Consider the following 144,179-nt stretch of genomic DNA (forward strand, 5'->3'; position numbering starts at 1 on the left):
CATTTCATAAAAAATAATGTTCTTGCTCTCCCTTAATAGGTGATAGGGTTGTAACATTGTATCTTTCCTTGTCTAGGAAGCAACCAACAAAAACACATTTTTGACATTCTAGATCCAACTTAATTACTAGCTAATCCAACACATGCACATTATTTAATACGACCAAATACTTTGTGTAATAGTTTAGCTTTTCAGCATGTAAACTTCTCCTTAGGCATTATATGATGTTCTACAATAGGAGTCGTGTCACACAACCTAGTAGCAAGGAGGAATATTCTTCTAACTCATCAATGTTCTTGCAGCTTTTGCAATGTTCTTTTTCTTTTTCCTTAACAAAATCATTATTCGGTGAAAAGTACATCTGCGTGATTTTATAAATCTTCAAAAAAATAGTTGAATTTCATTAGAGAAGTACTCTCCTTCTCTATCTGACCTCAGACATTGTACTTACCTCTCAATCTACTTTTCAACAAAAGCTTGAACTAAATGGGAACAAACACCTCCTTTTATCCTTCATGAACTGTACATGTACTTTCTAAGTATGGTCATCAATAAACGTGACATAAAATTTTCCCACACCCATCGATGCATCCTGCACAAGATCCCATACATCAAAATTCATTAGCTTTAACATATTTTTGCCTAAATAATCATGCATTTGAGCCACCTTAAACACTAGAAACCGTGTGACAAGCTCTTGGCTTTGCATTGTTTCTAGCCTTTGCATATTTGCATGTCTAATATGCATATGAAAAATGCCAATGTTTGCAACAACTCTCGAACCTTGTACAAACATGGCATCTTTCATCTCAGATACATCCACATCTAGTGTGAACATTCTTTTTACTTTTTTTCCTTGTGCTATCAGCCTTCCATTCTTCTTGTATTCTTCTACAGAAGAATGGCGTGATTGAACTTGACCTACAAACATTGCTCAAACATTTGCACACCATACGGAAATTTCTTTGTAATGTTGGGTACATGCAATATATCTACTAGGTTCTTCACTTTGTTGTTTGTCAAAGACAATCACACAGTTCATGTATATGCAATAGGATATGCTCATCATCCGCAATTTTAACATAATCAGCTCTTTCCAATGTTTGCAAGTCCTCAAACCATTCACCATGGTCGGTCATGTGATTAGATGGAACCGCATCCACATAATATACATTATCACCACATTTAGGTACATTAGCAAATATAACTTCATAGTATGGTGCATAGAAAATAATCTTTGTGGCTCATCTACACACAAGCTTGTAGTAGCATAATTGTTTTGTTGCCTTCTTTGTGTAGAGCCACACTCAAAGTGGTCTTACTTGTTGAAACATGCACAACATCCTTTGCCATTGGAATTTGCATTGTTTTTGCAAGAATCTAGATGAGCTCTTTGACTCCCCTTGCCTCAAAAACTTTCTCTACTAGTTGTATTTTATTCTGATTATCGTACATTTACTGACTGCCTTGATTCTAGTTGCCTCGACCATGGCCACCTTCTTGACCGGCACCTCTTCTTTTCACTCTTATCTCTATTGTTATTGAATACTTGCTCAGTATTCTTTGTACCATGTGAAGACGATACTTCACCAATGGTTTTTTCTTCCACAATCAACATAGAAAAAAGATATACAAAACCTGAAATGCTTTTAGAGATTGAATAAAATCCGTGAATTACTTGTGTGCACATCCAAACCTTGTAAGAAAGCTTCCACCTTGTCATCACATCATCAAGACACACACCAATAGAGACAAGGGATTCACAAATGTCCCTTATCTTCAAAACATAGCCATTCTCAGACAAGCCCTTTTTCTGCACAATACTTATGTCTTCAATTGTAACTTTCTTGCTTTGTTGGTAGTCACATCTAGTGGGACCAAAGTGAGCCTCCATGGGAGAATTTGTATCATGTATATGTTCAATCATTCTATCATGCAAACTACTGACATACATCCAACACATAACCTTCTGTGTTCCAATCTTTGAAAGCTTCACTTGGCCAAAAGTTGAAGCCTTCAATGGCAACGCTGGTGAATCTTCATGCTCACCTTCAATGTACTCCCATTTATTTTTACATCTCATTCTTATGCAGTTTCTCACAAACAATTTGGTCGATCTTATGATTGTTAGACATACTTGCAAAAAATAAAGCATTTGTACAAAAAATGTAGCAAGCTAAAAATAGCATGTAATTTCCACTACATGTGACTACAATGTGTGTGCATACACCCAATATGATGTCTTACACTACTATATAGTAGCTATGAAAGCTCCAACTCCAACCTACCTCTTTGCAACACCAATACTATAGATTTGAAAATTTTGAAAGTTAGCGTTGGTTGTGAACACACACTCTTGAATCTACTCAACAGCCCTAAACACATGTGAAGTCCAAAGGGCTACACTCAACTTTGAACCACATGAAATCCTAGGAATCATTGAAATAGGAGATCGCTACCGATGCCTCCCAAGGAGGGTTCATGTAGTACTAATCCTTGTCACTTCCAACTCCTTGGCATCAGCCAATATGCCATACCATGTAAAGACATAGATAAGGAGAGAGCTTAAGTTCTTGCAAGTGCACATACTAGTGCATCTTCCTTCTCCCTTCACTATCTACTCAATAATCTTTTCCTATTTTGAGAAATTGGTCATTCTAAAGTTCCAACCATGGAAGTTTTTCTTGTCCAACAACGTTTCATAATGTATAGTAGATGTAAAAATATGGCACCAATTGAGCTTCTTGCAACCCTAAAATGGGAGACTTGCACTTAGCGTTTTTGCATGCAAATGCACTCTTAGCTCCTAAATGAAGCCTAAAACATGTTAAAATGCAAATATGGCTACACCATTCAAATGACTATAGAGTATCCCAATTGCACCACCTTCCACAAGGATTGCCGAAATCGAAGATGGATGTTGATGCCTCTTGTGAATCTCGGGGGTGGGTGTAGTACCAACAGATCAAGATGGATGTCAACGCCTTTTGGAAATCTGGAGGATGGGCGTAGTACCAAAATGGGACACTTTGTGTCAATTTTTTCATAGTTTTGAATCAAATGCCATCTTAACGAATCTCCAAAACTTCTTTCGAGGCCTTTTATAAACAATAATCATAGAGTTTATAAAAATCGCTTCCATATACTTTTGAGCTTATCATGACAATTGTGCTCATAAAAAGTGCTCACACAAAACTACATGTAATGCATTAAAAGGATAACCAAGGCCTAGGAAAAAAATTTAGGTAGCTTATCTACGCTAGCCCCACATGTTTGTCTATGTCTTACCCAATAAAAACTGATTTAATGTTGTATTCAACTATAGTAAGTTATGTGAGTACAATACACAAGTTTCATCCATGGGCTTGTATACAAAGTAAATCGTTTCATTTGTATAATTTGAAGTGTCATTATGTTATATAGACATGTATGCTATTCAAGTAATACTTTTGCAAAAAACTATAATTGTTAATGTAACCTATATGTAGGATATATATTCTCGTCTTTCAAAATTGCACCCACTAAAAATTTTCAATTTTGACATGATGATATTAACATAATTCCTTGACTAGAACATAAAAAGAGCATCTATAATCTCATATACATGGTTTCTAGTGACAAGTTTATATTCTTGACAGATTATGTATAACAAAATTTTGAAAAGCAACTTGATTTATGAGCTTTTTGTTAGATTGGTTGCCCAAAAAACATGTACATTCTTCATATTAACCTATAGTTACACTTTGGATCCTAGCTTTGTGCTAAGATTGCACCAACTCTTTGATACAAGCATCAAAAACCCTCAGCCCTCTTATCAACATTTTCAAAACTGCAATTTTTTTGCTTAATATGCTTAGTAGGCACGAGAGGCTTTTAAGGTTGATTTTCGTATTTTCATAGTAATTATCTATTACCAAGGATTTGAAAAGTTGAGAAATAGTTTTTTTCAAGAAGTTATAAGCCTTTTATTATTTTGAGAGAACAACTTTCAATGAAAATTTCAATTTTAAACTTCTGACCAATCTCTCAATATAGTGCACATTTGACTTTAAAAAAATCCTCATTTTCCTTTTGCTCATAAGCTAACTCCTCGATGACCAATACAAACACTTTATGTCTAGCTTCACATATTAAATCCAAAAAGTTGGAATCTTAATATGACACTTTAGTGTCTCAAGACACTACAGTGCTTGATTACAAAGCTAAGCTCGAGTTCTTACAAGCACACACACAAAACTAGAAGAGCACACAATGGAGATGGAGCCTAAAAGATGCTGCTTCTTCTTCTTCCTCCTCTTCTTCTTCACCCATAGCAAGCTTGGCCTACCAGTAAAGCAAACGGTAGCAAAATGCACGCTATAGCATGTTCTAGCATCTACACACATTCAGCACTCAACAAATCCTATACAAAATCAATCATGGATTTTCGATGTTTTCAATGTGTGCAAAGCTCGACAAATACAACTTTGGCAACAAATAAGAAACTTTTAAGTCTTAACATAGAAAAGGCATTAGTTGTTGTAAGGGACCATTTCACCTACAACAAGAACAATTTGGTCTGGCATTTGCAGAATTACTTTCTCAAACTCTTCTAAGAGAGCTTTGATAGAGGTAGCAACTTTGTATGCAAATATCTCTCATGTGTGATAGATACATTTGAACTGCATTACAACACATATTCATCAAATGTGGAGAAGAAAAGACCATTATAAGTCATCATTGGATCACACTGGCATAATCTTCTCTTCATCAAAATTGGAGAAACGAGACCACTTAAAGTCCCCTTCTAACTCGGTGAAAATCAACCAAAATATACAAAATGTCTCTAAATACACATTGTGAAAAAACCAAATAATATTTGCTTCATAACTATGAAAGAGGTACAAACATCGCCCTTGGGGCCAAAGGATGTCTGCGAGGCTAAACCGCCTCCACATAAAACTCAAAATCACTTTTGTACACACGAAGCTTACATCCTTGCCTTTGGACATTGCGTCGCAAGCCTGTTAAGAAGAGGCTAGTACGCTCCCACACAAAAGACTCCCTACACCTTGTCCCAAAATTGTCCTTTGGCAGAAGAAGTCCTACAGCTTCGTTGTCAATTCTTTGACGGGAAGGAGGGAATCACCCCTTACATGACAACAAGACCCCAAGAGGGCATCACAATCTTTCACAACCTTAAACTTAAGCAGACAAGTTGGAGTTTAAGGATAACTTATTTCAAAACCACGGATACACTACCCTCTAGTCATAGTAGATGCCTACATGGCACACCACTCACGTGCTAGACATGCACACCCTCAGCTAATGCAATCTCTATTCGTTTCTTTCATTACAAAAACTTTAGTAAGGAATCCTCCTTAAGCAAATAGAGTGTGATGTACACTTTCACTAATCAGTTGGTTTTTTTTTTTTTGTTAAGCACTATTGTGGCTTGCTATATCACACTAATATCTTATGTTAGGAGTAATAACAGTGGAGAATGCTATGACCAGTCTCAAGATATCAAGCTTTTGAACAAGGGACTGCTACATGTCTACCATTGTCACAAGCTATGTTCCAAAACCTTTAAAAGATAACGCTCCCATTAACTAGTTACAACATCCTTTAACCATATCGCAGGGTGGCTGTTTTCTCGATAAGGTCGTACAATATGCATGCAAGGCTGCAAAGGCATGCAGAAGCTTCAGCAATTGGCAATGCATGTGTAGCAAAATGCAATCCAAGAATTACCTAAAACCACAGAAAAGAAGAACCATCAAAATAGAGGCACCGTCAATTCATCCCCTTTTCATTCTTTACTACAGAACCTGTAGTAGTATTTTTACATGTTAAGAGCTCTCATCTCACAAATACCTATACTTCAATCATATTAGCTGCTTCACAACTACAAACCACCTCCTTGCACGGGTCGATCTTACACACTTACCAATCTGCAAAATGCTGTTTCAATAAACGACCCTTCAGCCATCAAAATTCCTCACCCCTTGGAAGATCTCTAAAAAGGAAAAAAGAGCCAGTCTTGTTCATACATGATTTGGCCTGGTAGCTTTCATAGTAAAATTGCCATGCACGCTAGCCATGTTGTACTAGGCCAATCGATTACACACTCGCCAACACCACTGGCATTGCCTGCCTTGTCAGTCTTGCATGGACGTAACAAGCACACACATACGCCTAACAAAATCTCCACAATCAGGCACCAAGCTGAAAATGACAAGAAGCAGCTTGTTCCCTACTTCTCTAACTATTTCCACTTCTCTTTTAATTGACACCACTGGGGCTTCAACTCAGGTATTTATGCACAATCACCTCGACAGCTTTGTTGAAATACTGCTGAAAATTTTACTATTGCACTAATGAGGCTTCGGAACATATCCATCTACAGCAAAGTTCCTGGTGGCAGAAGGTAGCGCAAGCCGCATACCATCGAGTTCAGGCTTTGCTAACACCTGACAACCTAAACGAGACCTGCAATGAGAATAAGCTTTTTAATATGAGATTCACAGCTCTCTCTCTCTCTCTCTCTCTCTCTCTCTCTCTCTCACGAACGAACGAACGAACGAACGACAGCGACAAGATGACATCGCTCTCAATGTTCGCATTGGCGGACTTCCAAGCGACTGGCAAGGAGAGGGGGACCCCAAGTTCCACGAGTCTTTCGCTCGCATCCAAAGAACAACCCACATGGTACAATGGGATCCAGCAACAATCACCACTCTTGCTCACGAGCATCGTACCAACCATGCAATCCTCACCTTCAAAACCAAAGCGGATCGAGTCAAGATCCTTGAGCAATCGAGGCTTCTCAAGGACACAAAAATCTGGTTTGCTGAAGATCTCACACCCACCCAACTCAAACAGAAGAAGGCCGAACTCCAAAAGATGCGAGGAGCGCGCATAGCAGGGAAATGGGCAGTTTATGGAGGAGGTAAAGCCATCATCCAGGAGTTCCGAACTCCCAAATCGGCTCCCTCCTTATCACCTACCCCAACTTAGGTCACTCCACCTTATCTTCAATTTTCCACCTTCGATGGACCCTCAGTCCTTAACTGATATGTATCAGAAGGAATCTTTTGTAATGTTTTGTTTCTGGTCCCATAGGTCATATCTGACCTCCGTGGACGATAATTCAATCTATCTATCTATCTCTCTCTGTGCCTACACACACACACACACACACACAGAGACCACACACACACACACACACACACAGAGGCACATGGGGGCTTCTCAATCCCATGGTTTCTAATAGCTCTTACAGAACTGTTTTTACAGCAGATACCTCAAATCATTTTTGCTATGTAGCACTGGACTACACCGTTTTGCTACACTGCCATCAGTGGACAGAGCTTTTGGTAGATTTGTGTAGGCTTCACGCAGCCAGTGGCTTCTACACCACTTTTGATGATTGACTGTATCTTATTGTTTGTATTCTGTGGGTTTATAAGTGCCTTATCCCTGTGATGTCATTGTATATCCACGGGTTTTCCCATATTTCTTGTAATGCCTATGACTGAATTTCATGTACTGCAAACGGTACAAGCCCCATTAGAGAGAGATGTTTCTTTACCAGAGGCAGAAGAAGACAAATCAATAGTACACCCTGTCAGTGCCCTCTGGTGTCATAGAAAATGGAAGAAAAGGACAAGAAAACTGAACTGAAAAGAAGGATGAAATGAAGCTCCATCTATAGGAGCTCAAAATGTAGTACTAGATGGATTTAGTGTACAATTATGCTATGCAGATCTAACTAGCTCCATCGAGTACTAACATGTACTTACGATGTTATACATGAATGATGGGGGGCTAAGAATCTCCTGAAGAATACTCCCACAATCTGCGTGAAGGGTGGCAGCCTCTCTTGAACAGCATGCTAATATCAATTCCCTATCTGTGTGATCTCTCTCTGATGACGTTGAGGAGTCTGGCAACCCGCTCTGCAGCAGAGCACTCCCCCACTTTCACTCTGTTCCAGGCTCTACGGTTCTAACTTTATTCTTTGTACTTCTGCATCTGTAGGTAGTTTTTCTCCAATGGTTTGTAAGCATGCGAGCCCCAAGCGGAAAGAGAGCGTACTATGCATTTGAGAACTTGTGTAATGCGGGAAACATTAAGTGTTGGGTTCTCAAGAAGTACCTTTTGACAAATTGGTGACACCGATTCTTCTTTATGGAGTTCCAAGTGTGGAGCGGGGCATCTCAAAGTCTACTTGGAAAGAGTTTGAGAATGTCCATAAGCGTTCTCAGGTAAACTTTCTCCAAGTTAAGACACAAACACCATATATGCTCCGACTTCTTGAGCCGAGATCTCTTCCAATTGAGGTTATGGGCATGGAAAGGGTTGTGGAGTACATGATAAATATGCATCAAAACCGCTCACATCGACGTCCTACAATTCCATGGGAAGCAAGCAAAAAAGTTCAAAAGACACATATAAGCAAGATCTTGACCACAGGATGGATGCAAGACATAAAGAAATGGTTTGGAAGATGGGATGCATTACACTTGCTACATGATGCCTCAATAGACTCCCAAGTGAATGAAGCTTTTCTACAATGCCAATGTATTACGGCTTGGGAGGAATCCGATGGGTCACACTTCATCCATTACACCACCCATATTGCCCCCAACTACAAAACCATGGTCTTCGCTGAAAGAGGAAACCGTACTCACCCTTACATGCTTGAGCCTATCCCCTTGTCAGCGATACGCACTATCGCAACCATCCAGCTTAGCTCCCATTCCCTTCGATGCGAGACAGGGCATTGAAGCAATGGAGAAGAGTCAAATCAATTGTGCACATTATCCTCACTACAAGTTTGAGAGTTTGAGTACCACACACTACTTGAATGCTCAGCTTTTTGTCACATCCGAACTTACTTCCCTCACATTTTTAGCCATGACTTAGACCTACACGCTTTCCTATCTCAGCCATTGTGTGGGCTCTCCATTATGACTCTCATCACTGCAATTTTGGAGCATCACGAATCACTCATCAACCACACACATACTACATCACATGTAACTTTGGTCCCATAGGTCATATTTGACCTCCGAGGACGATAATAAAACCTCTCTCTCTCTCTCTCTCTCTCTCTCTCTCTCTCTCTCTCTCTCTCTCTCGTGCATTTGTACATCATTATGTTTTGCCCTTTGGCGAGGATGATTGATGATTGATCATCACACCAACAGTGTCGCGCACGCCGCACGCCCTTTGTTATATTTTGATATTATGTAATATGAGTGCAAAACCCACTTTTTCTTTGCAATCTTGTGCTCTTAGTGTTCATTGTTGTCTCAGTATTAAATTTGCAAAGAACTAGTGTTTTTTAGAGCGCGTCCCCTGTCGCGCCCCCCGTCCCCTGTTTTGCCACGTCCCCGTCCCCATGTGACTATGCCACACGCATGTGTGTTTTGATAGGAAAAGTGGCAGTATATTGTGTATACAAGAGACCATTGGAGATGCTCCAAGGTCTATCACCTAGAGGATGTACATCAAGGTGGCTTGTATAAGGAATGCAAAAATCATTGTGGAGGTGCGTAAAGCCAAGTGATGTTACCATGGTCCAATCTGAAAAGAACTCAAGATCTCGGCCAAATCCAAAGAAAGTAGCCTTGAAAAATCTGTGTGACCCCCCAAATTGCAAAAGCAAAACATCACAAAACCATCATGAACGCCCACTCTGATCAACCAACAACCAACCGCTCTCCAAACTAGCTGAATATATGGGCAAACCCAAAAACAATGCCTCAAAGACTCAAGATACAAAGTACATCTCTGGCAATTCGGATCATGAGCAGTAATCCAAGCCCAAGTGCCAATAGGCAATCTTGTATGTGCAATGATCCACATGAAATAGCATATCATGCGGCTAATCCTTAAGGTCCAAATGCATGACCAACACTGTCGCTCAAATGTAGGGTAAATGCGCTTAATCCCACCACGGTGAGCCAGGCATCGTGTCTGCAAGATAATCCCCCTACCAAGGGAGACGATCCAAACACCTGGATCCCGGTCCAACTCAATCAGTGGCCATCCCTGCCATATCCACAACCTCCCAAGTGGTGCCTTCTTTGTAGTGAAAACAGGTCAACATGAGTGCCTCTCTAAAGAGTCCACTACTCGAACAGGTTGCCTATGATCATTAATCAATAGGTACCTCACCTTGAGAAACTAATTTGATACATGATGGCTAGTCTGTGCAATGCCAAACATCACAATCCCCTCCTGCACAACAACACGGTCTCCAGATTTAGGGTCGAAACTCATCGACCAACCCTCATGAGAAGGTACAACACTCTAGCTCCCAATGTAGCCATGTCATCAGCAGCAATATTCTCATCAATTTCTCTCAAACAAGCAGCAGCCCCTCTACAAATCCAATAGGTAGCAACAATGACCTCTCGGCACCAACCAAGGAAGCAACTAACTGACGACGTAAAGATGCTACTGGACCAGCATCCCATCTAGCCCAATCAATGTGCATCCTCTCTCCTAGCTGACAGCCCTCTAAATCTGTCGCGTATGCATTCCCAAAAAGTGGCTGCCTCTCTACTCCTCCACACAAGAAAGTGGGTGCCGAGTCAAAGCAAGGGGCAAATTCATCCAAATCTTCAACACACAGCACATAAAGGGCGACAAATAAGAGACATCCAAAGGAGAATCTGTAAAGCTGAATCTGATGGTTGAGCACCAAGCTCTGAGACTATCCACATATCCAAACCGAGGAGAGACACATGACAAAGCATGGTATAGAAATTGTTTCCGAGGCTCAGCCCAAGGAAACAACCCGTGTACTATGAGCTTGGCCTTCCTCTGCATCTTTGGATCAATAATCCCCAAGAATTCCTTCTCTCTAGGCAATATAATTGTGTCCCAATGAACTCAAGGCCGTGCATAGATCCATCTCCATAGAAAGTTTTACACTAGGCTGCACAAACATTCCATGACTCCAAAACAGAGAGTCATGCAAGATATAGTGAATCAAGCCGTTGCAACGAGTACTTGATTCACCGCAAGGGCTCTGCCAATCAATGACAAATGTAAGGAAGACCAATGGCAAAGCTTCCTCCTGATAGACAGTAAAACTAGCTAAAATTGCTGCTAAACAGACACATCAATGTCAACCTCAAAACCTAAGTATCTGCAAGTCTATCTTTGGGCAGCCATGTGAAATTGTCTTGCACACCCCATTGACAGTCCCCATCAACTCCTACAAGGAAACCAAAGGACTTGTGCCTGTTAACGAGTGCACCACTAACCAAGCAACAGGTAGCAAGAGCATCCTGTAAACTGTCCAAAGTGTGTCTCATAACATACAAAGAGCAAAGTGTCATCTGCCTACTCTTGATCCAACAAATCTGGCGAGCCATCCAAAGGCATAGCAAGACCTCGCAATTGTAGAGTCCTGCTACGCAAGAAAAGCTAAATGGCCTCAACAAAAACAAAAACAAGTTAGCTGCCAAGGGACAACCTGTTTGACTAAGTGACACAAAGGAAATCGCTACCCAATGTGGCCTCTAATCATGGTAGCACTAGAAGCACTATGATATAACGGAGCACCACCGATAATCCACAGTAAGGGGGAACCGATTCTCTATACAATGCCCTCTAGAAAACCCCAATCGAAATCAAGAAGCCTGATCGCTACCGGCTATCCTGTTTGGCATGTCCATTCAACTGCCTCAAAATGTTAAGATGTCCAAAATGCATCGATCTTGCAGAAACCTACCTATGAAGCATGAATGAGATCATGCAGAAATAGTCTCAAACGCATGCTAATCATGCAAGCAAAGATCTTATCTTATACACGGAAGACATGAGAGTAATCAACCTCCACAGTCAGACGGACGATGCATATGCGCCTTTCAGTATAAATGAAATGAGCCCCAAACACACAATGGCAGGCATCTCTCCAGTATCAAAAATGTGTTATAAGCCAGAAAGCATGGTTGGGCTAAGCACATCCCAAAACTGCAAGAAAAACTACCGAATCAACCCATCCTCTCCACGACAAGATGCACCATAAAGACCAACCACTGCATCATGTGTCTCTTGCAAAGTGAAAGAAGCCAGTAAATAGTGTGGGATAGCCTCCATAACCACTAGCTGGCCATGAGAGCAGACCTCCTCTCTAGCATGCATATCATCATCAGTCAACTGATCTGTAGTAAACAAATGCTCAAAATAATCTGAAGCTATGTCAAGAACCTCATCAAGACCTGTGCTCAACCTGTCTGCAGAATCACACAAGGCCCTAATATAGTTCTCCTTGGGATGCTCCTTGAAATATGCAAAGAAATGCTTATTTATCCTATCCGTCTTGGATATCCATGTCGATATCGAAGCATGATAGAAGAATGCGGATTTCTCAGTCTAAATGTGACTAAGAGTCTCTTAGGTGTCAAACTCCGACTCACCCATAAACTCACCTCCTGGCCTAACGTTGTCGGCGTATGCAACTCAAACGATCATATACCCTCTTGTCCTTTGCAAAACAAAGCTCATTGCAGCTCTCCCGCCTTTTTTCTGCAAGCTTGAGAAGACAAAGTAATGTGTGTAGCTAAATGGGTTGTTGGATCTTAATCACTGGTGAGGAACCAAAAATTCTCATTCGTCCAACACAATGGAACATCCTGTAACACTGAGTTAGGTTTACGTGATCCTCGTCTAGGCATAGAGGAAGTAATCTCAAATGCAAAGAAACCGGGGCATGGTCAAAGAGCATTGTAGCATGCCAAATAGTAATTGTCCCACCATGAGATACTCGCCAATGTAAAATCTATCTAATTGCTCTAGCAAGAGACCTGACTGCCTCCTGAAAGCCAAGAAAACTACAATGACTACGGAATGTGAATCAAGGATGAGACATGCCACGCATTTGTACCATAAAAGGAATATGTCACAAGCATCTCTTTTACGTGGTGCAATAAATGGTAAAGAAGGCGTCATAATTGCACAACAATCCTTAAATGTCTACATTGTTGAAATCACCGCCAACAATCTCTCCTACCAAAACTCAGCTCTCTCTTGAGTAGAAGTGGGGACATAGATACACATCACCTACCAAAGAAGTTGCATCCCCAGACATCAGAATGGGAAATTGCAGTAAGTCAAGCTAGTGTGAACCTGGCCCTTTGGTTATGAAGTCCTATAAATAGGACTTGAGTCTTATTTGTGAGACATCTTGTGTGATCACCACATTGGGCTCTAGGCCCTTGGCAGCTCTACCTGCACACCCGTACTGGTGTGGGCTTGTTGATATGGGACACGAGCCCTTGTGGCAGAGGCTAGCCCACTTGGCTGCAGCACGCTCCCAAGCTCGAGGGTGAGCCCGTATTGGCTAAAAAGGCTGGGAGGTGAGCCTAATGTCCGCTCACTACGTATCTAGGTGTGAGTTTGGCTTGCATCATGTCATGTGTGCAGGATGGATCCGATTAGGGACTAACAAAAGAGTCATCGATCTCTAGAGAAAGCCACATCGCTCTACCAGGTACCAAAGTACCATGGTCACTTACACAATGTCGCCAATGGGTCCAACAAAAGAACATACACCACTGCTACAATACTGATGGCAGATCATAGTTTCCCAAAACCTACGCGAAGACCCACATAGCAACTTGCCACATCTACAGTAGCTGTCCATACTTAGCTTGTGCTCCTGCACAACAACTATACCCACATTTCAATCTACATGAGAACACAAATCTCTACGAAGAAAATATTGTCTCCGGCTAGTGCGATGCAATCCATTGACATTCCAAGTAACAATATGCAAATCCATGTAGCAAAAAATGATGAACTTGAACCTCAAAGACATACATCAACCTTATCAACCTAAAACCTCAAAGAGATACATAAACCTAAAATTTCAAAGACATACATAAACCATATCAATGGCTACGAGACTAAAAAATCAATGTGGAGCCCTCTTGATCCCTAACCGAAGCCGTGGAACAAGAGCTAAAGGAAGAGCATCCCCATCATGCAGGGGAGATCCGAGGAGTTGTCCTGTAACAAAAAGAGAAGCGTACTGTAAAACAAGAGCCATAGTGGTCTGGAGAGCATCAAAGTGTTCTAACAACCGTAGACTGAGTATGGTCCACATATAGAATGAGCGGCAAACAAAAACTCCTCTGTATGTAGCCACCGAATAGCCCCCATACTCTACGCAAGTCTATCAGTGGCAATGCATGACAGAACGTAACCTGCCCAAGTCTGGATCTTCTTAGTCACGTACGGGCGCGTGCACGTGCACGTGCGCATATGAGAACAGAAATTTTAACATTGCAGAACCGATCCCAAAAAACCTCAACAAACATAGATCCGATGAGTCTTGCACTCAAAATCTGCTATTTGAGTGGTTCCTCTTGAGCTCAAGAAAACCCAATTTGCCACACGAGAGAGAGAGAGAGAGAGAGAGAGAGAGAGAGAGAGAGAGAGAGAGAGAGAGAGAGAGAGAGAGAGAGAGAGAGAGAGAGGAATAAAGTGAAAATGGCTTCATTGGTTGCGGATTTGTTCAATCAACAGAATCAAGCAGCACACAAACTTGTATCAAGAAATTTATATTTCAAACAGCCCTAAGTAATGTAAAAAAGTCACTCACGTTTCGGTTAGACCAAAAGCGAGATCAAGCATATCATTCTCTTCATCCGTTGGTTCAGGCAACTTGCTGTAGTATTTTTCATCCTGCATAGACAACGTAAAATGATGTAGAGAAAAATCATGTAAAAGATCTACAGCTACAATTAATAAAACTACCAGCAACGCCAGCTGCTATAACCCTATGAGCAAATCAGCTCAAAAGTACAAAATACTAAGGATGGCCTACGTAAAACTACAAGTTCTAAAACATCAAGCCCTAGTGAAAACCAGTAAATTGTGCTGGCTATCAGGTTAAGTTCACCCCTGCAGGTTCACTTTACTGCATCACATGAATGCGATAGACAGAGATTAAAAACAATATCTTGAAATGTTTAGATTTTGGGAGAAACAGAAACATAAAGTAAAATTCTATCAAATGCAAAATGTTCAATAACTTAGAAGACTCCATAAAATGTCTTGTGACGTTTAACTACAGTTTATTTTTGGGGGCAGCATAACGAGTGAAAAAAATCTATCAAAACCAATATTGAGTGTAGTACACGCATGCAAGCCTACCGGTACAGACCATAACATATGGCCTTCCGCACCATATGGAAACTTTTAGAAACTTTTGAAAACCCCTCGTTGTTTCAGAACTTTTGAACAAACGCATGATGGCAGCTAAGAAGGAAGGGAAAATGACTCTCATGCACTTGGAAGGTCATCATAGTTTGAAGTTATATATCTAATGTATGGGGGGAATTGTACACCTCCTAAAAGCTAAGATTTCATATAGCATTCACTACTCAGCATTCACATCCTTATCTGCTATGGACCTCAGATGCTTCATTGGCGCACTAGATCTATCTACTCATCACATCCAAGGCCGCATTGACCTCTATTATGGTGTCTCCAATGCATTAGAATCATCATCATCACCACACTATTGAACCGAAATAAAATGATGCACTCATACCACCTCACTCACAATCAAATCATACAGCAAACCACTAGACTTTGCAGAGTTAACATCTTTGTTGCAACAATCACTTTTATGTACATGCATAGGAATCACCAAGCAGGATACATCATGAAAATACCCCTGGAAATGTCAAAGACAGAATCGTTTGACTCTATTCACCATCCTTGTTGATCTATTGGCAAGGGAGTGGAGTGGCTCTCTCCTGTCGAGCAGACATAGCACCACACTCAACCGTTCAATCTGCCTAAACTCTTGGCATGTAGGTGCCAAGACAAAATCCTCAAGGTAAAGCTGTAACAACTAAGGAGTACCTGCCAAGTACTCCTCCTCAATCTACTTGGTGTCCAAAGCAAGATTCCTAAACTTGACCAAGTTTTCTGCACACCTTTCCCTTCACTTTTCTTTCCTTGTGTATCAAGCTTTGCTCAAATGGAAAGATTTCCTCTACTTTCCTTCATAGGTGAATTTGGGCTCTTCCTATATTCATCCAGGTATATGACACTTATGTCTTCTTCAATAAAGGAAATTTGCATAAAGGGCAGTGGATAACCATAGTTGCGACATGCATTCAAAGAAAGGAGATTGGGTGCTTCCTAAGTTCAAGAAGGCCAGACTTGGAATATCTCCTTGCTCTCTCCACTTCGGGTTGCTCATCAGGCTCCCCATCAACTGGCACCTCACCTTTAAAAGGTTTCAAGAGACTCACATGGAATGCATTGTGAATCTTCCAAGTATCAGGCAGCTTGAGTCAAAAGGAGACATCATTTCTCTTTTCTTTAATCTGGAAAGGGCCATAATACCTCATGCTAAGCTTTGGAAAAAGCCGCTCCTTTCCCTTCCATTTCCTTAGGCGTGCCTTCTCAAAACGTAAGAGCACCCAATCGTCTTCCTTTAATTTCAAGTCTCGTAGATGTCGATCTGCTGCCTTCTTATGTCGTTCTTGAGATTTCTCTAAAGCCTCACGGACCTTGGCAAAAGCAGTGTCCAAGTCCCTCGTGTACTCGTCGCCTTCAAAAATCTTATCCTGGGTCTGGAAAATGTTCTGATCTACCAACTGATTCCCTTTTTCCTTTCTTTCCTTGTGCCCTCGGACCTGTGGGGTGGCGTCTTTCGCTTCCCCTGTCCATTGGCACGTCAGAGTCAATCATCGGAACCCTAAGACGCACTATCATCTGATTCCTCTTTCTCTGGAATCCTTTGATGAACTTGCATCTGGTTCCCTTAGTTCGTCGGAACCCTATGATTCTCCAGAATCCTGTGATGAGCTGTTATCCCCTGCCCGTCACATAAGTCAATGAGCCAGCATGCATTCCAAATCGTTGCTTAATCATGTCCCATAAGTCTCTGAATGGAGTCAGACTTCTGGTTTAAAGCATAGTCTTGAATCTCTTTGGCAAACCATAGCAAAACCGCTCAATCTAGTCTTTGAAAGTAATCTTCCGAAACGAAGACACTGGCATACAAGTATCCCAAAACCTCAAACAGTAATCATCCTATATATCTTTCTCAGTCATTTTCAAGTGAGGCCAAGTCGTGATGACATCTCTTGCATATTCATCTTATATCCAAGTTGACGTGCAAAAAAGGAATTTTAACTACGCCGCATGTGTTTCTCTGCGTAACAACAGAGTAGATCACCATGCCTGCACCGTTCCTTTCAAGTAAGATGCCTGCACCGTTCCTTTCAAGTAAGATGCCACCTTTCGCTCCCTGGAATGTTCTGAGAACCGCTCTCCAGAGAAGGTGACGTCAAACTGTTGTACAAACTCAAGGGCTAAGTTCCGCTATTGTTGGGAAGAAATAGATAGGATACTAGTGCCTTGTTTTATTGCAAAAGACCCTTCATTTTCACCAATTTTCACGCTAAGACTATGTTTTTCGATGTCTAATTAGCTAGAAAATTGACAGATATATCTATAATTTGTTTGCAGGTTGTACCCATCATTGACGAGCGCAGGACAAAGTCACCACAATGACGATAATGAGGGACAACTATATGTAGGACATACGTACTTACCCTTGGTCCATAGTGTTGAAGTAAAGGCAACGGTCTCATAAAATGTAGTCTTTTTATTGTTTTTGTTATTCATTAAATTTTCCTTCAAGCATTGCGAAATTGGAGGATGATAGCCAACTACTTGCCATAAATGACACAAAGCCAGATGATTCCCAAGAGCCGAATGAAGACCCTCAATTAGAAAGGCTAAAAAACATCCTGTTATAAATTTGTAGAAGGTTGTACGGAGATGCAAACAATGATCCTAGAAGATAATCCAATGTAATTAGCACGATAAACTCGTTGAGAGGTAGTATAGAGATCTATCAGGTTAATGTTGTTGATGTCCAGATTGTAGTGTAAGGTGCAGCGGAATGAATGTTTGCGCTTTGCTCAAGATGAGTGCTCCGAACTATGCTGAAGGTTCCTTCTGTTCTTATGGAAGATAGAGCCTTCCGTTCTTAATGAGAGAATGCTATGATCACAAACAAAGTGAATGGACATTGTGCGTGCAAGTGTATGAGACTGATAGATAGAGAGAGAAGAGAGATACGACACCAAAGACGTTGCAAAACCCTCCTCCGAAGGCCCCACTCTCGTCGGCAAGAGTGGTCTACTTATGATTGCACAATCTGGTACAATGGTGATGCATAAAATTGATGCAAGTCTAGGCTATGTTGGTGACGACGGTGAAGACGACGATGATGACCTAAAGACTGAATTCTGCAATCTTCCAACTGCTGAAAATCTAATGAATCTGGGGCTGTGTTGGGTGGCTGAAAAACGCTGATCTTGGCTGCGTTTTCTTGATGCTGAAATCGTTGACAAAACGCTGAGGCTGTTGTGATCTGTAGATGAAAACGCTGCCTTGATGAAAACGCTGCCTTGTCTGCTATGTTCAAAACTGAAAAACGCTGGATGGGGCAGCCTTGCTGGCGTTAGTGGAAAACGCTAGGTGCTAGGTTTGTTGGCGATGAGATGACATGCTGAAAACGCTGACATTGCAGGGGTTGATGGCGATGATCAAAACGCTAGGTTGTATGGGAGGTTGGAAAAACGCGAAGGGCTTGAAGGTCTTGATGGTTCTTGCTGAGAAGATGCCTGTTGAGCGGGGAGCTCCTACTGCCTCTTCTGCCATTTAGTGCTAACTTTGGTTTGCTTATATATTTCCTTACCCAAATTGCCCTACCTACTTTTGTTGGGAAGTCACCTTAAATTAATAAGTGAAAATGTCAAAAATAGGGAAAATAGGCTAAAATCACTCGAAAATTCCCCTGACTGATTTTGATGGGAATGCTTATAATCATGATGTGTGCAACCAGAGGATATGCATCTACACTAAGTGCTTGGGCATGCACGGTCTACGAATAGACTCACAAAAGTGCCAGATCACTTCTAATCTAGACTGACTGGATTGACTGAACCCTAATCATGTTGTAGCTTGTCCACGGGCACATAGGGTTGGATGTATCACGTGACATCCCCTCCTTTTCAAAGTGAGGTACTGGTACCAAACTGTATGGCGTTGAGGGAGATCACCAATAGCATCCGGAATCCTCGAAGGGACTCTTCACCGGCCCACTCTAATGTGTGGGTCGTACGGTCTTGACCTTCATAAAGGTCTGCAACGCTTGCTTCTTTGGGCCGCGCCTAAAGCAACACGAAGTCTTCTGTGGCTCCTTCTATGCGTCAACTTCGTTTAGAGTCTTGCTTCTTTCTTCTACAAGAACCTCCATGGCTGAAAATTCCTGAAACCATTTCCAACACAAAACCATAAACATACCCATTCCATGTAAAGTGAGTGGAAAAAATCTTGTCTTTGCTAAAGATTGCTAAAGACTGTGTATGCAATGTAGATGAACATAGAGACGGAGTGACAAACCGTTCACCACATACACGCAAACAATGAGATCGAATCTTTCTCTTATGATCTAGAGCAATCAACTGTAGCAAAACACAATGGAAATGTGCACGCTTGGTGCTCATACTGTCATGTGCTCATTCGGAAATTGTGTCATGCCAAGAAAGAGACATGGAATGTGACTTTTTTATATACATACTTTTCAACTTTTCATGAAAAATCCACATACATTCGTGCTCATCCATGAGAGAAACGTGCTCAAACATACAATATGTCATGCCTAGTAAAAGGGCTCACATAACGATGCTAACTAAAATACAGGAAACGATCACGAATGAAACATTCGAACAATGCGTGCGTATCAATCATGCGAACACATAATACTTTCTGTGAGGGCTCTTTGAACCTAAGCTCGAGAGCCAAGATCGCTTCTTCCTGAATGATCGGATTGTCCTATGGGGGTTCTTTGAACCTCGACTCGAAAGCCAAGATCGGTTCTTCGTGATTGATCGAATCTACAAAGAGGTTAGCTTCGCTAGGAAAAGCATCAACTAACACACCATCCTTGTGAACAATCACGTCTTCTTAATGCAACTCGTCATACTTAGCATTATCATTCAAATCATCATGCTGCTCACAATCATGCAAATCCTGTGTGTCATGCTGTGGAAGAAAAAGAGACTGAGAGAGTCTCCTTCTCATGAATCCGTGCAATCTTCTCCTGCATATTAGCAATGAGAGACGGAGAATGAACAATGTCCTCTCCATGAATAACAATGGGAGAATCACTTTTGGCATTGAGAGTGAAAGTGTTAGCCTCCCAATCAATGAGGGTTAGCATCTCGAAACCATCGAATGCCCAAAATCATATCACATCCTGAGAGAGGAGAGACAACAAATCTTCTAGTGAAGGCAGCTTGTTGAATTGCAAACAACACATCAAGGCACTCCTCCGTGATGAGAGCATCCATACCGGGAACAAAGCCAGAGACCTCGATAGGAGATCTCTGACCAACTTCTAGGCGGGCTTTCTCAACAAGAGAGGGATTGATACATCATGCATACTACCTAGGTCAAACCATATGACAAAACGTTGCCCCATCATATGACCATAACATTTAATGAGAGAATCATCAATGGGAGGGTCATCAGAAACTTGGGGCACACTCGTGTTATCATTAATTGCATTGACAGAGGAAGTGGGTTCTGTGGATTCTTTAGATTCATTCGATTCAAGCTTAGGACATGTTCTTTTTATGTGACCCTTAATGTGACAATGAAAACAACAACCTTCCTTAGAATAAGTGCTTTGCTCTTCCGACGTGATGTATCCTCCTGCAATTCCTTGTGCTACCTTTTCATCTGGAGTAAGCTTAGGTTTAGCAATTGTGTTAGCCTTACTCTTAGATTCATTGGAAGAATTCTTTTCTGTGAGAATGTTGGAAGATTGGTTAGAAGAGTTACCATTCTTACCGTTCTTACCGTTTTGAGGGTTCTGAGAAGTCTGAGAGGTTCCTTGAGAAGTCTTGTTTTCCTTAGGCTTTCCCTTGTTGTGCTTCATCTCGTGTGCGAGAGCAATCGCTACCGCCTTGTTGAGATCGATTGGATCAAGTACCTCGACATCATACTTGATATACTCGTCCAATCCGTAGAGAAATGCCTTCTTGCGCTCCGAATCCGATTTGCGTAATTGAGTACCTAGCTGCAAAACACGATTAGAAAAAGACATAACCGGCATACCATTTTGCTTGAGAGCGCGCCAATCGTCCTTCAATCGTGCCAGGTACTGAGGTGGCATAAACCGCGCCTTGAACTTGTCTTGGAAATCAGCCCAATTGAAGGAAAGGGGCGTGAATTCGTCGGCTTCCTCTAGGTGCGCGGCTAACTGTGGCTCTTGCCATGCGTGGTACCAATTAATGGCATCATCGGCAAGGTACATAGCTGCCGTCAAAACCTTGCTATTTCTTGTCTTCTTAGTTGTCGCAAAATAAGCATTAAATTGATGCAACCAAGAATGAATAACCGTAGCATCATCCTACCATCATACTTACTGGAAGTCAACTTCTCTGTGACTGGGTTGTTGGAATCCGCATCGTGGCTTGCGCCACTTGATGAACTCCCACGATCTTTGGCTGGTTCGGACTTCGAGGCAAGTACTTGTCGAATCAATTCTTGAGTGCGTAGTTCTCGTTGAGCCTCACGCTCGATCTCCAAGGCCACTCTTTGAGCTTCACGCTCGGCCTCCAAGGCCGCGCTTCGTGCTGCCGCTTCCTCCTTTCTTTGTTCTTTTCGTTCGTCGCACTCGCGTTCTAAAGCAAGGCAATTTGCTTCTTGTTGTGCCAACGATGAGCTTCTTGTTGTTGGGCCATCATGTTCATGCGAGTCTCTTCTTGTTTGGCCATCATGTCCATGCGAGTCACTTCTTGTTTGACCATCATATACATCATCTGCTTGACCATTGCCTCCATAGGGTTTGGTACACTTGGTGGCGTAGATGGCGAAGGGGGAGGGTCGAAAAAATCTCCTGGTGGGGAAAATTCTTCGTCACCTCTCTCATGCTCATCACATGTATACGAAGTATCCATTCAGCTTCGGGTGACGACCATGCACTATGATCTTTGGTTCTTAAGTTCACGAGAAACTTGGGTTCTTGAGTGTTTTGGATTCTTAGGTTCTTGAGGTTTTCTTTCGCTTGCAAACCGTGTTTGAGAAGGATCTTCTCTTCACCCAAGTTCTACTCCTTTCTGCGGGCGCACCCCTTGGCGGCCTTGCGCTCACACCAAGGTTGCTTTTTCCCACCTCACGTCGACTGGCCGGCCGCTAAGTGCACGGTCCTCTCTCAATGAGTGAAAAGAGACACAAGGGGAGGCTGGACAAGCCCTTCTTTCTTGGGATTCTTGTCACTCTTCAAAAAACACGATTAGTAATCGACACGCCCAAGCGAACTTGGGTTTGTGCGACCGCAACAAGCAAAAAAAATTATGTGGTTCTTCCCTTGAGTGATACAGAACACCGCCAAAGCTATAATACCAATGTTAGGTGCAGTGGAATGAATGTTTGCGCTTTGCTCAAGATGAGTGCTCCGAACTGTGCTCAAGGTTCCTTTTGTTCTTATGGAAGGGAGGGCCTTCTGTTCTTAATGAGAGAATGCTATGATCACAAACAAAGTGAATGGACACTGAGTGCAAGTGTATGAGACTGAGAGATAGAGAGAGAGGAGAGATACAACACCAAAGACGTTGCAAAACCCTCCTCCGAAGGCCCCACTCGTCGGCGAGAGTAGTCTACTTATGATTGTAGAATCTGGTACAATGGTGATTCATAAAACTAATGCAAGTCTAGGCTATGTCGGTGACGACGGTGAAGACGACGATGATGACCTAAAGGCTGAACTCTGCAATCTTCTAACTGCTGAAAATCTGCTGAATTTGGGGCTGTTTTGGGTGGCTGAAAAACGCAGGTTTTAGGGCTGAAAAACGCTGATCTTGGCTGCGTTTTCTTGATGCTGAAATCGTTGACAAAACGCTGAGGCTGCTGTGATCTGTGTCTGAAAACGCTGCCTTATCTGCTATGTTCAAAACTGAAAAACGCTGGATGGGGCAGCCTTGCTGGCATTAGTGGAAAACGCTAGGTGCTAGGTTTGTTGGCGATGAGATGACATGCTGAAAACACTGATCTTGCAGGGGTTGATGGCGATGATCAAAACGCTAGGTTGTAGGGGAGGTTGGAAAAACGCCAAGGGCTTGAAGGTCTTGATGGTTCTTGCTGAGAAGATGTCTGTTGAGCGGGGAGCTCCTGCTGCCTCTTCTACCATTTAGTGCTAACTTTGGTTTGCTTATATATTTCCTTACCCAAATTGCCCTACCTACTTTTGTTGGGAAGTCACCTTAAATTAATAAGTGAAAAATGTCAAAAATAGGGAAAATAGGCTAAAATCATTGGAAAATTTCCTTGACTGATTCTGATGGATTCTAATGGGAAAGCTTATGATCATGTTGTGTCAACCAGAGGATATGCATCTACACTTAGTGCTTGGGCATGCATGGTCTACGAATAGACTCACAAAAGTGCCAGATCACTTCTAATCTAAATTGACTTGACTGACTGAACCCTGATCATGCTGTAGCTTGTCCACGGACACATAGGGTTGGATGTGTCACGTGACATGTAGAATGGAGGACCAGATCTCTTCCTTTAGGAAGGAGATTGTCTCTCTAAAGACTTAGTTAAACGAACTAAGTTACTTGATATGTAGATTGTCAAATACTCTTACCAAAAACAATATGTAATTCGTAGTGTGAATATTAATAGAACTAGTTTCTTGTGCTTTTGTATAATCGTTGTCGAATATTCTCTCGTCATTCCTATTCAATCTTCAAAACAAACAACTTCTAAGGTTCCTCAATAAAAACAACCTAACTAAGTCATGGTGAGAGGGAATCTAACTAACGGGATGCTTAGAGAGAGAGAAAGAGGGGGGATGAGAGACTTGCAGAGGGAGAGAAACTGAGGAACTGTGTATGTTGGGATGATTAAAGAGAGCGAGAGAGAGGAGGGATGAGAGACTTGTGGAGGGAGAGAGAATAAGACACGATGCTTACAAAAGATCACAAGAAAGTGGTTTTATTCATGTTCACTCAGCAAACTATATATTGTTTTTAATAATAGTATTAGGGTGCTCAATTTATACAACTTAGTTTCAAAGAGACAACTTGTTTCTTTGGGAATGAGATTTGCTCCATTCTACACATCTAGACAAACTATATATTATTTCTGGAATGAGTATCAAGGCACTCAGTTTCTATAAATTGAGTCTTCAAAGAGACAATTTGTTTCTTTGGGGATGAGATTTACTCCTCCACTCTATACATTTATACATTAATAACATTAACCTCATAGATCTGTACTGTAGCTCTCAACGAGATTATCACACTAATTATCCAACGTTTTGCCATAACTTGGGAGCACCAAAATTCAACCAGCGTTTTGCATTGGCGTTTTGCTCCATCCACAAAGATGAGCCCAGTGTTTTGCATCAGCAGCAAATTCAGCCCAGCGTTTTCAATTTTCAGCCCTTCCCCTCACCGGTCGCCACCCGGATCTGCTAATGCTAGCCTCTCCGCTGCAGCCCGATACTTCGACAGCCCATTGAGCCTCTTCTGGATGATTCCCTTGCCGCATCCAATGCTCCCATCGCTCTCCATTATCGGCATCATCATCATCTGCATTTACAAAACGCAGCCAGCTTCAAGCCCATCAAATCAGCCACAGAGGTGCTTCATCTTGAAGAGTTACCGCAACGACATTCCCCATTCGAGTAAGTAGAGTTTGCACTTGAGGTATTGCATGTGTGTACATTCCATTCACGCAATTAAAAGTAAATTCCACATCGGCAACCATGTGGGGGACCCTCTCTCTCTCTCTCTCTCTCTCTCTCTCTCTCTCTCTCTCTCTCTCTCTCTCTCTGGGTGCAGACACAAAGAGAGCCTGATGAGAGGAGAGGCTAGCCAGTCTCAAAGACAGATCACAGACTTCTTTAGAGCTGCCACTGGACACCCGGAGAAGTTACTACCACATCAGAGCTCGTCGCCTCACACCAGAGGCACACTGATCAACCGAGCGACTGAGCTGGGGAGATCCAGACACCCACGACTACGGAGGACTACACAGCATCGACGGAGGCTGCATCACAGGATTCAGATCACTTTGGCTCGACATGCATGACGCCCGGTCAGACTACTGACCATGGAGGAGATTGATGAGATCCGCCAGTGATCAATGCTGGATCTCCTGTGATCTAGCTATCCCAGCTAGTTGTTTAGCTACTTAGTTCACACCTAGCAGTTCAGGATTCCATAGTATTTTATTTTGTCATTTTGTCATCTTGTTACTCTGACTTTGTATCAGATCCACCACACATTGTAACGTTTTGGTCTCATAGGTCACTTTGGCCTTTTGAAGACATTAATATAACATTTCATTTCATTTTCTTTCTTCAGGGAAATAAAAGGAACCATCATTCATGCTTCAAAGAAATCATTGACGCAAGGAAAGAAGTAAAAATTTGTAATGTAAAATCTAGATCTTCACCATTTCAATTCCACTGCACCTGACATTAGTATCAGAGCTTTGTGATTTTGCACTAATCCACTAACCTTTGATTTTTAATTTTCTCTCTAATATTTGAGTGTGTTGTAGCGTTTCGCCCAAGGACGCTTCCCTCAGTCAAGGAACTGCAGGACCTACCATTCTGCGTAGGACCATGCGCCTTGAGCGTAGGAAATGGAAACATTGTATATCGGGGGTTGGAGTTGAGGTGCGCCTGTAAGAGGGTACTTGACTTCGTGTGCGCGCTCGACCACCTCAACATAAAGAAATCCTAGCAAGGATATCTGCAATCATAATTTCTTCAACATGACAGATCACATCATTGAAGATATGCATTGGAAACATGAAGGTGTTGATTGCGAGTATCAGGATTTGTAAGCGGTCTATGATGACAAAGGAAGGCGACATCTAGATCAACCTATTAGCTTTGGATTCTTGGCATTGTTTGCACAACCATGTCTCCATCTACTCGAAGCATTCCATCATTGCAAAAAAGGCATTCCATCGTCATCAATCTGTACACATCCCATGCACATGGCTTTGTGTGCCACTTAGACATTTTTCTTTGACTTCTAGCCAATCTGTTTGTCACAAAGTGATGACGTGTCTGCCCGAGAGGAAAGCTTCACTGCTGCTGAAAACCCTAACTCTGGAATCCCTAACCCTAAAACCTGCAAACCCTAATTTCTGCAAGAAAACCCTAACCCTAACCCTAAAACCTGTCATAAACCCTAACCATAACCCTAGGACAGCAAGAACAGATTCCTGGAAAAGCACTGGCATGCTGACGTGGCACCGTACGGCAGCTCCGGATTTTGCAGCGCAATTGGCGGGCTACGGCAGATTTTTCAACTGCTGCTTTATTTTCTCTACGCAAATTGTGTGTGTGTGTGTGTGTGTGTGTGTGTGTGTGTGTGTGTGTGTGTGTGTGTGTGAGAGAGAGAGAGAGAGAGAGAGAGAGAGAGAGAGATTTTGCTTTATTTTGCAAAGAGCTCAAGAGAGCTTGTGAGAGAAACAGAGTTTGCTTTTGATTGGAAGCTTTTGGGGCTCTGCTTTAGGCAGCCCTTGTAAAACTTTAAATAAGCAGTTTTGGGCACACTCTGCAGAGCATCTGGACACAGAGTGAAACCGGCCCGTAGGGCGGTAGGCGTTGGCTTTCACCCGAAATTCTTTACTTTCGACACACACACAAAGCACTTTGCAAAGAGAACCTGCGACGGGAATTAACACTTGAATTCACACAACTCGGAAGCTAGAATGCTCCGAGCAGACACCGACAACCTGTAGACCCCAAAATTGGCACCCCTTTCGGTATTTCTTTATTCCTTACGAGGGTAAAGTACAAAGAAGAGTCCTGGGAATCCTTTAACTGTATCCCACTAGATACCGCCTGTTTTGGCCAAATTTCGGCAACATAACAGCCCCAAAACTTGCACGAAACCAATTCCCTTGCTGGAACTCGCTTCTACTAGCGTATACCCTCTGATTCCTGTCCAAAAACAGTAAATTCAGCGTGCTGTATTTACTGGTTTTTGCCCTGTTTTCAGCCCCAAACAGTCCCCTAACTGTCCTCTGCCAGTGGGGCACGATTCTCAATGGTCCTGGCGTCCGTATGGCTGAAAAACATTGAAATTACAGCGCATACACAGCGCTGATTTTGCACCTATACGGTGAGGTTATGACCCTCACCAATCCCTGCTTTGGAGCAACAGCTAGCTACCCCTGCTCCTGCTCAAGGAGGCTCTTGCCTCAGCACAAAATCATGAACCCACACAATTGTACATCAGTCAAATGAGTAGCCCTCTTGTGGGGCATCACATAACTGCACGTAGGGGAGAGAGAGAGCAGTTTGTAGTATGCAAGGCATCACTCCTAGCACCACACTGTACATGAGAGGGAAAGGAAGCACTCGATAGCTCTTAACCTGTGACAAAATCTGAAATGAGGCCTCTCCCAGCTTAAAAATCAGCGCCCATTTTTCTGCAAGAGGCAAGTGCATGAGAATTTGTCACTTGGCGCATTTTCGAGCATTTTCCCGTTTCGGGTTCGCTGCTTAAAAATATCCTTACCGGTTGCCCAATTGACTTCGCGGCAGAGTTGTAAAATGTTCCCTAGTCATACCGGAGGTAATGACGCGAACACATTTCACAGCCCAAAATAGCAGTTCCCTAAATTTTAGGAGATGCTTCCGTTGGGCTCCCACTCGTCTTCTGACCATCTATCCTCATTGGGACCGCATCCAAAAGTGCAATGTGGCCCAACTGTCGGATACTTTTTGTTGGTAGTCCCACCTTGACTTTACGCCTTAATTGAGTTCACTTCCTAGTATCCACCAACTTGCTAAGTGCGACGGGGGGACCTATATGATCTTGCTCTGAGCCTAGACATCCTCTTACCATACGAATTCCAGTGCCGACCACTTCCCGTCTGCGGGTGAAACTACCGTTCACATTGGCCATACAATGTCCGATCGTTTGCTACTTCAAAAAGAGGGTCTCAAAACAAATAAAATAAACCCCATTGGAAAGAAACCAACAACCAAGGTTAGCAGTTGCCACATCTCTGTGACATGGTTAATAACTGCCACGTCCTCGTGGCACAGAGTCTGAGAGTGAAACCCTAACCGCTCTCTTGTACTTTGAACATTGATTAATACATAGGGAAATACCGAAAGGGGTGTCAGTCTTTGGGGCCAATATCTCTAGGCACAAAACTCCGCCGGGCCAGTGCAAATCTATTGTGATCTGTGAATTGTTTTGATGCGGGTAGGGATCACAATGAGATTCCGGCAGAGAGTATGGCCCACCTCGGCCTACTAAGGTGAAGCAACGAGAGATGAAGCGTCGTCAATTGATCGGCGATGCAACAAAGATGGTGCTCAGTTTTGCGAAGGACCCGAAATTGGCAAAATATATGAGCGAGACTTCTTTTCAGGAAGTGCATGCGCAGTGGCAGAAAACCACAACACCACCCCCGAAACCCGATCTCAAGAAACCTTCTGATCATAAGCAATATTCAAAGAAGGAATTAGAAGAGGTGGTTGATGCACGGATTGCTCAGCTTTTTGACGCGCAAAAGAAAGCCAAAAAGCACGGCAAAAAGCAGAAGAAAGGCATTGACTTCCCGGGTTATTTGGGTCGTCAGTCGACATTTAACAAAGCAAAGAAACAGAAGAAGCGTGTTCGATTTGAAGAAGTACCCAGTTCTTCTTCTTCTTCTGACGCTTCTTCTTCTTCTAATAGTTCTTCTAGCTCTTCAGATTCGACTGAAGAAGACAGAAAAGGTAAAAAGCGAAGCAAGAGACAACACTTCAGAAAGGGCAAGAAAAAGGCAAAGAAGTCTAAATCTCGCCCAGTGAGTGACAGTTCTACAGAGAACTCGTCTATAGACAGTTTAGACTCCGATGACGGAAAATTTTATGCGAACAAGAAGAATTTTTATAAAGCCAACCAGTATGACTTTCTAGAAGATAAAAGCAAGAAAGTCCAAGAGTTTAAGGAAGGTGGACAGTCGATCAAATTTGACACTTTTTCAGGACACAAAGATGCTTCGAAGGCTGTCTTTTATACAGCAGTTTGACATCGCTTTCGCGGGAGGACGCTACTCAAAGCACTCCAAGAGTCGGAGAGCTTCCTCTTATTTTAAGGGGAATGCTCGAGCTTGGTGGTCCACGCTTCTTTTAAACAAGACTGCGCCAGTTAAATGGCTGAAATTTAAGAAGCTTTTTATTTCTTCTTGGTTGACGCAAGAGTATGAACGCGATATACGAGCTGCTTGGAACCATCTTCGAATGACCAAGAGAGATACAGTGGATGCTTACTCTGAGAGATTCTGGAGCTCTTTTCTACCCGCCTCTTCATTCAAGAAGATCTCATTCAGAGAACAGATTGAGCGGTTCACATTGGGTCTACCTACAGAGATCCGAGATCACTGCTTGGAACAGAAGTCAGCTTCTATTCAGGAGTTGATGAGTCATGCGAAGCGGGGCTTTGCCATTCACTCTGGCAGTCTGACCTTCCCCACCGATGAGGTCATGACACAATGAGCCGAACAGACTTCTGGGAATGAAAGTAGAAAGAGAAAGAGCAACCCAGAGAAGAAGGATGCACGACCCAAGCTTACTCCTCAGGAGAGAGCTCGATTCATCAGAGAGGGGAAGTGCTTTCGATGCGGGGAACATGGACATATCTCCACGAAGTGCCCTAAAAAGGCAAAGAAAGAACAAAATGATAAGGACGACGACAAGCCTGAGAGTTCGAGAGCAGCTGAGGAACGTGGACGAAAAGGCAAGATGAAAACAGGACTGGTTCTAGATTGTGTGGGTACAGATCCCGATACCATGGACGAGAGTACAGAACTTTGTCGAGCTTGGGGCAAAGTGAAAGATCAAGAGGCCCTGATCTTCTTTGATGGAGGAGCCAACTTCATTTCACCGGAATTGGAGGCGCGGCTCGAGATCACTCCCGATCGGATGGGACCACTTGCGGAGGCAATTCTAGCGGCACCCGGCAGGGACGTGGCCATTACACCTGTCATTGGCAAACTTCGGTTGCATTGTCAGGGGTATTTGGGACATGAGGACTTTTTCATAATGCCTTTGGAAGGTTGTGATGTTCTCTAAGGGATTCCCAAGTACCACAAGAACAACGCCGTGGTCGATTATCGGGCGAGGAAAGCAACATTGACTACAGAAAAGGGCAAAACCATTGTACAGTATATTAAACTGAAGGGTGAGTCCGTCCCTATTGTATCGGCTTCGGCCATTTCTAAATTAATGAAATCCACTCTGTTTGTTTACTCGATATTTATGAAAGAATTAAGCGATAAGGATAAGACAAATATGTCTAAACTTGATAAAGTACGCCAAGATTTCTCCACTCTCACGCCGATTGCTTCTCAGAGGGCCTACCAGGCGAGTTACCACCAGCTCATCTTGAAGATCATACCATTGATCTAATACCTGGAAGCACACCACCAAACCGGCCACCTTACCGTGTGAGCCGAGCACAGAATGAAGAGATTATGAACCAAGTGAAAGACCTCTTGGAAAAGGGTCTTGTCCAGCCTAGTACTTCACCGTATTGCTCTCCAGTGTTGTTGGTTTTGAAGAAAGACAGATCTTGGAGAATGTGCATCGATTATAGAGCTCTCAACAAAATCATCATCAAGAACAGATTTCCAATTCCTACGATCGATGATATACTCGACAGATTACAGGGATCCTCGTGCTTTAGCATGATTGATCTGAAGAGTGGATATCATCAGATCAAGATAGCGGCGGGAGACGTCTTCAAGACAGCTTTTCGGACGACTTTTGGGTTATTTGAGTTTTTGGTGATGCCTTTTGGCTTAACCAATGCTCCTGCGACATTTAACCGGATGATGGATAGGATTTTTTGAGAGTACAGGCTATTTACTGGCACTTTCTTTGATGATATCATTGTTTTCTCCAAGAATGAGGCAGAACACAGAGATCATCTGCTTCAGGTCTTTCAGGCATTACAAGATCACAAGTTAGTGATTAATACAAAGAAAAGTGAATTTTTCCTACCAGAGAACTTTTTGGGACACATTGTCTCAACAGCAGGAGTGCAAATGGATCCGGCCAAGATAGAGACTATACGTGATTGGCCCGCTTTAAAGAATGTCCATGAAGTTCGAAGCTTCTTGGGACTATGTTCGTCCTACAGGCGGTTCATTCGAAAGTTTGCAGAGGTTGCTTCCCCTTTGCATATTCTTGACACAGAAAGGAGTCCCTTTCTCGTGGTCGTAGTCTGGGTGCGATCTTAATGCAAGAAGGCCATGTCATCGCTTACGAGAGCCAATTGTTCTCAAGGCCGGAGATGACAGCACAGATTTATGAGAAAGAGCTTTTGGCGGTTATCCATGCTCTTACTCAGTGGCGGCATTACCTAATCGGAGCAGATTTTACTGTCTTTACAGACCATTAGAGTTTGCGCTACTTCTTGTCACAGAAGCAGCTTTCGGAAAAGCACATGCTGTCACAAATGGGAGCGCATAACAATATAAAATACATTCTAATAAATAGACTTTATCACTTAGTACTGAAGCCAAAGGATATAGAGAGAAATAGATAGAGAGAGAGATAGAGAGTGAGAAGATCGACACAGTACTAAGACCAGAAGATGGGCCGGTCCCCCCCCCCGTAATAGTATCTTTATTACTGAGGAGAAGTCTATACAAGCACTTGAACCGAACGTATTACCACGTTCGTTCTAGAATAAGACTTGATGGTTCCCGGAAGCCTCAGCTTCCGATTCCTAGGGCAAAACCCTATTCCAAGGAACTTCCGTTCCTTATTCCAATTCCTCGAGAATCAAGGTTCTCGCCTCTGGATCTCACCTTCCAGACTCAGGGCATGGCATCCCTGCAACTCTTTTCCAACTCTCTTTCCAGAGTGCTCTTCCCACAAAACAACTCTGCTTTCCCGGACACGAAGTCCTTACTTGGGAATCCCAACTCCCGGATCACAACTTGAGAGACTACCTCTCTCCGATCCGTGGATCTACTTCCCAAACTCGGGTACGAAACCCTTGGGCTGATCTGGCTCTAGTTCCTCAGAGCGCTTTTCTCCTGCAGAGGCTCATGCCTTCCTCTGCTCCTACTCCCTCACGAAGAGGAAGTACACCTGCAATCAAATACTCAAAGATCAGAACATGAAAATCATTACCTTCAAAGTCTCGACGCTCGAAACGCAACTCGATTCTCGAAAAGCAATTCCTCAGAAGAGATCTCTCCATAGAAAATCCTCTCTTCCAATCCTACACACAAAAGAGGTGTGTTCTCGGGTTCCTTCTCGTAAATCAGCCCCGTCTACGACGTTTATGGGCTGAAAACAGAGAAAAACAGCAACTTGTCGCGATGGAAACACGCTTCGTAGGCACTTCTTCGCGAGGGAACTCGCGCACTGGGTCTTGGCGACATCTGGTACACTTGGGGCAGCCATGGGCATCACCGGCAACGTCTTCTTTACGGCTGAAATCTGCAACAGCATCTCCTCCTTGCAAAGATTGGTCCTCCTCTCTGAGTGAGGGCATGTGATGCTTTTATAGCTCCTAGCCACGGGCACGAATAGCTGCTCGCGTCGAGATCGCGGCCGTTTTTTTTTTTTTTTTTTTTTCATTTTTTCTGTTCTGCCAAAAAAAGAGAGAGAGAAAACGCTGGCTGATCTGTTGCCTTATTTATCAGATGGCTGCCCACTCATTAAGTGGGCGGCCGGCGTATTTTAAAAATAGTCTGAACCTGCCCAAAAACTCAATAAAACCTTATAAGTTAAAAACAATGCTTTCACAGCACTTCCCAGGCGTCCCTAGATGCAATCACATGCACAGTTGCAATGCAGACATGGACTTCCTCACGGGAAAGCATCTGCTTTCCCGAAAAGCAATCCCGTTTTCTCAAAAAGCATATGTTTTTCCTCAAAGTTTCCTCTGAACCCATCTTCATTCAAGTGCTTGCTTTTCCTTGTGCACAATTCTAACACAGTTCGGAATTTCCTCCCGACTATGGATATTCGCTTTCCGATGCACCCGTCGCCCACCTTGTGACGCATCAGGAATACCCATCACCTAGTCCTTTCATACCGAACTAACGGTACAATCTCCTTCACGATGCTCTATGTCACCCATCCTATGACGCATCAGAGATGTCCGTTCCCGGATGGTCGGATACTTCTTTCCGATGCTCCCTGTCACCCATCCGATGTGACCCATCAGAAGTACCCCCGTTCTCAGTGTTCCCGTCATTACTTCAAATGACGCACTAGGAATACTCTGTACTCGGATGTCTCCAGTGAGAAAAACCCTCTCACTTAAAATTCCAATAATTCATTTAGAATTATTTTTTCCTTGGTGTTCCAAGCGAGAAAACCCTCTCACTTATAAATCCAATAATTCATTTAGAATTATTTTTCTGTAAGATAAAGCCAATTTAGCAACACATGCGGTGGGCGAACATCTTGTCACAGTTTCACTTCCAGATTGTCCATGTGCAGGGACAGAAGAATGTGGTGGCAGATGCTTTGCCTCGGAAGCCGTTGGTTCTGGCTATTTCCGCGATACATCATAGGAGCTTCGAGGATATGGTCGACCAATATGCCACAGATACAAATTTTGCAGACGTTTTCACACGGATACAGGATGGGGAGACAGTAGCGGGATACTCCATTCGGGAAGGCTACTTGATGAGAAAAATCATGTTGTGCGTTACACAGCCGTTGAGGGAAAAGGTTATGACTGAATGCCATTGTCCACCTTTGACGGGTCATCGCGGCATTGCTGCCACCATGTAAGGGGTAGAGAGATACTTCTTTTAGCCGAGACTCAAAAAGGATGTGGAAGAGTTAGTGCGCAGTTGGTTAGTATGCAAGAAGGTCAAGTTTGACAGGCATAAAGCACAGGGATTGTTACAGCCTTTACCCATACCCACCCGCCCTTGGGAAAGTATTGCAATGGATTTCATTTTTGATCTCCCGAGAACACAGAGTGGTCACGATGGTATCTGCACTGTTATTGACAGATTTAGCAAACAGGCTCATTTCATTCCAGTAAAGAAAACAGTCAAGCCGGATCACTTAGCGAGACTGTTTGTGGCCCAAATCTTCAGATTACATGGCATGCCTAAGACGATTGTTTCCGACAGAGACACCAGATTTATGAGTTTGTTTTGGAAGGCAATTTGGGAGAACATTGGCATGCGGTTGCAGTTTTCGTCATCGTTCCACCCGCAGACTAATGAGCAATCTGGGATTGCAAATTCAGTGGTTCTAGATTTATTGAAGTCTTATATCTCAGATCAGAAGACTCAATGGGAAAAGTACCTACCTTTGGTGGAATTTTCCTACAATAACACGATACACTCTTCGACGGGGAAGGCGCCATTGGAGATTGCTGAAGGTGCTGCGAAGGTTCCACCCTTCCTAAGCACGAAGGATAAGATCTTTAAAGCGGATGAATATACGCGACTTAGATACGGCTTTTGCCAAGGTTCTTGAGACTTTGCAGAAGTCTCAAGAACGACAGAAAAAGGCAGTGGATCGCCATCGTCGCGACTTGAAATTGAAGGATTACGATTACGATTACGTTTTGAGAAGGCACGCCTGAGAAAGAAAAAGGGAAAGGAGAGGCTTTTTCCAAAGCTTAGTATGCGATACTACGGACCTTTCCAGATCACTGAAAAGATCTCCTTCCGACTGATACTTGGAGGATTCACAATGCATTTCATGTGAGTCTCTTGAAACCTTTTAAAGGTGATGTGCCTGATGATGGGGAGTCTGATGAGCAACCCGAAGTGGAAGAAAACGAGGAGATCCTTGTTCCTAAACAGATTTTGGCACATAAGGATACGAAGAATAAAGGTACAGTCCGAAGGCGGTTCTTGGTTAAGTTCAAGACGTATCCTGCATTGGATGCGAAGTAGATGGAGGAGGAGGACCTGGCAGATACTCCTCAGATTGTGAAACTTTACCTCGATGCTTTTGGTTTAGCATAGTCTTCTCCAAATGGAACCCAGAATTCAGCTTGGCCGGAGATCTGGTGCAATGGGATGCACAAGAGGGGAGTCACTCCGCTCCTTTGTTAATAGATGCCTTGATTTAGATACTAGAGTCACTGATGTCTCTTTGAGCTTCAGGGAACTGAAAGCTGAGAGTATTCTGCTGTATGACTTTATGAAATGGAATTCCTGATTATGATACTAATTTGTTCTTGACTTCTTTTAAGTGTAGGAACTGATAGACGAAATGACTGCAGCATTTTGGTCTGATTGATCTCGAATAGACATGGTTGCAATAAGGGTTAATCAATTGGACATCGATGACGTCCCGATTGGATCTAGATGCGATTGCTAGCTACATTGCCGATAAATCATGGTCTAAGATCCGAATGAATGTTGAATGTCATGTGATGTCCTGTGATGTCCTGTGATATCTAGTGATGTCGTGTGATGTGACTGTCAATTGGTACATGTGCTAGATGTGTGTTCCTAGTACGTAGGTACTAACAGTCAGTGTTTGCTAAGACGGTTTATGGCCTATGTCTGTTTTGCAAGCGTAATCGAGGGCGATTACAATACTTTCAAGAGGGGGGTATGTCACAAAGTGATGACGTGTCTGTCTGAGAGGAAAGCTTGACTGCTGCTGAAAACCCTAACTTTGGAAACCCTACCCCTAAAACCTCCAAACCCTAATTTCTGCCAAAGACCGTAACCCTAACCCTAACCCTAACCCCAGGGCAGCGGGAACAGATTCCCGGAAAAGCACTGGCATGCTGACGTGGCACCGTATGGAAGCTCCGGATTTTGCAACGCAATTGGCAGGCTGCGACAGATTTTTCAACTGCTGCTTTATTTTCTCTACGCAAATTGTGTGTGTGTGTGTGTGTGTGTGTGTGTGTGTGTGTGTGTGTGTGTGTGTGTGTGAGAGAGAGAGAGAGAGAGAGAGAGAGAGAGAGATTTTGCTTTATTTTGCAAAGAGCTCAAGAGAGCTTGTGAGAGAAACAGAGTTTGCTTTTGATTGGAAGCTTTTGGGCCTCTGCTTTTGGCAGCCCTTGTAAAACTTTAAATAAGCGGTTTTGGGCACACTCTGCAGAGCATTTGGACGCAAAGTCTGAGAGTGAAACCCTAACCGCTCTCTTGTACTTTGAACATTGATTAATACATAAAGAAATACCGAAAGGGGAGCCAGTCTTTGGGGCCAATATCTCTAGGCACGGAACTCCGTTGGGCCAATGCAAATCTATTGTGATCTGTGAATTGTTTTGAAGTGGTTACTTGGTGCTGTCGTGATTGATTCTTGACTTGGAGTGTCCAAGTTTGTTACACTGTTCCTATCCCTAGATAGGAGTATCTACAATCCTAGGAGGATTAGTACCGGCAATTTTGCACATGTAGGTACACCTTGCATGCTCAGGCAAGTCCATTAGATTAGGTTTGGAACCCTCTTGCATAAATTGTTTGTACTACCCATTTGACAATTGTTATTACACTTCAGTGGGCATCTAACATGACAAGCATGTAGGTCTAGGTTTGAGGAACATGTCGGTCCAATCTGTTCACCACTAGAATTATGCCTTGGCATTTTGCTTCATCCATGCAGATCAGCCCAACCCTTTGCATCAGCAGTGAATTCAGCCCAGCAATTTCAGTTTTCAGCCCTTCCCCTCACTGGTCGCGGCCCGGATCTGTTAGCGCTAGCCTTTCCACTGCAGCCCGGTACTTCGGAGGCCCATTGAGCCTCTTCTCGGCCATTCCCTCGCCGCACGAATGCCGAGGCAAGAGCCTCTTGCACAGGTACTAGATTAGCTAATTGCTCATCCCCCGTAGGTACAAGTGAACTCGGAGAGATTTCACGCGAAAAATCTCGTTTGATTCAAAGGGCAAGTAGCCCTACAGGTGCGAGAGCTCGAGGGCTGCTACAGATGCGACCAGCACGCGAAACGGAGCCCGAAACAGTAAATTACAGCCTGCTGTGTATTTTTGCAAGTTTAAGGTTTTGATCCTTTTTTATCCCTAATACCCCCAAGAGCTTCGGGGAAGCTAGGGATCACTGTACAGGTGTTCTGGTGCATTTTTCGGGGCAGAAAACAGAGAATTCAGCATGCTGCAATTTCTTGCCAGGTTTGGAAAGTGCTCAAATGCACCGGGAAAATCACCTTTTGCGTAGGGATTTTGTCTGTGAAGCCTCCTACTGCAATTATGCTGCCGAATCGGGCTAGAGTAGGACATTTTTATCTCGATAAAAGTGGTTCAGCTTGTAGGAATTTACAAATTTTTCGATTGAATAAACAAATACCGAGAGGGGCTCCAACCTTTGGGGCCAACGCGGTGTCACTGTCTGCTTGGAAGCACTGTAGCTCCCAGGCTGTGTTTTGTTTGAAGTGTAAGTTCCAATCACAGGCTTATTCGTGAAGTTCCTCTGTGTTGTAAAGTTTAACAATGTAAAGGTCGGGTGAAAGCTAAAGTCTATCGCCTCTAGCGAGTCTACGGGCCGGTTTCAAACGGTCAATGGTATAACGGTCTTTTTGGGTTGTGCGGAGAAACGCGGGGGGGGGGGGGGGGGGGGGGGGCAAATGATGATGCATTGTCATAACCATAATACATTTGGCATTCTGAATTTATTTGTCAAGGTCGTTAAGAAAAGCCAAACCATGTTGCACCCACAACTCCAACAGGTAGCTTCCATAATCAATCATCTTCCCAGCCTCACATGAGATCTACTATAAGGCAATACCTACTATAACAACCCCTCACAAGTCATAGCGGGGCACCTTACAATGAAAGATGTTGCCACTGATGTCCCTCGAGAGTGTCACTTTTCATTCCTTAAGAATTCCCAAATGTCCACATCCATAATCATATGAGGACTACGGCTGAAAGGCAGTACAATAAGATGTCATGGGTGGGGAGTGACAAATGGTAATGTCAAATGGTATCCAGCCCTCGAAGTGCACATGAACTACATACAGCGTGCCATCTCATCTCTGTAATACCAACCCTAATAAGAGTATGAAAGCCCTCTCTATAAAGTATTGCAACACTTGGAGAGCCACCGTTACACAAAGCTATCCTCGCATCTTTTTGCATGTCGATTCCCATGTGTAGCCCAAAACTCTAGGTAGCTTATCATAATTTGTTCATGTTTCCATACATAAGATAAGATAAGTTTTCCTTTGAATGTATTCTTTAACATCAGAGCATCTAATAAGAACCCTGTTACAGTTCCACAACACAGGCATTTAATTTTCTCAAGAAAGCTCGACTCGTTTCTCTAAACAGTAAATCATACGACTGAAAACAGCATTGGGGATAGAAAGCATCTTGTCTATTCATACGTCCAACACTGTATCTCAGCATTCACTTTCAATTTACAGAAAAAACCGATCTGATTTGAATAGAGTAGCCAAAAATGTGCAAAATAAAATGACTAGACTGTGTGAGTGCATATGCAAACTTCTGACTACATTAGTGATAGGAAGGAAAGAGCACAAACCATGACAATGACATGACAAGTAGAGCAAGCGAGTGACCCTTCACAAGCTCCTAAAAAAGTAACCATACAAAGTTAGTCATTGCAGTCTCAAGGAGCATTTTGAAAATCTAATACAAAGAACATACAAGAACAAGGCATACATTTGATTATTTGCCTACTCACACTATTTACAATTGACTAGTTGCATATTCACAAACACGGTTTCAAAACAGACACACTGAATGAAACACAAATATGCACTAATAATCATGTTTAATCTATGCATAACTGTTGAATAAGAGATCTTGAAATGGGCTGGAAAGTTCTATTACCTTCAAGTTCAATGTCATTTTGATGAGCTGCTTCTAGCATTGACATCCCTACAGGAACCTTGATGGATTTTTCATCCCCATGCTTATCAACAAATGTTACAGAAATCCTGGCACAACAACTTTCCTTTAAACATCACATTACTACCATCTACAAGAATAGCACTCTCTACAAAAAAATCCTACAGCAACATGTTTAGTGCTTGAAAGTTCTCAGAACTTGGAGCCAATTTATATCAAGAAATATGAAACCATAAAAACACTCCCTCACACAACCAATCTTGGAAAAAGCTGCAATTTTTTCCATCAAGGTAGCCCTTAATCATCCCGAGCAAATCAAACAAGTGGTATTGAGAATCCATGGATTATAGATACAAACTTCAAGCAAGACAAAAAAATGCTACCAAGGACTAGGACTGAGCTTCAAAATTCTCATACCACGTTGTGCACACACTAAGCAGGCCAGTACCATAAAACTCAATGTCTACATGGCTACAAGGGCCATTGAGTATAGATCTTAGACAAAGATCTTGGGTCCATTCAGCTGAACACACAAAGATACGTTCAAAGCTGAAAACGCAGCCTGTCCTATGCTGAAAAATGCAGCTTCCAGGTGATGAAAAACGCTGGCTTTTCCAGCCTGCTGGCGTTAGTGGGAAACGCTGGCTTGATGGTGTGAAACCGGCGATGTAATTGCTGAAACCGCCAAGGGGAGGAACCGGCGAGGGTGTACTAACGCTAGGATGAGGATGAGGGAAAAACGCTAGGGCTGATGGGGTGCTTGAGGGTTTCTTGCTGAGAGAGGGGAATACCTGCTACCAAAGGCCTGTTGTGCTCCTTGCTCATCTGCCAAAGAGTGCTAGCTTTGGTTTGCTTATATATTTTCTTACCCAAATTGCCCTACCTAATTTTGTTGGAAAGTCGCTTAAATTAATAAGTGAAAAATGCCAAAAATAGGTAAAGTAGGCTAAATGCACTGGAAAATTCCCCTAACTAATTCTGGTGGAATCTGATGGGAATGCTTATGATCATGCTGTGTGCAACCAGAGGATATGCATCTACACTAAGTGATTGGGCATGCACGGTCTACGAATAGACTCACAAAAGTGCCAGATCACTTCTAATCTAGACTGACTGGACTAACGGAAACCCTGTTATGATGTAGGTTGTCCACGGACACATAGGGTTGGATGTGTCTTGTGACAAGAACTCATCAAATAATCCCCGGCACATGGCCGTACGGCACTGCTCCTACATCATGTGTTTGCACTTGTCCGGCCATTTGGCCCGGGCACAAATAATTAAACTAAGTTTAATTAACTTATTCTCCACACACAACTATTTAAATAATTGTTTTCTAGTGAGTAGATTAATTATTTACAAAAACTGACATAGTTACAGTGAGTGTGTGGTTGACTTGATTTACTTGGTTTAGGCCCCTCGAGTGGTTCTTGTAAGTTGTCCCTAACCCATTTATTATTTGGGCCACTTCACGTAGATTTGTAAGTTGGTAAACCTTCGGTGCTTCTCCTTCTTCTGTTAGGTTTTAGGCCTGGCCCATCAGCTAGGATCTGCAGGTTAGCTGGAGTTAGGCTCAAGCATTCCTAACCCTCTGGGTCTTCAAAGGCTTCACACGTCAACAGTTTGTGACAGTTGTCTTGCGAATAGAGCAGAGTATTGGCTCCGTATACTCTCACAAGTTGGGCATCTAGATTGAGCATACATAACGCTCCTCATCCTCCACCCATTTGAACATATTTAGCAGGTGACAGGTTCTCTGATCTCTACAAAAGAACCTATTGAGACTCAATCTTTGTGTGATGATACTTTGAGCTTTCCCAACTCCACACCGGCCGTGTGTATATATCTTGATCTCTGGATGAAACCGTCCCACACAATCAAAAAATGGTCTTTGTAGTACCTTTGGTGAAAGAGGTTGTATGGGCATGATCCAAGAATATCTGATATATATCTGCCATAAATGATGAAATCTTGTCTGAAGCAAATGCCTGTTTCAGACATTTGCCTAAGTTGATTGTGGGTGGTTGTTTCTTCGGGACAACTATCACCATGTTCACCTACCTCCAACTATTGGTCTTTTGCTATCATTGCTACCGTCCTTGGAGATCATTGCGTTTTTGGGAGTCGCTATTTGAGATGCCTATCTTTCAAAGGTTGTTGGAAGTCCTCTTTTTATTGTAGGTGCCACAGCACTTTTTACTCTCTTGGAAAGGTTTATTGCCCTAGCTTTTTTAATCTTCAATTACACTTATGGCAAGTTGTATCCCCTTCTACAATTCTTTGCCTCTGGGCTTGTTATGTAATACAGTTGCATGTGTCCCTCTTGGATCGGCAACATTTGGGTGTCCAGCGGGAATTTTCTAATAATAAAAGAATGCCCCTTCCTCTATATATATATATATATATATATATATATATATATATATATATATATATATATATATATATATATATATATATATATATATATATATATATATATATATATATATACACAGAGAGAGAGAGAGAAGGCCAAACGCTCCTATATAAGAGAGTTGGTGATTGTGAACTGCCGCAGTTTTAGAGAGAGAGAGAGAGAGAGAGAGAGAGAGAGGGGGGGGGGGGGGGGGGGGGGGGGGGGGGGGGGCAAATGCTCCCATACAGGAGAATTGGTGATTGTGAACTGCCACTTTTTAGCGCCTCTGATTGGGTATGTGTGTAAAAGTCAAAGAGCAAAGCTAGATCTTTGTGTGCGACCAAGTACTATGATCTTGCCAAACTGCTACTAGTGATTTGCACTTCTCCTTGCGTGTGCCGTGTCAACTCTCCTTTAGGCTCCTTACTGATTCCAAAAACTATAGCCCACGAGCTATGAGAATCAGCCCCAACAGCTAAGCTTTTTTAAATAAATCTCATAATATTTTTTGGAAACGTAGAAGCTAAAAAAATCAATTGTACGTTAAAAACGCTGCTCCCCCCATCTTTGTTTATGCAAGGCACAAAGCCAGCACGCTGGCTGTGCACTTGAGAAAGAGAGAGGTACTCTCCCCTCTTAAAGCGAGAAAACTAAACGAGCTTTAGAAAGGGAAATTCTGCCATGAATTTGTAAGGTAGAAAATCAGTAGATTCTAGAGAGAGAATCTACAAAGAAAGTCAGTTTCTAGTTTCTAAAGAAAAAAACTTGCTTTGTCTAAAGAGAAAACACTGATTTGAAGATATGAAATACCCTAGAGAGACGCAAATAAGGATTGAAGAGAATACCAGCAGTCTAGAGAGGCAAAAAAAATCGAGAGAGAGTCAATGCGCTGCATGGGATGATTCTCTCTCTTGACGAGAGTTTGGTATGTCCACCTTGAGAAAGAGAGAGAGAGAGAGAGAGAGAGAGAGAGAGAGAGAGAGAGAGAGAGAATAATCAGCTGCCTTTCTTACCTAGACACAAAAACATTAATCCTTAAAACCATCAACTTCATCCATGGTAAGAAACGGAGACGTATTGACCAAAGGGTTAAGAGCCCATTAGCTGTGGTCCATTAGTTCGAGCCCATCGATTGTGGTCTGCCCTCTTAAATGAAGCTTGTATACTTCGAATTTAGTGAACTTGAACCTCCTTCAACTTGGAAGACTCCTCCTAAATTCATATTTCTCAGTTTGACTTACTATAGTTTGACTGATTCATCATCGTCACAATCAAAGCTTTGATGCGTAGATCCAATTTGAAGTAATACGCCATTGTTGAACAATTTGTTTCCAGCCAAAGGAAACGTTTTTTCTTGTGGGCTGTTTTAGATACCATGCACCTATTGTTTAAGTGCGCACTGCATATGTCATGTTACAAGAATATCACAAACACACACACACAAGGATGGGTCCAAAGTGAAAGACTACTTCTCACAATACTGTTTAAGCAGCTCAAGGACATGTAACCACAAGGGTAGAGGTAAGAACCTACCTTTGCTAAGACGACTCTACATAAGCACAATAGGACTCATGAAAAATACTCCTTTAGCAAACAGTACCTGGGGCTCAGCAACCAAAGTAAAGGTGAGGAATTGTAAAATACACCATACCAGCTCCCATACGCACCACAATTCTTTCCGTTAAAAGCACAACAAAAGCTCCACATTCAAAAGGGCCTAATGTGCAAACGTTCTACTTAGAAATGAGCAGAAATAAATCACATGGCTGTAAACCATTCATTTCAGCTTGAAGTGTCGCTTGCAAACAATTAGTAATGAATACTTCTGTAAATTTCAAAAGCCGCAAGGGTTGTGATAAAGCACAAATCTCAAAGATCTTTTGATAACAGCCAGAAAAGAGAAACTGTTCAAAAGATGCTAAGAAAAGTACCAACGTTTCTGAGCTGGAAAGGCTGGCTGACGATGAACCTTCGTTAGATGGGGTCGCCCTGCTCAAAACATGCCATTTCGAATCATCTCTCTCTCTCTCTCTCTCTCTCTCTCTCTCTCTCTCTCTCTCTCGACATCCAGAGTGCAGATGAGGATGGATCCTCACCATTTCTTCCATCTTTGTTTCACACACTGTTACATCCAGTTTACCGGGTACCTATTGTATCAGCTGCTACACCCACGTAGTTTTAGATTGTAGTAGTAGTAGTAGTATTTTGTTCCACTTCTAGTTCTTTTCTAGTTCTTTTGTACCCAGACATGGTATTAGATTCACTATTTTGTAACTGATTGGTCTCATAGGTCATTTTGGCCTTTTGAAGACGTTAATATAACATTTCATTTCATTTCATTTCATTTCTCTCTTTGCGTGCACGCAAGGGAAGGAGGCGGATTCTATTAAGAAAATCTCCCGAACGCCCAAATGGTGCCTACCCTATATCATTGTTTACATAGCACGCCCCGTAGGCATCAAACGGAAAATTGTAAAACGAGATACAACTAGGCACATGGCCGACGGAAAAGACTGAAGGCCAGGATTAAAAACCCTCTCCTAAAGAGAGTAAAACGTGCCCTGGCAAGCTGTCACAAACTGCTTACGTGTCAAGCCACTCAAGAACGGAGCCAACTTGCAGATCCCGGCCGAGGAGCCTGAACCCTAATAAGAAGCAACAGAAGAAGAAGAAGCAGTAGAAAAAGTTTGTACCAACTTATGGGACCCCCTCTGATGGGGCCCAAGGAACTAAAAGCAGATCCCACAAAAAGGACTAGCATAATAAAGTGATGACGTAGGAGAGGCTGTACGCAGTTTCCGGATTTTGCGTTGACCTGATGACGTGGCAGCCTGCACGGATTTACGCTTATGACGTGGCAGTTGTGCGGATTTCCTCAAAACGCGATGGCAACTTTTGGCACTAGTGAATTGGGGACGAGATGCTTTTCATGTAGCTGCTTTTCATAGGCCAAGGGCCTTTCAATATGAGCCAAGGGCTCATTCTCTCGCATGTTTCAATGTGAAGGTGCAGAGGATGAGGTATCGGCAATGTACTGAGTTGAAGCAATGTACAGAAATACTGAAAGAGGCGCCATGGTTTGGGGCCAGTGCTCTCTTAGGGTGGAGCTCCGCCACTCCTGTCTCGTGTGTCGTGAATCTCTTTCAATTCAATGCTATTTGAAGTGCTTAAAGGTGTTCAGTTTGTTATTTTCCGTTCGTACCTGGTGCCCGTCTCCGTGACACTGCTATTAGAGCTTCGAGCGTATTCTTTTCTGAAAGCATACCGGTCCAACCAAAGAGCAAGCAAAGCAAGATGGCGCTTCCAAGTTTCCCCAAAATTTTAATAAAGAACCTTCGAGTCCCGACCACGGACTTATTAGTGACTCCCACCCTTACTCCATCCCGCATCGGGCACACTCCTGTCTTCATCGCTCTGTCTTACAAGGCATAAGCTGTCACAAATTGATGACGTGGCAGTTTTGCCCGAAAACAAATTGCTAACGTGGCGGCAGACTGTACGAACAATGACGTGGCAGATGATACATATACAATGAAATCATGGGGAAAGAACCCATAATAAACCACAGGGAACATCTGGGGATAAAGATAATTTACCAAGTGGTGAAGTATAGCTATCTGGATAGTGATCAAGTCTACATAGATCTGCCCAAAGCTCTGTCCACCTTGGAAAACCACCAAGTTGGATGTTTATCTAATTGATGTAAAACATACTCTGTAAAAACCTCCTGTAGCAACTCTCAAAAGCCACGGGAATGTGAAACCCCTGGGTCGTGCCTCCAAAACCATCCGCATCCATTCTAACATTTCCTGTTGCTAAACTGCAAAAAAGGATGCAGATCTACGGCACAACCGAACTGTAAGAGAGGCAGGGGGGACCCACTCACTATCCACCTCAAAAGCCAAGGGAAGGTACCGAGATGCACATCTCTTTGACCAAACCAGCTTCCCTAAGGCCTCTCTAAACTGACTGACAAACAAATGTGCAAACTGCCTGATATCCATAAGGTAATTGGCCTCAACCATTGTTGGCTCCTATAAGATATCATATACAGCCTCCCTTGTCCAAAAGGAGTCCCCATGTAAAACTTGTACTCTAAATCTAATCATGGGGGTTCCCTCTGGGCCGAGGAGAATATGACATGTTTCTGATAACTGCAGGAAAAGAATGTCGACACATAGTGGCCCACTCCTCAAAGAAGGACCAACTGCAAAGAACTGAGGTGGCAGGATATCTAAAAGCAGGACATTTGCTAGAGATCCAAAGCCTGCAGAATAGTCAAAATCCTCAACAAACTATGAAGACTTGCTATCCTACTCCCCCTGAACAGGCTCTACTGTGAGAGGCACCTGCGACTAAATCTCTAAGAGATCCGAAGCCTATTGGACTAGTCTATCCTGGGGCAGCTCAGGTTGCTCCTCGATTGCCATCAACTATTGATCCTCTCTGTCCAGCTGCACTGAACCTCCTCTCGATCTAGGTCAGGTAACCTCTCCATCAGAGGTCTGTTTGGGGGTGGTTGTGCCTCTACCAACCACTGTCTCACTACCCTCCTATAAACCAAGGTAGGTCGTGCATGTTCCAATCAACTTGTTTGTCTCTGTCTCTGTGTATGTGTCTTGTGCTATTGTTGAGCACTTTGCTGCTGCTAACTCTATACGAAGTCCTGCTACTGAACAGAACGTTGTTGTGGTTGCGAGGGTTGTCTCATGTTCCTATGTATCTCTTTGTCTCTGTCTTTGTCTCTGTCTCTGTCTATGCTCGACACTGTGCTGTTGTTGAGCACTTTGTTGTTGCTGACTCTGTGCGAAGTCCTGCTGCTGAGCAGAACTCTGTTGTGGTTGCAAGGGTTGTCTCCTCCTTCGACTAACCTGTCGTCCCCCCCCCCCCCCCCCCCCCCCCCCCCCCCCCCCCCCCCCCCCCTCTCTCTCTCTCTCTCTCTCTCTCTCTCTCTCTCTCTCTCTCTCTCTCTGTTGTGGCAACCACTAACCTTAGTTGCTCGTTTCTTTCCCTCGATTTTTATTTAAGTTTTGGCCATTGTATGGCCATTGTGAAACGACCGACGACGGAGAGTTTCACCCGCAGCAGTGAAAGGCAGGTCGCCACGAGATGGTCGGGCCAATCGGCACTAAAATCCGAGCAGTAAAAGTATGTCTAGGCTCAACTCAAAGTCGTTTAGGCCCCTCACGACACTTATAAGTTGGTGGGTACTAGGAATTTAACTCAAAAAGTGGCAAAGTGGACACATGGCAACACCAGATTATTTTGCTAGACTCATCCCAAGAGGGGGCGCTCATTTTTGGGGGAGAGGAGCACATCTTCTTCATTAAGTGCCTACAGTGTGTGTAAGTAGTGCATGCAGGTGATCACAGCTTTCATGGAAAGCTTCCTTTCTCCCTTGTTCTATGTAGCACAATGATTCCAATCTCGTGCAACTCTCTCCCCCTTTGAATACAAAAATGTATTGCCCAGCACAGGGGCTTACCATCTGTATGTACAATTGTGTGGGTTCATGCGCAATTGCCGAGGCAAGAGCCTCTTGCACAGGAATTGGATTAGCTAATTGCTAATCCCCCACACGAGCAGGGGAACTCAGAGATATTTCACGCGAGAAATCTTGTCCGATTCATAGGGCAAGTAACCCTACAGGTCCGGAAGCTCAAGAGCTTGCTACGGATGCAACCGGCACGCGAAACGGAGCCCGAATTAGTAAATTACACCCTATTGTGTATTTTTGCAAGTTTAGGGTTTTGACCCAAGCTAGAGTAGGTCATTTTCAGCCCGATAAAAGTGGGACAGCTTGTAGGAATTTACAGGTTTTTCGCAAAGTTTTAATTGAATACAAAAATAACGAAAGGGGGCGCCAACCTTTGAGAACAACGCGGTGTCATTGTCTGCTTGGAAGCACGTGTTTTGTTTGAAGTATGATTTCATGTCACAAGCTTATTCGTGAAGTTCCTTGTGTCATAAAGTTTAACAGTGTAAAAATCGGGTGAAAGCAAAAGTCTACCGCTCCACGAGCCGCTCTCTCTAGAGAGCTCGGTTCCCACCCATACACACATCAGCGGTACTCTCATTGATCGAGCTACAGAGTTAGGGAGATCGAGACGACCGCGACTGAGGAGGGGAGCCACGCAGCACCGGCGGAGATTGCGGCAGAGGATCCACAGGATTCTAGCACGACACCCAGAATGTCGATCGGGATAGGCTTCATGCTACTGCTATATTGTATCATGGTGACACTTATCCCCACTTTGTACCTTTATGGTGATACCATTGCTCAGCCTACCAGCCACCCATAGGAGTCGGTAGCACTCTTATCAGTTCTTTGTTTGTAGTTTTCTTGTTTGTACCCAGACTTGGTACTAGACTCATCATTGTAATCAGTTGGTCTCATAGGTCATTTTGGCCTCTTGTAGACGTTAATATATCATTTCATTTCTCTCTCTCTCTCTCTCTCTCTCTCTCTCTCTCTCTCTCTCTCTCTCTCTCTCTCTCTCTCTCTCGTGGAGAAAAGGGGCTATATTTTGTGTACATAAGAGACCTCGTGAGATGCTCTGTAAGGTGCAACGGAATGAATGTTGCATTTTCTCAAGATTAGTGATCCTTATTGCTCAAGGTTCCTTTTAGTTCTTAGGGAAAGAGAGAGCTTTCCGTCTTATAGAGTGCTATGATCACGAACAAAGTGAGTGGCTATTGTGCGTGCAAGTGAATGAGACTGAGAGAAGGAGAGAGAAGAGATACGACACCCGAGAGGCTGTAAAACCCTCCTCCGAAGGCCCCACTCTCGTCGGCGAGAGTGGTCTACTTTGATTGCACAAAGGTGTACAATGCATATGCAATGGACTGATGCAATGGGACTATGCCGATGACGACGACGGTGGTTACGACGACGACTCGATGGCTGAAATCTGTAGTCTTCTATCTGCTGTTTTTCGGGACTGTTTTGGTGGCTGAAAATGACTGTTTTGGCTGCGTTTTTCGAGGCTAAACTTGGGGGATCCTCTGCAACCGACTTGGGGGAATCTGCTACTGTGTCATGGCTGAAAACCTGTGGTCTGAAGTGGCTTAGGGCTGAGAACACAAAACACTGGCTGAATCTGGCTTTCACCAAAAACGCTAGGCTGATTTGTATCTGCAAACACAAAACGCTGATGGATCTGGTGCATGCAAGGCTGATCCGACTCTGCAAAGCAAAAACGCTGGAATCTGCAAAGTGGCTGGCGTTTTTGTGAAGAAAACGCTGGGCTGGTTGTGTGGCATTTTCTACTGCTAGCACGGGGAGGAACTGCAATGCTGGGGGATCTAGGTGATGACGGCGATATCTGCAAATGAGGGAAACACCAATGGTGGGGATCTGGCCCGGCGAGGATGAACTCCAAAACGCGGGTGTGCTGAGGGCCACTGCTGAGAAGTTGGCACTGCTGAGAAGTTGCTTGTTGAGCAAGAAGCTCCTGCTGCCTCTTCTGCCAGAAAGTGCTAACTTGGGTTTGCTTATATATTAACTTGGCAAAATTGCCCTACCTACTTTTGTTGGAAAGTCGTTTAAAAATAATAAGTGAAAATAACCAATAAATAGGAAAATACGCTAAATGCACTGGAAAATTCCCCTAACTAATGCTAAGGGATTCTGATGGGAATTCCAATGATCATGCTGTGTGCAACCGGAGGATATGCATCTATGCTAAGTGATTGGGCATGCACGGTCTACGAATAGACTCACAAAAGTGCCAGATCACTGCTAATCTAGACTTGACTGAACTGACTGAACCCTGCTGTGGTATAGCTTGTCCACGGACACATAGGGTTGGGATCTGTCACGTGACATTTTCAATGGACAATCTCCCAGAGGAGGTACAAAAGAGGAGTGACAAGTGTAGGCTATGCAAACATCAAGGTGGTATGTACGATGAATGTAGAATGAAATACTGTGGGGGTGTATAATGCCATCTCATGTGACCTAGATCTGGACGGAAAAAGATTGACGATCATGCCCATGTGTGGAGAAAGAGGCATCGACGTTGCTCCACTACCCTAGAGGAGCTGGCTAAAGAATCCCACTAATTGCGAAGAGTATGCAGTAGCTCTATCCAGATGGATGTCAAAATGGCAGACGTAGGGGAGGACTATGAGCCCAAAATGTGGCCACATTGAACCTTCCACACGGTCCAAAGCGTGATGCTGCATATCGTGGTGAATACTGTGTGTCGTTGGCATAAATCCAACCGGTGACCTACATTTAGGATCATCCATAGAGTGCAAAATTGCAAAAGCCATGCAACTGCCCCCCACGTCACGAACTGAAACCGGCCTATACTTTCAAAAAGGACGGTAGACTTTAGACTTAAACCTTATTTGCTTTCACCCATTTAATTTGTCGCCCACTTTACTTTCAAGACACGACAAGAGGGATACAGGCTGCTAGATTGCACCTGTTTGAGTAGACCAACAACAGATTGTCCCCTAACGTAGGCGAGAACATGATGGTGCAGGTGATGCTACCATCAAGAGACTATCTATAGACATGCTTGCATACTACTCATAGCTTTTCTAATTTGGGGCATGGTTGAGGAGATCATAATGGTGCAAGTATTGTCAGCAAAGAATCCTGATTCATGTGGTGTTCAGACTTGATGACTAGCCTACGAAGTGTGAAGCTCATGTGGTTTATTTTCTTAATGAAACATTCTATAGCCCACAAGACTAGCCTAAAGGTGTGGTATTCGGATAGACATAAACCTCCAGTATCTCGGGATAAGCTGATAATTCCTCCTGCGTCATCCACTGAGCATCTAGATTCGAGTAGTTCTTAAACTTAACCAAATACTTCCGTGTTATCTTTCCGGATTTGAGAGACCGCTCCTGATGACTTACTATCTGCTCCGGTTGGAGTATTTCTTCCGTTTCCTCAACCTCAGGAGGTTCCTCAGCACTAGGCTGGCTTAGAGGCGGTCCCACATACGGCCGGAGTAAACTGACATGGAAAGCATTATGGATCTTCCAATTAGGCGGTAGCTCTAATCGGAAAGCGACATCATTCACTCGCTCAGTGATCTTAAACGGCCCATAATAACGGGTAGAAAGTTTTACCACTTTCCCCTTATGAGACGCTTGTTTCTTAAGTCTTGCCTTCTCAAACTTGAGTAAGACTAACTGTCCGACTGTTAAGTCTAGATTCCTTCTGTGCTTGTCTGCAGCTTTCTTATGCTTTTCCTGAGAGCGTAGAATAGCTCTTCTAACTTGCCCGTAGGCGGTGTCCAAATCCCGGACAAATTCATCTGCTGCAAAGATCTTATCCTTAGTTAAAAGGATGGGTGGAAGCAAAGGCTTACCATAGAGAATCTCAAAAGGTGCTTTCCCCGTCGATGAGTGTATGGTATTGTTATACGCATACTCGACAAGAGGCAAATATTTCTCCCAGTCAGATTGCCGGTCTGACACATAAGCTTTTAACATATCCAATACTGTGGAATTGGCTATCTCACTCTGCTCGTCCGTTTGAGGATGGTAGGCAGATGAAAAATTCAGCTTCGTACCAAGATTATCCATCAAGGCACGCCAAAAATTTCCTGTCATGTGAGGATCTCGATCGCTCACAATAGACTTAGGCATTCCATGATGCTTAAAGATCTGTGCCAGAAAGACCCTAGCCATATGATCTGCTTTGATCCTTTTCTTGACTGGTATAAAGTGTGCTTGCTTGCTAAACCTGTCCACAATGGTCCAGATCGCGTCATTTCCAGTCTGAGTTCTAGGGAGGTCCATGATGAAGTCCATGGCAATACTTTCCCAAGGTTCATTAGGCACAGGCAAAGGTTGTAGTAACCCAGGCGTCTTATGCCGATCATTCTTCACTTTTTGGCAAACCAAGCATTCCCTGACATACTTATCAATGTCTACTTTAAGGCTAGGCCAAAAGAAATATCTTTCCATTGCTAAGGTCGTAGGGAGAATACCCCGATGACCCGCATAAGGCGAAGCGTGTGCTTCATCCATGATCTTCTTTCTTAATGGTTCCGCCACACATATGGCCTGATGGTGGTAGAGATAACCGTCCCGGATGGAATAGGGAAACTCATTCTCTCCACGATGTAGCTTTCCCCAGATGGTGGAGAAGTCTGGATCATTCGGATACAAATCCGGTAGTGCCTCTAATTCTTGGTGATACACCGAAGTGACAGCGTTCACCCTTGGCCGCCTAGACAATGCGTCTGCGACTACATTCTTACTCCCAGCCGTGTGAAGGATCTGGAAGTGAAACATAGACAAAAAGTTTGCCCACCTCATCTACTTCTCAGATAGTTTCCTTTACGTAAGAAAATACCGCAAACTCTGGTGATCAGTCTTGATCACAAAATCCGCTCCTAGAAGATAGTGCTTCCAGTTGGATAAGGCGTGAATCACAGCCGAGAGTTCCTTTTCGTAGATTGATGCATGCAACTCTGCATCCTTAAGCCATCTGCTTTCGTATGCCACTGCATGGCCTTCTTGGTTTAACATTGCCCCGACGCAATCGCTTGAAGCATCGCAGTGAACCTCAAATGGTTTCCTTAAGTCAGGCACTATCAAAATAGGTCCATGGCTTAGCAAGTACTTGAGCCGATCAAAAACTCCTTGTTGTCTCGATCCCCATCTGAAAGGAATCTTCTTCTTTGTCAAATCATGAAGTGGTCCTGCTACATGAGCAAATCCTCGGACAAACCTTCACTAGTATGAACATACTCCCAGGAAGCTACGTACATCATGTACCGTAGTGGGAATAGGCCAATCTTCTACCACTCGGATCTTGGCAGGATCCATACTCACTTGATTGTGAGAGACTATATGGCCGAGATAGTGTATCTCAGAGAGAAAAAACTCGCTCTTCTTTGCATTCACATGCAACTCATGCTTTCGCAATTCTTGAAACACTAAGTCCAAGTGCTTCCGATGTTCCTCTTCTAACTTAGAGAAGATGAGTAGGTCGTCAAAGAATACTCCCGTGAAAGCTCGATACGGGCTGGAAATGCGGTCCATCATGCGATTGAAGGTCGCAAAAGCATTGGTCAAGCCGAAAGGCATTACCAAAAATTCATATAGTCCAAAGGTTGTGCGGAAAGAAGTCTTATGGACATCCTCAGGGGCGATCCGTATCTGATGATACCCACTCTTTAAGTCTATGCGACTAAAGACACTTGCACCCTGCAACTTATCAAGTATATCATCAATCCGAGGGATCGGAAGCGATTCTTGATCGTGATCTTGTTTAAAGACCCGTAGTCTATGCACATTCGAAACGTGCCATCTTTCTTTTGCACCAATGGAACTGGAGAGCAGTAGGGTGAGGCACTCGGCCGTACTAGCCCTTTCTCTAGAAGCTCGTTGACTTGCTTCAAAAATTTCCTCTTGCTGAGCAAGACTTACCCGATAAGGGGGTTGATTGGGAGGCGAGCTACCCGGTATGAGATCTATGCGGTGATCTTCCGGGCGTACCGGAGGGAGTTCATCAGGAAGTGTTTCCATGAAACAATCCTTGTACTTTTCAATAAATTGAAGACGCTTAATTTCCAGACTAGAGAGAGAGTCCCTACTAGTTTTATCCTTTGCAAAAATCAAGTAAGCAGAAACACACTTCTTCATTTCTTTCTTAATGGAGATATGGCTTACAATTGGGAACTGCCAATCTCCTGCATCAGCTTGAATCTTTATTTTCTTACCCCCATGATCAAAAGTGAGGGTCTTTTCCACATAATCGGGAATAGGTGTCATGTGAAAGTGCCATGGCATACCCAAGATGATATTACATCCCTCGATGGGTGCCATCAAAAATGATTCGTGGTCCTTGTACTCGCCAATCCGAAGATTGAGTTGTCCTTGCACGGGAGTTGCATTGGTTGTCAACCCCTCGAATGCCGATCCTAATGTAACCGGTGTGCCAAGCTGAGCCGGTGTAAGGCACAAACGTTCTACAGTATCCAGGGAGATGAAGTTATCCGTGGATCCTGGATCATAAAGAATCAATACTCGCTGGTTGTTCAAAGACCCCCAGCCCTTCAGAAGTTGACGCTTCCCTTTCTCCGTTTCTGTGTTTCCTTGAACATCTGGAATTGAGTTCGAGCTTGGTGGTGCGGGTTCCTTCCTTGCTTTCTCTTGCCTCATAGAGGCTTGCTCTTGCCATTGCTGCTTTAGCGGGCAGTCCGGTTTCATATGTCCTTTCTCGCCACAGTAGAAGCATCTTCCTTCCTCTCTGAAAGTTTGAAGTTGAGTAGGAGAAAGATACTTAGTTCGCTTGCCAGTGCCCTCTGGCTTCTTAGAATGATCATCGTCTCTAGATGGAGGACGTTTTCTTCCTTGGCTCCCATGGTCATCATAGACCCCTCTTTGTCTTGCACGGTAAGTGCTATGCTCCATCTTTCTGGGCGTCCCAGTTGAGTGCAAATCCTCAGCAATGATTGCTGATTCCATCATCCTTTGAAGAGTATCATGCGGATACACCTTCATACTCTTTCGAAGCTGCGGTTGGAGACCCACTTCGAACTTTCTTTTCTTTTCCTCGTCGGCAATCTTCATGAAGGGAGTGACCTTCAGAAGAACCGACCAATACTTGTCCACATAAGTCGTTACTCTTTCATGTTCCTTCTGGGCAAGCCAATCCCATTCCTTCCGTATGTCCTGCTTGAAGTCAAGTGGAAGAAATTGTTCATAAAATTCAGATTTGAAGCTCTCCCAAGTTCTGGCCTGAGAACCTTCCAGAATCTTGGCTAACCACCAATTAGTTGCCGTTTCCTTGAGATGCATCCCCACATGGCGTAATTTGGATTTTTCTGTGAAGTGCCCATTGGTAAAGGCGACTTCAAACTGTCGGATGAAGGACAGCACTTTGGAGATGTCTTTCCGTCCGTTGTAGGTTTCGAACTTGATGTCCTTGTTGCCTGATTTGAAGACTCTCATATGATGTTGAGACTTGCGACCTTGCTTCTTGAATCGAGGCTTATCTTTAGGTTGATGTAGGGTAGTGGCAGTAGTAGCTGCTTCCTTCTTCTGACGAGATGATCGAGAAGTAGAAGTATAATCAGGAGAGTAAGATGGAGATGAGATAGAGATGTCCTTGCTCTCATCTAGCAGAGAGAGCGCTTTTTCCGGGCCTTTCCTTGAAGTAGGCCGTTCATTCCGATCCGAAGATCCTTTGTGCACCTCGGCACGTTCTTCTTCTCTTACCTCCTGTGGTCTCACGCCAACAGTGTTGTCTGGATGCTTGGCTGCATCAGTTCCATTCGTTTTCTTCATTCTGCCCAAAAGCTTTTGGACGTCTGGCAACTGTAAGATTTGTTGCAACTCCGCAAGCTGAGCTTGCACTTGTTGAAGCTCCTCTTCAACGCTTCTCCCTTGGCTCGACATGGTTCTTCCCGTTCTTCTCGGAATCGTCCTTCTTTGCAGAGAAAGAGAGGAGTCCGAGCTCTGATACCACTGTCACAAAACGGGAGCGTACACGAGAACTTAGAAAATCTGAAAATTATAATTCTTTGAAAACATGAGAGAAGGGAGAAGATCGACACAGTATTGGGGACCAGAAGATGGGCTGGTCCCCCCCCGTAAAGAGTATTCTTTTATTCAGGGAGAATTCTTATACAAGCACGAGAACCCGAGGAAACCCCTCCGTTCTGTAATCTTAGACCCGAAGGTCGTGCTTTCCCGTGAAGGGCTTGGGCACAAGGCCGTTCCTTCCCGTAAGGGACTTAGGCGCGAAGCCGTGCTTTCCCGCAAGGGACTTAGACGTGAAGCCGTACTTCCCGTAAAGGGCCTTCCCGTAAGACGGGAGATTCCTGCAAAACAAACCACATAAAGCAACAATTCTCAAAGCGTATCAACACCTTATACCTGTCGCTTCTTGCTCGGAGAATCAACCTCCGTACTCAGTCGTCACGCAAACACTTGCAAATTCTGTCGCCAGGCTTTACTCCAGAATCCCAACGCTGATGCTTTTCTGCTGCTTCCGGCCCTCCAAACTGAAACGCTGGCTACCCTTTTATAGGGTCTGACACCCGGCAAGAATAGGGGTCAAAAAGCAAAGCTTGGCGCTCCTAGAGAGAGGAGAGAGAAAATCGTGTTTTCTAGAGAGAGGAGAGAGAGATCGCAATTCAGCCCCCTACATAGCTATTAGCGCGGGCTTTTTTTAATAAGAGCGCTGCTTGCTTTATTTTATTAATAAAGGGGCCGGTCACTTAAAAGTGACCGGTCACTTTATAAAATAAAGTGTGAACCTGTTCAAACTTTAAAAACTCACTCAGTTAGTGAAAACAATGCTACACGGACACATTCCAAGCGTCCCCGGGTGCAGGACACGGCACAGATGCAATGCAGACACAGACTCCTCGCGGGAAAGCATCTGCCTTCCCGCGACTGTTCTTGCTTTTCGTAAAAAGCTTCATTGAACCCATCTTTATTCTTGTGCTTGCGTTCTTACGCGTATTTTCTTACTCAGTTCGGATTTCCTCCTTAGCCTACGGGATGCTCCCTTACTGATGCACCCGTCACCCATCATGTGACGCATCAGGGGCACTCGTAACCCGGCCCTTTCCACCGAACTTACGGAAACTCCTTCGCGATGTTTACCGTCACCCATCAAATGACACATTAGAGTTGTCTGTTCTTGATGGCAGTTCCTGTAGCTACAATCTTTTAACAGTTCTTAGTGCACATAATAAAATATCCTAAAAAGAGAATAATCATTAAAAATAAGAAAAAAGTCCAATTAGCAACAGGTGACATACCCCCCTCTTGAAATCTCAAACGTCCTCCTTTGCATATATGTCGTACATGTTCACAGTCAACACTGATGTATTCAACACGTGTCGACACATGTACGACACATACATGCTCATTGTCAACCCTGGTGTATTGAACACCTCGTCGACACATGTATTACCTGCGCGTGAACCCTGTCCCAATGACATAGTGGTAGCTTCGCACTCTGCCATTGCTTTGAGTCACTAACTTTCCAATGACAAAATGGTAGCTACGCATTTTGCCACTGTCTTATAGTACACGGTGGGCCCAGTAACACTTTCGAGCATACCCAAACCGACAGTTTAAGAATGCAATTACACATGTACCCTTTAATAGAAGCAATTACTGTATCCTTGACAAACTGACAAGAAATACTCACTTCTATAGCACTAACCAAACTTTTGGACATTCCATAAGAGCAATTGCCAAACTGACAATCTGTACAGCTCTAACATTCATGTAACAGGTATTTCATTTGAGCTGACTTTAAATACCATGTACATCATTTGTTTTCAAAAGCCGTTGGCACACTGACAATCCATGTAGCTTTGAAACTCAAGGGGTCAAGGTAGGTTGCAAATCGAAGGCTTCAAGGTAAAGTGATAACACAATTGGTGACTCTGCAAGTTCACCTTCTTCCATCCACTTAGCATCCATTGGTGGATAGTTTCTGAACTTTACCAAGTAACGCCTACAACCTTGCCTTTCACTTCTCTTTCTTTAAGTGCCAAAATCTGTTCCGGGACCAAGATCTCGTCAAGTTCCTCGACTTCCGGCTCATCTTCAGCTGGCATATCCTCTGGCACATCACCCACATAGGGTCTGAGAAGACTCACATGAAACGCATTGTGAATCTTCCAACTCTCAGGCAATTTTAGCCTATATGCAACATCATTGATTATGTCGCATACTTGAAAAGGTCCATAGTAACGCATGTTGAGCTTTGGAAACAGTCTTTCCTTGCCCTTCATCTTCTTTAACCTTGCCTTTTCAAAGCGTAAAAGCACCCAATCACCAAGTGAATATACCACTTCACGACGATGACGATCAGCTGCTTTCTTTTGCTTTGCCTGTGTCTTTATTAAGGCCACTTTGACCTTCTTGTACATTTCATTAATGTCCTAAACATATTTATCTGCTTCAAATATCTTGTCCTTTGTATGCAGTATGGGAGGAACTTTTTTACCACCTTCAACTATCTCAAAAGGTGCCTTGCCAGTTGATGAATGCACTGTATTATTGTATGCATACTCCACCAATGGCAAATACTGCTCCCATTTTCCTTTATGCTCTGACACATAGCACTTCAGCAGATCTAGGACAATAGAATTTGCCTCTTCTAACTGCCCATCTGTTTGAGGATGAAATGACGAAGAGAATTTGAGCATGGTGCCCATATTCTCAAACAAGCCTCTCCAGAACAAACTTGTCATGCGTGGATCACGATCGCTAACAATCGACTGTGGCAAGCCATGATACTTGAAAATATTGCTCATAAACAAGCGTCCCATCTGATCTGGCTTTATCTTCTTCCTGACAGGAATAAAATGAGCCTGCTTGCTGAATCTGCAAATGATGGTCCAAATACGATCGTTTCCTATCTGCATTCTCGGAAGATCAAAGATAAAATCCATAGCAATACTTTCCCATGGTTTGTCTGGAATAGGTAGCGGTTGCAATAACCCTGGTGCCTTTTGCCTGTCAAACTTGACCTTCTGGCAAATTAGGCATTCTCGCACAAAGGCATCCACATCTCTTCTCAATGTAGGCCAATAGAAGAATGTCTCAACCGCTTTAACTGTAGCATCGATACAACGATGCCCTGCATACGGTGAGACATGACTCTTCCGTAACTTTGCGTCGCAATGGCTTTGTGACACACAATCTGCCATGCATCATCATGAACCCATCTTTGAGAAGATAGTGTTCATGACGTTGTCCATCCATTAGCTGCTCGAAGACCCTTGCAAAATCTTCATCATTTGCATATTGTTCTCTCATATCATCAAGTTCATGATGATAAGGAATTGACACAGCTGAAATATGTGACTTCCTTGACAAGGCATCAGCCACAACGTTCTTCTTACCTTCCACATGCACAATCTGAAAATGGAACATGGACAAGATATTTGCCCATCGCATATGCTTCTCAGATAATTTTGTCTGTGTCAAGAAGTATCGCAAGGTCTGATGGTCCGTCTCGACAACGAAATCTGCACCTAGCAAGTAGTGTTTCCAACTTAGGAGCGCATGAATCACAGCCAGTAACTCTTTCTCATAGACCTGCATGGTCATCTCTGGCCCTTGCAAAATTCTGCTCTCATAGGCTACTACCCTGCCATCTTGCATTAGCACTGCACCAATGCTACTACCACAGGCGTCACACTGGACCACAAATGACTTCCTAAGATCTGGCAACACAATGACTGGATCTGAAGTCATCTTTTCCTTTAAGAGATTAAAAGCTGAAATCTCTTTCTGTGTCCATCTAAAGGTGACTGCCTTCATTTGAAGAGCATGTAAAGGTGAAGCAATCTCAGCGAAATTTCGGATAAACCTTCTTAATAGGAGCATAGTCCCAAGAAACTTCGGACATCGTGCACCGTCTTCAAATCTGGCCATGACTTGATCGCTTCAACTTTTGCAGGATCCATTCTGACACCATCCTTTGAGACAATGTGTCCCAGAAAGTGAATAAAAACTCACTTTTCTTTGCATTGATGAGCAACCTATGACTGCGTAGCTCTTCGAACACAATGGCCAAGTGATGCCTACGCTCCTCTTCATTCTTTGAGTAGACTATCATGTCATCAAAGAATGTACCAACAAACTGTTGGTGTGGACGGAAAATTCTGTCTATCATCCTATTGAACGTAGCAAGAGCATTTGTGAGACCAAAGGGCATCACTAAAAATTCGTAAAGGCCAAACGTCGTTCTAAAAGCAGTCTTGTGCACATCCTCTGATCTAATGCGGATCTGATGGTACCCACTCTTTAGATCTATCCTGCTAAACATAGCTGCTCCTTCTAATTTGTCCAGAATATCATCAATTCTAGGTGTAGGGAACCTATTCTTGATGGTATTCTTGTTCAGTGCACGGTAGTCGATGCACATACGCCATGAGCCATCCTTTTTCTGCACCAGCAACACTGGAGAACAGAATGGGGATGAACTGGGCTGAATCGGTCCCTTTTCTAACAGCTCCTATACTTGGCCCATTATCTCTTTCTGCTGAGCCGCACTAACCCTGTACGGAGGCTTATTTGGTGGGCTACTGCCTGGCACCAAATCTATCGCATGGTCCTCGGGTCTCTCTGGCGGTAATTGAGACGGTAATGAATCGGAAAAACAGTCACTATACTGTTGTAAAAACATTGACCTTTCTTTATCTAGCACAGATAAATTTGATTCATCACAATCTGACACTTCACGTGCAAAAACCAAGTACGCAAAAAGATGCTTTTTCATTACAGAAGTAATAGCAGAAGCTGATACAGTGGGAATAGACTCCCCTTTAAGCTTTACATCCAGAATGTGAGTCTTTCCCCTGCTCTGTACAGTGATCTTTTTGTTGTAGGCATCCATGATTCCATGTACACGAAATAACCAAGGAATACCTAACAACACATCACATCCGTCCAATGGCATGATGTAAAATTCTTCAGCATCTACATAGGACTGGATATGTAGGCGCAACTTTCCGATGATGGGTGTCAATGCCTCTGTATGGCCAGGACATGCCAAACCTGCCTCTACTGTATACCCCATCTCTTCAGGTCTGATTCCCAACTTTGAAGCCAATTCTGGGGAAATGAAGTTCGCTTTGGCACTTGGATCAAAGAAGATAAGCACTGTTTGATCCCTGACCTTTCCCCATGCTCTGCAAAGCTCACTTGCATCTGAATTTGGCTTGTCGCCCACCATATCTGGTACTAGACTAGCCATGGGCTTCTTTCCTTTCTTGTCCTCCTTGTCTTCAGAATCAGCTGGCCTTTTCTTTGTAGGACAATTGTAAGCAATGTGGCCAGGCTGCTCACAGATGAAGCATTTGTTCTCTGACCTCAAGACCTTCTTTTGCTCTTCCGACTTGCGAGGAAAACGTCTTTTCCATTTCTTCGCTGGTCCCTTTTCTGATTCAGCCGTAGCTTTGTCTTTCCCTGCATTGGCTGGCTCCTGAGTCACTTTAGGAACCTCCTTGGGAACATACTTCTTCGCTAAATTTTTCTTGGCTGATCCTTCCTTGACACCAATATTAAATTCACAATCTTCTCCCTTGAGCAAACCATTGTCAGTGTTTGCTACCCCGATGAGCTGCGTCAAAGTAGTGACTTTGGTCTTCGTGCAGTACTTTCTCAATCCTTTGGGTAGGCCACAACAATATTTTTCAATCTGTTCTCTCAATGGCACAAACCTATAGGAAGTTACTGGAAGTAGAGCTTTCCAAAACTTCCGATTGTAGTCATCCAGATTCTTGCAAGTGGCAGCATTAAGCTGGTGCCATTCTGTCATGACATCTACTTCAAAATCATCAAATAACCATGCTGCTGCAAAAATCCATGCTTGAAGTAAATCCATGTGGACGGAGCTTGCCCTTGAACCAATAAAGTTGTCCACCATTGTCCCGCATTCCCTGTCAAGAAAGTGGTTGCCTTGCGGACCTTTGAAGCCTCTGTAAAGTTTCCCCCTGCATAGGCCTTGTCAAACTGCTGGAGGAATGAGAGAGCCTTCTTCCTGTCATCAAACCCTGTAAAGGTCGTGAATGTCACACCTTTGCCACCTTCTTTGTACGGAGTTGGCCTCTCCAACGGCGTTAAATTGTCATATGGAAGTGACTGAAACATGGGAACACTGTTAGGGTTCACTTGTGTTCCCTGACCGCAATTAAGTTGACCTGGAAATGCCATATTTGGCTGCTGATTTGTAATTCCAGCCATACCAAAATTTGCCTGTGGCATCCCAAATTGGCCCTGAGTGCTTTGAAACCCTGGTAGCATGCCCGTGACACCATACATGGGGTTAGGCATCATCGTTTGAGCACCCCCAAACACTGTTCCTGGAGTGTAAAACTGATTTCCAGGTGCATGACCAGCCATGCTCTGGAATACCGATCCACCTCCAAAATAGCCAGGGTGTACTGAAGGTGGTGGGAAGACTTGTTGCATAGCCTGTAGATTGCTTCCATGCCCATTAGAACCAGCTATAGGCTGCTGAAAAGTGGCTGGCTGAACTGGTACAGCTTGAAAAACTGGCATCTCAGCCACCTGTTCTTGCACCTTAGGCACAGGTTGTCGAGACTGCATGTTCTCCGTCAAGTGTACAGGTGTTTCCATTGACTGTGCAGTATGAATCACCTGTGCTCGAGCCTTAACAGGCTTTTGAATATGATCGAGTGACCCAACTTGCTGAGACGGAAGAGGAGGTTGCAGAAAGGCTAAAAACCTCGGGTTCTGCATTGCTTGTGTGAACATAACCACAGCAGTAGCCAACTGGGTCCTGAATATATCATCATCCGTCTGTGGTGGTCTTGAAGACTCACCCACTTCATGTGTTTGTTGACCCTGTAAAGAGGAAACCTCGCCATAATTGCAATTCCCTGTGTCTGGTCTATGATCCCCTGTGTCTTCAAGCCCAACCTGACCAAGGCTCACTTCTATGGGAAAAAGTGATTTAATCCCGGCGATGGAACCATGAAACCGGCCTGTACTTTCAAAACGGGCGGTAGACTTTAGACTTAAACCTTATTTGCTTTCACCCATTTAATTTGTCGCCCACTTTACCTGTACTTTAAAGACACAACAAAGGAGAGAGGGATACGGGCTGCTAGATTGCACCTGTATGAGTAGACCGGCACCAGATTGGCCCCTAACTTAGGTGCCCCTTTCGGTATTTCTTTATTGTTTAAAAGACGGAATAAACGTTGTGGTTCCCTACAAGCTGCCCCGCACAAACTTGGCTGAATTTCAACTGTTCCGGCCCGATTTCGGCAACATAACTATACTAGGACCCTTCACAGTCAGTATTCCCACGCATTGAATGACTTTCCCAACGCATACGGGCACTTTGCAAAACCTGGCGAGAATCTGCAGCACGCTGAATTCTCTGTTTTCAGCCCCGAAAATGTGCCAGATCACCTGTACAGCGGTCCCCTCGCGTCCCCGAACCTCCTGGGGGTATTAGGGGCGGTTTAGGGCCAAAACCCTAAACCTGAAAAAATACACAGCAGGCTGTAATTTACTGTTTTGGGCTCCGTTTCGCGTGCCGGTCGCATCCGTAGCAAGTCCTCGAGCTCCCGCACCTGTAGGGCTACCCCTTTGAATCGGACGAGATTTCGGCGTGAAACCTCTCCGAATTCACTTGTACTTGCGGGGGATTAGCCGCTAGCTAATCCAATACCTGTGCAAGAGGCTCTTGCCTCGGCAATCGCGCATGAACCCACACAACTGTACATTGGTCAATTGAAAAGCCCACTAGAGGGGCATAACATACTGACATAGGGGAGAGAGAGGGCAGTGCGTAGCGTGCAGGGCATCACTCCTAGCACCGCACTGTACATAGGAGGGAAAGGAAGCACTCCATAGCTCTTAACCTGTGACAAAATCTGCAAATGAGCTCCTTTTCCCTTCAAATTCAGCGCCACTTCTCCATGCATGAGGAAAGTGCACCAGAATGTGCCACTTGGCGCATTTACAAGCATTTTCCAGTTTCGAGGTTGCCGCCTAAAAATCTCCCAACCGGTTGCCCAGTTGACTTCACGGCAGAGTAAGAAAATGTTCTCCTTGTCATTCCGGAGGTAATGACGCAAACACATTTTCAGGTCCCAAAATAGCAGTTCCCTAAATTTTAGGAGATGCTGCCATTGTATCTTTCTAGGTCATCTGACCCCCTTTGTACACTGCAGCCACACCCAAAACTGAAATGTAGCCTCTGTAGCAAAGGATTCCACTTTGGCTAGTCAATGACCCCACTTTGGCTAACCATAGTCCTTGTCCAACCTTAGTGCTCTCTTGCCCTCAAACCTGGACTCCCACTGGACAGTTCCACACTAGCTATGCAATGCAGGGCAGTTAGATTTCCCGAGGGGTGTTTCCAAAAAGTGAAAGTAAATAAATAATAAGAAAGAAAACAACAAAAAGGATAGATAGTAGTCACACGCTGGTGACACGAACCCATCGTGGATGCCCACTCGAATCAACAAACAACAAACAACAAACTGCCATCCACACACGCTGCGCAAAGGGACAAACCCCGAAATAGTGCCTCAGAGACTCAGGCTTTGAGGTACATCTCTGACATGTCACGTCATGACCAATGAATGTCGACCAAGTACTAACAAGCAATCCTCCATGTACTATCATCCACATGAAAAAATTTATTCTCCAGCTGATCTCGAGGGTCCACATGCATGACCAAAACTCTCTCTGGAAGGCAAGGAGGATGCGATGATCCTGCCAAACCTTGGACTGGCATGGACGGAGAGGAGGGTGCCGAGTCTTCAAAAGAAGTCTCCTCCCAAGGGAAACAGAGTACTCAAAAAAGAATAAAGGGGCTCCATCATGGCTCAACGAAGGCCACTACCACTCACCAAGATCCCACTCCAATTGACCAAGAGGCTTTCCTTGCCAAATCCATAGTCTCCAAGGTAGTGCCTCCTCAATATCAATAGTGAAAACAGGGTCAACATAGGACCTCCTCTGGAAAGAGCCTACCACTCTTTAACATGCTGCAAATGGGCAGTCAACTAATGATCGGCAAAACCTCACCCTGAAACTCCAGTCTGATGTGACGTCGATGATGGCCAATCTTCACAATGCTAAAGACGAGACTCCTGTTGAGCAACAATGGGGTCTCCCGAGTGAGGATCGAAGTACACCCACCATCCGTGATGAGAAGATAAAAAGATTATGTCCCCCAATGAGTGCATGCTAGTCGGGTGGAATAGCCTCATCAATCTCTCTCATACGGGCTGTGGGTAGCTCCAATCGCATGTGCTCCTACCAAGGAAGGTTCTGACCAATGGTGTAAAGTGCCTACTCGCCCATCATCCCATCTAGCTCGATCAATGTGTGTCCTCTCGCCCAACAAACGGTCTTCTGAATCTATCACATTTGCATTCCATACAAGGGGCTGCCTCGCTACCTCCTCGACAAACGAAGGCCGGTGAAAAATCAAAGTAAGACATAATTACTTCCAAATCCGTAGCAAGACGCGCATAAATGATGACAAATGAAGGCTATGTCCGTAAAGATGAATCTCATGGTCGAGCGCCAAACACCCGTAGTATGTAGAGAGCCAAAACGAGGAGATGTATGTGAAAAAGCATGTTGTAAAACTTGTTTCCAAGGCTTTGCTCCCGGAAACAATCCGCGAACTATCAAATTCGAAAGTAATGCCTTGCTTTGCATCTTTGGATCAATAATTCCCAATCCGCCCTCCTCTCTAGGAAAAACGACTATGTCCCAATGGACTCGTGGTCGAGTGTATGTAGAGCCACCTAGGCCACCCACAGGAAGTTGCGTACAAGGCGCTTCAAACACGTCGTGATGCCTCACTGAAGAGTCATGCAAGATGTAGTGAACCAGCCGTTGCAAGAAGAGCCTGATTTACCACAAGGGCTCTGCCAGCCATAGATAAATGCAAGGATGACCAATGGCAAAGTTTCTTCCTAATAGACTGCACAAGGAGCACAAACTGCTACTCAACTGACACATCAATGCCGACATGGAGACCCAAATATCTGCAAGTCTACCCTCTAGGTAGCCAAGTGAAATTATCATGCGCACCCCACTTACAATCCGCATCCACTCCTACAAGAATACCAAAAGACTTGTGCCAATTGATGAGAACACGATTGGCCAAGCGAAGGGTCGTAAGAGTATTCCGTAGACTATCCAAAGTCGGTGTGTTACAAAGACCATAGTATCATCTGCATACTTTTGATCCAGCAAATCTGGCAAGTCTGCCAAAGGCATAGCAAGTGTCACAAATTGCTGCCATGTCAAGCTACTGAAGAACGAAGCCAACCTGCATCCCCATCGAGGGTCTAAATCCTAAGAAGAACAATCAGCAAAAGAAGTTTTACCAACTTGCAAAGTTTTGCCGAGTGGCCTATTTTTTAAGACAAGTTTCCACAAACTTATGGGACCCCGGCCATGGGGACCAGGGGACCTAAAGCCATTAAAATAAAGCAGGACCCACACACACACACACACACACAAAAACTTGCGTGGAGCTTGATGACGTGGCAGGCCATACAGATTTCCGTGTTCCACGCTGATTGTGCTGACGTGGTAGCCTGATGGATTTCCATGATTTACATTGCCTGATTTTCAACGCCAGCTCTTGGGCCAGATGCTTTTGAGTTCAAAGCTTTTCATGCAATTGCTTTTCATAGGCCAAGGGCCTTTAAATATGTGCAAAGGGCTGAGTCTTTGGCACTCTTCCGAGTGAAGATGTAGAACGCGAGTACCGGCATTGTCTCGAGTTCAAGCAATATAAAGAAATACCAAAATGGGCGCCAAGGTTTGGGGCTAGTGCTCTCTCGGAATGGAACTCTGCCACTCCTCGTCTCGTGTGTCGCCTATCTCTTTCGGTTCAGTTGTTATTTGAAGTGCTTAAAGTTGTTCAATCTGTTCTTTTTCCATCGGCACGTGGTGCCCGTCCCCGTGACAGTGGTATCAGAGCTTCATTAGTGTGCTTTTCTGAAAGCATACCCATCCCACCCTTACTTCATCGCACATCGGGCACGCTCCCGTCTTCATCGCTCTGTCTTACAGGGCATAAGCCATAAAGATCACTTGCAATAGAAGAATCAAAGAATTTTCCAACCGCCGTTTTTCTCAGAGGTACTGCGATACAGTGGTGGATGTCTATTGCTACCAAGCCGCACACTCCAAGGACTTGGCAAGCTTCCAAGAAAATTTTTGCCCAAAGTTACATGCTTTTTTGCATCTTCCTTCAGAGTGCAAATTTTGGTAAAGTGGGGTATTGTGAAATGCTTGCCACGGAAAGCCTAGCAAATTACAACTTGGAATTTCTGGACATCTTTTAGCAGGTATCTCTGAGCTGATAACCTTGGAGGCCCAGTGTGATTGCTCTGTCTTGGAACTACCATCACCGCTACAGGAACATTGTCTGTCCAAGAGCTTATGGACCATGTTGTGGTCAGCTACGACCTTATGGAAGCAACCTAACCCTAATTTTTGGTGCAGGTTTCAAGATGGAAAGTCAGTCAACTTTTTGAGCTCGACTAATGTCAAGATTGCTTTTCAAGTTTGAATCTGTTTGGGAAATTGTTTGGTCATCCTGTTTGAAATTTGTTTGAAATGGATGGTATCTATTTTGAACATGTCTTGGTGCCGATTTGAATTGTTTGACTCTCGTTTTAATACTGGTTTCAATGATTAGTGATTTTACTCACGGGTGGAGTAGTGAGAAATGATGTTTGAAAATGCTTGCTCATACTCATGGCTGGGAGCCTTGTGGTTATCTGCGGGGGGAGTATTGGATGTTTTTAAAGTGTTGTTTTTACTCGTGGCCCAGACCCTTGTGGTTATTTACGGGGAGTATTGTTGTTGTTACTCATGGCCCGGACTTGGATGGTTATTTACGGTGGGCGTATAAAAAGCCTGATTTAGTGGTTACTCTCAACACCTCCAAACAACACAGTCTTCGGTCTGGGGGGCCGTTTGGTTGTAAAAGGCCTCTATATCTCATGGTCAGGACCTTTTTAGGTTATTTGCGGGAGGAGTGATGAGGGAGTCGTTGAACAGCTCATGGCCCGAACCTGGATGGTTATTTGCGGCAGAAGTGTTCGTTGGCGACTTTATGTTTCGATGTCTTGTAACATGCATATGTGAGCATTTGTGTGCCAACCACTAAATATTCCTTATTGGATGAGATTTTTCTAGGAAACCAATGACCCGGGATATCAAGAGCTCCAATCTGGAATGGAACACCTTATTGGATGAGATTCTTCTAGGAAGCCAATGACCCAGGAAATCAAGAGCTCCGATTTGGAATGAGAAAACTTATTGTCCCTCAGAATGACCCTCGGAAATTTTTGAGCTAACTTGAGTTGTCTGGGAATATGTTGTAATCGCGGACGATTACTTTCTTTCAAGAAGGGGGGATGTCACAAACTGCTGACATGTCAAGCGACTGAAGAACAAAGCCAACCTGCAGAACTCGATCGAGGGGTCTAAACCCTTAAAAAAAACAAGCAACAGCATAAGTTTTACCAACTAGCAAAGTCGTGCCGAGTGGCCTATTTTTAAAGACGAGTTCCCACCATTTTACGAGACCCCGTCCAATGGGGCCCAAGGGACCTAAAGCCATTATAATAAAGCGGGACCCACACACACACACACACACACACACACACACACACAAAGACTTGCGTGGATCCTGATGACATGGCAAGCCAGTACGGAATTCCGCATTTTGCGTTGACTTGCTGACGTGGCAGCTTGTAAGGATTTCCGCATTTCACGCTGACTGTGCTGACGTGGCAACTTGTACGGATTTCCATGATTTACGCTGGTTGCTTTTCAACGCCAGCTTTTGGGCCGGATGCTTTTGAGTTTAAAGCTTTTCATGTAACTGCTTTTCATAGGCCAAGGGCCTTTAATTATGTGCAGAGGGCTCAATCTTTGGCACTCTTTCCAGGTGAAGGTGTAGAGAGCAAGTACCGGCATTGTACTAAGTGCACGCAATATAAAAAAATACGGAAAGGGGCCCCAAGGTTTGGGGCCAGTGCTCTCTCGCGGTGGAACTCTGACATTCCCCGTCTCGTGTGTCACCCATCTCTTTCAGTTCAGTTGTTATTTGTAGTGCTTAAAGTTGTTCAAACTGTTCTTTTCCGTCGACACGTGGTGCCCGTCCCCGTGACAGCAAGATCTCTCTCTCTCTCTCTCTCTCTCTCTCTCTCTCTCTCTCTCTCTCTCTCTCTCTCTCTCTCTCTCTCTCTCTCTCTCTCTCTCTCTCTCTCTCTCTCTCTCTCTCTCTCTCTCTCTCTCTCTCTCTCTCTCTCTCTCTCTCTCTCTCTCTCTCTCTCTCTCTCTCTCTCATATATGTCATTGCACAGTGTACTATGAGATACAAGGCCGTTTCCGCTGCTTATTCAGAGAGGGTTTCGGTCCTTTCTCTAGGGTCATGAGTTATGAGGGTCAGGAGTTACACATATATAGAGACACTTTACTGGGGAGAGCTAGAGAGAGACAGTCCCAGAGACAGATTACAGATTTCTTCACTAGATATGGGACAGCCAAAGGAGCAGCCATCACTGCAAAGCTCAGTCCACACTCATTCGACCACTACCGGCACTCTCATCGACCGAGCACTAGAGCTACAAAGATCCATATGGCCATGATTGAGGAGAGAGACTACACAGCATCGACGGAGACTACAGCAAAGGATTCGAGCCATACTCTCTCGACATCCAGAGCGCAGATGAGGATGGATTCTAGTAGTAGTACCTTCCTTCTAATTCCTTTTGTACCCAAACATGGTATCAGATTCACTATTTTGTAACAAATTGGTCTCATAGGTCATTTTGGGCTTTTGAAGACGTAAATATAACATTTCATTTCATCTCTCTCTCTCTCTCTCTCTCTCTCTCTCTCTCTCTCTCTCTCTCTCTCTCTCTCTCTCTCTCTCTCTCTCTCTCTCTCTCTCTCTCTCTCTCACACACACACACACACACACAGCAATAGACAAAGTGAGACATGATGTTGGGGAGTCGGAGATGCTATATCCTTTGGATGAAATGGGAGTCGAGAGAACCTATCGCGAGTACGTGGCAACTATTAACTATGTCACGAGGACGTGGTTAGTTGTTGGTTTCTTTCCAATGATTTTTGTTTAATTTTTGAGACCCTCTTTTTGAAGTTGCAAATGGTCGAACATTGTATGGCCAATGTGAACGGTAGTTTCACCCGCAGACGGGAAGTTGGTCAATACTAGAACTCGTATAGTAAAAGGATGTCTAGGCTCGGTTCAAGATCATGTAGGTCCCCCCGTCGCACTTAGCAAGTTGGTGGATACTAGGAAGTGAACTCAATAAAGGCATAATGCCAAGGTGGGGTCACCAAAGGAAAGTACCCGACAGCTAGGCTACATTGCATTTTTGGATGCGGTCCCAGTGGGGATCGATGGTCAAATGACCAGTGGGAGTCCAACGGAAATATCCCCTAAAATTTAGGGCTATTTTGGACCATAAAATTTGTTCGCGTCATTACCTCCGGAATGACAAGGAGAACATTTAACAACTTTGCTGCAAAGTCAACTAGGCAACCAGTCGGGAGATTTTTAAGCGGAAAGCCCAAATCGGGAAATTGTCTGTAAATGTGCCAAGTGGTACTTTCTGGTGCACTTTCCTCATGCAGAAGAAGAGGCCACTCGATTTCTAGCTGAGAAGGCCTCATTTTGCAAGTTGTCACAGGTTAAGAGCTATTGACTGCAAGCTTTCCCTCTCATGTACAGTGTGGTGCAAGAAGTCACGTCCTGCACACCTTGCACTGCTCTCTCCCCCCTACGTGCAGTAATGTGATGCCCCACAAGAGGGCTCTTCATTTGACTCATGTACAGGTATGAGGTGTTATGCCTTTTTGCTGAGGCAAGAGCATCAGAGAGGAAACAACCTCTCTAAGCAAGAACAGCAGTAGCTAACTGCTGCTCCAAAAGCAGGCACCAGTGAGGGTGATAACCTCTCCGTACAGGTGCATTTTCAACGCTGGTTATGTGCTGTATTTGGACTGTTTTTCAGCCATACAGATGCCAGACTCATTGGGAACAGAGCCCCGCTGATAGATGACAGTTCAGGGACTGTTTAGGGCTGAAAACAGGGCAAAAACCAGTAAATACAGCGAGCTGAATTTACTGTTTTTGGGCAGAAATCAAAGGGTTTATTTCAGTGGAATTGAGTTCCAACAGGGGAATTAGTTTTGAGCAAGTTTTGGGGCTGTTATGCTGCCAAAATAGGTGGTATCTAGCTGGATATAGGTAAAGAATTCCCAGGACTCTTCTTTGTAATTTACCCTCTTAAAGAATAAAGAAATACCGAAAGGGGCGCCAATTTTAGGGCCTACAGGTTGTCGGCATCTGCTCGGAGCATTCTAGCTTCCGAGCCTTGTGTGTACTTTAAGTGTTAATTCCCGTTGCAGGTTACCTTTGTAAAGTTCTCTCTGTGTGTGAAAATCGAAAGTAAAGTAAAGAATTTCGAATGAAAGCCAAAGTCTACCGCCCTACGGGTCAGTTTCATGGTTCCATTGCTGGGACAGAATCACTTTTTCCTCAAGAAGTGAGCCTTGGTTGTTTTGGGTAAAGACACAGAGTACAGGAACGCGGGATTACACTATGGCCGACAAAAGGAAAGGCATTACGGAAGAGGGTTCCTCTCCGCAGGACAGGCAGGAAATTCCTATGGTGGGCGAGAGTTCACGGCCACCCCTGTCTGCACCTTTTCTTGATGAGAATGCTCCTCCAGTACAGCGCTTTATGACAGAGCAACTTGAGAATGATGCGTTCAAGACTCAGTCAGTTACCGCGGTGTATGTGTTTTCGCGACTGGTGCAAAACCCAAGGTTTATGGAGTTCTTGCAAGCGCCACAAGTGCCACAGCAAAATAGGCAGCCTACACCGCGAACAGAGCTTGTTGAGGCTCTAGCCCAAGTACTTCATGTGTCTCAGCAGGATAGGGAACACTCGCATGTTGCGGAGTCGGGGGCTCCAAAACAGGTTCCTCCCATCCTTGAACAGGTGGTTAGGACGCCTATTCCACAGGCTATGCCAGTTCGCCCGCATGTTATCTTGAATGGACAGGGAACTGGTTACTAAGCAATACATCCAGTTTTCCACCACCAAGGTACATCCTCGGTATTTTGGGGGTGGATCTATCACCTGTATTCCAGAGTATGGCTGATTATGCGCCTGGAAACCAGCCGTACATGCCAAGAACAGTGTTTGGGGGTATGCAAGGCATGATGCCAAACCCCATATATGGTAGCATCGGCATGCAGCAAGGCTTTCAGAGCAACAAGGGCCAGTTTGGGGTGCCACAGGGTCATTTTGGCATGGCTGGTTTTTCTGGACAGCAACCAAGTATGGCACCTATGACGCAAAATGTTAATGGCCAAGATGCACCGATGATTCCTACTATAGTCCCCATGTTGCAAACAATTCCTTATGACAATTTTGGGGTACTGGAAAAGCCGAAAGCTTACAAAGAAGGTGGTGTAGCTGTAAAGTTTAGCACTTCCAGCGGCTTCGAGGATAAGGCAAAGGCTCTTACTTTTCTCCAGCAGTTTGATACACCTTATGCAGTAGGAAATTTTACAAAGGCATGTAAGGTCAGGAAAGCTGCCACTCTCTTGAAAGAAATGCGCTTACATGGTGGACGACATTGTTAATGCAAGGACAGGCACCCCGCCACTTGGGTCTACTTCAAGCAAATGTTTGCATCTGCTTGGCTGTCAATGAATTTGAAGCCGACGTAATGACAGATTGGCACCCGCTTACTTCGGCTACTTGTAAGAGCTTATTGGAGTACAATCAGAAGTTTTGTAAAGCGTTACTCTCAGTGACGACCTATAGATTTGTGTCATTGACCGAGCAGATAGAGGAGTACTGTTGTGGGCTGCCTAAAGGGCTTCGGGACTACTGTACCAAGAACAGAGTGGCTACCCTCACCCAGCACATGGAAGTTGCTAGCACTGGTCTTGCCTTGTTGAAAGGAGAGGACAGTGGGTTTCCGAGCAACGAGAAAGGAGGGCAGCAGATGAAAAATTCAGTGAAGAAGCCCAAACGGCTCTTGAAGCGTCACAGGGGTCAGAAAAGGACAATAAGGATAAGAATTCAATCGGGACTTCTAGAGCGCAGGCAAACAAACAAAAAAGGAAGCCTTTAGTGCGTGTAGGTCGCTCGAGGAAAAGAAGGTCCTAATGGCTGAAAATAAATGCTTCATTTGCCAGCATCCTGGTCGCTTTGCTACCAATTGTCCAAAGGAAAAGACCAGCTGACTCATATGATAAAGAGGACCAGAAAGGCAAGAAGCCTAAACCCACGGCAGGTTTGGTGCCAAATATGGTGGGTGACAGGCCCAGTACAAATGCCAACGAGTTATGCAGAGCATGGGGTAAAGTTAGAGATCAGACGGCACTTATCTTCTTTGATCCAGGTGCCAAAGCAAACTTTATCTCACCAGAGTTAGCTATGAAACTGGGCATCAGAGCTGAAGAGATGGGGTACACCGCAGAGGCAGGGTTGGCATGTACTGGCCACTCAGAGTATGTTACTCCCATTATTGGAAAGCTGCGTCTGCATATTCAGTCATATCTATACACAGAAGAATTTTATATCATGCAATTGGAAGGGTGCGATGCGCTACTTGGAATTTTGTGGATATTCATAGTACATGGCGTGCTGGATGCCTTCGGCAAGACGATCACCCTTCAGCATAGGGGCAAAACTCATGTCTTAGATGTAAAGCTCAAAGGGGAGTCTGTCCCTATTGTATCTGATTTAGCTATCACTTCTGTAATAAAGATGCGTCTTTCTGTGTACTTGATTTTTGCACGTGATGTCTCAGATAGTTGTCAGTCAAATTTATTTGTGTTAGATAAAGTGTAACAGACTTGGACACTCCAAGTCGAGAATCTACCGCGACACCACAAACAATCACTTCAAAACACTTCATAGTTCACAACTGATTTGACACTGGCCCGGCGAAGTTCCGTGCCTAGAGATATTGGCCCCAAAGACTGGCACCCCTTTCGATATTTCTTTTTGTATTAATCTGTGTTCAAAGTACAAGAGTGTAGGCAGGCGCTCATACTCAGACTCTACGTCCAGATGCTCTGAGTTGTGAGGCCCTGCCCACATATTTACAAGGGATGCTAAAAGCAGAGCCCCCAAAAGCTGGAAATCAGAAGCTTGTTCTCTCTCTCTCTTTCACAAGCTCTCTTGAGCCAATAAAGCAAAGCTTTAAAAAGTAAAGCTCCCTCTCTCTCAATTCATTGCATAGAATAAAAGCAGGTCCCAAAAAGCAAACCTGCCGCAAAATCAACCTCCACAATTTCCGCCGCAAAACGCGGGCGTCCGTACAGCCTGCCACGTGTCACCCAACCCTGCCGACAGCCACGTCAACATTTTTCAACCGGTTTTTCCGTGGGTCTGTCCATGCCAAAGGGTGGATGTGTGTTGCACTGGGCAGCCACATCATCAGTTTGTGACATACCCCCCTCTTGAAAGCATTGTAATCGCCCTCAATTACGCCTACAAAACAGACAGAGGCCACAAACTGTCTTAGCAGACACTGACTGTTAGTACCTACGCAGTAGGAACACACATCTAGCACGTGTACCACTCGACAATCACATCACATGACATCACAGGACATCACAAGACATCACATGACAAATCACATTCAACATTCATTCGGATCTTAGACCATGATTTATCGGCAATGCAGTTAGCAATCGCATCTAGATCCACTCTGGACCTCACAGATGCCCAATTGACTAACCCCTATTGCAACCATGTCTATTCGAGATCATTCAGACCAAAATGTTGCATTCATTTCGTCTATCAGTTCCTACACTTAAAAACAAGTCAAGAACAAATCAGTTTCATATTCGGGAATTCCATTTCATAAAGTCATACAGCAGAATATTGTCAGCTCTCAGTATCCCTGAAGCTCAAAGAGACATCAGTGACTCTAGTTTATCTTTCGTGCTTAGGAAGCTTCGCAGCACCTTCAATAATCTCAAATGGCGCCTTCCCCGTCGAAGAGTGTATCATGTTGTTGTAGGCAAATTCCACCAAAGGTAGATACTTTTTCCATTGAGTCTTATGATCCGAAATGTAAGACTTCAATAAATCTAAAACCACTGAACTGGCAATCTCAGATTGTCCGTCAGTCTGCGGGTGGAAAGATGACGAGAACTGCAACCGCGTGCCAATGTTCTCCCAAATTGCCTTCCAAAACAAACTCGTAAATCTGGAGTCCATGTCGGAGACAATCGTCCAGGCATGCCATGTAATCTAAAAATCTGGGCCACAAACAGTCTCGCTAAATGATCCGGCTTGACTGTTTTCTTCACTGGAATGAAATGAGCCTGCTTGCTAAATCTGTCAATAACAGTCCAGATACCATCGTGACCACTCTGTTTTCTCGGGAGATCAAAAACCAAATCCATTGCAATACTTTCCCATGGGCAGGTGGTTTATGGGCAAAGGCTGTAACAATCCCTATGCTTTATGCCTGTCAAACTTGACCTTCTAGCATACCAAGCAACTGCGCACAAACTCGTTGACATCCTTCTTGAGTCTTGGCCAAAAGAAGTATCTCTCTACCCCTTTCAAGGTGGTAGCCATGCCGCAGTGACCCGTAAAAGGCGGACAGTGGCATTCGGTCATAACCTTTTCCCTCAACGGTTGTGTAACGCACAATATGGTTTTCCTTATCAAGTAGCCATCCCGAATGGAATATCCCGCTACTGTCTCCCCATCCCGTATCCGTGTGAAAACGTCTACAAAATCCGTATCTGTGGCAAACTGGTCGACCGTATTCTCGAAGCTCCCTAGTGAATCGCGGAAATAGCCTAAACCAACGGCTTTCGAGACAAAGCATCTGCCACCAAATTCTTATGTTCCTGAACATGGACATTCTGGAAGTGAAACTGTGACAAGATGTTCGCCCACCGCATCTGATTTTCCGGTAGGTGCTTCTGTGACAAGAAGTAGCGTCAACTCTGATGGTCTGTAAAGACAGTAAAATCCGCTCCGAGTAGGTAATGCCGCCACTGAAGTAAGACTACGACCACAAGCATCACAATATACTTCAAATGACTTCTACAAGTCTAGCAAAGTCAAAACTCGTCCCGTAGTCAATTTTCTTTCAATGTCTGAAAGGCATTCACCTCTGTGGGTCCCCACAAGAAAGGGACTCCTTTTTGTGTCAAGATATGCAAAGGGGAGGCAACCTCTGCAAACTTTCTAATGAACCGCCTGTAGTACGAACACAATCCCAAGAAGCTTCTAACTTCATGGACATTCTTCAAATCGGGTCTCCGGTAGGAAAAATTCACTTTTCTTCGCATTAATCACTAACTTGTGATCTCGTAAAGCCTGAAAGACTTGAAGCAGATGTACTCTATGTACTGCCTCATCCTTGGAGAAAACAATGATGTCGTCAAAGAAAGTGCCAACAAATAGTCTATACTCTCGAAAAATCATGTCCATCATCCGGTTAAATGTCGCAGGAGCATTAGTTAAGACAAAAGGCATCACCAAAAACTCAAATAACCCAAAAGTCGTTCAAAAGGCTGTCTTGTAGACGTCTCCCGGTGCGATTCGGATCTGATGATATCCACTCTTCAAATCGATCCTGCTAAAGCACGAGGATCCCTGTAATCTGTCGAGTATATCATCTATCCTAGGAATCGGAAATCTGTTCTTGATGGTGATTTTGTTGAGAGCTCTATAATCGATGCACATTCTCCAAGATCCGTCTTTCTTCAAAGCCAAAAACACTGGAGAGCAATACGGTGAAGTACTAGGCTGGACAAGACCCTTTTCCAAGAGGTCTTTCACTTGGTTCATAATTTCTTCGTTTTGGGCTCGGCTCACACGGTAAGGTGGCCGATTCGGTGGCGTGCTTCTAGTATCGGATTAATGGTATGATCTTCAGGATGACTCACGAGCTCGTGGTAACTCGCCTGGCAGGCCCTCTGAGAAGCAATCGGCATGAGAGTGAAGAAAATCTTGCCGTTCTTTATCAAGTTCAGATATATTTGTCATATCCTCTTCACTCAACTCTTTCAAAAAGATCGAGTAAACAAACAGACTGGATTTCATTAATTTTAAAATGGCCGAAGCCGATACAATAGGGACAGACTCGCCCTTAAGTTTTACATCGAGTACAATGGTTCTGCCCTTCTCTATGGTCAAAGTCGCTTTCCTCGCCCGATAGTCGACCACTGCATTGTTCTTGTGGTACCACGGAATTCCCAAGAGAACATCACCTTCCAAAGGCATTACGTAAAAGTCCTCATGCCCCAAATACCCCTGACAATGCAACCAAAGTTTACCAATGAGAGGTGTAATGGCTACATCCCTGCCGGGTGCCGCTAGAACTGCCTCTGCAAGTGGTCCCATCCGATCGAAAGTGATCTCGAGCCGTGCCGCCAATTTCGGTGAAATGAAGTTGGCCTTGGCTCCTCCATCAAAGAAGATCGGGGCTTCTTGGTCTTTCACTTTGCCCCAAGCTCAACAAAGTTTTGTACTCTCGTCCATCGTGTTGGGATCGGTACCCACGCAATCTGGAACCAATCCTGTTTTCATCTTGCCTTTTCTTCCACGTTCCTCAGCTGCTCTCGAACTCTCGGGCCTTTCGTCGTCCTTGTCGTTCTGTTCTTTCTGTACCTTTTTAGGGCACTTCGCGGAGATAAGCCCAGTTTCCCCGCATCCAAAGCACTGCCCCTCCTTTATGTAGCGAGCCCTCTCTTAAGGAGTAAGTTTGGGTTGTGCATCCTTCTCTTTCTTATCTGGATTGCTCTTCCTCTTTCTACTTTCATTTGTCGAAGTCTGTTCAACCTTTTGCGTCATGATTTCATCTGTGGGGTAGGTCAAACTGCCTGAGTGTATGGCAAAACCCCGTTTCGCATGACTCATCAACTCCTGAATGGAAGCTGACTTTTGTTCCAAGCAGTGATCTCGGATCTCTGTAGGAAGACCCAAGGTAAACCGCTCAATCTGTTCCTTGAACGAGATCTTCTTAAATGAAGAGGCGGGTAGAAAAGAGCTCCAGAATCTCTCGCAATAAGCGTCCACTGTATCCTTCTTGGTCATTCGAAGATGGTTCCAAGCAGTTCGTATGTTGCGTTCATACTCTCCAGTTGGCCAAGAAGAAATAAAAAGCCCCTTGAATTTTAGCCATTTAATTAGCGCCGTCTTGTTTAATAGAAGCGTGGACCATCAAGTTCGGGCATTCCCCTTAAACTAAGGGGCAGCTCTCCGAATCTTAAAGAGTGCTCTGAGTAACGTCCTCCTGAGAAAGCTATGTCAAACTGGTGTATAAAAGACAAAGCCTTCGAAGCATCTCTATAACCAAAAAACGTGTCAAATTTAATTGACTGTCCACCTTCCTTAAACTCTCGGACTTTCTTGCTTTTGTCTTCCAGAAAGTCATACTGGTTGGCTTTATAAAAATTCTTCTTCTTTGCATAAAAGCTTTTGTCATCAAAGTCCGAACTAGACGAGTCCTCTGTAGAAGTGTCAACCACGGGGCGAGATTTAGACTTCTTTGCCTTTTTCTTGCCCTTTCCGAAGCTTTGCTTTTTGCTTCACTTTTTGCCTTTTCTGTCTTCTTCGCTCGAGTCAGATGAGCTAGAAGAACTATCAGAGGAAAAAGAAGAAGAAGAACTAAGTACTCCTTCAGATCAAACACGCTTCTTCTGCTTTCTTGCTGATTCAAATGTAGACTGATGACCCAAATAACACGGGAAGTCAACGCCTTTCTTCTGCTTTTTGTCGTGCTTTTTAGCTTTGTTCTGCGCGTCAAAAATCTGAGCAATTCGTGCATCAACCACCTCTTCTAATTCTTGCTCTGTATACTTCTTGGGAGTAGGAGGTTTCTTAAAAGCGGGTTTGCGGGGTGGTTTTGTGGTCTTCCGCCACTGAGTGCATACCTCATCGAAAGAAGTCTAGCTCATATATTTTGCAAATTTTGGATCCTTAGATAAATTAAGCATCATCTTTGTTGCATCGCCGATCAATTGTCGACGCTCCATCTCTTGAAACTCCGTCGGAGTAGGCCGAGGCAGGCAATACTCCTCGCGTGAATCTTCGTTGTGATCTCTTCCCGCATCTCCAAATGCACAGGAAGTCGACTGATCTTTGCCTGAAGCCATAGGTGTTGCGTAAAAAGGATCGGATTTCCCATAGGAGAGAAATCGGCCGTGCTCTGATACCACTGTAACAGATTGGATACTCCAAGTCGAGAATCTACCTCGACACCACAAACAATCACTTCAAAAACAATTCACAGTTCACAATTGATTCGACATTGGCCCGACGAAGTTCCGTGCCTAGAGATATTGGCCACTGGCGCCCCTTTCGGTATTTCTTTTTGTAAAAAAATTTGTGTTCAAAGTACAAGAGTGTAGGGAGGCGCTCACACTCAGACTCTGCGTCCAGATGCTTTGAGTTGTGAGGCCATGCCCACGTATTTAAAGATTACAAGGGATGCTAAAAGCAGAGCCCCCAAAAGCTGGAAATCAAAAGCTTGTTCTCTCTCTCTCACACAAGCTCTCTTGAGCCAATAAAGCAAATCTTTAAAAAGTTAAGCTCCCTCTCTCTCAACTCATTGCGTAGAATAAAAGAAGGTCCCAAAAAGCAAAATTGCCGCAAAATCAGCCTCCGCAATTTCCGCCGCAAAACGCGGGCGTCCGTACAGCCTGCCACGTGTCACCCAGCCCTGCCGGTAGCAATGTCAACATTTTTCACCCGGTTCCTCCGCAGGTCTGAAACTAATTTGACTATTTTGTTTCTAATTTCTAATTTCTAGAATTAGGACTTTAATAAGAAATGTGCACAAGTTAACTAATAAGTTAAGGAATCACAGATCTGTAAGAAAAGCCATCAGGAAACAGACAACTCTGGTGTCTCATAAGATGGGTGACAAGAAGCACCGTGAAGGAGTTGGCCTGTTAGTTCGGTGGGAGAAGACCAGATAATGGTGGTCCATGATGAGTCACAAGATGGGTGACAGGTTCATCGGTAAGGGGACACACTAAGGGTCTAAGGAGGAAATCCGAACTGAGTAAGAAAATACGCCTAAGAACGCAAGCACATGAATAAAGATGGGTTCAATGAAGCTTTTTACGAAAAGCAAGAACAATCGCGGGAAGGCAGACGCTTTCCCGCGAGGAATCTATGTTTGCATTGCATTCGTGCATGTGGTTGCATCCAGGGACGCCTGGGAAGTGTTGTTAAATGCATTGGTTTTAACTTATAAGGTTCTATTGAGTTTTTTGGCAGGTTCAGACCAATTTTAAAATATGCCGGCCGCCCACTTAATAAGTGGGCAGCCACTTAGAAGATAAAGCAACAAAACCAGCCAGCGAATTCTCTCTCCCTATTTCGGGTAGAACAGCGCAAAAAAAAAAAAAAAAACGGCCGCGATCTCTACGCGAGCAGTTATTCGTGCCGTGGCCAGGGAGCTATAAAAGCACCACATGCCCTCACTCAAAGGAGGTACCAACATCAACAAGAGAAGACTCTGCCGCAAGAGATCGCGAGACTACGAAGCACGGAAGTCGCTTTTCCCGCGCAAGAGTGATAGGTATCTATTGTGGATTCACCATACGAATTGTTGTCGCGTGTTTGTGTGGTTTGTTTTGCAGGAATCTCCCGTCTTACGGGAAGGCCCTTTACGGGAAGTACGGCTTCACGTCTAAGTTCCTTACGGGAAAGTACGGCTTCGCGCCTAAGTCCCTTACGGGAAGGAACGGCCTTGTGCCCAAGTCCCTTACGGGAAAGTACGGCTTCGCGCCTAAGTCCCTTACGGGAAGGAACGGCCTTGTGCGTAAGTCCCTTACGGGAAAGTACGGCTTCGCGCCTAAGTCCGTTACAGGAAGGAACGGCCTTGTGCCCAAGCCCTTTACGGGAAAGTACGACCTTCAAGTCTAAGATTACAGAACGGAGGGGTTTCCTCGGGTTCTCGTGCTTGTATAAGAATTCTCCCTGAATAAAAGAATACTCCCTAGGGGGGGGGGACCAACCCATCTTCTGGTCCCCAATACTGTGTCGATCTTCTCTCTTTTCTCATGTTTTCAAAGAATTATAATTTTCAGATTTTCCAAGTGCTCGTGTACGCTCCCGTTTTGTGACAGTGGTATCAGAGCATGGTCTCCTCTCTTTCTCTGTAAGGAGGACGACTCTGGGAAGACACGGGAAGAAGCTATGACAAGCCAAGAGAGAAGTAAGCAAGCGGAAACCTAAGTCCTGCAGGAAAAGCTCGCAGAGTTGGAATTTTTTTTCTCTCTGCAAGAAGGCAACACAAGACTTGGGATTCTCTGAGAAGGCGACAAGAGCATGATGCTCAAGAAACTAGAGAATCTGAGGAGCGGAATGCTCAAGATACTTCAGAACCCAGAAGATATCCATGAACATAAATCGAGAACCATAGCCAAGAAATCCCGTCATTTCGGGAAGGATATGAAGAAGGTCTCTAGACCTAGGAACACTCCAATCAAGCTTGATACTTTTGACGGAAGGGAAGATGTCCTGAAAGCTACTGCTTTTATTCGACTGTTTGAAGTTGCTTTTGCAAACGGCAATTTCTGAGAAGTGTCGAAGGTGAAGCATGTGACCAAACACCTCAAGGGGATTGCAAGTACTTGGTGGTATACCAAAGCTCTGCAAGGAACTTACAACAACAATTCAAGGCTGAATTCTCCGACAAATTTTTTTCCTCTACGATTTGAGGAAGGCATTCAAGAAGATTGGGATTGGTTTGCACAATAGGAACACGAGCGAGTCAAAGCAAGTAGTGGTTCACTCTTGCCAAGGAAGGTCCATTCTTGATCCTCTCTGAGGAAGGAAAAGATGAACAAATTTAACGAAGGACTTTTGCCCGAATTTTGTAAACCCATCTTCAAGATACTTTGCAGCAGATGGTGGAGTCAGCAATAAAAGTTGAAAGTGTACACCTTGATGTACATAGAATACAATCCCGCAGTGGGACGAGAACCATTGAACACAGAAACAACGAATTTTTGTTACCTCTCCTCGAAGGATACATTGCTATCCGGAGAAAGTTTGGAGTAAGGGAATTTAATCTAACTAGTGAGATTTTGAACAAAAGACCCTCGAACTTTAAGTGAGAGGGCAGGTCTTTGATCAAAGTTAAATCTTTGAGGAACTCATAAACTACGTATTGCTTATACGCACAAGATATGCATGTGTCTAACCAGGACAATCACTCTCAAGTGTTTATGAGAATAGAATTGAGTTGAAACATTGTTTTATACGATGAACTGCTTTGCTTAACCATCCGGAAGGTCCATGATTGATCTGGTATCCGGTAGTTCTCCAACAAATTACCTACTAGTGCGGGTAGGAAATTATGAAGGAACCATTCTGAGCTTCCAAGCAAAGAACAACTTTTATCAAGCTCAAGTACCCTACGAACCAACATTCCCTACCCGGTAAGGGAAGATCAGTTTTTGCAAGAAGGAGATGCTGCTGCAGAGTTCACCCGCAAAGAAGACGTTTGCCGGTGATGCCCATGGCTGCCCCAAGTGTACCAGATGTCGTCAACATCCAATGCGCGAGTTCCCTCGCGAAGAAGTGCCTACGGAACGTGGTTCCATCACGACAAGCTGCTGTTTTTCTCTGTTTTCAGCCCATAGACGTCGTAGACGGGGCTGATTTACGAGAAGGAACCCGAGAACACACCTCTTTTGTGTGTAGGATTGGAAGAGAGGATTTTCTATTGTAGAGATCTCTTTCGGGGAATTTCTTTTTCGAGAACCGAGTTGCGTTTCGAGCGTCGAGACTTTGAAGGTAACGATTTTCATGTTATGATCTCTGAGTATTTGATTGCAGGTGTACTTCCTCTTCGTGAGGGAGTAGGAGCAGCGGAAGGCATGAGCCTCTGCAGGAGAAAGCGCTCTGAGGAACTAGAGCTAGATCAGCCCAAGGGTTTCGTACCCAAGTTTGGGAAGCAGATCCACGGATTGAAGAGAGGTAGACTCTCGAGAAGTTGAAATTCCCAAGGAAAGGGCTTCGTGTCCAAGAAAGCGGAGTTGTTCTGCAGGAACAAGACTCTGGAAACAGAGTCGGAAAAGAGTTGCAGGGATGCCATGCCCTGAGTAGGACGGCAGAAAGGAAGGAACCATTCCGAGATTCCAAGCAAAGAAAAGCTTTCATTAAGCTTGAATACTCTTTAAGCCCACACCCCCTACCCGGTCAGGGAGGACATGGTAGTGCTTTTTGCACAAGTGAATGAACACTCTCTTTATGAGAGAAGGAACAAGCGACAACTACGGCCTGTGCTCGAGGAATCCAAGGATTGAAATCCTAGTTATTTAATGAGAGGGTTTTGCTCTAAGATCGAGCCAAGGGATCGTCAAGTTGAGCGTCTTCGCTCTAAGGATCTTACGAAGGGAAGGTAATTTCCCAAGTTCACCAAAACTCTAACACAGCTTAAGAATTATGTACACCTTTGGGTACATGGATAACACACGAAGATGCAGACCTATGCCAAGGAACTGGACAAGAGTTTGTTATACTCTCTTGAGCGCCTTTTTGCGCGCAAGGATATTCCGACACGAGAATCTCTATTTGAGATGTGTTCAATAGAAGGAATTTGAGTTTCTCTACGGAGAAGAGGTTTTCTTATGGTCGTGATCATTGAGTACGCTATGTGCTTTTACCATTACAGTAGCAACTTTTGGTTGCGGTATACGTTTCTCCATGGGCAGGTCAAGTAGCATTTACATGCTGCTTGAATAAATTCGAACTATTATGTTCGTAAGAGTCAAATTCGCCAACCGTTTTAAAAATGGTAAGAATTACCTTAACCACATATGGGAGAACATCATTGAGATCTCAAGCGTGTTCGCCCTTAAGTGGGCCGAGTTTGAACGTATGTTCACAGAATGATATGGCTAGAATTTTATCTGCCTAAGATTTTGCGAGGAGTCCTAGATGCTTGCAAAGATGGCGTTTGCAAGGAAGAGACGCTAATGGGCGTCAGGGAAAAACACTGCTGGTGATAATAATTTACAGGAGGAAAAGATTGGAAGGAAGTGCCGCCGTGCACAAGGAATCTTCAGATTGGAACCATTCGCCTACGTTGAGCGATGGCCCGAAACAAGAACCTTCTTTAAGATGATCGCAAACTTTGTTTGTGAAAGAAAGACATCGACCTTAATGCTCTATGACTTGAGCATTCCCTATGTGGGAGGACACAAGAGGTTTAATACCCTCTGGACTAACAGCGCAGGATTATGCGCAAGGACAGATACCTAGATTGATTTCTAGGAAGATTATTCTTCTCGAATTTGAGAAGACGGAATCGAGTTAACACAGTCTCGGATAACGAAACTTTGGATCAGAACAATTGGCCTACCCAGAGCAAAGGCCCGGAATAAGAACTTATTTTGGTAAGGTGGCACACTTTGTCTGCCACAGGAAGATTCACATGAGCTTAATGCTCTCGACATGCCCTATGCGGGAGGACACAAGAGGTTTAATATCCTCAGGACTAATAGCGCAAGGTTATGCGCAAGGACATAGACCTAAATTGATTTTTAGGAGGATGATTCTTCTCGGGATTGAGAAGGTTGAATTGAGTTCACAAATTCTCAGAAAGACGCGAATGACAAGTTCTTACATGGCTCGTAAGTTTGATGAATGGTGAAGGATATCCTCGAGGTACTAGAGGAAGGACATGAACCGGTAAGGTAAGTAGAATTTTGTTTAATTTAATTTTTAAAGTTCTCGACTAGCTCAACTCACCATTGAGTAAGATTTGGAATCTTTCCGGTTTCTCCCAGAAGTTCAGTTGGACCTCTACAGTTGAGGACAACTGTTTATAAGTGAAAGGGATGAAACTAATTTGACTATTTTGTTTCTAATTTCTATTTTCTAGAATTAGGACTTTAATAAGAAATGTGCACAAGTTAACTAATAAGTTAAGGAATCACAGATCTGTAAGAAAAGCCATCAGGAAACAGACAACTCTGGTGTGTCATATGATGGGTGACAAGAAGCACCGTGAAGGAGTTGGCCTGTTAGTTCGGTGGGAGAAGGCCAGGTAATGGTGGTCCCTGATGAGTCACAAGATGGGTGACAGGTTCATCGGTAAGGGGACACACTAAGGGTCTAAGGAGGATGTCACGAGGACGTGGCAGTTATTAACCATGTCACAAAGATGTGGCAACTGCTAACCTTGGTTGTTGGTTTCTTTCCAATGGGGTTTATTTTATTTGTTTTGAGACCCTCTTTTTGAAGTAGCAAACGGTCGGACATTGTATGGCCAATGTGAACGGTAGATTCACCCGCAGACGGGAAGTGGTCGGCACTGAAATTCGTATGGTAAGAGGATGTCTAGGATCAGAGCAAGATCATATAGGTCCCCCCGTCGCACTTAGCAAGTTGGTGGATACTAGGAAGTGAACTCAATTAAGGCGTAAAGTCAAGGTGGGACTACCAACAAAAAGTATCCTACAGTTGGGCCACATTGCATTTTTTGATGCGGTCCCAATGAGGATAGATGGTTAGAAGACCAGTGGGAGCCCAACGGAAGCATCTCCTAAAATTTAGGGAACTGCTATTTTGGGCCGTGAAATGTGTTCGCGTCATTACCTCCGGTATGACTAGGGGAACACTTTATAACTCTGCCGCGAAGTCAACTGACGCGTCGGTTGGGATATTTTTAAGCGGCGAACCCGAAACGGGAAAATGCTTGAAAATGCGCCAAGTGTCACATTTTGGTGAACTTTCCTCTTGCAGAAAAATGGGCGCTGATTTTTATGCTGGGAGAGGCCTCATTTGCAACCTGTCACAGGTTAAGAGCTATGGAGTGCTTTCTTTCCCTCTCATGTACAGTGTGGTGCTAGGAGTGATGCCCTGCACACTACACATTGCTCTCTCTCCCCCCTACGTGCAGTTATGTGATGCCCCACAAGAGGGCTACTCATTTGACTGATGTACAGTTGTGTGGGTTCATGCTTTTGTGCTGAGGCAAGAGCCTCCTTGAGCAGGAACAGGGGTAGCTAACTGCTGCTCCAAAGCAGGCACTGGTGAGGGTCATAACCTCACCGTACAGGTGCAAAATCAGCGCTGTGTATGCGCTGTAAATTTACTGTTTTTCAGCCATACGGACGCCAGGACCATTGGGAATCGTGCCCCACTGGCAGAGGACAGTTAGGGGACTGTTTGGGGCTGAAAACAGGGCAAAAACCAGTAAATACAGCGTGCTGAATTTACTGTTTTTGGACAGGAATCAGAGGGTATACGACAATGCAAGCGAGTTCCAGCAGGGGAATTGGTTTCGCGCAAGTTTTGGGGCTGTTATGCTGCCGAAATTTGGCCAAATCAAATGGTATCTAGGTGGATACACGTGAAGGATTCCCAGGACCTTACCTTGTAATTTACCCTCCTAAAGAATAAAGAAATACCGAAAGGGGCGCCAATTTTGGGGCCTACAGGTTGTCGGCGTCTGCTCGGAGCATTCTAGCTTCCGAGCCATGTGTGTATTCAAGTGTTAACTCCCGTCGCAGGTTCTCTTTGCAAAGTGCTCTGTGTGTGTGTATAAAGTATAGAATTTCGGGTGAAAGCCAACGCCTACCGCCCTACGGGCCGGTAAATCCGAACTGAGTAAGAAAATACGCCTAAGAACGCAAGCACATGAATAAAGATGGGTTCAATGAAGCTTTTTACGAAAAGCAAGAACAATCGCGGGAAGGCAGACGCTTTCCCGCGAGGAATCTATGTTTGCATTGCATTCGTGCATGTGGTTGCATCCAGGGACGCCTGGGAAGTGTTGTTAAATGCATTGGTTTTAACTTATAAGGTTTTATTGAGCTTTTGGGCAGGTTCAGACCAATTTTAAAATATGTCGGCCGCCCACTTAATAAGTGGGCAGCCACTTAGAAGATAAAGCAACAAAACCAGCCAGCGAATTCTCTCCCCCTATTTCGGGTAGAACATCGGAAAAAAAAAAAAAAAAACGGCCGCGATCTCTACGCGAGCAGTTATTCGTGCCGTGGCCAGGGAGCTATAAAAGCACCACATGCCCTCACTCACGGGAGGTACCAACATCAGCAAGAGAAGACTCTGTCGCAAGAGATCGCGAGACTACGAGGCACGGAAGTCACTTTTCCCGCGCAAGAGTGACAGGTATCTATTGTGGATTCGCCATACGAATTGTTGTCGCGTGTTTGTGTGGTTTGTTTTGTAGGAATCTCCCGTCTTACGGGAAGGCCCTTTACGGGAAGTACGGCTTCACGTCTAAGTCCCTTACGAGAAAGTACGGCTTCGCGCCTAAGTCCCTTACGGGAAGGAACGGCCTTGTGCCTAGGTCCCTTACGGGAAAGTACGGCTTCGCGCCTAAGTCCCTTACGGGAAGGAACGGCCTTGTGCCTAAGTCCCTTACGGGAAAGTACGGCTTCGCGCCTAAGTCCCTTACGGGAAGGAACGGCCTTGTGTCCAAGCCCTTTACGGGAAAGTACGACCTTCAAGTCTAAGATTACAGAACGGAGGGGTTTCCTCGGGTTCTCATGCTTGTATAAGAATTCTCCCTGAATAAAAGAATACTCTTTACGGGGGGGAACCAGCCCATCTTCTGGTCTCCAATACTGTGTCGATCTTCTCCCTTCTCTCATGTTTTCAAAGAATTATAATTTTCAGATTTTCTAAGTGCTCGTGTACGCTCCCGTTTTGTGACAAGGTCTGTCCATGCCAAAGGGTGGATGTGTGTTGCACTGGACAGCCACGTCATCAATTTGTGACATAAAGAAAGGTCGGTATTTTTGTGAGAGTTTAGTGATTGTTTTTCTGATTCATTACCGTCGCAATTGCCACCAAAGAGACCTGAGGACCATTGGATAAATTTAGTGCCAAGGTGTACCCACCAAATAGACCTCCCTACAGGGTTAGCGCAGCACAGCAGAAAGAGATTATGGGTCAAGTTGAGGAGTTATTAGAGAAGGGGCTGATCCAGCCTAGTTCTTCACCCTTTTGCTCCCCAGAGCTCCTAATACAGAAAAAGGATGGCTCATGGCGCATGTGTATTGATTACCATGCGTTGCATAAGAATACCATCAAGAATAGGTTTCCTATTCCAAGGATTGATGATATTCTCGATCGTTTAGAGGGTGTTGCAACTTTCAACAGGATAGACCTTAAGAGTGGTACCATCAGATTCATATAAGGCCAGAGGATGTGCACAAGACTGCGTTTAGAACGACATTTGGTCTTTATGAGTTTCTAGTGATGCCGTTTGGTCTAACAAATGCTCCTGCCACGCTCAATAGAATGATGGACCGGATTTTCGGCTCGCATCAACAGTTTGTTGGGACATTCTTCGATGACATGATAGTCTATTCGAAGAATGAAGAGGAGCATAGGCGTCACTTGACCATTGTGTTCAAAGAGCTGCACAGTCATAGGTTACTTGTCAATCCTAAGAAAAGTGAATTCTTCTTGGAAGAGATCCACTTTCTTGGCCACATAGTGTCAAAGGATGTGTCAGAATGGATCCCGCAAAGGTCGAAGCTATTAAGACATGGTCAGACTTGAAGATTGTGCACGATGTAAGAAGCTTCTTGGGATTGTGTTCCTACTATAGAAGGTTTATCAGGAAGTTTGCAGAGATAGCATCACCTCTTCACGCTTTGCAAAAGAAAGAGGTCACTTTCAAATGACCCAAAAAGAAATTTCAACTTTTAGTCTCTTAAAGGAAAAGTTGACTTCAGATCCAACAATTGTTTTGCCAGATCTCAGGAAGTCATTTGTGGTCCAGTGTGATGCGTGTGGCAGTAGCATCGGAGCGGTGCTAATGCAAGATGGACGGGTAGTAGCTTAGAAAGCCGAATTTTGCAAGGGCCAGAGAAGAGTATGCAAGTCTATGAGAAAGAGCTCTTGGCCGTGATTCATGCGCTCTAGTTGGAAGCACTACCTCTTAGGTGTTGATTTTGTTGTCCAAACAGACCATCAGACCTTGCAATACTTCTTGATACAGTCAAAGCTATCCGAAAAGCATATGCGATGGGCAAACATTCTTTCTATGTTCCACTTCCAAATTATGCATGTGGAAGGCAAGAAGAATGTTGTGGCTAATGCGTTATTAAGAAAGCCACAAATTTCAGCTGTGTCAATTCCTTATCATCATGAGCTGGATGACATGAAGGAACAATATGCTACAGATAAAATCTGATCGGTTGGCACGCTTGTTCATATACAATGTGTTTTAAGTACCACGGTATGCCACAATCAATTCTCAGTGATCGTGATCCTCGCATGAAAAATTTGTTTTGGAGAGGATTGTTTGAGAACATGGGCACTACGCTCAAGTTCTCGTCTTCATTTCATCCATAAACAGATGGACAGTCAGAAGAGGCTAATTCTACTGTCTTGGATCTGCTGAAATGCTATGTGTCAGATAATAAGGGCAAGTGGGAACAATATTTGCCTACGCTTGAGTATGCGTACAACAATACGGTGCATTTGTCGACTGGCAAGGCACCTTTTGAGATTGTTGAAGGCGGCAAAAAGGTTCCTCCCATTTTGCATACAAAGGGCAAATCGATATGTTGAGAACATGGATGAAATGTACAAGAAAATTAAAGTTGCCTTGGAGAAGACTCACGCAAAGCAGAAAAAGGCTGTTGATCATCACCGACGTGAATTGCTATTATCACCTGGTGATTGGGTTCTGTTAAGGTTTGAAAGGCAAGGTTAAAGAAGATGAAGGGCAAGGAACGGCTCTTTCCTAAGCTCAGTATGCGCTACTATGGGCCTTTTCAAGTGCTTGATAAGATCAGCCATGTGGCTTACAGGCTGAAATTGCATGATGCGTGGAAGATTCATAATGCGTTTAACGTGAGTCTTCTAAGACCCTTCGTGGGTGATGTGCTAGAAGATATGCCAAATGAGGATCAGCCAGAAGTTGAGAAACTTGATGAGATCCTAGTACCTGAGAAAATTTTCGCACATAAGGACAGAAAAGTTAAAGAACGGGTTGCAAGAAGCTACTTGGTGAAGTTCAAGAACTATCCACCTATGGATGCAAAGTGGATGGAAGAGTATGAACTGTCAGAGTCACCAAATGTATTGCAGCTTTACCTTGAAGCCTTTGGGTTACAGCCTACTTATGCCCCAACCCAACGTGTGCAAAGGAGGGGTAATGATAGAGCTAGCACATCAAATCTACACATGAATTCAATGTGATAGCTGGAAATGACAACATTATGGTCTCATTAAGTCATTGTATCTATGTGTTACGACCTTTCTTGCAGATACATGCGATGATAAAAGAGTGCTAACAACACAAGATCATCAGTGGCGTGTATTTATGGTATGCAATCGAGGACGTTTGCGATTTCAAGAGGGGGGTATGTCACGAGGACGTGGCAGCTGTTAGCTATGTCACAAGGACGTGGTTAGTTGTTGGTTTCTTTCCAATGATTTTTGTTTAATTTTTGAGACCCTCTTTTGTTGCAAATGGTCGGACATTGTAAGGCCAATATGAACGGTAGTTTCACCCGCACACAGGAAGTTGGTCGGCACTGGAACTCGTTTAGTAAAAGGATGTCTAGGCTCAGTTCAAGATCATGTAGGTCCCCCCGTCGCACTTAGCAAGTTGGTGGATACTGTTGTAACCTGAGCTAGGGCGGGTGCAGCCTGAGGCAAGCCATGGCGTGGTGCTGAGCAGCAGATGCGAGAAAAGAGAGAGAGAGAGAGAGAGAGAGAGAGCTCAACACCAAGAAAAATAACGCTATATCATTTGATTAATTCAAAGCCTTTACATATAGAAACTCCTTGCCATGCAAACTGAAATATGCTAACTACCATGCAACTGCATGCTACAAAAGATCTTTCCCACGGGTAGAGGGCTTGAAAACCCAACAATCCCCCCCTCAAGCCCGAACTGGACAAGCAACTCATGATACCTCGAGTTTTTGGTATACTCGTCAACCATGAGTTTTAGGTTTTCTCACAACCAAAGGATTTCTGGTGTATCCATAACCTAGTGCTAGAACAGTAACCCCCCCTTGAATAGATAGGGTGTAGGTCAAAAATTAGCTACCAAAAATATTGGAGTTTTTGGTTCACTGCCAAACCTTGAGTTTAAGGTGTACCCAGTAACCTCATGAAAAGCGGAAAAAACAGGCTGAGAACTGAGAAAAATGGGAGGTCTTACCATTTATGGATGGCAGTGTCTATATCCCGTACAGAATTTGGCATGACAGTGAAACAGCATGACAATAATCGACTACAAGGCTTTTGACAGGAAATATATGATTGTTTTTGACAATAGATTGTAGAAAAACTGACATAAAATAGGAAAAAACAAATAATGATGATGATAATCGGTTTTGAAAAACCAAACATGTCGGTGTAAATTCATCTCGAAGGAAATATGTCTTGGTTGTTGTGAGCATCGATGTCACGTAATTCTTGAACAATGAAAGTTTGCATACATACCAATATGTGTTGCATCTGTTGATATGCTGAGTGCCTTGAAGAAAATCTTCTTTGAAAAGAGTCGGAAATTTCCTTAGTGATAAAGCTTGCTTTGCATGCATTTGAATCTTGTCCATGCAGGACGGCGTGTTGAGATGCCCTTGGGTACGTCGCACATACCGCCAATGGTATTTTAAAATTCTTGATGTAGCCAAGGAATTTTCGTGTGTTCTTGCATGCATTTTGATATACTTTTCCAAGTCAAGGACAAGACCTTTGAGCATCTCAAGATGATATGGCAAAACTTCCACCAAGCTATTGACTGCGTTTTAAGATGCTGCCTGTGTAAACAACGTATTGAGATGCCCTACAGGTTGAGCTCCTGCCTGCGACACCACCGAAATGAGAGTGTTTCAAGATTTGACTGGTGGGGGGTGTGAAGACCCTCTAGCCAAGGCTCAAATAAGACGGCCAATTGGAAGATAGTGTGAAAATCAACAAAATAAACACAGCAATGGCGAATTCTCTGTAGCAGAGAACAACGCTGATGAAAAAACTGTCGTAGCAGGCTGCATAGGGCGAGTTGGGAGAGGCCACAGTGTCGAAATTTGTTGGTTAAGCCAAGGCGATGTTGTTCATGCATACTGTGTGCGATATTAAGCAGACCGATTGTGCTTCGTTCCTGCTGTTAAGCAGCTGTACCCGTGAGGGCTTTGTCGAGGTTTGCTTGTCGAGCGCCAAGGCCCAATAGGGCTCTGATACCAGTTGTTGTAACCTGAGCTAGGGCGGGTGCAGCCTGAGGCAAGCCATGGCGTGGTGCTGAGCAGCAAATGAGAGAAAAGAGAGAGAGAGAGAGAGAGAGAGAGAGAGAGAGAGAGAGAGAGACACCAAGAAAAATAACGCTATATCATTTGATTAATTCAAAGCCTTTACATATAGAAACTCCTTGCCATGCAAACTGAAACATGCTAACTACCATGCAACTGCATGCTACAAAAGATCTTTCCCACGGGTAGAGGGCTTGAAAACCCAACAGATACTAGGAAGTGAACTCAATAAAAGCATAATGCCAAGGTGGGGTCACCAAAGGAAAGTACCCGACAGCTAGGCTACATTGCATTTTTGTATGCGGTCCAAGTGGAGATAAATGGTCAGATGACCAATGGGAGTCCAACGGAAACATCCCCTAAAATTTAGGAAACTGCTTATTTTGGACCATAAAATCTGTTCGCCTCATTACCTCCGGAATGACAAGGGGAACATTTTAGAACTCTGTTGCAAAGTCAGCTGGGCAACCAGTCGGGAGATTTTTAAGCGGGAAGCCCAAAACCGAAAATTGAGTGTAAATGTGACAAGTGGCACTTTCTGGTGCACTTTCCTCATGTAGAAGAAGAGGGCACTCGATTTCTAGCTGGGAAGGCATCATTTTGCAAGCTGTCACAAGTTAAGAGCTATTGACTACAAGCTTTCCCTCTCACGTACAGTGTGGTGCAAGAAGTCATGTCCTGCACATGTCACACTGCTCTCTTTCTCCCCTACGTGCAGTAATGTGATGCCCCACAAGAGGGCTCTTCATTTGACTTATGTACAGTTGTAGGTCTTATGCCTTTTTGCTGAGGCAAGAGCCTCTCTGAGCAGGAACAGGAGTAGCTAACTGCTGCTCCAAAAGCTGGCACCGGTGAGGGTGATAACCTCTCCGTACAAGTGCGTTTTCAGTGCTGGTTATGCGCAAAATTTGGACTGTTTTTCAGCCATACGGATGCCAAAACCATTGGGAACAGTGCCCCACTGATAGAGGACAGTTCAGGGACTGTTTAGGGCTGAAAACAGGGCAAAAACCAGTAAATACAGCGTGCTGAATTTACTGTTTTTGGGCAGAAATTAGAGGATTTATGTCAGTGGAAGTGAGTTCCAGCAAGGGGAATTAGTTTCAGGCAAGTTTTGGGGTGTTATGCTGCCAAAATTTTGCCAGAACAGGTGGTCTCTAGCTGGATATAGGTAAAGAATTCCAGGACTCTTCTTCGTAATTTACCCTCTTAAAGAATAAAGAAATACCGAAAGGGGCGCCAATTTTGGGGCCTACAGGTTGTGGACATCTACTCGGAGCATTCTAGCTTCCGAGCCTTGTGTGTGCTTTTAAGTGTTAATTCCCATTGCAGGTTACCTTTGTAAAGTTCTCTCTGTGTGTGAAAATCTAAAGTAAAGTAAAGAATTTCGGGTGAAAGCCAAAGTCTACCGCCCTACGGGCCGGTTTCAGAACCTAAGCACAAATGGCAACATCCATGACATATGGGCACCACTTACTTCAACTAGGGTCAGATCGTTGTCTCATTATCTATAATGGGATGGCTCAATGGCCCAACTCAAGAGCACACATTTGTATCAAACTCTGCTCACAACTTGTGTATCAGACTTGGACACTCCAAGTCGAGAATCTACCACGACACCACAAATAATCACTTCAAACAGTTCACAGTTCACAATTGATTCGCCGACGGAGTTCCATGCCTAGAGATATTGGCCCCAAAGACTGGCGCCCCTTTCGGTATTTCTTTTTTGTCCGGTTCGGTGGTGTGCTTCCAGGTATCAGATCAATGGTAAGATCTTCACGACCAGCGGGTGGTAACTCGCCTGGTAGGCCCTCTGAGAAGCAATCGGCATGAGAGTAGAGAAAATCTTGGCGTTCTTTATCAAGTTCAGACATATTTGTCCTATCCTCATCACTCAACTCTTCCATAAAGATTGAGTAAACAAACAGATTGGATTTCATTAACTTAGAAATGGCCGAAGCCGATACAATAGGGACAGACTCGCCCTTAAGTTTAATGTCAAGTACAATGGTTATGCCCTTCTCTGTGGTCAATGTCGCTTTCCTCACCCGATAGTCGACCACGGCGTTGTGCTTGTGGTACCAGGGAATTCCAAAGAGAACATCACAACCTTCAAAAGGCATTATGTAAAAGTCCTCATGCCCCAAATACCCCTGACAATGCAACCGAAGTTTGCCAATGACAAGTGTAATGGCTACGTCCCTGTCAGGTGCCGCCAAAACTGTCTCTACTAGTGGTCCCATCCGATCGGGAGTGATCTCGAGCCGCGCCGCCAATTCCGGTGAAATGAAGTTGGCCTTGGCTCCTCCATCAAAGAAGATCAGGGCTTCTTGGTCTTTCACTTTGCCCCAAGCTCGGCAAAGTTCTATACTCTCGTCCAATGTGCTGAAATTGGTACCCACGCAAACTGGAACCAGTCCTGTTTTCATCTTGCCTTTTCTTCCACGTTCCTCAGCTGCTCTCAAACTCTCAGGCCTCTCGTCATCCTTGTCATTCTGTTCTTTCTGTGCCTTTTTAGGGCACTTTGCGGAGATATGTCCAGTTTCCCCGCATCCAAAGCACTTCCCCTCCTTGATGTAGCGAGCTCTCTACTGAGGAGTGAGCTTGGGTCGTGCATCTTTCTTTCTGGTTTGCTCTTCCTCTTTGTACTTTCATTTGTCGAAGTCTGTTCGGCTCTTTGCGTCATGATCTCATCTGTGGGGTAGGTCAAACTGCAAGAGTGAATGGCAAAACTCCGTTTCGCACGACTCATCAACTCCTGAATGGAAGCTGACATCTGTTCCAAGCAGTGATCTCGGATCTCTGTAGGAAGGACCAAGGTAAACCGCTCAATTTGTTCCTTGAACGAGATCTTCTTGAATGAAGAGCCAGGTAGAAAAGAGCTCCAAAATCTATCGCAATAAGCGTCCACTGTATCCTTCTTGGTCATCCGAAGATGGTTCCAAGCAGTTCGTATATCGCATTCATACTCTCGAGTCAACCAAGAAGAAATAAAAAGCCTCTTGAATTTCAGCCATTTAATTGGCACAATCTTGTTTAATGGAAGCGTGGACCACCAAGTTCGAGCATTCCCCTTAAAGTAAGAGGCAGCTCTCTGAATCTTAGAGTGCTCGGAGTAACGCCCTCCCACGAAAGCGATGTCAAACTGCTGTACAAAAGACAAAGCCTTCGAAGCATCTCTATAACCGGAAAACGTGTCAAATTTAATCGATTGTCCACCTTCCTTAAACTCTCGGACTTTCTTGCCGACACTGGTCCGGCGGTGTTCCGTGCATAGAGATATTGGCCCCAAAGACGGGCGCCCCTTCCAGTATTTCTTTTTGTATAGAAGTTGTTCTCATCCTAGTCCAAACTAGACGGGTCCTCGGTAGAACTGTCAACCACGGGGCGAGATTTAGACTTCTTTGCCTTTTTCTTGCCCTTTCCGAAGCATTGCTTTTTGCTTCGCTTTTTGCCCTTTCTGTCTTCTTCGCTCGAATCAGATGACATAGAAGAACTGTCAGAAGAAGAAGAAGAACTGGGTACTCCTTCAAATCGAACAAGCCTCTTCTACTTTCTTGCCTTTTCAAATGTAGACTGACGACCCAAATAACCCGGGAAGTCAGTGCTTTTTTTCTGCTTTCTGTCGTGCTTTTTAACTTTGTTCCGCGCCTCAAAAAGCTGAGCACTTCGTGCATCAACCACCTCTTCTAATTCGTTCTCTGTATACCTCTTGGGAGTAGGAGGTTTCTTGAGAGCGGGTTTTCGGGGTGGTTTTGTGGTCTTCTGCCACTGCGTGTACACTTCCTCGAAAGAAGTTTGGCTCATATATTTTGCCAATTTCGGGTCCTTAGCAAAATTAAGCATCATCTTTGTTGCATCACCGATCAATTGTCAACGCTCCATCTCTTGACGCTCCGCCTGAGTAGGCCAAGGCGGGCCATACTCCTTGCCTGAATCTTCGTTGTGATCCCTTACCGCATCTTCGGATGCAGAGACTCGACTGATTTTTGCCTGAAGCCATAAGTGCCGCGGAAAAAAAAATAGGGATCGAATTTCCCGTAGAAGAGAAATCCATCGTGCTCTGATACCACTGTAACAGACTTGGACACTCCAAGTCGAGAATTTACCACAACACCACAAATAATCACTTCAAACAATTCACAGTTCAGATTCGACATTGGCCCGCTGGCAGAGTTCCGTGCCTAAAGATATTGGCCCCGAAGACTGACGCCCCTTTCGGTATTTCTTTTTGTATTGATTTGTGTTCAAAGTACAAGAGTACGGGCAGGCACTCACACTCAAACTCTGCGTCCAGTGCCCTGAGTTATGAGGTCCTGGCCCCGTATATAAAAGTACAAGGGATGCCAAAAGCAGAGCCCAAAAGCTGTCCCAAAAGCTGAAAATCCAAAATTTTTGAAAAAAAAAAAAAGCAAAGGCTCTTTCTCTCTCTTGCTTGTAAAATAAAGCAAAAAGAAGTTTCCCTCTCTCTCAAGTTCTCTTGCGTAGAAAAATCAAAAGGTTCTCTCTCTCTCCTTGCGTAGGAAAAGCAGCAAAAGCTGCCACTGAATCAGCCCACAAAAAGCACCGCAATCTGCGGAAGTCCGTACAGCCTGCCACGTGTCCAGCATTCCGCAATTTCCGGGACTGGGCAGTGGTACAATCAGCGACGTCAGCATTTGAGCGTCCCTGCATTTTTCCCGGCTTGTGCAAGGTGTGTGTGTACACATGGGCAGCCACGTCATCACATTTTGTGACACCTTGGATTTTGTATGACCGCAATATTCTACTTATGCAATAAAATCGTTCACCACTTCAAAAACTCGATTGTCTATTTCTTGAGCGTTGATTCTTTTATGTTCCACTTATGAAGCAAAGCCTCAATGTTCGTTATTTGCTTAATTAGTAAGAAGTGTAATTTCTTTGAAGTTCAAGAATACTCCAAAAAAAATGCTTAATTCTTTCTTTTTCCATCGCACTTGCTAGGTTTGGCTTAAGTCCATTTCACACGGGTCAAATCATACCCTACTACACCAAATGGTACTAGCATTGGGCGTTCAAATATGTCAACCCCATCCCCACATTGAGTTGCTACCCCAATTTAGACACCTTCAACACTTTTGTGTTATTACTATTATCACCTTACTTTTCTTTTCAGACTGTTGTATCTCATATCAAGGTTTAACGTTTTAGTCTCACATGTCATTTTAGCCTTTTGCAAAGATTGACAAGACATTTTATTTCTCTCCTCTTATCTATCTATCTATGCAAGTATGCATGTGTTACCTAAGTATTTATGTAAGAATGTATGCACCTACGTAAGTATGTATGTAGAGTCCAAGGGTGTATATAGTTATGCATGAAAGCTACACAAGTACATATGTAGAGCCCAAGGGTGTAGATAGGTGTGTATGAAACGGTAAGTGCATTGTGTTTGTGCACGCACATATGCACACGCAGTTGTATTTATATGTAGATAGATACATACATATGTATGTATGTATGCTTCTGTACATATGTCAGGACATACATGCATATATCTTTAGATAGACACACGCGCACACCAAAAAAATGCAATGATCACCCATAAATGCAAGCCTACACTTGCACACGGTAACAATTAATGAAAGGTGGTACCACACAGAGATTCAAGTATGAGAAAGAGTAAGGGTATTACATGTGCTCTGCCGAGCCCAGCGAAATTTCTAACACTTGCTTTGAAGACTTTGTATCATTGACATGCTCACCACCATTTTCCTGAAATAAAATGACCACAATCTTGTAAATAAAATTGGAACTAGCATATACAAAAAAGAAATTATTCTATGCACAATAGCACAATACTTGGCAAATTTTTTGTCTATGCTATCTCAATATCACGTAATTGCCTTCCCTTAATTGAGAGCTTTGTTTTTATTATTAAAAACAATATTACTAGGAAGCTTATCTTGGTTTCTGCATATTTTATTTCCTATTTTCATTTCCTCCAAAGCTCTTTAAACAGAAAGGTATGGTCAGTGTGAACTGACTAGGGCAAAGTAAGCCACAAGCGTGGCTTGTGTTGAGCCAGACCACACTAAAAGCCGAGGTAATTGTGCAAGTTTACTAAGCCTTGACAACCTTTTAAAATCTGGGCAAAATAAATTTTAAGATTAGTTTATGTGTTGAATGATTTCTATGAGAAGACAATGTGTATCCCAGACAAATTAAAATCACCTACCTAATAGTTAGATGCCTTATTTAAGTTGACACAAGGACACTTGGCTAGAGAGGGCTTACTTTGCCATTTCTAGTCATCATCAACAAACAAGTGTCCCTTAGGAAACTTAAGACGCTCTCTTCCTCTTCAGGTTGCTCATCCGGCTCCCTGTCCACCGGCACCTCACCCTAAAAGGGTTTCAAGAGACTCACATGAAAAGCATTGTGAATCTTCCAAGTGTTTGGCAACTTGAATATGAAGGATACATCATTTATCTTTTCTTGAATCTGGAAAGGACCATAGTCTCGCATTCTTATCTTTGGAAAAAGCCGTTCTTTTCCCTTTTGTTTTCTTAGGTGTGCCTTCTCAAACCATAAGAGCATCCGATCTTCTTCCTTCAACTGCAAGTCGCGTCGAATCTTGTCGGCTTCTTAAGCCGTGCTTGAGACGTCTCAAGAGCCTCGCGCACCTTGGCAAAAGCAGTATCTAGATCTAGATTGTACTTATCTACTTCAAAAATCTTATCCTGGGTCTTGGGAATTCTCTAATCTACCAGCTGATTCCCTTTTTTCCTTTCTTTCCTGGTGCCCTGGGACCTGTGGGTAGCTTATTTAGCTTCCCCTGTCCATTGGCACGTCAGTCTCAATCGTCAAAACCCTAAAACGCACTATCATCTGATCCCTTTCTCTAGAATACTTTGATGAACTTGCATCTGGTTCCCTTGGTTCGTCGGAACCTTCGGATGTGCTACCATCGGATTCTCCAGTGAAGAATCCTGCGATGAGTTGTCATCCAGTTCCGCTGCTTCATTCTTTTCGATATGGTGGAGTTACTATCCTATCCGTAAGATAAGTCAATGAGCCGGCATGCGTTCCAAATCGTTCCTTAGCATGTTGCATAAGTCTCTGAATAGAGTCAAACTTTTGGTTTGGACAATAGTCTCAAATCTCTTTCGGCAAACCATAGCAAAACCGCTCAACCTGGTCTTTCAAAGTAATCTTCCGAAACGAAGACACTGGCAAATAAGTATCCCAAAACCTCTGGCAGTAGTCATCCAATGTATCTTTCTCATTCATTTTCAAGTGATGCCAAGCTGTGATGACATTTGTTGCATATTCATATGATATCCAAGTTGCCCTGAAAATTGTCTTGAACAGCGTAACCGCGAAACGTTTCAAGGCCGAAACGTTTCACCTTGAAACGCGGCGTTTCACCACGAAACGTTTCAATCAAAAATGAGAGCAAAGTGAAATGTGACACCAAAACGTACATTTAGCGACTTTGAAACTAAAACCATGGTAACTTGTTGTTAGTGAAACGACTTGTGTTTCACTTGGTGAGCGAAAGGTTTCAAGGCCCGAAACGTTTCACCTGTTCTTACCTACCGAAACGCGTTTCATGGTGACGTTGGTCTTGAATTTTATTCACGTCGCAGGCTTCCCAGCGTAACAACAGAGTAGACCACCATGTTTGTACAATTCCTTTCAAGTAAGATGCCGCCTGGAATGTTCTGAGAATCGTTCTCCAGAGAAGGCGACGTCAAACTGTTGTACAAACTCAAGAACTTGATGGGTGTCGTGGTAGCGTGAAAACGTCTCAAACTTGATGACCTGACTCCCTTCCTTGAGCTCCTTGGTTTTGTTGTTGATCTGGTCACTGTCAATAGAGGAAGAGCTCTCCTCCTCTGAACTGCTAGATGGCCTTCCATGCCTTCTAGACTTCTTCAAAAATCTGCTTCAAAAGAATCTTGTCTTTGGTGCTTATAAATTGAGGAACCTTCTTACCATCCTCAAATACTTCAAACGGCGCCTTCCCCATGTGTTGTTGCAGGCAAACTCCACCAAGGGCAAATACTTTTCCCGTTAAGTCTTCTGATCCAAAATATAAGACTTTAACAAATCCAAAACCATTGAATTAGCTATCTCAAATTGCCCGTCTGTCTGCGTGTGGATCGAGGGCGAGAACTGCAACCGTGTGCCAATCTCCTAGATTGCCCGCCAAAACAAACTAGTAAATAAGGGATCTGTGTCCGAAACAAGGGACTCAGGCATGCAATGTAATCGGAAAATCTGTGAGACAAATAGTTTCGCTAAATGATCGGCTTAACTGTCTTCATAACTCTCTTCAGAATGAAGTGGGCCTGTTTATTGAATATGTCGATGACTGTCCAAATGCCATCCTGCCCACTTTGAATCTTGGGAAGATCAAAAATAAAATCCATGGCAATGTTTTCCCAGGGACGCGAGGGTATGGGTAAAGGCTATAGAAACCCTGGTGCCCTATGCCTGTCAAACTTGACCTTTTCGCATACTAAGCAACTGTCAACAAACGCGTCCACATCCATTTATTTGCAAATTTCAACATCTGCATTTTCAACGCGTCGTCGCCCTCGTCGTCGACATAGAGGCAGAATTCAACAGATACAAGATTTGCAGATTTCAACCCTTGGCGTTTTCAGTTTTCAGTCCATCTCGTCGTCCTCCTCATCATCGTCAACATCGTCGGCAAGTCCATTGCATTGTAGAGATTTGCGCAAGCGATAGTAGACCGCTCTCGCCATAGAGAATGGGGCCTTCGGAGGAGGGTTTGACAACTTTTCGTGTCATATTCTTCTCTCTCTCTCTCTCCGTCTCAGCACCTTCATTCACAGTGCTAATCCACTTTGTTAGTGATCATTTGCACTCTCTCACTAAAGAAACGAAAGGCTCTCCCTTCCATAAGTAAAAGGAACCCTTGAGCACAATTCGGAGCACTCATCTTGAGCAAAGTTCAACATTCACATCCGTTGCACCTTACATTCTGCCACAGTCTAGCATGATCCGGTAGCTTAGGACTGAGTCTGGCATCTTTGTGAGCCTCTAGCAGGACGTGCATGTCCAGGCCGGTCACACTTGCATACCTTCTCTTGCACAGGACAGCACTTCATCATGTAGGCAATTTGTCGCACGAACCACCTCTTAGGACCTTATAATTTAATAAGTCAATTCAGCCTTTTGATTAAATGAATCGTGAGGGCTGCCTTTTTTCTGCTCGACCCAACCTTTGGTGGGTATAAGGGCAGCCCATGGCTAACGTTTCCAGCAAGAAGCAGAAAGGAGAGAAGGCCAGCGTTTTTCTCTCAATTCTCCTCAACGTTTTCAGCCAGGTTGATCAGCCTCATCAGCCTGAACAGCCAACGATCTCAGCCTCTTGATCGCCAGCAATTTTCAGCCCCTAGCCTTGTCGTAGTAGCAATCCCCTTGCCATCGACACAGTTAGCAGTTCAACATTCAGCCATAGCCTCGTCGTCGTCGTCGTCAAACCAGTAACCAGTACCCGGTACCAATAACCGGGTACCGGTACGTACCGGTACCCAACATGAGTAACATCAGCACCCATTAGCATCAGCATCCAGTCACTGTATGAGCATTTGTGCAAGAATAAAGAAAGTACTTGCTCTAGCAACAGAGCAAGGGGGCCCTTGAGGGTTGGGACCCGACATCCCTATGTCATCTCTTTTCTCTCTCATCTCTCCCTTTCTTTTCAATTCAATTCTTTCAAGTGAAGTAAAGTGTCCCTTGTGTTTGTGTGGAGTACTAGATCCCAGCTAAATCCATAAATACTTTCGCTGCACCTGACACACTCTCACTCTCTCTCCAAGTTTATGCTATTGTGATTCACCATCTCTTCTTAACGTACAGAAATGTTTCATGATGTGAAAGGCAGTTACATGGCTTTTGCAAATTCCGAGGTCACACCCCTTTTATCAAGGCTCTCCGACAGACCTAGCCTTCATGCTTACCTCATTGGGATGTAGACCAAGCACTCTACATATGATTCCAAATCCGAGTCGTCAATTGGACCTTTCCCAGAGGCATGGAGTTTTTACTACGACCTGTAGCATCAGTCTTTGAACCATGAGGAAGGCTCATTGTGCTCACCTTCTTGGCTCACACTCTTTCTCTACATCCACCACTTTGACAGCTATTTGGATTGAGCTACTACATACTCTTTGTAGCCCACTGAGATACTTCGGTAGGTTCCTCCAAGGTAGCAAAAAGACGTCGATACTCTTTTCTTCGCACATGGGCAAGATATTCAATCCTTTTCAGTCTAGACCGTGGTCGCATCACCCAGCACTACGCACCTCCATAGAGGTTCATTTTGCATTCGTCGTACACACCACCTTGATGTATACATAACCCTCACATTACACACCCTGTCTTGTAGATATGACATGAGAAAGAAGCAAAGCTCCTGAAGCACACATGCCTTGACTAAAGATGAAGCTTTGGTGTAACTCTCAATAAACTCCCCCAAAGGGCTTTTGCCATTAGACATATATAACCAGGCAGACGTGTTCCACGCATGCCTTGGCCATCAAAACTTTGCCAACAAAGGAAAGCTGAATGAGCATCGAGTGTGAACCTACATCGTTGCCCAAAAAAAAAAAACTCCTCAAAGATGATAGCAACTTTCGTAAAGGATCAAGGAAGATACTTCCTTCAAATCATGGAAACACGCAGATTGCACTCTGTATTCCAAAACATTCATACCAACCAGATAACGATGCTCCCTTCCTCTTCAGCTTACGTACTACCATCGACGAGAAAAACTTAGCATCAAATGAGAGTACCCGGGATGATGCAAGACCATGAGCTCCACCCAGCATTCGGTGCGCCTCCAAGCATGATTCTCGAACGTCGCGACACGACGAGGGAAGAGACGATGAGCATTTTAGTGCACGCCGCATGTACACGAAACCCTTGCAGCGCCAAGCTATGGCCATCTTTGTCTGCTGCTGCAGGAAATGTTACGTAAACGAAAATTAAAATGGCATCTTGCCCTTTACATTGCGTAACAAGGTAAAGGCTGGGTTCACATCGGCCGGCGGAAATGAGCAAAAGCTGTGAGCCAATCGTAAGCTCTCTCTCTCTCTCTCTCCTTGCCCTATTATAGTGATATACTACTATTGGCTCTACTTTTGTTTTTCATTACATAGAATCTCCCCAAGATCCTTTAGGATCTCCAATTAGCATGTCCATGCACGTCACCATTTAAAACCAATGTTAATGAGTAGCATTTGAACTCATCACGTACATAGTATGAAACTCAAGCTAAACCACTAGGCTAAATGCGTGCGCTGGTCCTTGAGCTCCCTTTGAGCCATAAAAAAAAGGATGAAGAAGAAGAAGAGAAATCTTGCGGGAACATTTTTGTATATGTCTGTGTGTGTGTGTGTGTGTGTGTGTGTGTGTGTGTGTGTGTGTGTGTGTGTGAGAGAGAGAGAGAGAGAGAGAGAGAGCTGATTGGAAAAGAGGAAGAGAGAGGATGATGTGCCTTTAAGACGCATCGCTTAAGCCTAGGCATGGTAGATCAAAAATACACATATAGAGATAAAGAGAGAAATCAAATATATGATAGAGCTTACAATGTATAATCTAATGTAGCATTCATTGTTAATACATATCATTAACAAAACTAATTAGATGCTATCATTCAATAGAAAGAGAAAGAGAGTTGGTTGCATAATGTTTGTGCATCGCAAGCAGTTAGAAATAGTAATTGAATTTTTACGCATGCAAACACTAAAGTGGCTAATTCTAAACCATACACATCATTCCCTTTCCACATATGATGGTTGCTTAAGATTCTACATGACAGTCACATGGGTTTGCACATTTGGTTTACATATGTAAAAGGGTTTCACATAGATGTGAAGTGGAACAAGGCCCACACCCCAACAAACCTCCCTTTGTGGGTTTTGTTGCACTCACACAATCTTGCCCTCGAAACACATTAAGGGTTGGCACACAATACACAAGACTCTCTTTCAACACAAGTAAGTGGTAGGCAAACACAAGCTTCCCCTACACACACAAGGGTAAGCATACAAGTCTCCCAAACACAAAGGTAAATCTTTCTTTTTCTAAGGTACGTTTTTCTCTTGAAATATATGTCTTATGTTTGGTTTCTCATAAGCCACAGAAGCATACAATAATATTTAATTATATGAAATTTTAGATATTTCTAATTGTTCGGTAAATAAAATGTTTGTTCAATATTTTCTTTAAACATGGAATCTTCAAAACAAAATTCAAATGCTTAAGACCATAGAACGAAAATTTCTATTAAAGTAAGATATTCACAAATCCAAAAGTTGAATCTAGTCTATTCTAGATTTCTATAGAGCTCTATCTATAGTTAAGACGCTAAAAGATCACTAGCATGTAAACTCCAAATAAAATTTCACAGTTTCAATTAAGGATAGAAGGTGAGCTTTCAGTCACACAATGATGCTTATATGATTAAGATATGTACATTAGATATCTCAAGGAGAGACATGTCCATATAGTCATATTTGGTTTCGTAAAATTCATTCAGAGTGCAACATAAGCCCTACTCAAGGTATATGAGAGCGAATTGATTAAGAATCTATGTATGTGTTGTGAATGTTCTATGGATCCTTTGTTTAGAAGGGATGTTCTAGCAGAACTTCAAGTGAAAGATGCATGTCTATCATTAATGTTTATTTTTGTGGTCCAGTGAGTATTCTTAGTTATTCAAAACCTAATGTATTACAGGTTCATGCACCTATCCAACTTTATGTTCAAGTATTTAAGTTCAAGTACCTAAATCGTTTCATGCTTGCATGATTGTCATATTTGAGGTATATATATCTAAAGTATTTTAGGTACATATGATATATAAATGGTAACATGATCTCCTTCCTCTTAAGGATAAGGTTGTTGATGTTCATTGCTTTAATCTTCCATATCTTCTTTGGAACTCTATGCAATATCCTCAATGTATTGCAACATCATTAAAGCTTTGTGTTATAATAATTAACCTAGAAGAAAGTCTTTTAGGGATCAAGGTGTGTCCTCCCATGGAGGTACTATACCTACAATGAAATATGCTTAGATTCAAGCTTTCCCTAACGACAAGACATGCTGCTACGAACAAATACCTCTTAAAGTAACATTAATTTCTTTCTTTTTCCAAACAAGACAACAATGTATCATATATGATGCAAATTGATAAATCCTAAGACATGAATATTTTCCATGGTATAATGAAAAGGAAAATTTAAGACATCGATGTATTCTAATGGTGTGTGTGTGTGTGTGTGTGTGCTATATGTAATGAGATGATGGTGGATGATTGATTCTCTTAAGCACCAAGTAGGATAGCCATCTATAGTAAAATGATGTCTCTATTAAAAAGTGGATCCCATGCAATATGTTACCTCTCTTCCTTCATATGTTTACAGTCAAGGACACCTATGATATAAGGGTAGGGTAATATCACCATTTTTCATTTGTTTGTGAAGCCTAAAAGTACTACAAAGTAATTAAAATTAATTTTGATCCCTTGAAGATGTAATAGAGTAATCAAAATGAAAACCTATAGTTGGATGAGAAAATGGCTTTGTCTAGCCTGTGTTGATATCTGGCTTAGATCAGGCCATCGAGTATGCAAGAATGACAAGATTAATGCTAAAGTATTAAAAGAGCCTTTGAACATTCACAACTTGCATGACACACCATTGGAAACTAAATGGGAAGCTTTCAAGAAATTTATTCTTGTGCCGAAGAATGCTTTGCCATAAAGCATGTCTGTGGTATCAACAAAGGTAGTTCACGAAGGTGGTTTGATAAAGAATGTCAAGATGCTCAAAACTCCTTGATAAACCTAGATGCAACTATGGACAAAGAGAAATTTCAAAGTCATTTGCATACATACAAGGCATTGATTCAAAACAAGAGAAGAACATAGAAAGTCAAGCATCAATTTTTTGAAGTCCAAGAAAAGGCACGTGCAGGTGGAAGATTTTGGAGAAACTTGAAGGGAAAAGGGGTTGAGAGTTTTTGTAACTTGAGTGTTATGGATATGAGCACACATTATAGGCAACTATATGAGTAACCAACTGCTAGAAAGATTTCATTTTATGGTTCACTCCATTTCTGCCCTCCTTTTTTACTATTGAAGATGTGTGGTGCGGGCTCTAAAAGTTGGCCACTTGCAAAGTGGGAGACCTCAAGATATCAAGCTAGAAATGATTAAATGGATGAGAGATTTTACAGATGACCAGATGCGTGATATGTTGAATATTGCACGTGAATATGGTATGCCTTGCGATTGGAGCACTAATGGGGTCAAGCCTTTACATAAAGGAGGGTATGTAAAGAATGTAAATAACTACCAAACTATAATGATTGGGTCTCTTATGGTAAAGTTATTTGCGTGCATAATGGAGATAAAATTGAGTGATTGGGCTAGAAAGAATGGCAAGCATGCAAAAGGACAAGTGAGCCTTTGTTGACGCCATAGCACCATTGACCATCTTGTCACTCGTCAATCGAAAGGCAAGCGATTGTATTGTTGCTTTGTGGACTTCAAGAAAGCCTTCGATATGATTTCACGTAACAATTTGTGGAGAAGGATGCTTGCAGTTTCTCAAATCTATGAGAATTGAGAAGAAGGTGATATATCAATTGCACATGGGAAGAGGATTTTTGAAATTTTTGTAGTCATTATAGGGGTTAAAGAAAGATGTCCATCATAACAAGCTCTCTTTCGTCTATTCATCAATCAATTGAAATAAATGGTACTTCACTTTATGCAGGCAACAGGCATTGAAGAGGTCACTATTTGCAATGTGGTAATCATGCTTTTGTTGTATGTGGATAATGTATTACTTCTAGCACACACTTTAGAGGATGCGCAAAAGCTTATGGTTGTCCTAAATAACTTTTTGTTGCATAGTGGGCTAATTGTGAATGAATCCAAAACAAAGGTTATGCTTGTGGACACCAACCATAAGGAGAAGCCATGCATTGCGTACAACAAGGAGACACTTGAAGTTGTTGTTGAGAGCTCTAAATACCTTGGCCTTGAGATTCCAGCCAATCACAAGTGGCATGAATGTGCTATGCATCATTTGGAAGCCGGGAAGAGAGCGTATTATGCATTTGAGAACATGTGTAATGTGGAAAATGTCAAATGTTGGGGGAAGAAGTACATTTTTGACACATTGGTGACACCAGTTCTTCTCCCCCTCCCACCTCACCGTGTGCAGCTCCCCTTGGAAGCAAGGAGCTCTATAGAGGGTGTTGACCTTGCAGGAATTGAGCAAAGAGAATCTAGTAGCAGCAAAGAGAGATCTTGTAGCAGAAGTGATAGCAAAAACTCTCTGAGTATGAGTTTTTGTGTGAATATTGTGCAGGAAACATTGTGTACAAAGGTTATGGAATTTTGTCTTCACAGCCTTTGATCAATTGAACCTTTGGAGAGAAGCTGCACTCACCTAGACTTACACATCAGCCCACTAGATTTACCTCTTATCCTAAAACCTATGGATCTATACACAGGCATCACCCTCGCCATCGCAACGTACACTCCGGATGCTCTTGTTTGTGTGTGGGTTTGATGCCCCTTTGGACTTGGTTCTTGGTAGGTTATGCTTTTGTTATTCGCATGTTGGTTGCCTTGAGCTCGTGAGCTCACACTAGACATTGGATCCTGCTTTTTGATTCTCATCAGTGCATATTTCTCGGCATGATGGTTATGTGGATCTTACAGGATGGTTGTATGCATTTTTTAATGCAGTTTTGAGCATGTGAGCTCTCACTATTTGGTTTTGGCCTTGACATCAATGACTCAGTTTTACAGTGCCATTCCCAATTGCTTGCGGATCCGGTGAGATCCTATGTATGAGCATTGTGGTTGATCTACATACAGGTTATGGCAGGTGGTTTCTCATTGCATATTTAGTGAGCCACACTTTATAGGTTTCTACTCCAGTGGGAGCATCTTACTAGTGACTGTTTTCACATCAACTCTATGCATCAATTTTATGCGTGATTAGCACTTGCCATGCTATTATGCTCTGTTAAGAGCAGTTTCTCCCAATAGGGAGCACAATTTTAGTAGATTGTTTGCACTCTTTTGGTGCATGTTTGTGCACAGATCCTGCTATACTAGCAAAGACTACCATCACATGAACGTTAAGTTGCATTGTTCGACGCTTGTGGAGTCAATTTGGATTGATATATTGGAAGTTACCTGGTCATTTCTAAGACTCGATCCGGAAGAGCCCTTTCTGAGACTATGGCTAGTCATTGAGTCTGCATAAGCTTTCGTGAGGGTCATTGCGTGAGGTTTTTTTAAAGCCAAGCACTGGGGGTCGGGTCACCTAGTGCGAGGTGGATTAGGTCACTCAAGATCCCTTTTTTGTGGCCTCGTAATAGGTTATGTATAGACGGGTATAGGTGCTTTTGACGCTGAGTTGGCAATCATCCGTGCTATGTCAGTGGTTTATGCTACCATTTTATGCCAGTAGATGCTTTGAGAGCATTTGACTTTGTTTATGCGTTGTTTTACGTTCATTTTGGGTTGAGATTTTGATCTCCAAACAGAGGATACTCTGTTGGAATATTCTCGCAAGTCGTCCATACGCATTCTTGGCACACTTGATGCTCACACAATGATTTTGCTCCATATTTGTTTTGAGGTTTTGCTCCTATTACAGGGCAAACTCTATCAAAATTCTCCCAAATTTTTTGCCATAAGTCCTCTGGTTACATTTTTTGGAAATATGGCTACTAGTAGTGCTTTAGACAAGGATGTGTACTACATTAACAAGTTTGATGGCACAAACTTTGCAATCTAGAAGCAGTGTATATGCGATAATACAGGTTTGATAGTGCCATTTTGTGGGGAAAGAGAATGCATACACTGATGATCAGTGGGAAGATTTGAATGAGCGTGCTATGGCAATTGTTTGCCTGCACCTTGGTGAATCCATGTACTTCATAATAATGGATAAGACCAATGCCAAAGGTTTATGGACGCCTTATGTGCAACATGGGATGGTAAAAGTGCCTCCTCGAACAAGGTTTTTCTCATGAAGAAACTTATGTGCATGAACAAGAAAGAAGTCATCAACGTTAGCTCTTATTTGAATGAGTTCAACAATGTTTTTTTTTAGCTTACTTCCAAAGGTCTCAACTTTGATGATGAGATGAAGGCCATCTTCTTGCTATGTTTGTTGCCATCATCATGGGATACATTCAATACATCCATAAGTAACTTAGGACCTGGCGGCAAGCTAGTGTTCAGTGACGTTACTATCGCCTTGCTCATTGAGGAAATTAGATGCCAATCTCGATGAGAGTGGGCATGGTGATGCGTATATGGCTAGTGGCAGGCGCATGACAAGGCAAGGCAGTGTGGTTATAGTCACGATTGTTCTCAATCGCAAGAATAATTGTAGCAAGAGTCATGGAGGAGACATAAAGAACATTGAATGTTTTCACTGTTATAAAAAGGGGCACTTGAAGAAGGACTTTCGTGCATTACAACATGAAAAGGGCAAAGAAAAAGCGAATGACACACCTAAGAGCACCATGAAGATAGAAGAGCTTAAAGTTGTTGAGTCTCCATCCGTTGAGACTATTCCTAATGTGAAAAAGACATCATATGTGTTAATCTTCACCTCATATTTGAATCTTGATGCATTGTTAGCTCTTGACGAGTGTTATGCCCATAATTGGATAGTGGACTTCAATGCTAGCTTTCATGTGACTCCTTGTAAGGAGTGGTTCTTGTTGGGGTATAAAACCCAATGTGGTCGCCCAGGTAAGTGGGCGGGCCGCCAGGTATGTACACATATTCTTTTGTAAAACCCTAATAAGAACTCACTATGCTCTACACATTACAGTAGAGCGAGTTCACCATATCGTCGTGCTCTTCTTCTCGCACTCTCTCTCGCGTCGCACTTCCGCTCGTACTCCTTCAACTAGTATCAGAGCTCATATCGAGGCTCGGGGCAGCACTGCAGGAGGCTAGAGTCACCAGCTCAGATTGGAGTGAAATTCGACAGGCGAAGACACGGCCCCAAATCTCGGTCAACGATTGGCTTCGACAAAGGTCTGCGCAGGCCATTTTCGACTACGTGGTCTCAGCGGGTGCAGATCCGACTCTGCAAATTTGGGGTTTTCGGCCTACGACTGTAGGTGCCGAGGATATCGACACTCCCAGAGTGTTGATTTGTGGCTGTCTACACATCGAAGGACGGCTCACAATTCTTGGAGGCGTGTCACATATGACACGGGCGCATCTACACACAGACTGTAGGCGACATCCACTAGTTCATCAGGTAGCTTGTGTTTGCTGCTTGATATTCCAGATTTCATCCTGACATTGCAGATATCTTCCACATGTTCTGTCCAAAAGTGGTGACGTAGCCAGCATCATCAAGTAAACCTGTGCTGATCAAGCTCTTTGTAATTGCGGGAACATGTCTCACATTCTTCAGCGTGAAAGAAGAGCCATTCTGAAACTTCAATTGAACATCTCCAACACCTAAGATCTCACATGTCTGCCCATTGCCTAGCCGAACATGATCTTTAGTGGTCACATAAGAGGTAAACCACTCCTTGTTTGGAGACACATGAAGTGATGCCCCTGAGTCTATAATCCAGTCACTCAATGCATTTCCATCAGATGCTGTAAGAAGAGCTGAGTCCATTGTATTCTTCAAGAAGTAGATATCTCTTGACACTAGACTGTCATCCACTGCAACAGTGTTTGTCACATTTATTTCTTGAATCTTCATTGAGGACTTGTTCTTCTCACCATGGTCTTCAACTTTCTCTTTGCCTTTTTCTGCTTTCCATTCTCTGCAGTCTCTTTTCATGTGACCCTTCTTGCCACAATGGTAGCATTCTATGTCACTCTTGCCTTTAGCACTGCGGGACTTGCTACGAGACTGATTCCTCTTTCCACCTTTGTACTTTTCTTTGGTCCTTCCCCTGACAACTAAGGCTGTTCCTTTGCCTTTGTCCATTGTCTTTCTATTGGTTTCTTCAGTAAGCAGACTTCCTTCTACACCTGCTATGTTCAAACCATCTGGAGGTGCAGAATTACTCAAAGCTGTGCGAAAAGTGTCCCAACTTTCCAGCAATGTGATCAACAGGAACATAGCTCTAACAGGTTCATCAAACTTGACACCTTGAGCTGACAACTGACTGTAGATTGTGTTGAATTCATTCAGATGATTGGACATAGGTGTCCCTTCTTTCATCTTCAAGTCAACAAGCTTCTTAAGCCAGTATACCTGTGAAGCTGCACTCTGCTTCTCATAAAGATCACTCAGCTTTAACCATGCTTGATAAGCCGACATCTCGTCTGCTACATTGAAGTAAACGCTTTCTGCCAAAGTTAGCATAATGGTAGAAAGTGCCAATTCATCCATTTCGCTCCATTCATCTTTGTCCATATCTTCTGGTTCTATCCCCTTGAGCTTTATAGGTTTTATCTGCTTCTTTTGAACCAACACGTGGCAAATCTACTTCTTCCACAATGGGAAATTGGTTCCATCCAGCTTCTTGATATTGTAAAGAGCAGTGTCCTGTGATCCAGCCATAGCTACGCTTCACAGTAGTTTACTTTCCTGGGAAAAATTCGGCAGAGCTATCAACCTGTCAAATGAACCAAGAAAGCTTCAGATTCTGCAGAAATTTCGGCAGAGTCTCCTTTGTAAAATGGCTATGGTGTACTAAAAACAGACCAAAAACAGCTCAAAAAACCATTGTCTCTCTAACACTGTAAGCTGTGGGTAAACCTGTCCTGCACCTGTACTGTCTCTGACTGTCCTGTCATTGTCCTGTAAGCATAGACTGCGACAATGCCTCAACGGCAGTAAAGCAAAGATGCAATCCCAACTGTCTAACTCACAGTCAATACATCCTAGCTGCCTATCTAAGGGTGCTCGAGGGATCGCTCCAAGACCTGTATCACCGAAAGGATCTCAACATTCGAGAATCCCCCAGCTCAATAAAACCTCACTCGACCCTCAACAAAGGCTGCAGCAAATCTGACAGTACATAGACTTCCCACAAAGTCATACATCCACAAATTTCCCACTATATGCTGTAACCGCTGCGGCGGTTGTTTGCTGCGTGACTCACAGCCAGCAAACCCTCAACAAACATACATCATCTCTGACAATACATCCCATGTGGAAGTACCTGCAATGTCAGGATGAAATCTGGAATATCAAGCAGCAAACACAAGCTACCTGATGAACTAGTGGATGTCGCCTACAGTTTGTGTGTAGATGCGCATGTGTCGTATGTGACACGCCTCCAAGAACTGTGAGCCGTCGGTTGTCTAAGTCACCTGCATAATCTGAGTCTGTAAAACCCTTTACACTTAGCTCATGACTCCCATAGCATATACGCATACTCTTTGTAGTTTAGAGGTATCTCAATATTCCTTTCACTGCCTTGATCTGTCTCTCTCAATGCGCATACCAAGTATATGACTTGCCTCACCCATGTCTTTCATGTCAAACGATTTTGCCATCTTTGACTTCAAAGCTGAAATTTCTTCCAAGTGCTTGCCAGCAATCAACATGTCATCCACATACAAAATAAGGATCAGCCAACTGCCATCCTTAGCCTTCTTTGTATATAGACAGTGATCGAACTCACTACGTTTGTAGCCTTGAGAAAGCATAAACTTGTGGAATTTATGGTACCATGCCCTCGGTGATTGTTTTAAGCCATAAAGACTCTTTAACAACTGGCATACCCAATCTTCCTTGCCTTTCTCAACAAACCCTTCTGGCTGCTGCATGTAAATTTCCACATCTAAATCACCATGCAAGAACGCTGTCTTGACATCCATTTGGTGCAACACCAAATCTAATATGGCAACCAATGCAAGAAAGCATCTCAATGTAGTCATCTTGACCACCGGAGAGAAGACTTCATCAAAGTCAATGCATTGTTCTTGCTTAAAGCCCTTGGCAACAAGCCTTGCTTTGTACTTTGGCTGACTATCATGAGCGGTGATCTTATACCTGTAAACCCATTTACAAGGTAGAGCCTTTTTGCCCTGTGGTAATTTAACTAGCTTCCATGTCTTGTTTTTATGCAGAGCTGTCATCTCTGACTGCATGGCCAATTGCCAATTCCCGGAGTCCTTCATTTGCACTGCTTCCTTGTAACATGAAGGCTCATTGCAATCAGTCAACATGACATAGTTCATAGATGGAACAAACCTATCAGGAGGTCACGTGACACGTCCAGATCTACGCACAATAGGTGGCTCAGGCTCAGCCACAACCTGTGGTTCCAATCTATCCTGTCCTTGCTCCTCTTGAGCCCTGACATTTTGTCTTGCACGTGCAGGTCCATCTTCTTGGAAGACAACTCTTCTAATCTCCTCAACCCTCTCTGGTTTAGAATGATATTTGGATTCATTAAAGTGAACATCATTGCTGCGGACAACCTTTCTGGATTCGGGATCCCAAAGTGTGTACCCCATCTCACCAGAATTACCATAGCCTAGAAAGATGCACTTTCTACTCTTTGGCTCAAGTTTGTTCCTAAATTCCTTTGGAACGTGAGTATATGCCTCACAACCAAAGACTCTGAGATGCTTGTATGAGGGCACCTTGCCTGACCATACCATCTCTGGCACTGAATCCTTCTGCAAAACCTTGCTAGGAGATCTATTTACAAGATGAACAGCTGTTGATACAGCTTCAGCCCAAAACCCATTTGGCAGCTGTGCATTAGACAACATACTTCTGACCTTCTCTTGTATGGTCCTATTCATCCTCTCAGCAACACCATTTTGAGGAGGATTGTAAGGAGCAGTAAGTTCACGTTTTATACCTTTTGACTCACAAAAGTCCTGAAAGGCCTTTGAAACATACTCTCCACCATTGTCAGTGAGTAAGCATTTAAGCTTCTTGCCACTCTGATTCTCCACAAGTGTCACAAATGTTTTGAAAACACTAAACGCTTCATCCTTGTGCTTGAGAAAGTAAACCCATACTTTCCTTGAGGAATCATCTATAAATGTCATAAAGTAAGAAGCTCCCCCTAGAGATAGGTTAGGCATAGGTCCACACAAATCACTATGAACAAGTGCCAACTGTGTATCTCTTCTACTGCTTCTATGCTTATGTGGCTGCTGTGTTTGCTTACCATACAGACAATGTTCACAGAATTCAAAATCATTAAATAAAAAGCCAGGCAAATAACCAGAACGAGACAAGATTTCCATTCCCTTCTTGGACATATGTCCTAACCGGCTATGCCACAAAGAAACGTTCGGCTGCTCGGTTACATTGATTACATTTTTAGAGACATTTGATACATAAATCATGTAAAGTCCTCCAGACTTTACTGCATGTGCTACTGTCATAGAACCCTTGGATATCTTCCACATGTTCTGTCCAAAAGTGGTGACGTAGCCAGCATCATCAAGTAAACCTGTGCATTGAGTGTTCCATTGCCACCATATGTGAAACTTAGCAAACAAGATTGTCCTGTGTCTGAGGAAGAACAGGCTGAAATGGATAAGATTCCATATGCGTCTGCAGTGGGTAGTTTGATGTACGCAATGATTGCTACTCGCCCAGACATTGCATTTGCAGTGGGAGTAGTAAGTCGATACATGTCAAACCCAGGCAAGAAACATTGGGAGGCAGTGAAAGGAATATTGAGATACCTGAAAGCTACAAAGAGTATGCGTATATGCTATGGGAGTCAGGAGCTAAGTGTAAAGGGTTTTACAGACTCAGATTATGCAGGTGACTTAGACAACCGAAGGTCTACGTCAGGGTATGTTTTTACATTGGCTGGTGGAGCAGTATCATGGCGTTTTAGATTACAAGATTGTGTTACTCAGTCTACTACAGAGGCTGAATATGTTGCAGCATTAGAGTCATGCAAAGAATCAATTTGGCTTAATCGACTAGTAACAGATTTGGGAATCAAAGAAGAGATGCCTGTGTTATATTGTGATAGTCAAAGTGCTATACAATTGGCTCGCAATCCAGTTTATCACTCAAAGACAAAGCATGTGGATGTGAAGTATCATTTCATCAGGGAAATGCTCGAGGATAAGCAACTTCAGCTTGTCAAAGTTCACACCACAGAAAATCCTGCTGATCTACTTACAAAAGGACTTCCCTCAGAGAGCTTTGCGCATTTTCGCAAGCAGTTAGGTGTAGGATAGTACATCACTTCTCTACATCTCTTGTATATTAGCTTGTATAGTAGCTTCTCTCACACTTAAAGTACCACATTGGACTTTAAGTGGGAGGTTGTTGGGGTATAAAGCCCAATGTGGTCGCCCAGGTAAGTGGGCGGGCCGCCAGGTATGTACACATATTCTTTTGTAAAAACCTAATAAGAACTCACTATGCTCTACACATTACAGTAGAGCGAGTTCACCATATAGTCGTGCTCTTCTTCTCGCACTCTCTCTCTCGCGTCGCACTTCCGCTTGTACTCCTTCAGTTCTCTCCCTGTATACTTCTACACATGGTACAATGAAGCTAAGTAATTCTTATCAGCTTGATATATGCGGTTTTAAGACCATAAAATTTTGTATGCATAGTGGCATCAAGTTTATGCTACAGAATGTGAGACATGTACCCAAATAATTGACAAAGAGTTTGATATGTGTAGGACAATTAGACGATTTGGGTTACACTACTATTTTTGTGCATGGCTCTTGGACAATCAAGAAAGAAAACTTGTTCATGCTTAAAGGTCAGAAGTTTGGCTCATTGTATTCACTCTATGTCTCTTCAATGAAAGAGAATTATATTTATGTGGTTGAGCTGCCGTCTACAGAGTTGTAGCATAGCCGGATGGGACATATGAGTCAGAAAGGCATGAAGGTAATGCAACATTCTGGTTATATCCCCGCATTAGATTACTCTGATTTTTCTTTATGTGAGCACTTAATTTATGGAAAACAGGTTAGGTTGACCTCACGCCTTTAGACAAGGAATTAGAAAGTCCTCTAGATCTTGTTCATAGTGACTTATGTGAACATATGCCTATTACGTCTCGAGAGGGGGGGGGGGGGGACACTATACTTCCTAATATTCATAGATGACTCTACTAGGAGGGTGTGGGTTTACTCTTGAAGCAAAAGAGTGAAGTCTTTAGTGTCTTTGAGAAATGGTAGAAAACCAGTCAGGTAGAATACTTAAAGCTTTATGTGAGCACTGCATTTATGGAAAACAAGTTAGGTTGACCTCATGCCTTTAGACAAGGAATTAGAAAGTCCTCTAAATCTTGTTCATAGTGACTTAGGTGAACCTATGCCTATTATGTAACATTTAATGGTCTAGTAACTTGTGTGTAGCGGAAAATAGCATGAACATAGTGAGCATTTCATTAGAATAGATTCCTAATGAGAATAACAAGAGTGCTTGGGTGGAGAGAGCAACAAAAAGCATAACACCTAGTTAGATAGCATGAACAATACTTCAAAAGAGAGAGAAATTAAGCAATTGACAACAGTTGAGGACCGGATTTTCATGGAGCCGGTCCCCCCTCCAAAAGGCTTTGTATTATGGTTTCTCCCATCACGAGAGACATTTTACAATACAATTTCTTGTGCTACTTCAATACTAGCTAGTGCAATGAAGATGGAAACTTCATGCACTAAGCAAAACACTTATCAAACACAACATCAATTCCCTCACGGTCTCAGACGCAAGACCTCACACACCTTCAAAGATGGTGAGAGCTAGCGGGGTATGAGAGTAGATTGAGAGGAAGAAGGAGTATTCTTACGAGAAAGATGTACATATCCTCACATAATCACTCATATTAGCATAGCTTAGCTTAGTAATTAGCATGGTAGAGGAGATGAGCATGCATTGAAGCTTGGCTCTTGGTTGGATTTGCATCACAAAGCCAAGAGTTGTTGGTGTAGGCCTCCCTTCTCACAAGCTTGGAGTAGGTGATAAGCTTTCCATTAAAGCTTGAGAAGGACAGAGAGTCTTCTTACTCCACACATGAGCTAGTGTGAGTGTGTAGGTGATAATGCCTTTGAAAAATCAGCCCCCTCTCTCTCTCTTGGTCGACCCCTCTTGCTATTCGCTCTTGCTAGCATCCTATTGGACCTCCCCGAGCTTAGCCAATGGTAATTACGCAGCATAGTGATAGCCTTCTGACATGTGTCCCCCTTTCCCCTTTTGTGAGAGCTTTAGGTAATTAATAAATGCAACTAAACTTTCATTGGACCCCTTTGCCTCCTGGCCAATAGGAATCAGGAAGCCATTGGGCTGCTGAATGCTCATTGGTCCCCTTGGGAGACTGTCCAATAGTCTTTTAGAGAGCTTAATTCTTATTGGTTCTTTTATTAAGTGTTTTTAAGTTAATTAAACTAGATTTACTCTAGCTTAATTCTCATTGGTCCACCTCCAAGGCCATCCAATAGGAATTGGGTATACCTTGTGGGCATCTGGGCTAGGGAGCTGACATGTGTCCCTCATTCCCTTTGTGTAAAGGGAGCTTGTGTGTTTGTGTGTGCGTGTTTCTCTCTCATCCCCTACTTGCAAGGCTCTCCCCCTCCTATGTAGGGATTGATAAAGACTTTTGGGACACACACAAAGCAACCAATTCCCCCAATGTTTGACCTTTGGACACAACCTTTGAATTTTGGAACCTTAGCATTTTGGAAGTCTTAATGGGCTGAACCTTAGGGTCTTTTAAGCCCATTGTTGCACATGGCTCTTTTACAGATGGCCCCCCCTTTGGATCCCTATTTTCCCTCCTTTGGATCCCTACTGTGGCCGGTCTGCTAGCTTAACCAATTTCTAGCTTTTTCTCCCCTGGCACTTTCCCATAATAAATGATTAGTTTAACATGAGAAAATCATTTAGGAGAATTAGATATTGATTATCATAACATTACCTCTCTCTTGAAATCATAGGTGTCCTCGAATATGGGGTAGAGAAGATAAAGCATATTCATTAGTCCTTTTTCCTAGCGGGTAGAGGATCCCTATGTTACCCTACGACATCGTTCCACAATGGATGACTAGTCCATTTGACGCTTGAGAGCCTAAGGCTGCCGCAAGCATGTCTGCACATTAGTCCTATCATCTTCCATAGTAGAGTGACAAGCTCTACTTGGTGTTCGGGAGACGTTGTCTCCGTAAACTTGATCTAAGCATGCATACTACTTCATTTTTGTGCACAATAAAGAAAAAGAGAGTCTTATAAGACAAAAATTTTGTTCATTTTTAACATTTGTACATTTGCTTACTCTTGGGAAGCATTGACAAGGTTTAGGTTATCCTTTAATTGTATGCCTTGCATCCATCTAGAATATTCAAAGGATAATTCTTAAACTTAATAAGATATCGTCGGATAGTCTTACCGCCTCTTAGTACCTTGTCTTCATGTCGGAGAATGGACTTGGGCTGCAGCACCTCTTCTTGGTCCTCGATCTCCAGTGGGTCTTCAATTGTTGATTCTTGTGGTGGCTCTCCTTTGTAAGGCTTTAGTAGGCTCACATGGAAAGCATTGTGTATGAGCCAATGGTTGGGCAACTTGAGTTGATAGGCCATCTCATTGATTGGCCTAAGAATTTGGAAGGGACCATATACCTTTTTGCTAACTTAGCATACTACTTTTGGTGTCCCGTAGGATTCTTGCCCGTCGTGTGCCTTAATCGAGCATTGGGAAATTTGAGTAAGACCCAATCATTTTCTTTAAAGGCTTGGGCTCTTCTGTGCTTGTTAGCAGCAGCCTTTTGCCTTTGCTGGGAGATAGAGAGAAGTAAACCGTACTCCGAGCAAGAAAAACCGAGTGACACATCTTTCCGAGCGAAAGTTCTCAAAAACTCGATACAAAATGCATATTTACTAAAGCTATATATTCGATGACAAAATGTAGCTATCTTTTTTCAAGCTAGCGGTGAAGCCAACCTTGGTGGCAAAAAACCAACCTTGGATGGAACCAACCAGATTCTCAAGGGAACAATATTATGTTGAAACTCTAGCCCCTCCTAACCCCTGGAATAGCTCTACTTTTGTTAGTGCGGCCTGATGCGTAAACTCATGAGCTATAGAGTCTAAGCCGAGGACACGAAAGAACACAAAATACATGTGTTTGCATGGCACATACGTGAGGTGTTGACTGTCTCTTTTTAGGAAGTCCTCACAAGTACATCGAGGAAAGTCTGCAATGGTCACCGCATAAGTCATACCCTTTTGAGATGAACCATTAGTGCTAATGTGGAAAACATGCGATGCATTTGGCACCAATATTACCTCCCTCACCAACTTTGCTTGCATGCTTCTTCCCAATTCAATCCGGCCATGGAACTCCTTAGTTAGTTTTGACCTCTATCTCACTTGTTTTCCATCTCTAAACTTTGCACGAAAAGAACTAGCTGTGGCCCATTCTGCCTTGAAGGGTGGTTTCCCATAGGTGTGCATGCATTGCCACCTTGCAAAACAAATCCATTCCTTTGAAGCATCTCAACCTCCGAAGGCAAAAGGAAAGTTCCCTCATCCACAGTCCACGTTCCAGGGTAGGTCCAGGCGGTCCAATAATCATGTCATCAATATTCCAAGCATGAGTGTTGCTACTATTGCAAAACCAAACAAATCCCTGAACAACCCCTCCTAGTTTAGGGCCTGCAGCAGCAACAGGATATCTCCTCCTTCCCCAAAAACAGGGTGCTGGAACTCCAGTTAAATGTTGCTAGAAGTCTCATTTATAAATCTACCACAACGTGCTGTCTCACCAAGCAAAACACCGAAACAGGTCATTTTCCTGCCAGGCTCTGTTCGCCGAATTGCCCAAACTGTTCTTGGTAGCTTTTGCTCTGGCCACATATTTGATGTCGCAATATTGGCCGGATTGTTTTGCGCTCTACAATTGATTGGTGTGGTAACTGTAACAAACTCAGGTCTATGGCTATCCTCCTCAAGAGTTTCATTAGGGTCAACAAAGATAGTTCTAGTTTTGTGCACCTCTTTTCCCTTATTGAATCTCTATTCATCTCAGGGCTTGGAATTTTCATTTCAAGAACTGCCGATGATGCATCTACTAGTTTTCTACCAGAGCCACTCCCAGATTGATTGCTCATAAATCTTGCAGCAAGATCTGCCATGATTGGTCCTGTAGACGTACACCCTTCAGGTAAGCATTGTAACGCACACTTTGTAAAACTACCACAGACAAATCTGCACACGTGGCTTCATAAAGACCTATGTTCGATTTATAACCAATTGAAGCTCGCATACTTGCATGTTTTACCTCAGATAGATTTGTTCTTGGAACAAAAGCTCCCATTTCGTCTTGTGCAATAAATATGTCCCCCCAATGAGAAACTCTAACATCCCACCATGATAGCCAAGTTTCCAGAGCAGGAATCTCTCCTACAATTGCATGTCCTGCTCTCCAGAACTGTATGAGCTCCTCCATACATACTTTTGCCGAGTGTTCAGATGTAGCATGCAGCCATTTTCGACACAATAGTTTATGCTCTTCTTGAAAAGATGGACGTATACACTTCACAGTGTGCCTAATCATGCTTTGTTCCCATTGAAAAACACAAGATCTCTCCTTGTCCGGCATCCTTTTCTTAGCTCCACCAAAGTAAGCAATGTGTACTGCAATCCAATTTGCATCGGCCTCATCTGCCATGAACCCTCTAAATGCAGGCTTATCATAACCTTTATCAACCACAACTTATTGAGCATGTTCCAAAACTCTATTTGAGCATGTTTGTTCTCCACAGTGAACTCACAAATTGCCAAAGTCAACAGTTCTCGAACATATGGGTCATGAACATGCGCTAACATTGTAGTCCAACCTTCCACACAATGCACATGATCAAAGTGCACCCACATGTCTTGTAAGTTTCCTCCCGAGCGCATGCGGTTCACAAGGTCAACACCACTTCCTGGCCCCATAGTAGACATCTTAAATACATGTGGCTGTTGCCCTAGTCCTAGCTGTCCTGGAAAGAGAACACTATGAATAAAAGGATACCTTGACTTTGCTTTTAGACTCAAGATGTACTCAAGGCCAACAAATGTAATGCCCTTTGCTCTTTTAGCAGACTCCAAGCTCCTTTGTACTCGACGCTTATCCGACAAAGGTGTGACAGCATCGAGAAAGCTAGAGAACTCTTGATCACCCATCGGAGTATCAACATCGCAGGTTTGCAAGATAAGCTTATCCATAATAACTTCTTCAGCAGTAGCTCTTTCTAGTTGTTTCATAGTTTTCATGGGCTCAAAGGTCGCTCTATGCAACAGAGCATCTGATATTGCTTGGTCCGCACTTCTGCTCTTCCCTTCAGCAACAAGATGTTTATGAAAACCAAGGTGTATGGCACATCTAGACATGCTAGTCTTTTCAACAGGAATGCAATAATAAATTACCGCTGAACAAGTTCCAATGCACTCAGGCATTTGACGACAATGCACACAAACTAATTTTCCATTATCTGCATCCAAAATACCCTTACTAGGAGCACGTGATAGTCTCCCCCACCATTGAGACTCATTGTATGTCTTTCTATGCTGAAAATAAGGACAATCCACATTTGGGCATCGAAAATGGCCACTACAATGACTAAAGCGATCCATCCCTTTGAACAAATCACTACTACATGTTACATATTCTGTCCAAGCATGCCCATCATATCTCTGCTCCATTCCATACATCGCTGACAAGTGTTTTTGTGGTGGGAGCTCATAAGCAATGTAGCCATCATATAATGTTCCCATTTCCAAAACACTCTCAACCTTTTGTACAGATGACAATGCAACATTTAGATTAGTCTACAATGGAAGTGCACGAATGACAGCAAGCACACTTTTAATACTTAAATGGCTTGCATGTATATTTTCGTCATCAACAATAATTGGTGACAACTTTGAACCTGCGGAAGGAGAAGCTTGATGACTATCGATTTGAATCTTGTAGAACTGTGACAGCTCGTGGTCTAGCATGTAGATCAACTTGTTTGCTTCATTGCAATCGCGTTCAAGCTTAGTTTGTTCACCAAGCAATGTCAATGGCCGTAAAGAGAAATCAGAGTCTCCAATTTCAAAATGATCTTTCAAGGCTTGTACTGTGATGGTTTGATATCGACTGTCGAAGACAAGAACTAACTTATGTCCCCGAGAAGGGCCAAAGATGGTGATATGTCGACTCATTTCCTCAAACCTGTTGCTTGTAGAGAAAGCTGCAACACAAGAAACGAGAGCAAATCTTTTTAATGAATAAGGACTATTCTTCAAAAGGGCAACCTAACAGCACGTGCAAAAGCAAGTCGACAGGGGATTTTTTTAATGTGAAGTAATCTCTCTATCTCTTTCTCTCTCTCCCCCCTGAATAATGGGTAATGAGTTCAACTCTCCTTGCCGGAGGCTAGATCTTTAAGATCTCTTTGGATATTTTTAATGTATAGTAAAGTAATTAATCTCTCTCTCTCTCTCTCTCTCTCTCTCTCTCTCTCTCTCTCTCTCTCTCTCTCTCTCTCTCTCTCTCTCTCTCTCTCTCTCTCTCTCTCAATAATGGGTATTGAGTTCAACTCTCCTTGTCGGCTAGATCTTTAAGATCTCTTGAGATTTTTTAAATTTAAATTAATTAAGGTCTCTCTCTCTCTCTCTCTCTCTATCTTGAACAACAGGTATTGAGTTCAACTCTCCTCATCGGCTTGATCTTTAGATATCTTTTTCTTCTTCTTCTTCTCTCTCTTCTTGTGCCCACTCATAACCGGAGATATTTTGGGTGTCTCGATAAATTTTAACGCTTAGGTTATTGTTCAAACTAACAACAAAGGCTCACAGTGAGTAGCAAAGAAAGAGAGAGAGAGAGAGAGAGAGAGAGAGAGAGAGAGAGAGAGAGAGAGAGAGAGAGAGAGAGAGAGAGAGAGAGAGAGAGAGAGAGAGAGAGAGAGAGAGACATCCCGGCTCCTACTCTACTCGCTCAATGCGACCCTCCTGCTCAACAACGACCCTTCACGCACCCCTGCACAACAACGACCCTACTCACTGCCTAAAATGCCTCCGAAATGGTCAGTACCTTGCCCGAAATGTCTCCCTGTGTTACTGCTCGACAGTATGCCGCGTCGATGCAGCATGGTTTCAAGCAAAAATCACATGTGCTCCATAGTTTCAGCATTGACTGTGATGTGTGGATATTGTAGTGCTCGCTGTTTTTGTATAGCTTTTGATGCGTGGAATTTTTGGGCTCCCAAACAAAAGTGGCAGTATGCAGAGAGGGGAGATATCATTATGCACATGGGGGAGACACTCACCATTACACAAACCTCACAAATAGCACACACATACACATGAGCACATGCATATGCTTGCACTCTGCCATAGAAAAAAGATACCCTATTTGCAGCAGGCCTCATTTTGCAGCAAGTCAGAAGTTGTCTTTCTCATGTTACCAACAACAACTGGAACTTCATTTTGCAAACGGAACAATATTATTGCTACTGGCCGAAGGCCATGTCTCTCTGTGCTTTGCACATCGTCCTTAATAATGTGGTAACAGTGCCTGGACTTCATTCTTAATCTACGTCCTATACGTACCTCAGCTTCCTTCAGTTTTGCAGGTCATTAATTAAACCCGATGGGCTGATTAATGTTGCACTTTTGAGTAGAATTTGCTATCAAAGGTTAATGTTCTGTGCTGATTTTGAGTGGAGCATAATAATATCTTTGTGCATCGTGCTTCCTTTCTCAAGTGTAATTATGGCTTGCCTTCCTTAGGAAATCTACAAAGCCAAAAAACATGACTAAGAATGATTACCCATGTTTTCTTTTTTCTAAGTTTCTCAATGAAAATTAGATTGAGCATGAATGTCTTTAATCTTGAAGGAACTTGGATGCTGCAAATCTCTTCTTTGAATCATAGCAATGGAAAGCATTGAAGCATATAAGTAAATTGCTAATGGCAATGTGCGCATCTACGCATCTCTTGCCCCAATTTAGCCTTCATGTCGAAAGTGGCCTTGATGGATAGATGCCTAGGTTTTTGGTCCAAAACTATACCCCATTGACGCGGTATAGTTTTGGACAAAAAACCCGTCATTCTTTTCCCCCCCTCTGCCCCCTCTTATCAGCCTATCGGCAACCAATAAATGTGAGATCTGAGCTCTTGGAAGATTGTTGAATTTCTTGGACAGCTTACAGATTGATCTTTTCTGCTGTCAAGGACCCAACCAAGCTGCATTTTTGCCTACAACATTTAGCTTTCTACTACCCAAGCGACCCCATTTTAACAAGCCTTCTCTCCACTTTTGCAAGATTTGTTGTATTCAGGCTGCTACCTTGATCCTCTCTCTGGCTGCTATAGCGACACTGGTACAACAAGAATCCTTTGTGTTTTTGCTAGTTCATGGCTGTCTTGGTCAAATCAGCAGTTCTTCCTCTTTGTTGCGTTCTTGGTTGCAGACGGTGATTTCCAGCCTCAGATCAACAAGAGCAATCCTTGTTTGAACCATTTGGCCTTTTGCCTGGCCGTCATTGACAAACTTCTTTCCCTTCTTAGGATCTTTCTCGATTGACTTTGGTGTCGATCAATTTTTTTGATATGTTAGTATCTTGTGAGCAGTGAATAGCCATCCTAGGCATAGTCTATCAACTCCTCATGCTAAAACGACTTGTGTTGTAGGCAATTACTATGTAGCTCCCCAAGCAATCCACACTAGTAGCATTCCATCTACTCTTTATAAAGAAATTTTCTTTGAATGTATGAGGACACTAGGGAAGAACTTGGTCTTCCGTATGTAAGAGCACCTGGCTAGTTGTATTCCCTTTCTATTGTTACTGTCAGATGTTTGTCCCCAAAACACCTATTGTATGAGTTTTTCCCTTTCTATTGTATGAGTCTGTGCCCGATTTTTATGTCCGAAACTATACCGCGTCGACGCGGTATAGTTTCGGGTAGTAAATTTGTCATTCTTGCCCCGGATGTTGTCAAGATGGCAGCATAAGAGGACCTCACAAATTGTGCCAAGATGATGAGTTGTTTCCTCTCTTTGCATGTCAATGGGAGTATTCAAGACAGTATTTAGGTGTCTCACATTGCTGGAAACTAGTTGAATGATAAATTAGTCATGACAACTGATTAGCAACTTTAATGCCCCAAACCATACCACGTCGACACGGTATAGTTTCGAGCATAAAACCATCAAAGGTGGGTTTTCTGTCACAAACTATGCCGCGTCGACGTGGTATAGTTTGGAGCAGCAAACTATTGACTATATGACTTGCCAATTGTTAAATTAGTAGAATAATTGGTCAAAAATATCATGTGTGCAGTACGTAATTGAACTTTTAAGCTTTTTGTGTATGCAATACTTCTTCTTCTAGAGTCGGTTCTAGAAGACGTGGTCGAGGTGCATCTACACCATTACCAATGTGCAGTGACAAGGTTAGTTCGGTTGCAGAGATGCAGCTTCATGATGACAGTGATAGCGAGGATCTAGGTCTGGGATCTTTGCATGAGATAGATCAAGAAGAAGCAATAGGTGAAGCCTCACTACTGATAGTACCTTTTGAAATGAGACCAGAGATCCAACCAGGTGTTATTGATGATTATAATAGCTCACTACATATAGATAGAGGTGAGGATATCCTTTCAAAAACCAGAATTTTTAGCTGCTTTGAGTGTCCTCCCGTGCCATAATGTCGTCTCATTCAGTATGCCAAAATTTGAGGCTTGAGATCAGGTCAGTGGTTTAAAGTCAGCATTTGCTAGAGAAGGATACATCAAGGAGAAGGGTGCATTTGTTGTATCCTTGACCACATGCCAAAAAGAGGAAGCTTATGTGACATGTATTTTTTATTGGCTACTCTTGCTTTTTACTTTAAAAAGAAAATTGCAACAATTTATTTTTCTAATTATACTAGTTTTGTTTTCTACTTAAGATGCTATTATGGAGGAGTGGGATCCTATATGGAGGCAAATTAATATGGAGTATGAAGAAGATCTTGCTGATCAACTAAAATTTGAATCTCTATGTCAAAAGATGTTTTCTGTGTGGGAAGGAAATCACAGAACTGTAGCATGGCAGGCTGCCATCAAAGAAATGTACTCCACCAACAAAGATAAGCATTGCCGTGTTTTGTGCACTGTTATTGATTCTACAAAGGTGTCGGAGATAGCTTTGCTGACGAGTTTGCAAAGAATGAATTTGTGAGTTCATAGCTTAATTTTGAAAAATTTTATATGCTTCTAATTCTCTTGTACGCAAACTCAAATTTTGTGTGGCTTTCTCTAGTATGAACACACATGCTTTGGTGTCCTCTCACTTGAGAGATGAGCTTGTGAACTGCAACAACATATGTGCAGCCGATCATGAGGGTTATCTTCATGCATTGCCCGAAGCAGATCGGAAACTCATTGAGAAACTTCGTAGAAGAGGCACGAAAGGAGAAGAACCATGGTATCCATTGACCAGGAGATATCTAGCACATCTACTGTTTGATGTAAGTACTTTTGATATTTTAAATTTCATTTTCATAAAGTATTTTATATTTGGTATTTTTAAGTATAGATAGATGTCATTTTTAAGGTATTTTTAAATATATGAAAAGGTACAAATGTCCAAAGAGCTTCATAGTAGATTGGATAGCAAGAAGGATATCCTCTCTCCGGATGATCTTAAGAAGGAAGAGAAATGCATAATTGGTGAGTTGTACGACAAATATGGAGATTGTGTTGGAAAGGTATGTTCCTTGTTTGTTTTAGGCATTAATAATAGTCTCTATGTTTTATAAGTTTTTGCATCATTTTAAACTCTATGTTTTAGATTCTAAATATAGTAGACCCTCGCCTTGGAAAAGACTGGTATACTAAAGTGATGAGTTTAAAATGGGATAATGATAGTTGGGCTACACTAGAAAAACTGAACCTCATAGCATTACACGACGCAAAGATAGAGAATAAAGTTCTTTGGCTATCTTTGTTGGAGGCTAGCAAGATTACTCGAGCCTCGTGTGGTTTGTCTAAAGGTGACTACAAATTTCGTAGGTGAGTCCGAAGAGCTAACATTTTTGCCTCTTGTGCTTTTCTAGTGATCATTTGCATTAAAATCTGTGTCAAACATGTGTGTGTATAGTTGGCTCAAGAGAGAGGGGTCCATTCAAAGAGTCCTTGATGGTGCTACTGCGCTCTTGATAGACTATGTTGATGTGCCGGGAGGAATCATTATCCCACCAGACTCCACACTAGATCTTTACTACGGGGAGACTGTTGTGGAGGCAAGGAAATTTCTATTTCCTATTGAGGTGTCCCTAGAGAGCAGAAATAGTGAGGTGGAGTTGCAAACACTAAAAAGGACTGACTATTATCGTATGGCATCTCAGAGGCTTCTCTATAGGTGGAGTTCATCACTATTAAATTTTCTTTGACATTGTTAGCAAGCATTTGGTTCTTTTCTTAATTTTGCTTTCTAAACGTTCTGTAGATATTTCTATCAGTTACTTGGGATGCGGCATATTGTGTCCATTCCTCTGCTAACATGATCATGGGCTCAGCTTGATAGCGGAGAGGGATGCATGTATCCTTCAGCTATGCATGGTTGTCCACAATGGGAACTAGATCATTGCCCATGGTGGATAGACATGGAGCAAGGATATGTTATTGTGCGAGAGAGAGAGCTACACTCCGCACAGATGAGAGCAGATTACATGAGAAACGATGACATAGCATCTGACACACTTTAGATCCAATAATACTAGTGAGTATTTTATAAAATATTTTAATCAATTTGGATGACTAATGGTGTGTTTTGTGTTTAATGAATATCTCTGAGATTGGGGTTGTGTATATTAAACAATATCGCTTCCCAAGGATAAGGGAAAGCACCATGACATGGGGCATGAGCCTCACATGGTAGGTGCTAGCTTAAAATATCTCTCTTGTATGTCTATACTGTATAACAAATAATATTAAAGTTGTCCTTTCTTGACAGCTATTGGTGCCACACGAACCTTGCAGCGCTCATTGCGCTTTGTTTCTCCCAGTGAGGAGCCTATTCTACATGCATCCGCCGGTCTTAGATGCTTAGCTCTGTCCGGAGATTACATTTCTATTGCTGGCAAGTTTTGTTCAGGTGTGCAGTCACCGACTTGGATGCCGCTTCATGGGCATATGGTGAGAGTACGATCTACGAATTTTATGTACAGGAGGGGTGGTCGACTCATTCCTTGGGCAGCAGACTTTATTTTCCTAGATTTTCCTTTTGGAGGAGTTTTGTGCTCTTCTCCATCACAGCCGCACCATGGGATGCATTCATTAAGGAGCATGTGAGAGCTGCTATCCATTTGACACATAGTACATTGGTAGATTTTGGATGGCTGGTTGTCTTGGGTTCTATTGCAGGTGACAAAAAAAATTGTTTGTAGTTTGTGTAATGATTGTTGTGTTTTTTGTCTTTGTCTAACACATTGTGTTTTTTGTTAAAGGTGACAGCCTATTCTGGATAGAGAAGGTGTGTAGAGCATTTGACTTACTTATTCATCGATGTGTGGTAGTTATGCATCACTCTCCTTACAGATATGTTGAGGTTGCCGGAGATCGTCATGAGGTTGTGGCTCTAGTTTATGATTTATGTATGTATTTGAGGTTAAATAATAGTATTCTTGATATTTTATGCTTTTTGTTTTTGCAGTGTGACAGTTCGATGTTGTTCTTCGTTCACAGACACGGAGTTCTGCCACCTGTTTACATTGCTGAGAGTACACCCTTTTTTCATGCTGTAGGTATGACTCCTACAGATAGCATCATGCGGCACTACATGCGAGAGACATCATATGCGATGATGGATTCCGGTCTACCTTGGCATGGGTCTATGCAGTGTTGTTCTTCATTTGTTTCTTCCTTGGTGGAGCTCCTCTATTGGCCTAAGGGCATATGCTTGGAGTTTGGTTGTGGGACTGCTCCAGTTCTACGGGCATGTTTATGCTTTGGTCGTGCATGTGCATCCTTGGATAGTGATGCGGCTTTGATTTCGACGTATGTGCTGCCTATACTTCAGTCTCAGTCTTGTGGGCAAGAGAGACGGGAGGCATGGACATCTGCAGATGTGGTGGATGAGGGAGACATACCATTGGGTGGAAACCCGTTTGATGACTTGTGAGCATTTTACTTTGTCATGGATTCTTATGCACACAAACAGACTTATACTACCTACATTTGTTTTCTTAATTTTTATCTCTTTTGGGTTTTAGGAGACTAGTATAGTTACCTACAATGGTATGACAACATAGTAGGTTGTTGATGTAGTTGTGTGTATTTTTGTGGTCATTTCTATTGGGATGATCTTTGATGAATTAATTTTTGTTTCATTGAAGTGCCTTGCTGGTATACATTGAAGCACAAGCAAGAAGGATGGTGCGAGATCCAAGATACAATATGCGTCCTCTCGACAAGCCACATAAAAGACATGTCTTAATTGATGATAGTGTGATTCGTCATCATAAAAGTTTGTTGAAATTAAGAGACAATGCTTTTTGTCGAAATGACATTTTTCTATGTTCATTGTAGTATTCTTGTATTGTCCTTACTTTTGGAACTTTCATGCGTGCAGAAATTGTTTATAACTCCGTCACTTTTTCTCTTGTATGCCATTTTGTATCCGATGCAGTCCAATGTTGCAATACAATAATGTTTTTAAGAAATGATGTTACTTTATGTTTGTTGTAGTTATCTTGTAGATTCTTTATTTTGTCCTTGTCTTGTGCAGAAATTGTTTAGAACTCTCTATCTCTCTCTCTCTCTCTCTCTCTCTCTCTCACACACACACACACACACACACACACACACACACACACACACACACACACACACACACACACACACACACACACACACACACACACACACATTATTTGTAAGTTAGACTCGCTCGGTAAAGTTCGCTCGTTGTATGGTAAGACTCAGATAGAGATAGCATCCTTAATCTTTTGGAAAGATTCTTGTAGGTCTCGGCTATACTCATCTGCAGCGAAGATCTTCCCGTGTACCTTAAGTAGCAAGGGACTTTTTGATCTTCCCTCAATTACCTCAAAAAGGTGCTTTTCCCGTGGAAGTATGTACAGTGTTATTGTAGGCATACTGATCTTTGATCTACTTTCGTTACATAGGCTTTTAGTAGATCGAGAATTGTTAGGTTAGCTACTTTCCCGTGGAAGTATGTACAGTGTTATTGTAGGCATACTGATCTTTGATCTACTTTCGTTACATAGGCTTTTAGTAGATCGAGAATTGTTAGGTTAGCTATTTCACTTTGGCCATTCGTTTGTGGGTGATAGGCCGAAGAGAAGTTTAGCCTTGTTCCTAAATTCTCAAAGAGACCCTTCCAGAAATTACTGGTCATTCTAGGATCTCTATCCGACACTATGGACATTGGCAAGCCATGGTACCTGAAGATTTGTGAAATGAAGAGGGTTGCCATTTGATGGGCTTTGATAGTATTTTTGATAGGTATAAAATGAGTTTGTTTATTGAACCTGTCTACTATCGTCCATATTCCCGTATTCCCATGGATAGACTTAGGCAATCCAAAGATAAAATCCATGGATATGCTCTCCCATGGTGAATTAGGGATTGGCAAAGGTTGAAGAAATCCAAGTTGCTTCCCTCTATCAAACTTCGTCTTTTGGCATACCACACATTTAGAAACATACTCTTGTATGTTTGCTTTCATGGTAGGCCAATAGAAATATGTTTCAATCCCCTTTAGGGTAGACTGAATCCCTCTATGTCATGCATAAGGAGGAGCATGAGATTCATACATTACTTCCTCATGTAGTGAGCTAGTAACGCATAGTCTATTGCCGTAGAGAAGATAACCATCTTGTAAAGTAAATGATTCCTCTTTCTTCCCTAGTGCAAGGGCTGAAATCACATCTCTAAAATTGGGATCAATAGCATACTCATCTATCATAGAAGATAGATCATTGTGAGTTGCTATGGAAACCGCATTCACTCTCGGCCTTGAGAGTGCATCGGCTACTTGATTATGCTTGCCAGCAATGTGAGCAATATGAAAATGAAATTGCAAAAGGAAATTTGCCCACCTCATTTGTTTGTCGGAGAGCTTGGTCTGCGTCATGAAGTACTTAAGACTTTGGTGATCCGTTCGCAGAATGAAAGGAGTCCCCAATAAATAGTGCTTCCATGAGTATAAGGCATGTAGAACTCCAAGGAGTTCCTTTTGATATATGCCTAGAGCTCACTCAACAGGGTTGAGCCTTCGACTTTCATAGCCTATGGCGTGCCCTTCTTGAAGCAAAACAGCTCCAAGGCAATCACCACAAGCATCACATTGGACCTCAAATGGCTTTGAGAGATCCGGTAGTGTTAGCACAGGTTGAGAGATAAGCTTTTCTTTAAGCTTTTCAAAAGCATTGTTCTCCTTGGCAGACCATGTGTACCTAACGTTTTTCTTTGTTAGGTCATGTAATTAGTGAGAACTTTTCTATGAAGTGTCTATAGTATGCACACATACCTATAAAGCTTCTTAACTCATGAAGATTCCTTGGTTTAGGCCATCCTTTTATTACCTCTAACTTTGATGGATCCATTTGGATGCCATCTTGAGAGATAGTGTGACCTAAATATTGAATCTCTTGTAAGAAAAATTCACTTTTCTTTCGATTAACATAAAGTTTGTTCTCTCTTAGAACTTGAAATATTACCTAGAGGTGTTGCTTGTGTTCGTCTAATGAATTAGAGTAGATGATGATATCATCAAAGAACACTTCAGTAAAGGTTCGGTGAGGCCTGAATAGCTTCTCCATCAAGCGATTGAATGTGGCTCGTGCATTGGTCAAGCCAAAAGGCATGACAATATATTCGTAAAGACCAAACATAGTGCGAAATGCGGTCTTTATAATGTCTTGATCAACTATCCTTATTTGATGGTAGCCACTTTTTAGGTCAATCCTACTGAAGTAGGTCGATCCTTCTAGCTTATCAAATAGGTCTTCTACCCGTGGAACGGGAAACCTATTTTTGATAGTGATCCTATTTAGTGCTCTATAGTCGACACACATACGATATGTGCCGTCTTTCTTTTGCACTAGTAGCGCAGGTGAGAAAAATGGAGACGAGCTAGGCCTAACCATGCCCTTCTCAACTAACTCATGCACTTGCCGCATAATCTCCTCTTGTTGAGCTTGAGAAACTCTATTTGTTAGGCGGTGAGCTTCTTGGAAGAAGTTCAATTGCATGGTCATCATTACCTCGTTTAGGAGGTGGCTCACAAGGGATGTCGTCAATAAAGACATCTTGAAACCCCTTGAGAAAATTGGATAACTCTAATTCCTTTTGATTGTGTATATTTTCTTTTGCTAAAACATTAGGTTCATTTTGAGAATCTTTAACAAAAATCATGTACACGGAAATAGAGCTCTTTATTGACTTGTTGAAAGCTTGTGTATGTACAATGGGTATAGTGTTACCCATTTCCTTAGCATCTATATACATATCTTTTTCCCTGAACTTAAAGGAGATTCTCCTTTCAGGGAATTTAACTTTGGCAGCCATGCAATCAAACCATGGTACCCCTGGGATTATATCCTCATGCTTGAGAGGAGAGAGTCCACATAGCTTTGGACATGGAGCCTCAATTTTACGATTAAGGGAGTGGCTGAAGCTTCTTGCCCCTTGAAAGCACCGTCTGCGGGTAAGACATCTCCCATCTCGTAGGTTTGCATGCCTAGCTTGGTGGCCAACTCTATAGATATAAAATTATGAGTAGAACCGGGGTCAAAGAGAATAAAAGCATCATGTTCTCTTACCTTTCCCCAAGCATGGCATAGAGGAGATCCTTTGTGGTGAGTTTCCTCCTCTTGGATTTCGACCAAGGTAGCTCTAGGAGGATCATGGTGGTTGTTCTTTTGGGGACAAGCGCGGTACGCATGCCCTTGTTCGCCGCACTTGAAACACCGGTTATCCTTGCGATAACGTTCTTGAGCTTGGACGACCTCTTCCACGCGGCATAGGATTTCCTATGGCCTCTTCTTTTTGATGGTTCAAAGGTTGCACCATCACTTTCTTCAGAAGATGAAGAATTTGAGGAAGATGGAGAAGAGGGTGACCTCTTTCTCGCCTTTTTCTTTCGTCGATCTTCTTTGTCTTCACCATCACTTTCATAAGAGGAAGAGGATGAGAAGATGGAGAAGACGGTGTCCTCTTTCTCGCCTTTTTCTTCTCTTGCTTTTTGTCATCCCTCTTTGAAGTATGGCGTGGAGAAGTATGCGATGGTCTTCTCCATTTTGGAGGTGATGGAGAGCGTTTAGCCCGCCGTTTTTGTGGAGCCATCTCTGCCGAGGTGGCGGGAGACTCACTTCTTTCTCGTTCCTTCGGTGGAGGCTGTTGAGTTCTCCTTTGAGAAGGAGATGCGTCATGAAGGAGCAAATTCTTGAGCCCTTCATATGGATCCTCTTCTTCTTCCCGAGTCGGAGAGAGACTTCTTTTGGAAGTCTCGCAAGGAGGCCTCCTAGGTGTTCTCTCGTCATGGTGGGGAGCTTGGAGAATCCCATGAGCACGAAGCTGCTGTTGCACTTCACTTTGGAGGGATGGATTGCCCATGGCTTGCTGAAGCCTAGAAACAAGATAGTTAACAAGCATCGGGGCATCATTAGTAGCTTGCTCATTAGCAAAATCAAAGTTATCAACATTAATTTCACTCTCTTTACTATTGTCAGCCATTCTAACAACTTTTCGGTGTAAACTGTTTAGGTGTACTTTGGCACTTCAAGCCCTAGTTGCTACTCCTCTTTACCCCTTTAGAAAAAGCACTCAAGCTATTGTACCCGTGGCTTGAATACCATTAATTGCAAGGAATAGAAGAGAGGGTCATTCAACACCAAAACAGCACCGGCTCCTGTCAAGCTTCTAATAGCTCAATAGTGGTTAAGCCGTAGGCAAGCCCCGTAGGACTCCACGATTAAGACCATAGCTCTCGACGGTGATGCCCCGTTAACTACACAAAGGCAAGTGCACTGCAAGGCTGCAAAATCCCTATTCTACTTACTCACATGCAATTAATAGTACCAACCATTTATAGCTAGCTTGAGGACCTCCCTTCCTGAGAAGGAAAAGAGAAACCTTGTGCTCTGATACCAATGTAACATTTAATGGTCTAGTAACTTGTGTGTAGCAGAAAATAGCATGAACATAGTGAGCATTTCATTAGAATAGATTCCTAATGAGAATAACAAGAGTGCTTGGGTGGAGAGAGCAACAAAAAGCATAACACCTAGTTAGATAGCATGAACAATACTTCAAAAGAGAGAGAAATTAAGCAATTGACAATAGCTGAGGATCGGATTTGCATGGAGCCGGTCCCCCCTCCAAAAGGCTTTGTATTATGGTTTCTCCCATCAAGAGAGACATTTTACAATACAATTTCTTGTGTTCCTTCAATACTAGCTAGTGCAATGAAGATGGATACTTCATGCACTAAGCAAAACACTTATCAAACACAACATCAATTTCCTCACGGTCTCAGACCCAAGACCTCACACACCTTCGAAGATGGTAAGAGCTAGCGGGGTATGAGAGTAGATTGTTAGGAAGAAGGAGTATTGTTACGAGAAAGATGTACATCTCCTTACATAATCACTCATATTATCATAGCTTAGCTTAGTAATTAGCATGGTAGAGGAGATGAGCATGCATTGAAGCTTGGATCTTGGTTGGATTTGCATCACAAAGCCAAGAGTTGTTGGTGTAGGCCTCCCTTCTCACAAGCTTGGAGTAGGTGATAAGCTTTCCATTAAAGCTTGAGAAGGAGAGAGAGTCTTCTTACTTCACACATGAGCTAGTATGAGTGTGTAGGTGATAGTGTGTTGGACTATTTGTTAGTCACTGACGGTGGTGAGCCCACTTGTTTTAAAGAAGCTATTCATATGGAAGATAGTGTGAAGTGGGAGCAGGGTATGCAATCTGAGTATAACTCGATTTTAGCCAATGAGACTTGGGAATTGATAAGAGTTATGAGAGGGTAAACAAGAATTGCCTTGCAAATTAATGTACAAGAAGAAGTACACACGAAAGATCCTGAGCATAAGTATAAGGTTAGATTGGTTGCTAAAGGATTCAAGCAGAAGAAGGGTGTAGATTTCAATGAGATCTTTTCTCTAGTGGTCAAGATGACAACACTGTGTCTTATGCTTGGCCTAGTGGCCATAGAGGACAAGGAATTTGTCCAGATGGATGTGAAGTCGGTGTTTTTTCATGGGGACTCAAAGAAGATGTCTACATGATGCAACTAGAAGGTTTTGAGATAAAGCCTGAGAATCAACAAGGGAGAAACTGGTGTGTAGACTCAAGAAAGCTTTGTATGGACTAAAGAAAGGATCAAGGTAGTGGTACATCAAGTTTGATAAGTACATTCAATCCCAAGCTTATGTACAGATCGAAGCAGATCACTGCTTGTACACTAGGAGGTTGAATGATGGTTCCCTCATCATTCTAGTCTTCTATGTGGATAATATGCTTATATCAAGGAAGTCAAAATATGAGATTGCACTTCTCAAGGATGCCTTAAGCAAGCAGTTTTTCATGAAAGATTTGGGTGATGCACATCATTTTCTTGGCATGCGTATCAAAAGAGATTATAAGCGTGGAATACTTGAAGTATTATAGGAAGAGTATATTCACAAGGTCTTGCAATGCTTTAACATGAGTTTGACATGCAAGGGGGGAAATCATTGACTACCCCAATGGCTACATATGTATAACTTAGCAAGAATGATTGCCCCAGGTTGGATGCTGAAAAGACAGAGATGGAAAAGGTGCCATTTTCTTTAGCAGTTGGTAGTCTCATGTTCACCATGGTTAACGCACAACTAGACATTGCATTTGAAGTGGGAGTGGTTAGCACGTATATGGAATAACTGGGAGAAATGCATAGGGAAGCAGTGAAGCATATCTTGAGATACATGAAAGGTTCAGCCAACAAGTGCTTATGTTTTGGGAGTAGTGATGCATCCATAGTTGGATATACTAATCTTGATTATGCGAGTTGTGTGGACAGTAGGAGATCCACATCTGGATAAAATTTTCTTGTTTGTTGGAGCAATAGTCTCTTGGAGATCGTGTATCCAAAAGTTCACTTCATCTTCCACCATCATTGAGGCTGAGTATGTTGCAGTTTCCAATGGCAACAAGGAAGCTGTGTGGTTATCTCATCTAGTGGGAGACCTTGGTATACACCACATTCTAGTGCTACATTGTGACAACCAGAGTGCAATTGCATTAGCAAAGAACCTCGTGTTTCATTCCAAATCAAACACTTATAGCCACTTGGTCCACATTGGCCTTCAAGTGGGAGTTTGTTACGATTCATGCCAATTGGCCGACTGCCCATCACTAACCACTAACCCTTATTCTTTGGTTATATGGAAAAATAAGGAGTGGTGAGTTTTTTATTCTCATCGAGAGCTCCACCAAAAAATGTTGTCTCCTCTCCTCTCCTGCTCTCTCCATTGCTTGCACTCACACTCAAACACGATCTCACTCCCACACTCATCATTAGCCACAATGTGGGCTCTCCATTGCGACTCTCATCACCACAATTTTGGAGCATTGAAGAGAATCGCTCATCAACCCCATCCATACCATATCACACGTAAATTTGGTCCCATAGGTCATATTTGAACTTCGAGGATGATAGTAAAATCTCTCTCTCTCTCTCTCTCTCTCTCTCTCTCTCTCTCTCTCTTTCTCTGATGTGGATAAATTGGAAGCTACTAGAGGTGTGATCGATGCATGTAGGAAAAAAACCCAACTAAACGAACTTCAAAACCCATAAATAAAAAGAAGGGCTTAAGGTTTATTGTGCCAAGTGTTAGGCTATAAGATCAAAGCTTACTGCCTTTCTCTAACGTGAGGTGTCACTGAGCAAGAGGTCACAATAGCTACATGATCAATCCACAAAGGGGAGTAAACCCAAAGCTTTGCAAAAATATTTTCACTTCTTGTGAGGTAAAGCCTTTGTGAAAAGACCATCAAGGTTTTGATGTATAGGCACACATGCCAATACGACCTCTCTTTCAAAGGGAGTGTTCATGACATAATGATAATGCATCTCAATATGCTTTGTGTAAGCATAAAAAATGGGTTCCTTACAACTGCCACGGATCTCTCATTGTCATGGTAGATTGTGATGGTAGGCAGTTGTCTAAACACCCCATTTAGAAGTCAAAAGATGTCCAAGCCAAATGCACGCAACCCTAGCTGATGTGAAAGCTTGCATATACTCAGCCTCAACTAGAAGTGGCTACTATAGGAAACTTCTTTCTCAATCAAGATATGCATGAGCCACCAAGCATGAACAAAAAACCACTAGTGGAAACTCCCATGTCATAGCAACTACCCCAATCCAAGTTTGAAAAATCATGTAAATCTATTAGCAATTATAACCTCTTGGGATTAAACAACCCAAAATATATAGTGCCACTCAAGTGGTGAAAGATCCACTTAACTGCCTTCCAATGTGTCAACCTTGGGCTATCCATAAATTTTCTCTCCTATGACACTGCATATTGATTATTTGGCCATACAACACATACATATATCAACTAACCAACAACCTACTAATAGAGCATGACATCAAAGTAGTCTCGAGCATCATGAAGACTAAGATTTAAACTTGTCCCCATAGGAGTAGCAATATGCTTGCAATTTTAAAGGTTGAATCTACACAACAATGCCTCAATATCCTTACCTTCGTCAATAAACTATCTGCCTTCTAATGATGGAGAATCCCTCAATCTGACATGTCAAAGGAGACATTCAAATCAGCCTTAAAATAAAATATATATCTATCATTGGATCATTGAGCAACATGTCATCATATAGAGCACAACGATCAATTATACATCGTACAGACATACAACATGCTCCTTGTTGGACTATTCTAAAAACCATGTGGATCCAAGTAAGCATGAATCTTTTCATACCAAGCATGTGGAGCTTATGTCAAACCATACGTTGACTTCTTAAGCCTGCACAACTTGTTTTACCACCCATCTTGAACAAAACTATGAGGTTGTGATTTATACAATTCCTCATGCAAATCACAATACAAAAACACAATCTTTATGTCCAAGTGATGTACATTCTAGCCATTATGAGTTCCCAATGTACAATTACAAATGGTAGTCGACAAGTGGGAGAAAAAGTCTTGTTCTTCACAATGGAATCATACGCAAATTGCATTGCACCCAACCAATTTTCTTAATTTTGTGTTTCATTAAATGACAAAGGCTTTTCCTCACTAGAAACAACCAAAACATAATAATTTGATGCATAAGAGTCATGCAAAAAAGCTAAAAGAGTACCATTAGACAAAGGTGCACTCAAGTTATGGTCAGACAAGGTTTGCACTGGCCATCTTAGCATACCTCTAGCTTGTTCATTTTTAGTCCTATAATCATAAATTACATAATGTAAATTTGCATCACAAATTGATTAATGCGTAATGTCATTTGAAACATGCATAAGCTACACATGTTCCTCATTAGGCCTTTCATTTGTGCTCCCATAAGTGAATAGAGGGGCAACAAAGTATTATTTACATTATGTGTACTCATATTTGTCTCCTTGGTACATGCTAACTAGGGCTAAACTACACCTTCTACAAAAAAAACATCTTGATTGAACAAGGTATGCTTCATTTGTGGATGATACAACCTATAACCTTTTCTTTCTTAATTGTAGCCAGCAAAAAAGACATTTCACAGCCTTGTCATCCAATTTTTTGCAGTGTTGCTTAAGGACCAAAGCATAAGCCAAACAACAAAATACATGCAAGAGACAAAAGGATGTCTTGTTGCCATCCCAAGATTCTTAAAGAGTGATAAATTGCAATGCTTTAGGGGGACACCTGTTTAGTATATACGTGATATACATGATGAGATCAAGCCAAAACGCATGTGGCAAAACTTGGCTTTTGACTAGACATTGTGCCATCTACGTAAATGACTTGTTTTTCCTCTCAACAACATCATTTTGCTGAGAGGTATATGGAGTTGTATATAGGTATTTTATCCCACAAGTCAATAAAAATGCATTGAATCCTTTAGACATATACTCCCCCCATCAATCAAAATAGAGGGTGCCCACACTACAACTAGATACATTTCTAGCCATAAGCAAAAACACTTGAAACTTTTCCTCAAGCGGATAGACCAATGCATGCTTATATAATCCTCAATAGAAGTCACATATACAAATAATTCTTAAAAGATGTAATATGCATTGGACCACAAATGTCACTATGGACAAGCTAGAATTTGTGAGTAGCATGCACGGAACAATCCTTTGGAAATTTACAACATTGTATTTTCCCCAAAATACAACCTTCATGTTTCAATGGTGCCTCAAGAGGGAGCCATAAAACAACCATATTATATTTTTGCAAATGCAGCAATGGAAAAATCCAAATGACCAAAAGTGCATGCCAAAGTTTTGCATCTGAAAAAGTATTTGATTAAAAAGATTGTGCATGCTACATTTTTCACGAATTTCTTGTATGTATTAATTTTATACGACACACAAAAGGAAGTGCCACATGCCACAATAGTATCTTCAAAACTGAGATCATGCACTATATATCTATCGTCCACAAACTTGACTACATGACCAAGTTTTGTAGTGCAGTTACATAAAAAAGATTCTTCTTAATATTTAGTACATACAAATCATCCAAAGGTGTGAAAGAGTGATCTCGTGCAATAGTAAGCACAATCTTCACAATTCTTTGAAGTGGATAAGAGGCATTGTTGGCACATGTGATAGTATGTCCATTAGGAATGGCCTCAAGAGAAGTGAACATATCATGATGAGATATAATGTACTTAGCTGCACCTCTATCAAACTACAACACACCTACATCATAAACAAATGGGGCATATGGGCATGCTAAAAGCCCATTTTACATATGCACAACGTTTTTCAAGTCTGCATTGGAAGAAGCATTTATAGCTACATTTGCCTCTTTCCTTTGAGCCTGTTTAGCCTTAGGCTTAGGGCATTGCTTGTTGAGATGATCATTTGCATGTAATAAACTTCTCCTTGCTACTAATTTTGGGGACATGCCTACTACTGGCAAAAGGATTGGAAGTGGTAACAATGACATTCTTCTCTTGCTCTGCAGCCACAAATATCTATTTAATAACATGTTGCTTAGCCCTATTATTTTTGGATTGGGCCTCTTGCACCAATGTAGAGACAAGAACATCAAACTGCATTTCATTAGGTTTCCTTTTTTTCACAAGCGTAAAGGTGGAGGCAAAAGTCTGATAAGAATCTAAGAAAGCATGAAGAATTGTATGCACAAGATTAAAATGAGGAATGATCTTACCAATTTCAATAAATTACTCATTGAGATCTTTAATCCCTTTAAGAATTACATCCATATCATCCTCATCATGCACAACCTTGGACTCTAGCTCATGCATGCAAGCGACCTTTTGCTAGATTTGTACATGCATACAAAAACTAGCCAATTCCATGCATGTTTTGATGTTTGTGATGATAAGTTACTATGTTTAGTAATGGAAACTGCATTCAATGCAAGAGCTTACACATCCCTATTATCCCAATGTGCCTGCTCATGAGTAGGCAAAACAATTCTAGCAGGAGCTACTAGAACTTACACCATCATCCTCATAACGTTTATCCATAGAACCTGGTCTTACATCATAACCATGCATAATGTATAAAATTCCCTTTGCAACAAGGACATGTTCCATCATGTATGCCCAAAGTGCGCCCATCTAGTTTGTCCTTAGCACACAACATCCAAAAAACATCATTGTTGTTAGCAATGGCCGAGTGCACCTGATGCAAGAACTCCATGTATCAAAAGAAAATTTACACAAAGCCATCATGTGCTATATATCACCCACAACAGACCACAAAGTGCTTGCTTTGCAAACATCTTCACTATAGTAAAACCTACGCAAAAGGATGAAATTGCATGCACAATACTACCAATAGTGGAAATGGAGGGTGAAATAAGCTTGAATTGAAATTGTAGAGGTTATGTTGCCTTGCAAACACACCAAAAATCACCTCAATCAAAGAATATGAGCTTGAAGGGTGCTAGCTATGTTGATTGGATGTTAGAGACCACTCTTATACCAATTGTTGGAAATATGGCTATAAAAATGCACACAAAGATGGAGAAGATGAAGGAGAAGCTCAAGAGTAGACAACACATGAAGCAGTATTACTGAGTGTGATAGAGGGTGCCAGTGCAAAGATAAGGCTTACCGTAGAGTGATGGGTGTATTTACAAGCCGTGGAGAAAAAACCTTCTAAGGAGGGAAAAAAGTGGCCTAATGGTTCTAGCTATGTTCACAAACATCTCTACCATAGTTGGTAATAGAAATTACTAATGCAAGCAAGCCAATTTGCAATCTTAAAGACAAAAAGGCAAAGATGCTTCCATGCTTGTGTTTGATAAGAAGGTTGGAGGCATGGATAGATGGTTAGGCAAGCTGCATGTCTTCTCACACTTATGTAGTGTCACAACATTCCTTTGTTGAGATGCAATTTGCACATTTGACTAGTCACTAGTGGTTTATCTATCATGTAGGTGACCTTACAATACAACGAGACTAGGGGTCTATGCTTTTAAATTTTTCTTGATAGAAAAAGCAGACAAGCATTTGCTTGCAAACTTTTCAAAGTGGCAAGTTAATGTAGCAAAGATCTATAATCTTGGAAGTCCTTGCTAGTACATATTTTACATACTTTGCATGCATGTGTGTGTGTTATCAAAGCCAATCACATAAGGAGTTTGGGGCCCTAATGTTGATGCCTTTGCTTGCTAAGTATAGTGCTTCATACTTCAATTTTGGGAAGAGGGAGCAAGAATGAAAAGAGCCCCCCTAGCAACCTAATATTTGTGATAAATGAACTACCTTACAAATGATATCTTCTAATAAATAAGGATTTAGTTTCAATTTTTCTAGGAAGGAATAATTCCTAGGCGTGAATATTAATTTTCTTGGATTTTTATTATTTTTTATCGTTAATTAACAAAAAATATAATTGTAAGCCTAGATCCAAAGGCAAAAATGCTAGTGTAGCATTACAATGGTGGGTAATGAATCACCCAAAACAAATTTTAACAAGTTTGGTGTTGGGGTTTTAGGTCAAGGCTACACACCCCGTAACCCATCACTAACATAATTCACTTGTTGGTTTAATAGAACAATACAAAGTGGATGATGATTCTTCTCATCTTGCACTCCACCACATGGTTGGAGTCTTCTCCTTCCCACACTCAACGCATGGGTGCTCCACATGCATTCACATGCGGTATCAGAGCTATGGTGATGATGGCATATCTTCCTCTCCTACATCTATGTGAGCTCCCTCTACTTGGCAAACTAAGGCTTGGGTGAATTAAGGTTGTGTGCAAAGAGAATTAGAGATCTGAGTGAGCTTGATAGCACACAGAACACAAAGTGCAACACAAAATGATCGGAGCAGAGAGAGAAAAGGGTTTGTGGAGAGCTCAAAAAGAGAGAGAGAGAGAGAGAGAGAGAGAGAGAGAGAGAGAGAGAGAGAGAGAGAGAGAGAGAGAGAGAGAGAGAGAGAGAGAGAGAGCTGAAATTCTCATCTACATCGTGCACACCGACGAGTGTGTAGTTTCAACCCAAATTTTGATTTCGGTTTTTGTTGTAGCTTCCTCATCCTAGGAGAAGTATTCTCAATAGTTATCCTGCAGTTTTACCCCCCCTCTTGAAGCTGTTTCTGCCCTTAGAATTCCCATTTGAGTAGCACATTAGAAGGTAGATTATAGCTGGTGTTTTTGGCATCAAATTTGACTCTCAATACTTTTTGGCTTACGACATTGTTTCGGTTTTTTGACAATCAACCTCCTTGCATCGCATTGATCTTTGGCATCCATAGTGTCCTCGCCATTGATTATCTACCTCTGACAATCATTCTACTGCATCGACATCTCACTTGCAGTGGGGGTATTTTTTGCTCCCACATAGTCTTCTGAGAGTGTTTTCTTGAGCATACTACTCGGAGGTGGAGTTTTCTCCATCAACACAAGTGGTATTAGCGTTGTAGTTTTGACCAAGGACTCCATTCTAGTTAAGGGGTAGATTTTTTTGACAACTTTATAGGTGGGATTTTTTTGCCATGGAGAGCTACCTTCACAGACACTGATGTTTGCAGACTTTTTGTATCTTTTCAAAGAAGATACAACTTGCCATATTTTTTTGGCTTTTGCAAACACTTGTGGGTTCTCATTGAGGGATCATAGATCTTGATCTCTTCTAGATTATCAGCCACTTTGGACATAGGGATTTTTGATTCACTACATACAAGTATAGTATTTTCACATACATGTAGCGCTTTCAACATGGGATGTTATGCATTGACAAAGGTAGTTTTTTTTAGCACCTATTCCATTCAGCTCTTTTGAGACCAGATATCCCCCTCAAATATTTGGCCTACTGCTTGCACCGGTTTTTAACTCATGTTTGTGTGCGATTTTTACTCATGTACATTGCATTGTGCATGTTGCCTATGTACATCATTGTGGGCCTATCTTAGCTTGATTTTTGGTAGTTACCCAACCATTTTTAAAACTTGGTTTGGAAGAGACCTTTCTGAGATTGTGGCTAGTTTCTTGAGCCTACTTAGACTTTTGGAGTGTTTTGTGTGAGGTTTTATTGAGCTAGGGTATTATTGAATATTGAGATCCCTTTGGTGACACATGTTGTTGGAGTTCCCTATTTTGTTATCCTTGCAATAGGCCATGTATAGAGGGGTTCTTTGAAACCATGTTGACAGTCACTTGTGAGCAGGATTTGATAATTTATGCCCATTTATATTTTTTTGCTTTATATATTGATGAGATTTTTTGGATATTTTATTCTCTGTGCAAAGGAGACACTACAAAAATTGGCAAAGAAATTTTGCCATAAATCCAAAGTTTGATTCTCTTGTATTTGCTCTTGACAGCTATGGTTGGTTTTCTTGTATTTGATCTTGGTAGCTACGGCTAGTTCTTTTGAGGAAGATGATTATTACATCAAGAATTTTGATGGCACAAACTTCACGATTTGAAAATAGTAGTGCTGATCAATAAGGATCTTGTAGCAATGTTGAAAGAGACCAAAGAGAATGCATACACTAATATCAGTGGGAGGAACTTGATGCTCGTGCTAAGGTGACTATTTGCTTACACCTTGGTGAATCCTATTCTTCGCTATTATGGATAAGACCAATGCGAAGGATTTATGGGAGTCTTTATGCTCAGCATGGGATGGTTAAAGTTTTTCAAACAAATTGTTTCTTATGAAGAAACTTATTTATTTAAACATGAGAATGCAAATTTATTGCCAGGTGCATAGTTACTTATGGTTGTGTTAAATGTATTCCATGATGATGACAAAGAGCATAGCAAGAAGATGGAATTTATCTTGTCATCAAAATTGAGTCCCTTGAAAATAAGTTGTGTAAATAGATTACTAAAATCATTCCAATGTGAATTGACATTGCTACCCTCTTAGTGATGTTACTAGTGCTTTGCTCACCAAAGAGATATGACTTTAATCTCTTGATCTAGTGGGTATGGAGATGTGTATATAGCTAGTGGTGGTTATCATAGGCAAAGAGATTATAATCGCAGTCGTGGTCATTCTAAAGACCACAAGAATGGTTGTAACAAGAGTCATGGATGTGACATTCGTATGCTACCATTGCCAAAGAAGGGCCATTCAAAGAAATATTTCCATTTATTGATGTGCGAGAAAGAAAAATGCATTGTGAAGTCTGATCCTCCAAAGAGTAGTGTGAAGATTGAGGAGCTCAATGTAGTTGAGTCTCCACTAGGTGCGAGGTTGTTCTTGACATGCTGATCCATTAGATGTAATGATATTTGTTGCTGATTTGAGTCCAGATGCATTTTTGGCTCTAGAAGAGTGTTTTCATGTTAATTATGCTCCTGTTGGGGCCAACCCAACTTGGGCGAACACTTGCGTGTGAACACGTTGTAAAGGCTATCTAATAGTCTAATAAGTCTAATGCAATCTCCTCTTTCATTTTGCTCCATCGGTGCATTTATCTTCTTATCTCTCTATCTCTCT

At 43.0% G+C, this 144,179-nt stretch overlaps 1 protein-coding gene across 1 annotated transcript; it reads right to left on the reverse strand.

Annotated features, from left to right (window-relative positions):
• Positions 1-5,768: 5,768 nt before the first annotated feature.
• Positions 5,769-102,094, reverse strand: LOC147424301 (uncharacterized). Its single transcript, XM_086499872.1, has 7 exons — positions 101,851-102,094; positions 96,714-96,793; positions 43,202-43,255; positions 38,851-38,957; positions 38,540-38,589; positions 14,609-14,691; positions 5,769-6,471 (listed from the first exon to the last, which is right to left on the reverse strand). Exons 1-7 carry the CDS (start codon positions 102,001-102,003, stop codon positions 6,357-6,359), a joined length of 642 nt encoding a protein of 213 aa, XP_086355998.1. The 5' UTR covers positions 102,004-102,094; the 3' UTR covers positions 5,769-6,356.
• Positions 102,095-144,179: the final 42,085 nt, after the last annotated feature.

Source organism: Adiantum capillus-veneris, chromosome 25, assembly GCF_014529385.1.
Source record: "Adiantum capillus-veneris isolate H3 chromosome 25, ASM1452938v2, whole genome shotgun sequence".
Lineage (NCBI taxonomy): Eukaryota > Viridiplantae > Streptophyta > Polypodiopsida > Polypodiales > Pteridaceae > Adiantum > Adiantum capillus-veneris.

Coding starts and splice junctions, on each gene's coding strand:
- LOC147424301 (XM_086499872.1), bottom strand. CDS start 102,003: ATGGCCATAGCTTGGCGCTGCAAGGGTTTCGTGTACATGCGGCGTGCA. Junction 96,794..101,850: donor ATGGTCTTGCATCATCCCGG/GTACTCTCATTT, acceptor ATTTTATTTCAG/GAAAATGGTGGTGAGCATGT. Junction 38,958..43,201: donor AGCCTTTCCAGCTCAGAAAC/GTTGGTACTTTT, acceptor TTGTTGTGCCAG/GATTTCTGTAACATTTGTTG.